Raw genomic sequence first — 121,294 nt, forward strand, 5'->3', positions numbered from 1 at the left:
GGCGCCGGTGGAGGGTGAGAGCGGCCGGCGGAAACCGCGCCCTGTCAAGTTTCTCCGCTGGAGTCCTGTGTTTTGTTTCTGTCATTACTCTTGAAGGGTTTGTGTAGGAGAAGGCAGGCACCGAAATAGAAAGTGTCAAAGCGTTGGTGACAAGGAGGATAAACAAGGCCGGACTTCTTTCGGTCCCACCGAGCCCCCTCCGTCCAGAAGGCCCGCGCGCCCCCTCCCGCCCCTTCCCAGCGCCGTCGGTGGCGCAGGAAGCCGGCGGCCGGGACGGCGGGTCGTGCTGGAGAGAGAGCTGCCCAGTTATCTCCAGAGTCCCAGCAGCTCGGCGAGCGGCGCGATCTCTCCCCCACCCCGCACTCCTCAACCCACCCACCTACTTCCTCCACTCCTCACTCACACAGGCACGGAGCTGCCAAAAATTTCCACCCTCCGCCCCCCTCCCTCGCGAACTTCCTTCCAGCGTTTCCTGAGCTGGATGATCCTAGGATTTGTAAGACAGGAAAAAAAGGAAGGCGCGAGGGCGGGCGAGGGAGACAGGATGCTTGCTGTGCGTTCTCCCGAAGCCGTCTGAAGGCAGGACCGCGGGCTCCGCGAAGAGGACCCTCGCCGCCTCGCGCCGTCTCCTCGCCCCCCCTGCGGCCCCGCGTTCCCTGCGCCCGCGTCCGCTCCGGGCGTCCCGAAAGGCGGAAAGCCGCGCTCGCCCTTCTTCCCCGGCCGGCGGAGGAAAACACCCGAAGGCACCGCAAGAGCCTGTGAAAGTCCCTGGGACTCCAAGTGAGGAAGTGACACTCCCTAGCGAGCCGGCCCCCAGCTGCCAGCTCCGCACGGCCTGCGGCACCGCGGCCCTGGAGGAGCGCGCCGTGGGTCTCAGGCTCCGCGCCGCCCCGCGGGGTCCATGCGCTCTGCCCCGGGCCCAAGTGCTTCTGGACGCCCATGCGGCCCCCCAAGCCGCGCGGCAGCCGGTGAGCTAACCCCGGAGACAATCTCCGGCGCGGTGCCAAGCAGCGGGGAGGGGAACACGGAGGGGCAACCTCTTTGGGACTAACTCATGAAGAACAAGGGTGCCAAGCAGAAGCTGAAACGAAAGGGAGCCACCGGCGCCTTTGGCTGTGACCTGACGGAGTATCTGGAAAGCTCAGGACAAGATGGTAATGTGCATTCGCCTTTTTCCCCCTTCTTTTTGTTTGAGGGAGAGATGGACTCTCCAGGGGTGCGTTAGATTCAATTCACAAGTTAATGTATTCCAGGCCTGCGTGCTCATTTTACTTTTTTTTTTTTTAAAGAACAATACGACTCTTAAGGTGCACAGCGCTGCCACCCCGACGCGCAAAGGTGGTGTCAGTCCTTCCGACGGTCTCACATAAGCCGTTAATGGGCGTTGCTGACCCTGTTTCACTGGGTACTTCTGGGGGGTAGGGGGAGAGACCTTGATCTCAAACTTTGGATATGGGAGAGGAGGGATGCGGGCTGGGCGTGTGGGATGGGGATCAGTTACGACCACAGCTATGACCACCTTGGGTGTCCCTCCCCGGCTCTCCAATTTCATCGCTCACATCTTTTTTTATTAATGTGCTGGAAGGCAGGGGGTGCGGTGGATCCTGGCCGGGGGAGTGGTTGCACAAACATTTTCTGAATTTCTGAACTGATGCCAAATATATAGTACCTCCCTCCCTCGCCTTCCCAGCCCCCCAGTCCCTTTACCTCCTCTTGGCTTTCAGATCAGCATTTGGTGTGTCAGACAAGAAGAGTGTTGTAAAAAGGTCAGAGGGCCTCGATTTTAAAATAGCTTAGGGCATGTCAAAGAAAAGGAGAGGGTCTCTGTTTTCAAGGTCAGATTGCAGGGGAAAAAGTAGAGGGAATCCTGCAGAGTAGAGACAACTTAAACATTGGGCAGGGGAGGGGGAAAGAAAACAATCTAAAATACAATACCAGCATTTGAGATTAGACGTTTTTTAATCATAGGAAAGTTGGGGAAATTGAGCATTAAATGACTCCTTTTTGTAAGGTTGACTGACCCTGCATTTACCCGTAATAAAAAGGCCTTGTCTTCAGAAACTTCAGGGAGAGAGGAAACCGTCCACTCTATGGGCCGTGTGCTTATACATAGATACAACAAAAGGGCAACTGAAGGGCTGCTTAACTGTGCGGAATTCTGCCTCCAGGAAAATTATCTCAAAAAATGATGTGATTAGCTCATATCAAATGTGCAGATCAAAAACAGTGCGAGGCTTTTGTTTCAATTCTGGTTTTTTAGAGACTGAGCAGCACCTAGTAATTTGCAGTGGTGTGATATTCCTGCGGTATCTTGAGTTCAGAGCCTGCTATGTCATTAGGACAAATGGCTCAGTATTTTAGAGCTGGGACACCATAGGTTGAAAGCGAGGCATAACTGAGTCCATGCGTTTCATCCTTTCCAACAATCTGGAGAGGTACATTTGAAATCACATGGCTGGGACTGAGGGTTTTTTGAAGGTGTGAGAGCCCCAGTACAGTACCCTCAGAAATTCAGAATGAATGTTCCCTCCACCCGCTTTTGAAGGGGCCTTCTGGTCACTATCCAGGTACTCTATCAATGCTCCTGAGATGCCATCTTCCATGACGTGGTGTTATTTGGGGCCCTCCCTCCAAAGCTGTGAGAACTGCATGGGGTGCTTGGCAGTCCTGCCTCCAGGAGCCCCAGGGTTCTGTGAAGATACCTCAGAAGCACCCTTCGGCAGCTTTTCTTTCACTTGCTTTATATCTTGGAGTCCCATATATGTTTCATTTGGGGGGAAAGGACGGGGTTACTGCTTAAAGAAAAAAAAAAATTGAAAACCAATCCCCAGTGTTCCCTGCTCTAGGAAGGAGGGGAAGAAGCCCAGATAGGTAAACTGGCTTACCTAAAGTCACACAGTTAATCATGATGGATGCAGAGGGTCCTGGCCTGTCAGGCACATCTCCTTGCCCTGGCTTCCATGTCTAGGCCAACAGTTTCCTCTAAGGGTCCCCCATACCTCCAAATTGAAAACAGACAGCCAGGCCATGGGATCAGCAAACTTTTAAGACCGACTGATATACCTGAGTAGAGTTCAGCTTTGAAATGAAAGGAAACTGACCTACTTAATGATCCACACACCATTATTGTGCCACCTGGGAATTGGGCACACATAATAAATTGCTTATATAAATGTTTTTAAAAAAATTGCGTATATAAATGAAAGTAATTAGGATTTCTCTTTTCCCACTAATTAGGTAGTTATCTCTTATTTTTGTTATAGTGTAGAATCAAAGTCAGTGCTAATGTTTTCTCTAAAACAGTGTATCTTCCTTATGGGTTTTCTGAAACATGTATTGCCTAACAGACAATGAAGTCCAAGGCCTGGACTCTGCCTCCAGGGAGGAAAAGCTGACTGACCTACCTAAGTAGAGTTCAGCTTTGAACTGACACTGTCCATGACCTTAGACGTTCAGCCCAGAATCCTGAGGGTGCCAAGTCACTGTGCTAACTAGGAGCCGGAAGGCTGGGGAGGACCTCCGAAAACTGGCATCATGGTTACTTAACCAATGATGGGCCTGGATAGAAACAGAGAACAATGGATTCGGGTCTAGGAGTATAAAGCAGAAGGACAGAACAGAGATGTAGGGAAACCAAGGGAGTCCCTGTGCTTACACAGGGAGGGAAAGCCCCGAATTGGGGTGGAGGACAAATCTGGTGACAATTAGCTGTGCTCAGGCCATCTGAACATGGGGAAGCAATACTCCTGAGTCTGAGCACAGAGGATGAATGTCATCTACTTCCGTAACTTGCTGTGGCTCAGCCTTGTTACCTTCAGTTGCACAAATCTGACAGGGCAGAGTGTGTGGGTGACAAATAGGTGTTCAGCTTACAGCGGAAGTTGCTCAGGGCCAGTTGTCATCCTTAATCTTTAGGAAGCTGATGAAAAACAGGAACCCTTTTCCTTAGAAAAACACACACGTTCAAATTGTGTATACGGTTTCTGTGGGCATTCACACAGATGTCAAGTTCAGACCCTGTTGATTGTCCCTAGCTGCTCACAGGCCTGATGTGAAGGACAATGTCCCCCTTTTGCGTATTTAACCACTTTTCTCCTGCCTGGTGAGAACACCCAAGAATGGCATGAAGTTGCTCCTGGCCAACTTGGGAGGAGCCTCTCTTGCTTCCCCTCCAGCACAGTGGCTGCTGCCCCAACCCCCAGCTCTCCCCTGGGAACCAGATAACTTTCTCTTCCTGTCTGGAATAGAGGGAGAAGATCATCCCTTCCTCACCGCTAAAGCTGAAAATAGTCGTTTTCTCTTTCTTCTTTTTGACCACTGAATACGAAGGCCCTTGCTTGCAGCTATGCAATGAAAACCACATCATTTTGTCGCCTGTGGTTGGGGGGCTGTGGGTGAAGTCCTGTGAGGCAGAGTGCGTCCCTCCGTCTGTCCGCAAGCATTTCCTACCTCTCCCCTCTGACCCCTGTGTGCTGGGTCCTCCCTCAGTGCTGAGAGAGGATTGTCAGGAAAGTGCTCTGCTTCCATGCTTGCAAACAATCTGTGTCATTTTACTTAGACCCTGGTACAAAGTGATATTGCTCTGACCCAGGGTTCACCATGATGGTGGCAGAGTAGAATCATGTGGAGAGCCTAAAAAAAAAAAAAGTTAATGCCTAGGCCCCCTCTAAGACCAATTAAATCAGAATCTCTTGGTGCCCAGCCATGGGTATGGTTTTAAAAGCTAGGTATTCTGAAATGTGGGCAGAGTTAAGAACCACAGCAAGTGCAAGGGTTTACAGACCATTTCCCCCTAGATAAGTAACTTAGACCGCTCAAAATGCACCCTCTGAATGTTTGATAGGAACTGTGAGCCCTTTTATTCCTGAAGATGTTTTTCTAGTTGTTATCAAATTGAAAAAGAGAGAAAAGAAAATATATATATATTTGATTTGAGGGATGACAAAAGGTTCATAATTACATAAATGCCCATTATAAGTATAATTTTACATTCGATGAGAGTAAGATAGCCCCATTATTTCAGAGAACAAGGATAAGGTAATGGGTACTTTTAGATGTACTGTTCTATTTTCCAAGGCTAAATTGTTCTCTCGCTTTTTTTATTCATTTACTTAACAACTATATATTAAGGCACTGTGCTAGGTCCTGTGGGAGAGGAAGAATCGTGTACTCCAGACTCCCATCTACAGTCTAAGGCAGTGGTCGGCAAACTCATTAGTCAAACTCGCGAGCCGCAGTTTGCCGACCACTGGTCTAAGGGATGGGAACAAACTTGCAGAAACCAATTAAGCTTTGAAATTGGCTGTCATGATGAAGGAGAAGAATGCGAAAAGCTTTTATCCACATTGAATAGACGAGATACCCAAAGATAAACAGGAGCAAAGTCTTAGCAAGGAAGGTAAATATTTTTTCTGTTCAAGATAAGATTTAACAAATGCAGAACCAGGGCTGGGTAGTCTCTTTGGCTTCGTTGTTTCCCTCCTAGAATCTTGCCTGGCACATCATTATCACATCTTCCCTGGCTAACTCTTCATCCTTGAGTCTCAGCTGCTTTTGGAAAACTTCCCTGATCCTCCCAAGTCAGGTGTCCCCACTGGGTGCTCCCATCCGGAGTTCCAGAACCTCACCGCCTGTGATAGAATCCCAACGTTGCCTGTCCCCAGCTGAGTGACCTGGGAGCAAGTTAGTTACACCCTCTGGGCCTCAGTTTCCCCATTTCTGAAATGGGGATAGGAGGTCTAATGTGAAGATAAATGAGTTCATATGGGCAAAGCACTTAGCAGAGGGCATGCATATAATAAGCTACAAATGTAGCTATTATTATCCTAACACCCTGGGCTTGCCCTAACATAACTACTTACCATCCATGACTGAATGAATGAGGGCTCCAAAGAAATGAGTAAATGATGTGGTCATAACCAAGAGGAAGCTGATTGCCCGCCTCTCTGAATGGAGAGGCTGGTTCATGCAGGGCTTTCCCAGGACTACTGTGAGTAGAAGACCACCAGTGTGTAATAGTGGAAGAGAAATATGTCAACCTGAAACTAAAGATCTGAGAAAGATACCCAGCCACTCCTGGACCCACAGGGAACTGAAAAAGAAGATAAGGCCTGGAGGTGGAGTTTGTGAAGACAGAACAGCAACCTTGTGGGCTTGAGTGTAGAGGGGAAGCCCCAAATCTGGGCTCCCAGAGTGAAACAGGAAGAACCAGAAGAGGGGGATTAAGACTTTAAACCCAGAGCAAACTAAAGCCGAACTGTAACGTCCTCTGTATAGTCTGGATATGACAAACAACCCACACAGAATAGAAACAGCTACTTCCGCCTACCCACATCCCTCCCTCTTGCTCACTCTCCAGACCTCTGCCAAGAGCCCCTTGACCACAGGCATAGCCTCCCCCGCCCCCCCACCCCACCCACCAACGCTGGCAGCTACCCAAACACCTTCCAGCCTCAGGACCTTGGGGCTGCTGAGGAAGCCCACTCTCCTGTGGCCCCAGACCTGCCCTGGAGCCAAGTAGACTCTCTGCTGGGGCCGGAGGGAGCTGGGGGCCTGGCCTGATGCTGGGGCAGAGAGAAACATTGAAAACTAGGGGCACATTTTCCCAAAGATGGTGCTGTAAGTGGTGGGTAAGGTCCCCAGTGCCACTAGAGCTGTAGTTTCCATGCATTCATTTTATTTCCCCCTATTCCATTGGACATCTATGGGCTAGTCTGGAAACCTGTTCTGTGGGAGCAGGGAGCAGGGGAGAGCACATTCTGGGTTCAGGAGCTGACTGACCAAGGCAGTTCTGAAGTACTGGCTGAGAACTGTTTGTCCCAGGCAATCACCTCACTGCAGCAAGTCTCCTGGGATTTTGTAGCAGTGGGTGGAAAGAAGGGGCGGGGCTGAAAGATCCAGGACTTACTCTGGGGACAAAAAGAGCCCCCCACTCCTTTTGCATTAGAGATTGTAGCTAACTATTTTGGGAACAAGGTAGTGATAAACCCTCTGGTTCGGGCTACCTGGTGCTCACTCCCTCCAGTACAGATCCATCCAGCTGAGCTGCCTATCAGCCTGGCCTCTGGGTACAGGACTCCACTTCCCTCTGCATGGTTTCTTCACATGGACCCTGAGGCCTGGAAACATGGAACTACTTGTTTTTTGTGTTTTGGGTGTGTGTGTGTGTTTTTCTTTGTTTTATTTTTCACTCATTGCTCCCCATGTATTTAAGCCAATGTGGCAATTTCCCACTTATTCCCACCCTTCAAATTAATTTTCTTTTTGCTAATGGGTGCATGGCCCACCCAATTTTCTGAGCTATTTCTCTCCCAGCCCCAACACAAATGCCACACTTGAGTTTTATTGGTCTTGGTTTTCCTCCCTCAGAGGGCTGGTCTCAGGCCTTAAGAGAGGTGGGACCACAGCCTGATAGGATTCCAGGAGTCTACATAGCACTGGGTGTCTCTCTAATCTTCCCCCAGGATGCAATTTTAGCTGATGCTTAAAATAAAAGACCCCAGGGGCAAACACTCTGACTGCAGTTCAGAGGAGAATAGATACTGGTCCTAGGTGTTTTTTCTAACAGCAACTTTTAATAGAGAAAGATAAGAACTTTAGGCTGCTGGATGGCTCAAGGGAGGAGAAGTAAGAAGACCCAAAACTGAAGGCTGAGTCCCAAATCAGACCTGCTTATTACTTTTGTGAGAGTTACTGTCTGCAGTAATTGCTTACTATGCGCCACTTTATACACAAACGTAGTATTTTGAACATTGTAAAATCGGGCTATTTATCACCATTTTACAGAGGAGAAAACTCAGCTGGAAGAGGTTAAATCCCTGGCCAAGATTATAGCGATAGGGAAGGCAAAATTTAAATCCACATCTGTCTGACTCCCAAGGCCATGGTCTTAGGCATGAGCACAATCTCCCAGAATAGCATATTTCATAATTTGGCATTTACTCTATAGTTATGTTAGAGAGAGAAAAAAACACCTGCAAAAAATAGCTTTTTTCCCTTTGCTTTGTTCTTCCACCAGCCTAAGTCATTAAGAGTAATAGTGACAATTCACATTTAGATAGCATTTTACCATCTGTGAGGTGCTTTTCACACACACACACATTCTCAACCTACCAGCTTTCAAGTCCTACCTCCCCCACCTGTCCCTCCCAGGCTCCTCCCTGCGCACTGCAGCCACAATCCTCTTTCCCTCTTGGAACACCTGCTGCTTTAGAGTCAGAGACACCCAAGTTGGTCTTCATTCTACCTGTTATTTTGCTTTCTAAATGGCTTTGTGTGTGCAAGCCACTGGTGAGCTCTGCTGAAGGCAGGTGGCATTCAGCAGCTCACCCAGATCTGATGGCTCACTGTGCCTCTCAGGGTGAGCCCCATGGCCAGCACACAGCAGCTGATTGATTGACCCTGTTTCCTACTCAGGAAACTGGTGTCAAATCCCTTCTAGGAAGCTCTGGCCAGGAGACATTGCCGATATGCTGAAATATCAGGAATCTAAGATTATTTAAGGTTCCCCTCAAAGGCTCATAGCTACTCCCTGATAGAAACTGAACTCGACTCTGCACAGGGTGCCCCAGAAACACTGCCTTTTTCTAGTGCCTCACCAATCACTCCTTGGTATGAGCCACATTCTTGGCGGGTCCCCAGAACCAACTGAGTTTCTGGGATTGAGTCTCAGGCACTCTTTGTTCTAATGCAAGCTTGGCTGATGCATACCAGGCCCTAGAACCACACCCGTGGCCCAGAATGCCTTTGGAGACCCCCTCTGCAACACCCCCTAAAGAAAGAGGTGAATGTCACTGCCCAAAAGCAACATATACCAGCTCTTACTGTTATAAACAGTTTGACATATAAAGTAGGATTCTGGCAAACTATAAATAAATCTATAGCCTTTATGAAAGCCAGTGGAGTTAATTTGTGTAATTCTGCATATTTCTTTCCCTACCTCTTTTTTATATTTTATTCAGAAACCATCTTGTATAGGCTTTCAATTCAATATGACAAATATTTCATGGGACTCTAATGTGCTAGACACAGTTGGAATTACAAAGATGCTCTCAAGTTGTTCTCGGTCTAGGGGGCTCAGGGTCGTAAGATGGAAAAAGTACTAAAAGAAGAACGAGGAAGAATGCAATGAGGGCCCTGAAGGATGTGCAAGCAGGGATGTTACCATGTGAGGCAGCGGGTGAAAGAGGATAAGCAGACAGAGTGGGTCATTTGTATGGGGGGAAAGTCAACAAAATGATAAACAAACATCATCTGGCTGTGAGGAATGACAGATATGGGGTGGCTGGCTTCTGCAGACAGGAAACCACATGGTTTTGCCTGACACTGTAATTGGTCACACCCTCTTGCACAGGGATGAGGGGAGGGGTGGAGATTTGACTTATTTATAGTGGCCAGGCTTGGTTAGGGGGACCCCGGCTGGAGTGAAAGAAGCTGTCTTCAGTGGCAGGCGTGCGGACCTACCCTCAGGAGAAAGCAGAACAGCTGATGATAAGCATGGCAATTGGTTTCGCTATGTCTATGCCCTGCCCAGGAGCAGGAGAATGAGGGATTCTATTAAAAGATAAAACCTTAAAAAATGATGTTAACGGATGATCTCAATTATGTTTCTTGATTCAATCTAGTTGTATGGCATAAAGGCAAAACCTTGCCCTCTCCCCACTGTCAGAGGGGAGTTCTGTTTTGTCCCCCATTTTATACATGTAGGCCAACTCAGAGAGTTAAGAAACTTGCCTAATGTCACCCCCCCTCCCCCAGGAAATGGGAGAAGCAGGACTCAAACCATGTCTGCTTGACATTAAATTCCCCTTCTAGGGCTTTGTCTCCTTGGACCCAAACAGCCGCGCTGTGCTGGTAGTAAATCAGGGTCTGATGCGCACAGCTCTACTTTACCGCATTGCCAAGGTGATAAGTTCAGTAGGATTTAGTTAGACTTTGATCAAAGTTCTGGCAATGGAGTTCCCATCCATCCTCAGTTTTTCAAAGCAAAGCATTTAGTTTCCAAATGGCGGGATTCTAAACAGAGAGCATGCCCTGTTGCCATAAGTAGCCCCTTCCACCACTTCTTTCCCATCTGTTTCCTGCATGCTGAGTATTATTGGGAAACAATGATGTCAACTCTTCCATATAAATCTACACCTCCCTGCTCGCCCCTCCCTTTCAATGCATATTTTTGTTCCTCTTTCTGGCTTTTGTCTTGCTGATCTGTTCTTTAAGGACTCATACTTTTGGCGTCAATTGTTGGCTTTCTTTCTAATAAGTTTTAGCTATTTAAGCTTCACTGTGGCCTTCAAAGTGCACATGCTCTTTTGGGTCCATATTTGGAAAATCCTTTGTTGGCCTGGTGTTAATAGAGAGGAGCCATTTTGCTTTTGGAAAAAGGAAATCTAGATTCAGGGCTCTGAACCAGGCTCAGTGCTGAGGACACAACCTGTTGAGCACCCTCGGGGACTGCATTAAAGCTGTTTGGACCCTGGGCACAGAGCCTGTAGCTGAAGGTCAGGTAAATATACCCATGGAGAAATCTGGTTTCCCTCACCCCAAGCCCGACTTTCAAATGGGACATGATTTCCTCGGTTCCTCTTTCTTTCCTGTCCCTAAGGACAATTTGATTTCCAAAAGGAAAGGATGGGGGAGGAGCTCGCGTCCAGGAGAGTATGAATTTTAAAATCCTGGTCCAAGAATTGTGGACCTCCCTTTCTCAGCCTCGGGCAGTGATACTCATACTTTATTGGGCATAAGAACAACTAAAAACATAGTTTTAAATTTTAATTTAATTTCAAAATTTTAAAAATTCTAGTTACATTTAGTACAGTATTAGTACACTATAAGGAGTATGAGGCATACTCCTTCAATTCCATTCTAGACTCCTTGAAACAAAATAGAAGCTTCAGATGGGCATTTGCATAGGCCCTGTAGTACCTGCATCTGTGGAGAATGTGCGTGAGACTCCACTGACTGAGTTCCATAGTGGATAGGACTGCAAGCTGCAAAGTGCGACTGCATGACGACATTCTGAGGTCAGTTCCTCCCAGATTCTGGTTTGGTAGGTCTGAGGTGGGGCCCAGGAATCTAGATTTTTTAAAGATGAGCATCAGGTGATTCTGATCTTTGGCCTATTTTGAACAATATTGAGTTAGCCCATAGAAAGAAACAAGTGAGACCACATGATTTTTATTTTCTTCACTCTACTTCTTATATATATTGCCCAAATTTTCAACAGTGAACATGTTTTTTCACTATTTCAATTGAAAGAAAAAATCTTTATTGATGGGAATGGGGTATCTTAATTTGTTGAATTTTCTTTTTTTTTTTAATTTAATAAACCTTTATTGTTCAGATTATTACAATTGTTCCTCTTCCCCCCCCCCATAGCTCCCTTCCACCCAGTTCCCACCCCACCTTCTGCCCTTACCTCCCCCCCACTGTCCTCATCCATAGGTGTACGATTTTTGTCCAGTCTCTTCCCGCAACCCCCACACCCCTTTCCCCCCGAGAATTGTCGGTCCACTCCCTTACTATGCCCCTGATTCCATTATATTCACCAGTTTATTCTGTTCATCAGATTTTTAATTCACTTGATTTTTAGATTCACTTGTTGATAGACATGTATTAGTTGTTCATAATTTTTATCTTTACCTTTTTCTTCTTCTTTCTCTTCTTAAAGAATACCTTTCAGCATTTCATATAATATTGGTTTGGTGGTGATGAACTCCTTTAGCTTTTTCTTATCTGTGAAGCTCTTTATCTGACTTTCAACTCTGAATGATAGCTTTGCTTGGTAGAGTAATCTTGGTTGTAGGTTCTTGCTATTCATCACTTTGAATATTTCTTGCCACTCCCTTTTGGCCTGCATAGTTTCTGTTGAGAAATCAGCTGACAGTCCTATGGGTGCTCCCTTGTAGGTAACTAACTGTTTTTCTCTTGCTGCTTTTAATATTCTCTCTTTGTCTTTTGCTCTTGGCATTTTAATTATGATGTGTCTTGGTGTGGTCCTCTTTGGATTCCTTTTGTTTGGGGTTCTCTGCGCTTCCTGGACTTGTAAGTCTATTTCTTTCACCAGTTGGGGGAAGTTTTCAGTCATTATTTCTTCAAATAGGTTTTCAGTATCTTGCTCTCTCTCTTCTTCTGGCACCCCCATAATTCGGATGTTGGTATGCTTGAGGTTGTCCCAGAGGCTCCTTACACTACCTTCAAATTTTTGGATTCTTTTTTCTTTTTGCTTTTCCGGCTGGGTGTTTTTTGTTTCTTTGTATTTCAACTCTTTGACTTGATTCTTGCAGTCCTCTAGTCTGCTGTTAGGTCTCTGTATAATATTTTTTATTTCAGTCAGTGTATGTTTAATTTCTAGTTGGTCCTTTTTCATATCCTCGAGGGTCTCGTTAAATTTATTGGCCTTTTCTAGGAAATTCTTGAAAAACCTTATAACCGTGGTTTTGAACTCTATATCCAGTCGTTTGTTTTCCTCTATTTCTTTCATTTGTGATCTCTTTCTTTGTCTCCGCATTTTCGCAGCTTCCCTGAGTTGGTAGAGTAGTTTTGTGTGGTAGGTGTCCTCTAGGGCACAGTGGCTCAGCCTCCCCAGTTACCTGAGGTAGACACTCTTGGTGCACCCCTTTGTGGACTGTGTGCTCAGCCTTGTTGTAGTTAAGTCTTATTTGTTGTTGGTATCACTGGGAGGAATTGACCTCCAGGCCAATTGGCTGTGAGGATCAGCTGTGTCTACACTGGGAGAACTTCTGTGCTGGAGACACTCTTATGAGACAAGACTTGCAAAATTGCAAAAGCCGCTGTGCTTAGTTTGGATGGGGCGGAGTTTCAGGGCGGAGCAACAGTCTTGGCTTCCCGTCAGCCCTGCCCTATGAGGCCCCTGGGTCTCAGTGTCCCTCGGTAATCACTGCAAGCACCTCTGAGAGAAAGCTGCCCTAGAGTTTCGCCCGCTGCCAGACAGTCCAGTTTCTCCTCGAATGACTCGGGGTTCCCAGAAACTTGCCCGGAACTGGAGTTCAACGCAGTCAGGAGCTTCTGTCTCCCTCTCGCTTTAGAAAGCCAGCCGCGCACTCAGCCTCCCGTGCATTCAGCGGTCAGTCCTCTCTGTGCACGCAGACCTCTGCCTTCCGCAGCTCCCGAGTCTCAGTGTGCTTTCTTTTTCCTGACAGTCCCGACTCCCCCCGAATGAGTCTGGTTTCCCAGTGTCTCGCCCGGGACTGGAGTTCAGTGCAGTCGGGAGTTTCCTTTTCCCTCCTGCTTTAGAAAGCCAGCCGAGCACTCAGCCGCCCGTGCACACAGCCGCCCGTCCTCTCCGCATGCGAGTCTCCGTACCTCAGCCTTTTGTAGCTCCTCTGAGTCTCAATGTGCTTTCCTCTTTTCTTCTAGTTGTAGAATTTCCACTCAGCCAGCTTTCCTGTGGTTCTGGATGGTGTCCACTTTGTCTTTTAGTTGTAGTTTTGATATTGTTGTGCGAGGCAGCAGTTTAGGTGTTTACCTATGCTGCCATCTTGGTTTTCTGTTGAATTTTCATAAAGCCCTTTGTTCTAACCCTTATTTTTAAAAATGTTCATAAAGTCTGTTAGTTTGCTTTTCTGCCTTAATAGGTTCAGTTTAGTGAAATCAAATATTCTCTCCTCTGGGAAACAGTATAATAAGGTGGTTAGCATGTGGCTTTTCTTTTCTTTTTTTAATACATATTTTTTTATTGATTTCAGAGAGGAAGGGAGAGGGAGAGAGAGATAGAAACATTAATGATGCGAGAGAATCATTGATCGACTGCCTCTTGCACACTGGAGATCAAGTATACAACCCTAGCCTGTGCCCTGACTGGGAATCAAATCATGACTTCCTGGTTCATAGGGAACACTCAACCACTGAGCCACATTGGTCGGGTGCATGTGGCTTTTCTGCTGATAGTCTTCCTTGGTTCAAGTCCCATCTCTACCACATGCTACCTTTGTGACCATGGATGACCTACCAAACCTCTCTGTGCCTCAGTTTCCTCATTTATAAAGTGGGGATTGTGATGCTAATAATAATACCTATTGAACAGGGTCATTATGAGGATTGAATGAACTAGTGCACTGCCTGAAATTTAGTAAACCTTCCTTAAGTGTTAATTATGGTTATTCTTTCCATAGTGATTGGGAATCTTATCCTTTTTCAGCCTCATTACTCAGAATGTGGCTCCTGAGTAATGCTACAGATGTGGAAGTGGAGAGAGCTGAGAACAAATACTCCAAGGTTCCCATATATCTCTAGGGGCTTCTTCTCTTTTAAAAAATTCTCTTATGTATACACATTTATTTATTTTGCTAAAATGCTAGTTTTAAGATTCTTGTCTATTGATAAATATTTCCTGGGTGGGACTATGGCAAACTTCCTAAATTTTACATATTTTTTTATAATCAGAAAAAAAATAACCTAAAGACAAAACTGAAAATAACAAAATCAGGGTATGGCAAAAGGCTAGGATCATAGTGACAGCCATCCAAACTTGTCGTTTCCATCTGTGTTTCAGGAGAGTTAACCTGGAAATGAGCCTGTTTCCATCACTGATGGGACAGTGCAAGGCCTAGGTTTTTGCTGGCCCATATGACATTTCACATATGCCTATTTCTTTGCTCCACTGCTGCATTTTGACAGTTGATTGAATGAGGTGGATCTGGCTCAGTCTTAGGCTGTATAAGAGCATATGGATGGAGGGATTCACACTGCACTTCTCACAGGTTGAATCTGTTCATTCCTCAGGGCTGCATTTGAAGATGGATTTTTTTAGGAAGGTGGTCAGGATGGTAAAATTTAGGACTTCATGACCTCTCACCTCTAACCACTGTCACAGTTTCCTAAATTGTCCCCTTTTTTCAGTAGACAGAAAATGAGCTCTTTGAAGACTGGGACCATTCTCTGTTCGTCTGTGTGTTAGGTGTCTATAGGGCCAGTTCCTCTCTGGAAGGTCTCAGGGAGAATCCATCTCCTTGCCTTTCCCAGCTTCTAAAGGCTGCCCTCATTCCTTGGCTCACATCCCCCCATCACACCACCTTTGCTCCCCTCTGCTCCTTTCTCACCTGGCCTTCTTTCTGATCACCTGCCTCTCTTTCATAAAGACCCTGTGATTACATCAGGTAATTCAAGGTAATCTGTTCACCTTAAGATCCTTAGCTTGATCACATCTGCAAAAATCTTTTTAGCTTTTTTTTTTTAATTTTTATTGATTTTCTTACAGAGAGGAAGGGAGAAGGAGAGAGTTAGAAACATCGATGAGAGAGAAGCATCGATCAGCTGCCTCCTGCACACCCCCCTACTGGGTATGTGCCCGCAACCAAGATACATGCCCTTGATCGGAATCGAACCTGGAACCCTTCAGTCCCCAGGCCAACGCTCTATCCAGTGAGCCAAACGGGCTAGGGCCTCTTTAGCTTTTAAAGCAATATTCACAGATTCCAGAAAAAAAGGGCATGGGGCACCATTACTCATCATACACAATCTGTTTTCCCCACAGTGCATGGTTGGCTTAGTGGATAATAACAGTAAGAATGAAGGGCATAGGATGGTGATTATGGGAGGACAGAAAGAGATGGACATCAGCACTTACTAAGCACTTACCATGTCCCAGGTATTGAGACACAGGAGTGGACAGGCACCGGCTGTCCCTGTGGGGGTTCACTACCCCATGCAGGAGAGGAACACATCCTCAAAGGATTCTCACACAAATAATGACAGGAAGTGGATGACATTCATCTGACTCAGAGGCGCTGGATCTTCTAAGATGAATGGAATCTGAGTCGTCTCTGCCTGAAGAGAAGATATTCCAGACAGAGGGAATAATATATAAGCAAAGGTGTTGATGTATAAAACAGTATGGCAGGATCAGGATTCTCAAAAGAAGAACAAGAGAACAAAGGTGAAGCGTGAGCCACCTGCTTGCCCGGACTAGGAACACATGGCTTATTAAGTGACCATTTTAAACCTTCCAGGGGAAAAAAAAAGAGTGATGAAGACAAATGTGCTAGTTAAACAGATTGATAAAGGAAGAAGAATCTTGAGCCACATTTAAAGCTGTTGAGAAAAATTTGGACCCCATTCCAGCAATAAACTTCTTCCAGGTGGAGGAAAAATGAGGTGCCCCAAGCAGCTCTAGCCCAGAGCTTCTGAATTCATTCCACCTCTTTATAACCTTAGGAGATTTCATTTCTCTCTGTCTCGTGGATGATAACCAGAGCAATGTTTAACGTTTCATTAAAGTTTTATTTGAGGTGAAAAATTTTGCAACGTTTCTTCCCACCTGCCTACTGGCCGCACTTCTACTCTGTCCTGTCTCTTTTTATCCTGGTGTTCTCTTCACCCTCGTCATTCCTCCAGTTTAAGAAGCCATGAAGCGGATATCAGATCCCTCATTCGTCTTCATTCCGCTCGCAGGTGCTATGTTGAGCCTGGCTCTGTGCTCCCGTCCCACTACAGGATGGCTGTCCCTCAGATCAGTGTCCTCCCCAAACTGCCTCGGTCCCTGTCTATGAGGAGACCTCGGGGTCCCTTGGAGGTGGACCTCCCTACCCAGTGCCTGCCTGGCCCCTGCCAGATTCCAGGACTCCAAAAGCCAAAAATGCTGCAGCCTCTGCTTCTCCTGCTGGCAGGCACTCAAGCTGCTTCTGTCTTTGGTGACTGAAAAGCAGGGGCCCAGGGGGGAGCGAGACTAGCACGATGGTCAGCTGCTGCCTGAGGGGCTCCTCCCAGACGTGTGTTCCCTCTGGACAGTGGGCCTCTCTGTTACCCCTCACCTAAATAGCTCCTTTGGCAGCGCTCTGCCACCCCTGACTCCTGAGTGAATGACAGGAGTCATGACAAAACGCAGGATGAGATTTTAATTGGGAATACACACCTGCCCATAAACTCTCCTCTTGTAAAACTATAAGTGGTTGAGCCCTAACCGGTTTGGCTCAATGGATAGAGCGTCAGTCTATAGACTCAAGGGTCCCAGGTTCGATTTCGGTCAAGGGCATGTACCTTGGTTGCGGGCACATACCCAGTAGGGAGTGTGCAGGAGGCAGCTGATCGATGTTTCTAACTCTCTATCCCTCTCCCTTCCTCTCTGTAAAAAAATCAATAAAATATATTTTTAAAAAAACTATAAGTGGTTGAGCATCCACCTATGAACCAGGAAGTCAAGGTTCAGTTCCCGGTCAGAGTACATGCCGGGGTTGTAGGCTCAATCCCCAGTGTGGGGCATGCAGGAGGCTGCCCATCAATGATTCTCTCTCATCATTTGATGTTCTCTCTCTCGCTCCCTCTATGAAATCAATAAAAAGGTACTTATAATTGTAAAATAAAATCAAACAATGCAGAGATTTACAAAGTACAAAGACCCTTCTCACATCCTTGCAGTCCCATTCATCAGGGAACAGTTTGGACTGGCTTAATCCAGACCGGTTCTGTGGGCAGAACTTTCTGCAATGAGGAGAATGTGCTCTGTCTGCACTGTCCAGTATGGTGCCACGAGCCACCTGCGGTTCTTAGCACTTGACTGAGGCTAGTGCTCCTGAGGAACTGAAGTTTGAGTTTTATTATTTTTTTAAGTATTTTTATTGATTTCAGAGAGGAAGGGAGAGGAAGAGAGAGACAGCAACTTTGAGTTTTAATTAACTTAGATTTACATATCCACATGTGGCTAATGGCTACTGTATGGAACAGCACTGAGACCTTGCTCTGTATAGGTACTAAAAATGCACACATCGAATTGTTTTCTTTGTTTTGTTCCCACAAAGATAAAGTTACAATATGCATATTTTCTGAAATGTGCTGTTTTAAGTAACAGGAGATCTTGGAGAACTATTCATTTTTGTAATTATCGCTTGACCTCACTCTTTTTAATCACTGAATTGGGATCCTGCTGAATACATAGTTGAATTTTATTTTTAAATCAGATATCATATATCCGTGGTTCGAAATGGAAAAGACTGAAGGGTATAACAGAAAATCTCCCTTCTATCCGTAACCTCCTGTCCTCACCCAGAAGCAACTAATGTTAATTTTTGAAGCTTTCAGTAGATAGTCTGTTCATATACAAACAAATATACATGTGTACTTTTTTATAAAATACTATAATTTATTTAAACATTCCTTTATATAGAAATCTTACCCTTTTCACAAGTCCCTATAAGACTTCTCATCTAAATACTGCTCAATTGATGTAGTATTTATTGAATATGTTGTATGAACCATGCATCATTTTCATTGACAATTTCTGTTATCTGTATTGAATAGTAATATTGCTTACCTTTGCTTATGATGAAGGTGGAATTTGCTAGCCCACATACGTCTATGTAATTATACTTTCAACTATTTTCCAGTATTTTTGAGAGATGTTGGCTGGTCAGTCCATATTCTGCCAGCTGGAATCTAGGGCCCAGGTTAAGGCTGAAGCTGGGAGCAGGGAACAGTTAGAAGCTGTTTGGTCCACACGCTGGCATATCCATGGCATCTTGATCACAATGCTCTGTGCCCACCCAGCACAGACCACGGAGACCCAGGCTGAGTGGCAAAAGCCGATGAAACAGAGGTGGCAATTGAAATAGAAGTATCCTGAAGTTGAACATCTAGACTTTTGTAGAAACTGTAGCCTGAGTATATCTTAAAGTAGGATCAGAAATCAATAATGACCATAGATTCTTACAGCGGTCAGAGAAGAATATCTTAAAAAAGAGCTTGTCGCCACTGTCACTCACTGAACGCTTCAATGACTTCCCAATGCCCTCAAGACAAAATCAACTCCATAAATACCAACAAAGTTTACCAGCCCATCACTCTCAGACACCTGCCTCCTCTCAGCCTTAATGGCACCACCTCCCCCCGACCCGTGCCCCAATAATTTCCCAGCCACACTGTACTTTTCGTAGTTCCTCAAAAGCACTGTGTTCCTCTTGCCACCAAGGGTTTGCACATGTCCCTCCCTCTGTGTAGAGCACTCTCTGTCTCTCTTTTTGGCTCCACTTCAGGTTTTGCCAACCCAGCCCACCTTTCGGGTCTCGGCTTGGATGTCTCATTCTCTAAGATGCCTCCTCTGAGCCCTGTGAGGAAGGGCCAGGTGACCCTTCTATATGCTCCCATTCTACCCTGTACCTCCCCACTACTGCTCTTACCACACTGAATGCACCAGTCTCGCCCCACACTATCGCCGCCTCACTCTAGACTCTAGATGACTCTGTGAGATCGGGAGCTATATCTCCTGCCTCAGCATTTTATCACTGGTGCCTAGCTAATGCTCTTACCTACGTGTTGAATGAATGGATGGGTCCAGGGAAGGGCAATTGGTGGTGGAGTGGGGACAGAGGGGTGTGTTCTGCACTAATATTTTGCACATATGTGTGCATCTGTCATGCGTCTGTGTGTACCCAGTGTGGAGCCTGTGGAGGCGGAGGAGGAACCCACTGGTGGAGGTTAGGGTTCAGTCTTCATTCAGCAAGTAATTGTCATCTGATCTTAGACAGATCATCCCACTCTCTGAATCTCAACTGCCTCATCGAAAAGACATGAATGAGAATTAGATAATATATGCAATAGGGCTTTTAAAATGGAAAACAGTTACTGTAATTACCCTGCAGTTTAGACACGTATGCTCAAGAAAGGCAGAATGGCCCCAAAGGCTGTGTTACTGATTGGCTGTGAATTTGACGCCTCTTTATAGACATCACCAACCATATTGGAAGGAAATCCGGAGAGCTGTTTCCCTAAGGTAACCCTCCCTTCAACCAGTGCTTCCCAGCCCTGCCAGCTTCAGGCATCCACTACCAGCAGAGGTTCTTTGGGGCCTTTGAGAACGCCATCAGGGGCACAGCTGGGGCTCCCGAGGCCGCCCCTTTCACTCAGTGCCAGGGACATCCTGTGCCAAGGCAAACACAGAGATACAGGAACTAGAAGCTAATGTGTCATGTTGGAGCTGAAAGAATCTTAGAAAATTGCCACCCAAATCTCTCACTTAACAACAGAGAACCTGGGGCCCTGGAGAGTAGAAGAGTTTGCCTGAGAAGATGCAGCTGGCCAGGTGAGGTTTCTGGCTGCTTGATGGTGTTAGCCAGAAATACTACGTCAGTGTGTTTCTCAGAACCATCCTGCATCAGGGATCCCTGAGAGGGGAGAAGAGGCTCAGATGATGGTACCGTTAGGACAGAAGGAGGATTCATAAGGCTACCTCACTGCTTGAGAAAAATATCCTTTATTATACAGCTGGTTAAAAGGATGACATATTTTTACTGGCATAGAAAGATGTCCAACAATGTTAAATTAAAAAGTTTACCAAACAGCATATACAATATAAATCCAGTTTGGTAACTAAATATGTAAGAAAAAGTTTGGAGGAATATACCCAAGTCATTAACAATGACTCTATCTGGCCCTGGCTGTTGGCTCAGTAGTTAGAGCATTGGCCTGCCCACCGAAGGATCTTGGGTTTGATTCCTGGTCAAGGGCATGCACCTGGGTTGTAGGTTTGATCCCCGGTGCCTGTCAGGGTGTGTGCAGGAGGCAACCAATAGATGTGTCTCTCTCACATGGATGTTCTCTTTCTCCTCTCCCTTCCACCCTCTCTTCCACTCTAAAAATCAATGGAAAAAATATACTTGAGTGAGGATTAACAACTACAACAACAAAAAAATGACTCTCTCTGAATGGATACTTTTCTTTCTTCTGCATACTTTGCTATATTGCTCTGTCGGCTGAAATTTTTTTTAAATGATGTATAATGATGAACATGTATAATGTTTATACTTTGAAAAGACAATAAGGTGTTTTCATTTTGTAAAAGCATACATATTCCTAAGTTATTCCAACTTTCTCTGCTCTGATTTTGTTTTCCTCAAACAACTTTGCCAACTACAACTTGGTGTCCTAAGTGAGGCCCTTATCTGTACAGAGCCTAGACCCAATTGTGAATTCCTATTTTAAAAAATGATGAAATTGCCATTTGACTTTACAAAGGCATCCCCTCGGAACTTAGTTGCAGAAAACAAATCACTCTCAGAGGAACATGCCAAATTCAGGTTCTGATTCTGCCAAGGAGATGACAAAGACCTTGGCCTGTGATGATTGCACAGAGGCCCAGCTTCCCCCATACACACACCCTGAGACCCGCCCTAACACATCAGCTGGACCCACAGCCTTCATGGCCACTGCTTGGGGTTCAGGGTACAGCAGTCTTGGAAGTCTTTGGCAGTGCATCCTTGAATATCTAAAATGGGCAGAGAGAGTGAGAGCACTTGGGTTTGAGGTTGTACAAAACCTTGCCTGGCTGGCTGCTGACTCTACCAGCTGACATTTGTAAGATACTTACCCAATACCAACAGAGAGTGTGAGACAAATCTTATTTTGGTTTGTGAAAGTGAGGTGCAAGTTAATAGAAGGACAGGGAACCTGCTAAGATTGGGGGATGCGAGGGGGGAGTAACTAACCCTTAGGTGACACCTTACAAAGTGCTTTCACCAAATCCTCTCAATTGTCCTTCCTAGTCCTGTGAATTAGATGAAGCAGTGAATTCTTTCACCTGCTGTATGAGGACACTGATGTTCCCTAAGGACACAGGACTGGGAACCCCAAACCTGTGGTCTTTGCTTACTACTCCTCATTAGGATACATGGTGTATGTACTCAGCCTGTATGTTTACAGCTTTGGATTAGGGAATGAGAAGACCTATGTGCTTGTCATGTGATTGAGTGGGTTTCCCTTCACCTTTTTTTTTTTTAATCCTTCACCTTTCTGAGACTTAACTTCCTCATCTGTAAAATGGGGATAATATAATACCTGTCCAGCTTGCCTCATGTGGTGGAGATCTGACTAGATAACGGTGTGCTTTGAAAATAGTGAATTGCTAAAGGAATATGAAGTGTGATTGTTTCCTAGTGCGGTGCTGAGGGATATGTGTTTGAGAATAACTTTCTCTGAACAGAGCTGTTTTTTAGGACTTGGAAAAGCTTAATACAGCCCACAACAATCCAGCAATCCCAGCCAGTTCCCTAGGAACCCAGACCTTCTATTTTCACACCCCCTGTCCTGCTTCGGGTAGATTATCCACTTTGAAGATCAGTAGCCAGGTTTCCTGGAAGGAAAGGCACCCTCACAGCTGCCTCTTTTCATTGAAACCCCTGGGTTGCAGTGGCTGGAGTTAGGGGGCTCTTCCTGAAATAGTTGCTTGGGGGCACATACTTTAATCCTAAGAAATTGGGCTTGCGTGCTTATTTTGAAGGGTATTTAAGTTCAAATAACCTTAAACCTGCCGAGTGCTTTTTCCATGGCAGGGGCCTCTAGAGAGGCCTGGAATTGGGAGTGGGGGGAGGGGTGCCGGGGGGGCCCCACCCTGTTAAACCTGAGCAGTCTGTTTTCTTCAGTGCTATTTGCTTTATGTTTTGGGGTGAAATTGATCTGAACACAGCACTTACTGCTTTTAACAACAAGTCTGAAAACCACTGCTGCTTAAATTTGCAAATCAGCAAAACGTCTTTTTTGTCTGAGGGTCATGCACCCAGCCAACCATTTATCTCCCATGCCCCCTCCTGACCTCCTAACACCTCCTTTCTGATACCTGTTGCCCTTAGGTTTGCTCTGGAACCTTTCCTCGGGACACTTCAGATGTTGTGTTGTGTTGTGTTGTGTTGTGTTGTGTTGTGTTGTGTTGTGTTGTGTTGTGTTTGGGGATAAGACATTTCACAAAGAGCCTGCAGAATGTACAGCAAAGTCAGTTCCTGGGGGAGAAAATTCAGCACCCATAGGCAATGTGGTGCTTTATATGATATGTGAAGTTTCCCTTTTCAATAGAAACAGGAAAGAAATAAGGCAGAGATGGAGGGCTGTGACTAGTGCTTAGCCTTTTTGCCATTGTGGATACAATTGCTTCTGATGTGAACACTAGCAACATAGAATAATGTCTGGCACTACCAATGCATCCCAATTGATGTGGGCGGAAAGGGAAAAAAGAAGAAAAGAGAGGGAGAAAGACAGGAAGGAAGAATGCAATCGGAAGCTGGTACAGCAGTGTAGCTTCAGAATTTTTGAAGCGAACAGCCAAGGTAGAAGAGCTAACTGCTTTTGCGAAGGAAGGTTTATGTGACAAGGAGTAAGGATCCTCAGGTTTCCTGTCTGTAATGTGAGGGTACAAACATTTGCTTTATAGACCTCACAGAGATTTTGTGAGGATCTGCTCAAATGGTGAATAGGAAGGGACTTACAAATTTAAGGCCACTGTTGTTCCTCCAGCCAACGACTGTCATTTTTTTCTCTGTTGTGTGAACAGATGGTTTGAGGGATTAGGATCTTTCCCTCTTTCAATTTAATTTTGGAGCTTTGAAACTAAACCCAGCTGTTTCTACAGAGTTTTCAAATGCTAGGTCTCAGTGGTGTTTCACTGGATAAGGTTGAGAATGTATATAAATCATGTCCTTTGGAAGGAACCCTTGAATAATAACTCTTGTAATCAGAATAATTTTAAAACAGCACTAATGACAGGGGGCTTGTACTCTAGTCACTTTTTAAAATATCTTCTAATAATTTGAATTTTTCCTTTAAATGTAACTCTTCCATTCTGCGAATGCAGGTCAGCTTGATTTTTCTTGAGCCTCGCATTATTTAGAAAAAATGAGGAGATACTTCACTTACTGATCAACGAATTTAGTACAATTTTACAGAACCTAAAGAAATGATAGTTCCCTCTTTTCTTGGCTAACGTAGCAAAGTTCCAAATGATGGAGACTATTTACATATTTTGCTTAGACTTCCTAAGACAGCTATAACCTTTTATTCTTGCATACTCCTAATTGAATATTGTAGAATCACTCTCCCTTACGATTATTTTTACTTAAACATTCAAGTCTTTGTCTAAAAATTCAAAAACTAAGCTCAGCTGGTGTGGAATGTAGTAACAATTCAATAAACAAGTATTTCTGGAGGAGAAAAGTTGAGAAGTGGTGAAAACAAGCTAAACTACATTCCGGGATTAGATGGACATCCATCTCTTGGTCCAACGACCTGCCCCCTTTTTTTAAATATACAGGTCACATTGCACCAAAAAAAAAAAAAAAAAATGCCTTTTCAAAATAAGCAATGCTGCTGATTTGGTCTGTCTTGGGACTCATTGTTAAAAATTCTTCTCTTCTCCAGCCTTCTTTTGGGCAATACCAAACAAACATTAACAACTGTGGAACAGATGTTCTAACTGCAGAAGATTCCAAAGCCGGGCTCAAACGTATCCCCAACCAGAACAAGACCCCGACCACAGAGATTAATCGTCTGGTATGGGTGTTATGAGATAAAAGCACCTTCTGGATTTCATCACATATTTTTATAAAAGAGTCTCTAGAGGGTTGTGGGGCTGTTTTTCCTTTTAAGGGTAGGGCCAGAAAGTTCTTCTCTTTGTGAGCCCAAGTGTCATACAAATGCTTATGTTTTTGTGTTTGGATTTTAGTCATTGTAAACAGAAATGCTTTCTGTTCTATTGTAGTTTTTAAATAAGGTGATTGCTCTGCCGCCTTCTTGGATTTCGATGGAAGGTAGTAAGAAATCACTGTGCATTGCAGCATAAGCCACTTTAAGGAGATAACATTTCGCTGCATTCCATGAGAGGCAGGATGTCAAGCAAGGCAGTTCCCACCTTCCGTCTAGGCACCAATACAAAGTCGTGTACAACCCAAATAGCCTGGTTCTTTATTTAACCAACAAGTATTTGCAGAAATCCTAACATTGTCCGAGTGCTGAAACATTCTTTCTCCTGGCTCCAGTGGTCTTTAATGTTAAAAGTCTGAAAGGAACCATGAGTGGCTCCCCCTGGCCTCTCCCTACAATCTGCTCCAATGATTGCAGAACAGAGGGATGAGGTTGAGGAGACTTGGAGGTGATGATGCTGGGAGACTAGAGTATGGTTACGGGAGGGCAGTGAATCCATGAAGGTCCAGGATCTGGCCCTCAACCTAGTGGATCCTCCACCTCATTTCCAGTGAAAAGTGTACAGCTTTCATAGGTGAGGGAGGGAAAGTGAGAAAAGTCCACACATGGTGAGACCAGCAAGAGAGGTGAGATCACCGTGGGGATCTCCCAGGCGGGGGAAGAATCAGGGAGGGGAAGTGGAACCACTCAGGATATCCATAGCGCAGACAGGGCTTTCTGTGTGTGGTTTGGTAAATTCCACATCCATCACCCAGAGAATCTAGATTTTGATCCCAGAACAAGAGCTTCGCCTTCTGCCATAGGGTAGGTTCCATCAGTTATTTTCATACAAGACCTAGTGTTAGATTTACTTGAAGAACAATGTTGTATTCTTCATTCTACCAAATCCTCACATAGGACTGGACAGTTCGCAAACCAGAGAAAACCTGCTTTTTGTTTGCCTCAAACCAGGACCACACAGCATGTAGACTTGAGGCTCTCTTGATTTTCTCCCCTTCCCTCCCTAAGGGGAATGGGCCCCAAATAAGGGGTCACTTAATGGTTAGGCATTTTCCAACCCAAAATGAGCATAATTGTCATCTGCTTGGGTTAAGATGCAAAATACTGATAGCAATAACCTTGGGCCAAACATAAACATATTATGTATGTTTATGAACATACTAGTGGCCCAGTGCACAAATTCATGCACATTGAAAGGAAATAAATTAGAAGAAATATTTTAATATCACTATTCGCCCTTTCTCTATAACAGAAGTGTCAACCAAATTCATGATTGACAATGACAGATGGAAACACATGAGTGCAATTGGTGCCAATGAGAGCTTTATATGTATCACGCATGCACTTAACCTTTTATAGATATAGAGTAAACTTGCTTAATTAGACCTGCTTTCTGATTTAGCTAAACTTTTTCCAGCCCAGTGAAGCACCCCAACTTCTCTTTCAGGTAATTGTCAGCAACACAGCAGTAAATATCAACACAAAGCAGATTATTATTGTAGATCACGAAGGAAGAACAAAGGGTAAAATATTTAACTGCAGCAGTGTTTAACTATATTCTGCACAATGAGAAAACCTGAAGTCATTTTCAAGATCCACCATTTCTTACTTCTTTTCAGCGGGTCAAGTTTCTAAACTTTCTAAATCTCCGTTTTCTGGCTAATGAAAAGAAAATAGAATTCCACCGAGTCTCCTATCTACCTACTCTAGGACTTCTGTGAGGATCAAATGAGATGAGGCATGCTTCACAGACATTTGGTTACAGTGTAAAATGTTTCCTCCTGGCTATGAAGCAAGTCATGTTCCTGGGCTGAAGAAACTGCAAGGAGGCTAGTTGCTAGGGAGAGGAAGCTGGGCGTTGCTACATGATGTCATTACCCAGATGGACACTTAGCATATTAGCCTTTTATATATAGAGATTCTTTTCCTTTGCCATTAAAGTTCCATTTCTGGGAAGTAAGAGATCAACTGAAGGACTTGTATGCATGCATATAAGCAAAACCAATGGACACAAGACACTGGGGGGGGGGGGGGGCGGTGGGTGAGGGCATGTACTGTGCGGGGGTAGGGGAGGCCGGGAGAAGGTCAATGGGAAAAAAAAGGAGACATATGTACTACTATTTGTAATACTTTAAACAATAAAATTAAATAAAGTAAAAATTAGGTAAAATATTTTTTAAAAAGTTCCATTTCAATATTCTTCCCTTCCATCCATGAATCAGTATATTCTTGCCAATGAGGAACAAGTTCCAATCTCATTTCCTTTTTGTGTATTCTAAAACTCAGATATTTGTCTCTCCCTTTCATTAATATTTTAGACATAAAAATTGACCCCATTCCCTTTAACTTCCACATGTCCTTTTAAATTATGGGAAATATTTCAATTAAATGGAAAAATTGCTCAAGTACATCTTATCTTCTTTCACCCAGGCCTAGTGACTTCCTGCTCAATAATAACATATATATATGTACTAGAGGCCCGGTGCACGAAATTCGTGCACAGGGAAGGGGGGGTGTCCCTCAGCCCAGCCTGTACCCTCTCCAATCTGGGACCCCTCGAGGGATGTCTGACTGCCCTCTCACAATCCAGGACTGCTGGCTCCCAACTGCTCGCCTGCCTGCCTTCCTGATTGCCCCTAACCGCTTCTACCTGCCAGCCTGATCACCCCCTAACCACTCCCCTGCCAGCCTGATTGATGCCTAACTGCTCCCCTGCCAGCCTATTTTACCCTAACTGCCCTCCCCTGCAGGCCTGGTCACCCCCAACTGCTCTCCCCTGCAGGCCTGGTCACCCCCAACTTCCCTCCTCTGCCGGCTTGGTCACCCCTAACTGCCCTCCCCTGCAGGCTTGATCGCCCCCAACTGCCCTCCCTTGCAGGCCTGGTCCCTCCCAACTGTCCTCCCTTGCTGGCCATCTTGTGGTGGCCATCTTGTGTCCACATGACGGCAGGATCTTTGACCACATGGGGGCAGCCATCTTGTGTGTTGGAGTGATGGTCAATCTGCATATTACTCTTTTATTAGATAGGATAGAGGCCTGGTGCACGGGTGGGGGCCAGCTGGTTTGCCCTAAAGGGTGTCCCGGATCAGGGTGGGGGTTCCCTTGGGGTGTGGGGCGGCCTGGGCGAGGGGCCTGTGGTGGTTTGCAGGCTGGCCACTCCCCCTGGCGACCCAAGCAGAGGCCCTGGTATCTGGGGTTTATTTATCTTCTACAATTGAAACTTTGTAGCCTGGAGCGGAGCCAAGCCTTCTGCTTGCTTGGTGGCGGCAGCCATTTTTTGGGGGGATTTATGTATCTTCTATAATTGAAACTTTGTAGCCTTAAGCGGAGGCCTGGGCCGGCCAGGGTGTGCAGAAAGCTTGGCTTCCTCCATCACCAGGGGCAACCCTAGCCTCCTGCTCTTTCCAGCTCCGTGGCTGCCGCCATTTCTGTTTGGGTTTATGTATCTTCTATCATTGAAACTTTGTAGCCTTGAGTGGAGGCCTAGGCCGGCAAGGGCAGGCGGAAAGCTTGGCTTCCTCCATTGCCAGGGAAACCCAAGCCTCCCTCCTGCTCTCTGTGGCCCTAGCCCAGGGGTGGGCAAACTTTTTGACTCGAGGGCCACAATGGGTTCTTAAACTGGACCGGAGGGCCGGAACAAAAGCATGGATGGAGTGTTTGTGTGAACTAATATAAATTCAAAGTAAAGGAGCGGAGGAGAGAGCAAGAGAACCCTCCGCTCTTTCGGCTCCGCGGGCCGGATAGAACAGCCGAACGGGCCGGATCCGGCCTGCGGGCCGTAGTTTGCCCACGGCTGCCCTAGCCATCTTGGTTGGATTTATTTGCATATTCGCTCCTGATTGGCTGGTGGGCATGGCTGGTGGGTGTAGGGGAGTGATGGTTAATTTGCACATTGCTCTTTTATTATATAGGATATGTATATATATGTATGTATGAATATATATATATTACTTGTAAAGTTTAGAAATAAATGTTTAAAATTTTATTTATTTATTTATATTTGTATTGATTTTAGAGAGGGAGGGAGAGATAGAAACATCAATGATGAGAGAGAATCACTGATCGGCTGCCTCCTGCATGCCCCCTACTGGGGATCGAGCCCACAACCCAAGCATATGCCCTTGACCAGAATCGAACCCAGAACCCTTCAGTCGCAGGCCCATGCTCTATCCACTGAGCAAAACCGGCTAGGGCAGTGGTCAGCAAACTCATTAGTCAACAGAGCCAAATATCAACAGTAAAACGATTGAAATTTCTTTTGAGAGCCAAATTTTTTAAACTTAAACTTCTTCTAACGCCACTTCTTCAAAATAGACTCGCCCAGGCCCTGGTATTTTGTGGAAGAGCCACACTCAAGGGGCCAAAGCGCCGCATGTGGCTTGCGAGCCACAGTTTGCTGCTAGGGCATTTAAAATTTTAATTAATAATACATGTTTATCTTCCTTGTAGAGAAATTTAAAATATATAAATAATATAAATACATAAAAATATATAAATGTTTTAGAAAGAAAAAAAGTGCTTTTGTTAATTGTACCACAAAAAGAGGTAAATTACTTTCAGGTTTTTTAATCTTTATACTTTCCACATAATTGCATTATATATGTATATGTATATATAATGTTATGTCTTGCTCTCTCATTTAATGTTATAACCTAAGATTTTACTCCAGTTATCAATCTCTACATTTAATGTTATTTTAAGACACTGTAATATTGTATATAAATATACTAGTTTACTCCTTACCAATACTGGACATTTATATTATAATTTTTAATAGTATAAAGAAAGCCACTAAGAATATTTTTAGGTATATGACTCTTTTGTATGTTATAATATTTCTCTGGAATAGATTTCTAGAAGTAAAATTAAAGGATTAAGAGGTGATTAGATGGGATTTTTTTTTTTTGGTTGGGAGTGAAGGAAGTACATAGAAAAAGAGGTGATGGTTATTGATTCATGTGAACAAACCTTGGCAAAGGCCAGGAATGGGGGCTAACTTTAGGGAGCTGAGACCTGAGACTGGAATTTAACTTTGTGATTTGTCCTTGTCTCTGGAATTGGATAAGAGCATTTATCTTACAGAGAAAAACGCAAACAGAGATAATGCAATTAAAGTGCCTTACCCACAGTGACAACCCTGCACCATTTTACATCTTTTTTTGCAGCCAAGCTGTTGAGTATGAACTTGCTTTGTCTGGTAGTTGAGCTTTGCACCCCATTACTCCTCCCGGCCGTTTCTCCCTGTGGCCAGCTTGTGTTCCGATGGGTTTGCCGGGAATGTCTCCCTTTGCTGTCCACGCAGCCCCTGCCAGCTCCGCCACCCACACCCTCATCTCTGTTTCCACTCCCCCCGCCCTGCCCAGCCTCCCTCCCCAGCCTCCCACCCTCGTGCGGAAAGGCTGATGTTGAAGACAAAGGGATCTGTGACGGGGAAACCACTAGTCTGGGCAGGACAGGCTGCTCGGACGGTCCTCGGCCTGCTCCTCTGTCCTTTGCTTGGGGACCTGGGTTCAAGCGGACGCTCTTCAGTCTCCCAGTCTGGGGTGGACAAACCCCTTCACTCTGCCATTCTCTCTCCAGGCTGGCCGCCGCCCCTCCCTCGGCCTGCCGCCCTGCAGAGTGCTCCCCGCCGGCCCTGGAGGCGCACAGCCCTCTCCGTCCCCTCCCAAGGGCATCCTCAGCTTCTGTAACGTCAGGGCGGTGCCCTCTGATCCCTCCCAAAGGAAACTCCAGCACCGGCTCCCGGGTGTGCCTGGGATTCCTCTCCGCCCTAGGGTTTCTGATCCCCCTTTCGGTGTCGGTAACCCGACACCCTGCGGCTGCGGGAAAGCCCCGCGCCCCCGCGCCCCGGCGCCCCTCAGCTTCCTGGAACGGTTCGGTGGGTCTGAGTCACCCGCCATCACCGCACCGCGCCGCTCACGCAACTTTCCTGGGAGTGGGGAACCCCCAGGGAGACCAGAGGTTTTGACTGTGGACCACTGCTGGGGTTGGTCAGGGACCTGGGCGGGGGCGGGGAGGGGGCTCACGCCCCAGCTTGAAGGTGAGGACCCGCCAGGTCCCCAGGGCCCAAGCAGGAATGGAGAGGAGGGGGTGCCCCTGGACATCAAACAAGGGATTTGTTTGTTTTTTAACCACATCCAGGAAGGAGGAGAATCTGTCTGATAACAGGAAAGGAAGAAAGGATACATCAGAACTTATGGAAATAGTTTTAATTGCCTCACGTGACACACTATCAATTGAGAGAGGGAAGCTTCTGAAAACACCAGTGGGGGCTGGCACAGAGCCTGGCCTTGCCAGCTGGGGTTGGGGCAAGGCCCTGGTTCTCACCAGCTGGATGGTCTTGGGAAGATCTTCTGAGCTGCACCTTCTCAAGCAAAACGAGATGGTCTTTAACAGAAAATGTTTGTATGACTTTTGTGGCTCACACTTTCAAAGGGAAGGCTTTGTGTCATCATGATGGTCTCCACCTACACTGGGCGAGTTCTTTTGTTCTCCCCTCCTAGTTTCTTAGTTTCAGTCTAGTTTATTCAGGCTGTTGATGTTGTTTCTTCCGTCTTTCTTTTTTGCCCTTCCCTCCAGGGAATGGGGAGGTGAGTCCCTAAGGAGACAGAGAGAGTGTGCTCTTGAGTGAAAAAGAAAAGTTAGCATCAGGGACCCCTTGCCATTGTGAGCAATCTTTCTTCAGATGTATGCGGGGCTCCTGTCATTCCTGCTTTATAACCAGGGGATGAAGTTCCCTTTCAGGTCTAACATGGGAGAACTCTCATCTGTAATCCTAGGCAAAAGCATTGCTGCAGAGCTTGCCTCTCTTCTTTCTTCCCCCCTTTTTAGAATATATCTTTGGCACCCACTCATCTCCAGGACACTAAACATTCTCAATTCACTTCAAATCCTCCTAACTGTCTAGAATAGTGGTCACTAATGCAGAGCCTTAGGAAAAGCAGGGACCATGTAACATATTTATCTGTGTATATTATCACAATTTTAAGACTCCAGCTGTCCTTTCTTGAAAAGAACCGTCCTTCATTATGTGGTTATATTCTTTATAACTTTACTTATTTTGAACTGCCTGTTCTATTATGAAATGATAATAGTTCTTATTGTAGTTAGTTGATGTCTTCTCTCAGAAAAATAAAAAAATTAGTAATTTTATGTGAGACTCCCCAAGTCTTTTAAAATTGACTTACAAATTCCAAAATTCCTGCCTATCATTGCTCTTTTCAATACCTGGTTCACATCAAGATGCTAGGACCTTCTTGTTGCCCCTTCAGAGGCATTTGTATTTATTCAAAGAAATTACCAGAAGGAGCCAAAACCGGTTTGGCTCAGTGGATAGAGCGTCGGCCTGCGGACTGAAGAGTCCCGGGTTCGATTCCGGTCAAGGGCATGTACCTTGGTTGCGGGCACATCTCCAGTGGGAGGTGTGCAGGAGGCAGCTGATCGATGTTTCTCTCTCATCGATGTTTCTAACTCTCTATCCCTCTCCCTTCCTCTCTGTAAAATATCAATAAAATATATTAAAAAAAAAAAAAAATTAAAAAAAAAAAAAAAAAAAAAAAAAAAAGAAATTACCAGAAGGAGAACCTTCAAAAATTCCTAAGGAGAGATATGGGGAAAATATATTTGGGCAGAGGAGCCTTTCTGTACTCTCTCAACATCTAGCACTTGGTCTAGGCAAAAACAGCACAGTTGTATCTATTCTGAACTTCCTCTGGCATTTAGCATTTACCTTGACTTTTAATGGACTACTCCTTTTAGTAAGACGGAGAACCTATAAAACAGTGGGGAGGGGAATTTCAGTTTGCAAATCAGCAGAATTGCTAAGTGAAGATGCAATCCTTTTTCTTAAAGGGTAAAAATTAGGTCATGTGGGCAAGCAATAAGTAGGTCTCCTCATTTTATTAGTGGCATAGTGTAGTCTTACCTGGTACCACCTTAAATTAGGCCTCATTGGTTAACCCTTTGTACTCCATAAGCATCTATAGCTGCAAGTGAGATAAAAGCGTGGCAGTTAACTGGTTAATATTTATTTGGATATTCCCAGGATGTTTGGTGCTAATCAAAAATATCCTCAAGTCACAGAATCACTGCCTTCTGGGAACAGTGAGGTTGAATTGCATCGACCTGCATTAATACCGACACTATACAGGCATATTCATCCCTTTCAGATGTTAAATTTTGCTTTAAATTCTTGCTTAAATTTGAGAAGTAGGGGAAATGGATATTTTTCAGTTTGAAACAAATATGCTAGGACTACTGGACAGGAAGCCAGACCAGTTTTCATGCACATTAATACCCAACTACTTTAAAAACACTGTCACATATGACCTCTGTTGGATCTTCCCCAAGACCTTGTGAGTCTGTGGGGCAGACTGGACAGATATTTATTGTTTCCCCTTTAAAGAGAAGGAATTTTTTAAAAATATATTTTTATTGATTTCAGGGAGGAAGGGAGAGGGAGAGAGAGATAGAAACATCAATGATGATGATCATCGATTGGCTGCCTCTACTGGGGATCAAGCCCACAACCTGGGTTGCAGTCTCAGTCCCCAGTAACCAAGAGGTCACCAGTTCGATTCCAGGTCAGGGCATATGCCCTGATGGCAAACCAGGGTAAACCGGGGTATCTACGCTCAACCGCTAAGGAGAAGGAATTTAACCTGGGGCATATGCCCTGACTGGAATCGAACCAGTGACCTCATGGTTCATGGGTTGACGCTCAACCACTGAGCCACACCCACCTGGACTAAAGAGAAGGAATTTAAGTGGCTTGCCCAAGGCCGCCTAGCACAAGGCCACACTTTTGGATGGGGAGTTGGCTCTGAGTCTGCTTGCTCCCTACTGTCAATCTTCACTCCATGACGTCCTCCATGAGGCCAAGTGCAGGATCCTGAGTCAGAGAACAAGGATGGAAGGGAAACTCTTCTCTTGCTGCCACGTGCCTAAGAAAAAATGATCTCGGGGAAAAACATGGCAGGACCTAAGGGCAGGCAATTTGCCAGCGAGGGTGAAACAGTGAGGTGAGGTGGTGGAGGGGGAGGGAATATGAGGGAAGCAAGAAGAGCTACCAGTAATTCTCAAACTTTGCTGTATATTAGAATCACATGGGAAGTTTTTAAAAAGCTCAATACCCAACTCTCACTTCCTATTAATTAAACAGAATCTCTGAAGGTAGAGCCAGGCATTGTATTGTTAAAGGCTCCTGAGGGTTTTACAGTGGACAGCCATACTGGATGACCAGTGGCTGGGAGCTCCTCAAACGTCATTGTGTACATGACTCACCTTGTCGCGCTTGTGCAGATGTGGGTTCTGATTCAAGAGGTCGAGGGTGAGCACGCCTTTTAGATTCAGACGGAGGAGCCACCGGCTGGTCAGGAAGCGCTCCATGAAGGAAGGCAAGTTTGGGCAGGACTTGGAAGGTTGCATAAGTATGGGAAGAGCACTCTGGCCTGAGTGGTGGACAGTCAGAGGCCTGGAGGTGGGAACATGCAAGGTGTATTTTGGGGGACAGTGTCTGGTCTAATGTAACTAAAGAAGTTTGGATTGATCTGACCTACACAATTTAGCACTTGGTGATTGACTGCCTATTGTTTTGGGTGCAGTTGTGTTCTTTCCTCTTCAAGATCCTATGTTCAGAGACCTGTGTTTTACTTCCTTTTGTCACACAGGATGCTAGCGCTGAGCAGGCATTCAGGACATGACTGGAGGGGTGCATTTGCACCCGCTGTTCCCTGGGCCTGGGATGTGCTTCTGACAGATACTGACCCTGCTTACTGGCTTCCTTCCTTTAAGGCTTTAACCTCAACTTGTCACCTTCTTAGTGGGCTCCCACTATTTCAATAAAATGTAAGGGGACTTGACCACCCTATTCAAATAGAAACATCCTCTTTCTTCCCCCTACCCCTCCCACACACTTCTTCCTGCTTTATTCTTCTCTTCAGTACCAGTCACCATCTAATGTATATTTAGTTTATCTTGTATATACAGGGTGGGGCTAAAGTAGATTCACAGTTTTCATATAGAAAACAATGCAATAAATAATAAACAATAATACAAGAATAAACTCTGTGTTTTGAATGCTCATAACTGTAAACCTACTTTTGCCCCTCCCTGTTTTTACTTTTTTTTTTCTTGCTTACAGTCTGTCTTCTCCATTAAAGGGCCCCTGCACAGGAGCAGAGGATTTTGTGTTATTCACTGCTGCTTTCCAGTTCCTAGAACACTACTGAACACTCCACAAATATTTATCAAATGAATGAATGAACAGAGTTGGATGTATATACATACAGTGCTGTTGCCTACACAAGTAAATTCCACTTTCAGGGGCAGGAGCAACCAAAGGAATCCATCTTGCTTCTGTTCCATTTTAGAAGAGGAAATGGTGACAGCATTTGGTCACTAGGTAGGAAAATTTGGAGTAACATGTTCATAATCATAAATTGCCCTCCCCGATGGACAAGAGATTTGCTTTAAATGTCCTGTATTAGAAATTTAGGACAGATGTTTGGCTGGTCAAAAAGATCAAGTATCAAAAAAAATTTATTCACGGAAACTCGATAAAACCATCAATGATTATCTTAACTTTGGAGTGTGTTAAAATAGAATTGATTTGCCGAGACCGGTTTGGCTTGGTGGATAGAGCGTCAGCCTGCGGACTGAAGGGTCCCGGGTTCGATTCTGGTCAAGGGCACGTACCTTGGTTGCGGGCACATCTCCAGTGGGAGGTGTGCAGGAGGCAGCTGATCGATGTTTCTCTCTCATCGATGTTTCTAACTCTCTATCCCTCTCCCTTCCTCTCTGTAAAAAATCAATAAAACATATTTTTTTAAAAAAATAGAATTGATTCTAGTGAACAGAAAATGTAAAGTCCACCAGGTATAGCAGATTAAATGCAAATGAGATATTAGGAGGGAAAAACATAGAGTCAGAGAGGACATTTAGGGTCGTAAACTTACTGGTGAATCTTGGGATTTGGAGGCTGGAAGAGACTTTAAAGGTCATGGAATCTTGATGCTTGACTCTCTTCTATAACATGAACCCAAGTTCTGTCTCTATTTGTATATCTCCCATGATGGGAAACTCACTACCTCACAAAGAAGACTGTTCCATCTGTGAACAGTTCCACATATTGGAAAGCCCTTTCTTCTGCTAAGCAGTTAGCAGTATCTTTTTTTAAGTATATAGAACTATTCATTACCATCACATTGGAGAATTTCACTCTTCTTCTGGACAGCATTTCAAACTTTGAAGGTATCTATTATATCCCTTCTCCTCCCCATCCACCCCAATTCCTACATGTCTCCAGAAACGCCAGCTCTTCTCCAAGCCAAATGGCCTCAGTTCCTCCGTTTTTCTGTATAGGACATGGTTTAGGGTCCACTTACCTTCAAGGTCAGACTCTTTTGAACATGGCCCATTTTGCCTGTGCCCCTCTTAAACTGTGTTCCCAAGAGCAGGTCAGAACATTCCAGGTGTCGGCTAAGGAGTGCAGAGTGGTGTTTTCCCTCTTTCTGGATGCTGTACTTCTGGTAATGCAGCCTGAGATATTCCAGTGTCCTTGTCAACCACATCGCACTGGGAACTCAGTGTGATTCCTGCCCTGGATAACCAGCAGGACAATGAGCTGTGCCCTCAGAGATGAAAAATGATACTCAAAATTAAATGCATATTGCAATAAAAATTATAAAATATTTAAAAGTTGAATGCAGTGTTTGCTTACTACTTTCCCCTCTGTATTTATTATTCTAAAGGTGCAAGCTTTGGGGTCAGACAGACCTAGGCTTGAAAGCTACCTCTGCCCCTTTTTAGTTGTGTAGCCTGAACCTCTGAATCTCTGTGTTCTCATTTATTACAGGGGTTTATAATACCTTTTTTAGAACTGTTGGGGAGAGGAAATGAAATCATGTATGTAGGCGTCTGGCATATAACATGCTTTAAATGATAGCTTCTGGAAAAATAATAATCATTATTATTCCAAGAAATACCTACTGGACAATTAAATCACCCGTGATGGGACTTCATGACATGACCATGTAGCCACCTCACGTATCTTGGAAGGAATCTAAAAATCCTATGGGAAGGAAGTCTGTCTGAGAATATAAGTGGGTCCAGTGTGCGGCGTCCCCAGAGGCTGCCCTGAGGAGGGACTTTGGGGGTCCCTTTATCTCACTGCCTTTTACATCTCAGTGTAGATGGTCACCAAGCTCATCTTTCTCCATTGCTTTATGCTCTGGAACCACATGTCAACACAGTCTGCATCAAGTCACCTAGGGTGACCTGCGGGTGCCATTCCAGGACCAGAAACACGTGCACGTGCCAAGTACAGGCCCTTGTCCTCCTGTGTGAACTCCTGTGTGAGTGGGAGCAGCTCACAGGAAACATTCCAGAAGCGTGGAAGGGGAGCTAGAAAACCCGGAGAGCTTATTGCGGTGGATCTGGCCTGGCCTGGCTCCTTCCTCGGGGGCCTGCAGCAGCTCGGTTCCCTCTTTCCCTGCTTCGTTGCCAGGCCCAGAACCCAGCTATCCACACCCTCCTTCTAGAGAGTCTCCAGTGACAAAGGCCCCTCACAGACCTTCCTACTCCCTCCAGCCGTAGCCAAGGTTACGGTGGGGAACTTGGAAAGAGGCCTTGGCCCTCAGACAGAGGATGCCCTGCGTGCCCGCTCACAGAGCCCGCGCTCATTCCACAGTGGCCAGTGAAAGGACAGACTGTTCTGTGACCGAACCATGAGGGTATTGAGAGGCCGCATCTGTGGCGTCCGCACCTCAGTGTGAGCCAAGCCAGCTTCATTGTGTGGGTCCTCACTGGTCCTGAGAAACCGGTAAATGAAGATCCTGTCCGGATAAACAGAGACGCTGATGAAGTCGCAGTGGAGAAGAGAACGAGGCCATGTCTGAGCAAAGCGGCTTTTCCACTATTATCAGCAACTCAGCCAGTTGCTTCATGAAACCAACTGATGTGGTAGATATTTCCATTCAAATGACGGATTGTTTGCGCTGATCTAATCGCCCCAGTTAGTATGTGGTCAGAGCCTTCAGGAAAAGGGCAGAGCTACACACTGGGGAAATGGAGGAGATGGGGTTTGTGTTTTTTCCCATTTGCCTCTTCATATCCTTAGTGGCTTAAAACAGCAGTTACAGAGACCCAGGGCTGCACGGCTGTTTCAACCCATGGCCAGCGGGGCGATGCCAGCGCTCAGCTTGCTGCTTCATAGGAATGAGCAGTCATCTTGCATTCCGCGCCAGCAGCTGGACTGTTCTGTGACCCAGTGTGAGCATCCCCTGGTCTGCATTGTGGCGGCCAAAAACATGGGGCAGGGTGTGCCGTCCTTTGCTCGGATGAAAACCAGGCCCCCGGCCCCAGGGGCTTCGCCAGTCTTTAGAACTGTTTGGTGGTTTACAGTACGGCTGTGTCCTTTCCACCATCACATAGTAAACTCCAGTTTTAGCATCAAGAGACCTGTGCTCTAGGCCTAACTTTCTGACGGCCCTAAAGCGAGTCACCACCCCTCTTGGAATTCCAGTTTCCTTATCTGCCCAATGAGGGAGATGGAGACGGTCCAGAAGTGTCTGTCACAAAGGGCATCGTGGGTTCTACGGGGAGAGGCTTTGCCTCTTTATCTCTTTATCTCTCACCCCAGAGCACTCAGCAGAAGCCATTATTAAATGAGCTTTGAAGTGCTTTCAAATAGGTGGCCGTGTATACTTGCCATGTGTAGAAGCAGACCTATGCTATGTATGTGCAGCCCATTTATAAAGTGCACGCCTTTGCAAGCCTTGAGCATAATCCCCCTGTCAGGCTCTTGCCTCACACGGCACTCAAAGGCAGCTCCGCTTATCAATGGCTCCCTCAGATCCGCCACGCTGCACATTCCTCCGGAGGTGGCGGGGCTGGTGGTGGGAGTGAGGTTGTTTATAATTTTTCAGATTAAAATGTCATTGGGTGCTCCTCTGGAACTGCTGACATGTTTCAAATGTCCACCTCTGACGGTCTGCCCTCGGTCAAATGAGTTCACAGGGTGCTTGGCTAGGAACGTAGGGTCCCAAATCTCCTTTAGCCTCCGGGCCCCCATGCTGAAAAATCGAACATTGTTTGAGCACTGAATCACATTTCTGTAGCGCTCCATGCTTGAGGAGAGAGAAATAATGTAATTTACACGGTTGTATTTGGAAGGAAAAGAGGATAAAATCGGCCTTTTAACCAGTTTCCTTCTCTGTGTGTGTATGGTAGTTCTGCACAGATATGTTCTGAACTTCAGAACAATTTGATAGAAAAGAATACAAATGGAAGGGTTTAAGGAAAGTGATAGCAAAACTTCCAGACAAAGCACTAACAAATAGGACTCTTTGATTCCAGGTTGGATTTTGAAAGGCGGAGGAGGAGTCAGGGATGTATGTATACAATGCCTGGGAACTTTAGTAATTATTCATTAATTCTAGACAGGAATGAAAAATTTCAAAAGCATTCTGAATCTGATGGAAAGGGAAACAGCTCTCACATATTCACTATTTCCTCTGGCTTTTTGTTAATCCTCACCCAAGGATATTTTTCCATTGATTTTTCAAGAGAGTGGAAGGGAGAGGGAGAGACAGAAAGAAACATCGATGTGAGAGAAACACATCGGTTGGTTGCCTCCTGCAGCTCCCCGACCAGGGCTGGGGAACCTGCAACCAAGGTACGTGCCCTTGACAGGAATCAAATCTGGGACCCTTCAGTCCACTGGCCGACACTCTATCTACTGAGCCAAACCGGTTAGGGCTTTTCTCTGTCTTTTAATATATCTTCAGGCATAATCACCCTGACCAACCATTTTGAAGAAATCGAGATTTATAAAAGGTGATTTAAAAAGGAACAATAAAAGTATATCAGGATTTAAAAATAGGGTATGTTGAGGGTCAGTTGGCTCAGAAGGGACCTCACGGGGCAGTTAATCTCAGCCCAGCCCAGGGCGGAATCTGGACCCAGGTTGCCTGTGGTGACATTCCTCTCTGTGAAGAGCACCTGATTCACAGTGCTCCCTGCCATGGAGTCAAACAGCACTGTCATTCTATCTGTGGGTCCTGGTTTGCTTTCTAGAGCCACAAAGAATATGTCAGATGTCTTCACCTATTTCTGCATGAGACCCTTCAACCATTTGGAAACAGTTCTGACTTGGTCCTAAGACTCCTCTTTTCCAGGTTAACACCCGCACCCCCCCCCCCCCCACGACACACACACAGGCACCTTGCACCCACCCCTGCTCCTTCAAGCACTCTCCAAGTGAGGCATGGTCAGGCAGGCCCTTTAGCCACCTCTTCAGCTTCCTCTGGATTCCCTGTATTTTAAGATGAGTTGCCGCAAGCTGCATCCGGAGTTCCAAATGTGGTCCAACGAGAGCAGAATGCACAGGGAATACACACACGCACGCACGCACGCACGCACGCACGCACGCACGCACACACAAGGTCAAAACCCTCTGCTTCTAATAACCAGGCCTGGGCTGGGTTAGCTTCTTGGCAGCCTTATCTCAAGGCTCACTCACATTCACTAGTTGCAACAATTGACATGGTTTTTGTCCCCGGCTTCCTGGCAGTGCACAGCAGAGGTCAAGGTGCTGTCCTAGTGACAATGAGAAGCCCCATGACCTCGGCCCCTCCTCTGTGCCAAGCACTATGCTTTAAGTGTGGCAGATGCTATTTCATTCAATCATGATAGCAACACGATCTTCCCCTTGTAGGTGAGAGCTCTGAGGTTCGGTGAGGCTGACTCACCAGCCAAAAGCCATGGAGAAACCGTGAGGGCCAGCTTGGAAAGGAGCCCGAGCTTGTCAGATCCCAGCGCCCACGCTATTTCTCTAACGCTACACTGCCTAGATCAAAGGTGCTGGCGGTCCATCTGGTGGGAACACAGCCCACCTCAACATTCTCATTCGAATCAGGAGGTTCGAAAATCGTTGGAAAAAATGATCGTCCTTCCTTCTTCCAAGGGGAACTCTGAATTTCCGTTAATATTAATAGTCTAGTCTGGGCCTATCACCCAACCTTTTGGGAAGATACTGATGTTTCTTAGCTGCCGGATGTTTCCGGAAGGAGGTGAGGTTAGCAACTCCCACTAACATATTCAAGGAGCTTGTCAAGGAGTGTTTCTTTTGTGTTTAAAGTTGTCCTGATTTTAATATACTGGAATGTGTTCGTTACATTGGCCCCAGCTATGTTGTTTTTTAAGTATAATGTTATTTTTCTGAGCTTCTTTCTTACTACAAATGATAAATCCTGCCACTTTATTATTTTCTTGGAGCTATCATCTAGCTTGTGTTTGTGCAGCCTCCACAGCCCGTAATGCTTGCATGCCTGCCCTCTGTTCACCTCACAACAATTACTATCGTCGTTGGCAGTGTAGGAAGATGAGCTCAGGGAGGTGAAGGGACTTATCTCAAGATTTAGAGTTACCAAGAAGCAGAACTAAGAGAGATCCTGGTTCCGACTCCCACCCCATTATTCCTGTCCTTTCCCCAGGGTGCTCCCTGATGAATAGGACTTTCAATCATTACACCTCATTGTTGAGAAGTGTTTTGTGACAGTCACTTCATAAGAAGTTAAGTACTCAGGAAAAATTGAAATAAGCTGCCAATTCTAGTATTTTTTAAAATATATTTTTATTGATTTCAGAGAAGAAGGGATAGGGAGAGAGAGAGAGAAATATCAATGATGAGAAAGACTCATTGATCGGCTGCTTCCTGCATGCCCCCCACTGGGGATTGAGCCCGCAACTCAGGCATGTGCCCTGACCGGGATTTGAACTGTGACCTCCTGGATCATAGGTTGATGCTCAACCACTGAGCCACACCAGGGGCACAATTCTAGTATTGAACATGACAAATTGACACCAGTAGATGGAGGAAACATTGGCTTAGGAGGTTTCAGTGGGCCTGCCCACATTATATGCTTGGTCCTTGCTATCACCAGCAGTCTTCTCAGAGTCACTTATCAACCCTGGCACATGTGCAGCATCGTGGAGGGTGCAACCCGGATGTGCCCTAGACAGTGCCCAACCCCTTTAAAGACAAGGAAGGATGGAGCCAGACACTGTGGGGTAACTGCCCCACCTCCTATGCACAGGGTCCCATTGCCCTTCCGGCACCTTGCTGACCTCCCTTACTGCTGTCCCTGAAAGGAGGCTCACCTCCTGTTTGGCATGCCATCTAGGCCCCCTCTCCAGCCTGTGGCCTGCCTGTTTGGCAGGGCTCCTCTTTGGAGGACCAGACACTTGCGTGACTGTTGGTTCCTTTGGCTGGGCTCCCTAGTCCCGGCCAGCTCTCTTCCTGGCTTCAGACCCTCAACGGAACCCAAACTCTGTTTCTGGAAACATCCAAACAGTAGCTCTCTGCTCCCTGGTGATATGTTCTTGACAAAGCAAGACTTTTCTATAATTAGGGACCTTCGGTCTTGGGGTTGCATGATCCCCTAAAATCAGATTCCTGGGCCCCTCCAGCCAACCATCTGCAGGTAGGTGATCATATAGTTTTTCATCCATATTGGAGCACTTTAAAAGTGGAAGGGGATGCTATTAATAATTTCACCCATACAATAGGATAAATGAAGGCCATCCCTGGCCAGTGGGGATACATTCCAAGTTGTAGTCAGCCGGATTCTCCACTTCAAACAACTAAAGACAGACCCTGCACCAAGCACCGCCCCAGGCACTTCACATGCCTGCCTTATTCCTTCAGTTCTTACAACAGTCTTTTATATATCATGTTGCCCTTGTCTTGCAGAGGAAGAAACTGAAGCTCTAATAAAAGTTTAATAAGTTGCTTAAAGTTACATTTAATAAGTGGTGGACCCAAGCCTGACTCCAAAGCCATTATTTTTAATCCTCAATTTGGGTCCTGACCAGTATAATAATGAAATTAATAAAAATGAAATTAATAAAAATGAAATTTTTGGTTGAGAGACAATAGAGACAGCCCCCAAATTAAAAATGAGTTATCCTCCAGAGGAACACTTGTACCCTGCTAGCTTGGAATTTGAAATGCATTTTCCCATGGCAAAAAAAAAAGTCTAAAATGGTGGTTAGGCTCCAAGACCAACCAACAAAAGTCTATGAGACTATACTTTCATTGCGGCCTACTTCTCTATGTAATACTGAACTGGGGTAGGAAGCAGAAACCTTAGGTTTGATCATAGTTCTTTCACTTATTGGCTGTGTGACTTGTGGGGAGGGGGCAAGTTACTTAACTTCTCTGTGCTCAGTTTTGTCATCAAAATTGAGAAAATGTCTAGCTTCTAAAAATTACAGTAATCGTAGGAGATAATGTACATAAAAGTCCTTTAAAAATAACACTTGTCACACTATAGATACTGACCACTATTGATGATATCACCAGAAGGCAACTCAGGTTTCCAAGAACCCCAACTCTGACCCTCACAGTGGAGACAAAAACTCTTCCAGGCCAGGTGGGGTGGTGGGAAGATGGGTAACCAGACCAGGGCAGCCTGGGAACCTCTGGGGAAATGTGTTCTCCTCAGGTAGAGCTGGTGGCACTGGAAGTGGAGGGGAGAAGGATACCAGAAGAGGAATTGTGCAGGGAGGAGAGCACACAGATACTAGGGAAAGGTCCAGTGTCATGAATACCTGGGCACATCAAGAATGAATGAGAAGGGGAAGTTTGAAGAAGAGGGTAAACCTGGGTCTGGGTCTGGGTCTGGAGTAGAAAGCCAATGAGACTCCCAAACAAGAACTTTGTGGGGGAGGGTTTGAGGTCCATTATCTCAGCAGCATTATGCAGGATGAAGGGAGGCAAGAGAAGACCATTATCCAAAAATGTGTTATGAGGTTGAGCAAATAATTGAGACACAAGTGAATGACATTCTTCTTTGGGTGGTAGTTACAGGAATGGATAAAGAACAAATGAAAAAGATATTATTCGCTCAACATAGGAAAGATGTCAATTTCCCCCTAAATTGACATATAGGTTTAATGCAATTCCTATCAAAATCCCAGCCAGGTTTTTCTATTACATAGACAACCTTATTCTAAAATTTAGATAGCTAGTGCTATCTTGACAAAGGAGAAAAAAATGGGAAGCGTCACTCTACCAATATTAAGGCCTGCTACCGTATCAAGGCAACATGGTGTGGGAAAAGGGATAGACACATAGTTCAATGGAACAGAATAGAGAACACAGTAATTGCCCCACACAAATACACCCAACTTATTTTTTACAAAGGTGCAAAAGCAATGCCATGTAGGAAGGATAGCTTTTCAAAAAATGGTGCTGGGACCATTGTATATCCATAGGCCAAAATGTGAACCTCAGCCTAAACCTTCTCAAAAGTGAACTCAAAATAGATCATGGACTTAAATGTAAAATGCAAAACTATAACACTTTTTGAAAAAAAAATGTACAGAAAATCTTTGGGATCTGGTACTAGGCAACAAGTTCTAAGACTTGACACCAAAGTATGATTCATAAAAGCAAAAAATGATAAATTGGACCTCATCAAAATTAAAACCTTTTCTCTGCCAAAGACCCTGGTTAAGAGGTCAAAAGACAGCATACAGATTGGGAGAAAATGTCTGCTAATCACATATCTGACAAAGGACTAGTTTATACACTGAGTGGCCAGATTATTATGATCTCTGAACGCATAATAATCTGGCCACTCAGTGTATATCCTATATAATAAAAGGCTAATATGCAAATTGTCCCCTCGACCAGGAGTTTGACCAGCAGGCAGGCCGGCCAACCACCCATGTCCCCTCCCCCTGGCCAGGCTGGTCGGACCCCACCCATGCACAAATTCATGCACCAGGCCTCTAACACACACACACACACACACACACACACACACACACACACACTGAGTGGCCAGATTATTATGCATTCAGAAATCATAATAATCTGGCCACTCAGTGTAGAATGTATAAAGAACTTTTAAACCTTAGCAGTAAAAAAAAAAAAAATCAAACTCAATTAGGAAATGGGCCGAAGACATGGGCAGACATTTCACTGAGGAGGACATATAGATGGATAAACACAAGAAAAGATGGTCACCATCATTAGCCACTAGGAAAATGCAAGTTAAAACCACAATGAGCCAGGCTGGTGTGGCTCTCAGCAGTTGAGCATCGACCTGTGACCCAGAAGGTCACTGTTCCATTCCCAGTCAGGGCACATGCCCAGGTTACTGGTACAATCCCCAGTAAGGGGCATGCAGGAGGCAGCCAATCATTCATTGTCTTTCATCATTGATGTATCTCTTTCACCCTCTCTTCCTTCCTCTCTCTGAAATCAATAAAAATATATATATTTTTTAAACGTAATGAGATGCATGTCATGCAGTCATTTCTAATTTTGCTGAGCCACACATTTATGGCACACATTGAGTGTCTGGTCTGCAGAAATTAATAATTTAGCCAGAAAAGAGCTTAGTCCATCCCAGCGGCCATCTCTTAAGGAGACTTGTTCTTTTCTCATTTTATCATAAAAATTAAGTGCTCTAATGATATCCCTAAAATTGGAAATCCACAAAGGTCTCCAAAGGCATCGCTCATAAATGCCATCTATAAATAATTCCAGTAGCAATTAGTGACTTGAGATAGTAATTAGATAGAGGAGTAGTTCTAGTGTCTATGAAAATTGGCACCATTCGACCCCATCGGCAGCAGCTGCCATCCATCTGGGGTGGACAGAGCCTGGGCTACTTATCAGCTGTGTGATGTGACAAGGAGCCTCTTTCTTTGAGACTCAGTTTCCCCCTCTTGAAATAAGAATGATAATGCTTACCTTACAGGGTATGGTGAGGATCAGATCAAAACCCACTGATGTGAGGTACCAGCCTCATTCTCAGCACGGTGTGGATATTGCTTCTGCACACAAGCCAAGGCTGCATTCTCCAGGAGGAATTTAAGTGACCCTGTTCCTGGAACACTTTAATTTTGTTAGCCATATGGCCAAGGATATCTGAGACAATCTCACGTGTATTATTCTGCCCTGCTCTTTTCTTAAATAGGCTAATGCTTGTCTAAGCATGTATCTCGATTAAAAAGCCCATCACTGTAACAATCAGAAATCTGAACGCAAGACATTCCTGTTACCTCCCAGGGGTCTCCCAGATGCCCTCTCACTTTCTGACACAAGACTTAGGAGTTCTGGGCACTTCTGGAATGTTGATCTAAACCATACCAGACCCTGCATAGCACAGCTTGTACCCAACCTGGTCCTCACCATTTTTTTCTTAAAATGGTGATTGTTTTACTTTTTCATATTCGTTATCACATTCCTCAAAGCAAAGTCCCTCTGTGTTTCCCAGCCTGTTTTCCTGTGACTCAGTGTGTATGTGTGTGTGTGTAACAGTGTGTACTATCATGGTATGTGCTTTGAAAAAGCAGTTCTATTCGAGGCCAGCAGCTTCAAGGATTTTTCTGTTAATAAGCCCTCATCTTTACCCAGCTCTAGCAGTGCTCGCTAAAAACAGACTGAGGTCATTCATGTGTAAATGGAAACACACCAAAAAAAATTAGTACCAAATGTACATCAAGATCAAAAGAAAATGAAATTTCTCAATGGAATACTCAGAGCTATGCAGAGACCGTTGGTTACTGATGGTTCGCATAAAATTGAAGGTCAGAGCATGATTCTTAAAAAGGCAGGGTCCAACCAGAGGCTATGATTTGAAAGTCCCACAAGGACAATTTCCCAAAAAGGCAGCTGAATCCTGAGTTACACAGAGAATATGCTCCCCCAAAACTATATTAAATGCAAAATGTAACAAGGATCATCAAGACCCATAGAAGTCAGGGTCTTCAACAAAAACATTGCCATTTAAAAACAAATACACAAAATATTGTGATGAGATTAGTAGCCATAAAATACTCGGTCACAAATTATACTTTGATGAATTTTCAAAATAAAAAATCTATAGATACCTGATGACCAATAATTCTGTTGATGAGCATTGTCCAGCGAGTCTACAGAGGTAAATGTGGCTCCTCAGGTCTAGACACATTCATTTATACATGCATTCATTCAGGGAATTGTTATGGAGCATGTAGAAAGAGCCAGGATGAATTCTGAAAAAGGAGCAGGGCAGTATGCTGGTTAAGAGTGGGATTTGGAGCCCAGCCAGGGTGGCTCAGTGGTTGAGTGTCAAGCTATGAACCAGAGGTCGTGTTTCGATTCTCAGTCAGGGCGTATGCCCTGGTTGCCGGCTAGATCCCCAGTGTGGGGCATGCAGGAGGCAGCCAATCAATGATTCTCTCTCATCAGTGATGTTTCTATCTCTCTCTTCTCTTCTTCTCTGAAATATATATATATATATATATATATATATTTTTTTTTTTTTTTTTTTTTTAAAGAGTAGGATTTGAGTCAGAGAGACTCAACTTAAGTACTGGCTCCAACGCTTGCAAACTGAATGATGTTCAACAAGGGAATAAACCTCTCTCCGCCCTGACTTCTCATCTCTAAAATGAGAATATTTATATGTGGCTTGCAGAGTTGAATGGATTGAATGAAGTAATATATATGAGATACTTAACCCAATGCCTGGCATGCAGTAAATGTTCTAAGGAAAATGGAGGAGCAGGAGGAATTGATACTCCAAAAGTTTATACTTCCTAAACTGAAAGATTGCCTGGTCTTGCTCTCTCCTTTCTTAAAAGAGAGCTACAAAGGCACCCCCACTCAGCCACATTCTCATGCAATCAAAAATGTGCTTGGGCCCTAACCGGTTTGGCTCTGTGGATAGAGCGTTGGCCTGTGGACTCTGGGGTCCCGGGTTCGATTCCGGTCAGGGGCATGTGCCTTGGTTGCGGGCACATCCCCAGTGGGGGGTGTGCAGGAGGCAGCTGATCGATGTTTCTCTCCCATCGATGTTTCTGACTCTCTATTCCTCTCCCTTCCTCTCTGTAAAAAAATCAATAAAATATATTTTTTAAAAAAAAATGTGCCAAGGAGAAGGGCCACCAGGTGGTGGGAATATGCAGAGTCAGGCTTAGAAGACAAACCCATGAGAAGAGAAACCCTGATTAGATGTCAAGACTGGGTTCATCCTGCTCTGCCTTTTCTCTCAGAGACCACGTGGGGAAATACCTTCCCCTCTCTCTGCAGGGAGGCAGTTCATGGACACTTCTGGACATCCACGTGCCTCTGACCCAGTGAGGGTTCTGGCTCCCGACACCTTCACACCTTCTGCTGCCCCACCCCTTTCTTAGCTCCTCGTGCTGGAGGGAGCTAAGTTGTGAGAGGTGTCCCATGGATGGGTCTAGGATTAGCCAATAGGGCAAATCGGAGCCAGGGAAGACTCATGGCTGTGGCTTTGTATGAGGCCTAAAGGGAACACTGCTGTGGAGCGTGGGCCAGCACAGCATGGAAAATGGACTCAGAAATAAAGTTGCCATATTTAGCAAATACAGATACAAGACACTCAACTAAATTTGAATTTCAGGTAAACAACAAATCATGTTTCAATGTATGTTCCATGCTAAGGACATGCTTATGCTAAAAAGTATTTGTTGTTTACCTGAAATTCGAATTTAACTGGGAGCTCTGTATTTTCCCTGGCAACTCTATTCAGAAAAAGAATTAGGAGAACATCCTCCATTTCCCAGTCTTCTGTCTGAGACCAGATAGGGAGCAGCATCTCTGGACAGGCCACCATCTGCCATTCTGTGCATTCACCTACTGTGGCTAAAGCCTGGTTCCGATGCCCTTAAGTAGACCTAGAGTCAGAATCTCTACTGGCAGGACATGGTGCTGGTGCTAGGAATAAGGAGAGGAACCCACTCACTCTACAGGCCAAAGTCCAATGGGACAGTAATCACAATAAAAATAACAATAGCAGCACTAACCGGTTTGGCTCAGTGGATAGAGCATCGGCCTGCGGACTGAAAGGTCCCAGGTTCGATTCCAGTCAAGGGCATGTACCTTGGTTGCAGGCACATCCCCAGTAGGGGGTGTGCAGGAGGCAGCTGATTGGTGTTTCTCTCTCATCAATGTTTCTAACTCTCTATCTTTCTCCCTTCCTCTCTGTAAAAAATAGTAAAATATATTTTAAAAAATAACAATAGCAATGGCCAGTATTATTGGGATTTATTGAGACATTATTCCAAACACCTTGCAGATTATTTTATTTTTTTTAATATATTTTTATTGATTTCACAGAGGAAGGGAGAGGAACAGAGAGATAGAAATCAATGATGAGAGAGAATCATTGATCAGCTGCCTTCTGCATGCCCCCTACTGGGGATCGAGCCCACAACCTGGGCATGTGCCCTTGATCGGAATCGAACCCGGGTCCCTTCCATCGACAGGCCAACGCTCTATCCACTGAGCCAAACTGGCTAGGGCAGATTATTTTATTTACATCTCACAACTACCCTATACAGTAGATTTTATTATTGACTCCAGTTTATAATTAAGGAAAATGAACATTATGAGTAAGGTAACCATATAATTTTTTATGAAAATTGGCAAACTTTTTTAAATGAAAGGGCTCACTATCTGTAATTATATAGAATAATGGGCGTAAACTGGAACTGACCCGGGACACCAGGACTATGCCATGGGCAGAGAGGAGACATGTCCAGGTCTCACGGTAGGAAGTGACAGTGGGAGGATTTGAACCCAGGCACTGTCCCCTTAACCAAGAACAGTAGAGGCAGAGTGTAATTTAGATGAATTCCCTCCCAGGAAACTCGATCCCTCAAGATGGGGCCTGATATTTCTTTCCTTTGTGTCCTTGGCACATAGCACCTAGAACCCAGCACCCCTGCATACAGTAGGTGCCAAAGAATATCCCTGATGGACAAATGAATCTGGGAAGCCTCCGAGACAGTATGAGTAATGGAGAGGACTGCGGCAGCGGCCCTTCTGTTCCTTGATCTGTCTCTCTTCCCAGATGCTGAGGAAAGGTCAATGAGAGAGGGCCACGGGGGAGCTGAACAAGTGGCTCCGAATCAGAGTGCTGGCACATGAACTAGGTGAAGTCTGCACTTGAGGTGAAGTCAGGAAGGGCTCTGCCAGCGTTTGCCCACCTCTCTTTTGTGAGCACCCAGTGCCCACTGTGCTCAGTCTGTCTCAGATCCTCTGGGTTGAGAATGGGTCACATCACCTGGGTCCTGACGAGTCAACCACTGGGTTCTGTGGCACCAGGGATGCCCGGTCCTCTGTGCAGAGCTGATTGTCCCACTAAGTCCCCGGATCTCCTCAACCAGCTCAAGTCTACTTTCCTCTGTGCTCCCCCCAGAGTCCCTGGCCCGAGGATACCCCATTTTACCCTCAGAGCCTCTACTTCCCTCTCTCTTAGAGAATTTAAGCCTGGAACAATCCATTGCAAGCCTACACCCTCTTTAAACAGGAATCGTGAGGTCTTTAAAACAATAAACAAACCCCTCCCCCTTGCAGAGGATCAGCTACTCACTTTTTAAGAAGAGAAAGCAAATTTGTAGAGGTGGAGACACAGCCTCTGGCAGCTTACGCCCTCTTCTCTCTCCAGAGGGATCATTAAATCCAACTGTCTCCTGCCTGACAGCTGGAGAGGGAACAAGAAAGGGCTCTTCCTGACATTTTTGTTCTACCCACAGTTTAACTGCATGTAATTGAACTAACTAGACTGTAAGCTGAGGTCATGGGCAGTGTCTTCTAAGAATAAGATACTTCTTTGAAGCCCAAAAAGTCTGGCACAGAGTTTTACATGTGGAGACCCTATAAACATACTTGATTCACTTTGACTGCTAAGGGTGCACCTAAATTTAAATACCCTACATTACTTCTGACATCAAAGGGTTAGTTAGTCTGGGGCAGAGAGAGGCCTAGCAGGCACTTAAACCGGGATCCTCAAAATTGGGAAGAAAAGGAATCCTAATAAGTTTCAACACCTCTATCCCCTCTCCTCAGCCTCCCTCCAGGGCTTTACCACTGTGGAGCTGGTGACCTTGAATAAGTCCCCAAACTTCCTGCAGCCTCAGTTTCCTGGCACTGAATCAAGCAGTTTCGATGGGTGATCCTAAGGTCTCTTCCACCTCTGACATTCCAGAATTCCAGGATTCTGGTTGACCAGTCGATGGAGAGGAGGACTAGACGATGGAGTAGCTGCTAGGGGGTGAGAATGAGGTGGCTGGGAAGGAGAAAATAAATATGCAGTTGGGAAGGGGAAAAGCACTGGAGACAAAGGTGTACTCTGGTCCTTGCTGAGACAATGTCATCTTGGAACGTCCTACATGGGGCCAGTGGACGCCCATGCATCTGGCTTCGCACATTGGCCCATGTGCGCACTCTGCCTTGTTCCAGGCGCTCTTGCAGGCACAGGACTGTTACTAGCCGACCAGGTAAGGTCATGGGCGGTGTCCTATTAGTTGAGTAAGAGAGACACAGCTCCACATGGAGTTTACGGAATAGAAAAAAAGCAGATGTTTAAAATTATAGAAACAAAAACCACTCTATTAAGTATGAATTGTGTACTGGTTGCTCTAAGACAGTATAACCAGTGCTCCCTCCTTTTGGGGATCAGGGGTGGCTTCCCAGAGGAAGTGACTGGAGGTGAGTCAGACAGTGCCTGGATTTGTTTTCAGAAGGTCTCTCTGCCTCCAGTCTCTCCTAACTGTAATTGATCCAGACAGACCTTTGAAAACACTGATTTCTTGTCGTTATTTCCTTCCTGGAAACTCTGCAGTGGCCTCCTTGTGTGCAAGCTTGAGTAGGGACTCAGTCTTCATTCGGAGCCTCATCTAGATGGTTGCTCACAGGATGGACTGCTGGCCTCTGGTGTCCAGAGCTCCGCAGAGGCATCCCTGACCCCTTCCATGTACCCAGAGAAGAGCTCCTGCTTAAGAGCTGCCCATTCCTGCCCTACCCTTGGAGCAGATCTGACTGCTGACATTTTCTTTTCTTTAATTTTATTTTTCAATTACAGTTTACATTCAATATTATTTTGTAGTAGAGGCCCGGTGCATGAAATTCATGCATGGGGGCCAGGGTCCCTCAGCCCGGCCTACACCTTCTCACAATCTGGCTCCCCTCGGGGGATGTCTGACTGCTGGTTTAGGCCCAATCTCGGCAGTCGGACATTCCTCTCACAATCCAGGGCCGCTTGCTCCTAACCACTAGCCTGCCTACCTGCCTCATTGCCCCTAACCACTGTGCCTGCCTGCCTCATCGCCCCAACCACTCTGCCTGCCTGCCTGCCTCATCGCCCCTAACCACTTGCCTGCTTGCCTGCCTGATCACCCCTAACTCCTCGCCTGCCTGCCTGATTGTCCCTAACCACTCTGCCTGCCTGCCTGATTGCCCCTAACTGCTCGCCTGCCTGCCTGATCTCCTCTAACCACCTTTGCCTCTGCCCCGCCGCTGTGGCTTTGTCTGGAATGATGTCTGGAAGGTTGTTTGGCTGTCCAGTCTAATTAGCATACTATGCTTTTATTATTATAGATTAGTTTCAGGTGTACAGCATAGTGGTTAGACCAGCCATGGGCAAACTATGGCCGGGGGGCCAGATCCGGCTGTTCTATCCGGTTCTCTTGCTCTCCCCTCCGCTCCTTTACTTTGAATTTATATTAGTTCACACAAACACTCCATCTATGCTTTTGTTCCGGCCCTCCGGTCCAGTTTAAGAACCCATTGTGGCCCTCGAGTCAAAAAGTTTGCCCACCCCTGGGTTAGACAATCATATACTTTACAGTGTTCCCCCAATATTTCCAGTATCCACCTGTCACTATGTGACTGCTGACAGGTTCTACTGCAAACAGCAAATGGCAAAAAAAAATAAAAAATTAAAATTAAAACAATCCAATTCTGAAGCTGTTTAAGAAAGGAGGAGCAGAATAAAAGTTAGAAATCAAAGAGATCTGTTTGGTACCTAGGTCCTCTCACTCTGTAACTCAAAGTGTCTGCGTGGTAAACAAGCATTTTCTTTACTAGTTGTGAACGTCCTTTATATTGTGTTTATGACTTCCCCGTCCTCTAAGGAGGTGCCCAGAAATGTGACAGTAATGCTTTGTGCCACCTCTAGCACTGAGCCTGAATCCTGAATGTGCCCGCTGAGAACCACTTCTGAAGTTGTGTGTGAGATGAGGAGTGAGCTGTTCTGGTGATTGCAGTAGCTGCCTCTGAGTGAATGCTGATTCTTTGTAGGAGACATTTCAGAGACTACCAAGTAACTTTGAGCTGCAAAACCTCAGGATAAAAGCTTGAACATTATCATCCCTTGCTGTTTTAACAAACCACAGATTGCTACTAAGTTTTGCCTGATTTTATGGAAAGATAATCATCAATTACCTGCAAAGGTCAAGGTGAAGTCTCTGTAGGAGCCTATCTCTTTGTTGGGATGTGTCAGGAGTGGGGGTGGGGGTAGGAGGGAGTGTTAGTCTCCAAAATGTGATACATCATATCCCATAGCTATGGTCCCTGAGGCCCCAACACAGAAACTCATAAAAACTAGGATATCTTGATTTGCGTCATAAAATAGTGTCCAGAACTCTCAACAGCACAGCAGAGCGTTGTGTCCTGGTTTTAGCGATGTATCCTATTTGAGGGGGAGAGAGGGAATATTTTAGTCAGAAGGAGAGTGCAAAGGCCGGAGGGGTGGTCTTCAGGGAACTATGGGGAATGGGATGGGACTAGAGAGGCAGTGTTGGGGGAGAGTCACAAAGAACCCAGCCTGCTCCGCTGTGGACGGTGGTCTTCACTAGAGACACACACAGTCAGATCTGTGTTTTTGAAAGCTCATTTGGCAGCCGTCAGGGAGACCGACTGAGGAGACTCCCAGTCCTAAATGTCCCAACAATGCCATTGCTCTTCTACCTCCCCAGCTCCTCATGTTAAATTCCTCCATGCTCAGCTCCTCCCAAATTCTTTCAACAAACATTTTAAAGAGAATTGCTTTCAGAGTTTCTCCAAGCATAGCCTCAGAATTTACAGGGGGGGGGGGGGGGGGGGGCGGGGAGGGCAAGGAGGGATCTTCTGGAGTCTACACTTTTCTTAAGTTGTCGAGAGCCTTTTTTGCCCACGGATGTAGTATGAGAACCTGCAGGAGGCTGGTTTCCAGACAGACCTTCCCACCTCCATTGCAACTGTTGGGTCCCCTTGCTAAATTCTGTGGATGTAGACGCATAGTTGGAATGCATGACCCCCAAAGAGGTCTCAAGTGTAACAGAGAAGATGAGATTTGGTGATTTTTTTTCCTTTTGCTTGTCTGTATCTTAAAATTTTTCTACTCGTGGTACTTGTATAATAAGCAATAATTTAAATACAGTTCATGAGCACCCAGTATTGGCAGCACTGAGCAAGCACATGGAAGAAATGAGTTGCCCCAAAAGGGTTACATCCAGCAGGGAAGTGCCGTTGTTTTGGGCAGGAAAGAGAGGCCTTGTAACAACAGGAAGCGCTGGGAGGCCCGGGACCCAGACTTCCAAGCAAAGCCGTCTGGAAACAATGGCTGCCTGTGGCTCGGGAATATTGGGCAGGAAATGAAAGGATGCTGGGAGGGGGTGTGCAGGGAGGAGCTGATAAGCGCTACCTGGCCCTTCTTCACATAGACTTCGTGGGCCGCCCATGGTTGTTTTTTCTAAATACTCATCTTTCATCAGCAAAATCGATTTCTAAAACACACAGAGAAAAATGAAAAAGAACCCATGGTGCCATAGGTCTGGAAACCATTAGGAAGCGGAGCCTCCTGGGAAACCTGAAGGTACAATAAGCAAGAGGAGGTGGTTCTCACTCACAGGGCACAGTCACATCAGTCAGGGGGACCTTCAGATGAACTCGGCACCGCTTAAAGCCAAGTCCCTGGAGGACTCCAGCCTCCATAATAATAAAAATAGCATGGGGTTAGCAGGAGTCCAGCCATACCCAAGGAGATATGTATAAACTTTCTGAGATGGAAGTCTGTATTTATTCAACACAAATTTCCATTCAGATGGGTGGGGCGAGTTGGGGAGTCCTTAACAGCACAAGTGAGAAAAACAAAACTAACACAAAATAATGCTACCGCTTTGCTCTAGAGAACCTACATCTCAGCCGGAACCAGGAGGCATGAGGACCTGGACACTGCAGGGAGAAGTCGGGTCTGCTCTCCTCCTTTCTAGCCCAGCTCCTCTTCCCCGGTTTCATCGAGGAGGTCACAGGTCATCGGGTGTTAGATCTGAAGACACAGTAGCCACCATAGGGACCCAGCACCTGGTTCACAGTGCAAAATAGGAAGAGTAATTCCCACACAGCAGAGTTGTGAGAAGTAAATGCAATAATGATTGCTAAGCGTGGGGCACCACCTAGCATTTGGTTATTACATCCCATAACCACCCACTAGGCATGGAAAAAAAAAAAAAAGATGGCCTGGATACCTCCAACGAGGAAAAAAACTTACATTGTCCTCATTCTTAAGATGATTGGTATTAGTGAAGCATATAACTCAAGAAGCAGGTTATTTTCCCTGTTGATCTCTCATTAACCTACTCAGCTCCCGCCCCTTCGCCCAAGGCACTCTCTCTGAGGTCCTCCTTATCCATCAGCGAGACCATGCCATCCCAAGGAGTGGGTGGTGAGAAAGAGAGGGGCTGCTAGTCCAGGAATAAAGTCAGGGTCTGGCGGTTCAAGCTGGCTGTGGTCTTTCTATAGTTACACTGAGGATTTAAATGATTTGTTGGCAATGAAAGGGAAACGCTGCTCGCAAACGGGGCCTGGGAATATGCAGCGGGGTGACTGGGAGATCTTTCCATCATCCCCGAGCAGCCCCGTGGAGTGAGTGGTGTCTGCCCCACAAATCCCCTGAGAGCAACGTCAGACAGTAGGAAGGAGGAGCCTAGAAAAGCCTTTGTATATGATGCAAAGCCTGGCGGCCTACGTGTTCCACAACAGGACAAAATCCTTCTGCGAGGTTCCTCCGCACAAGGTGAACAAAGGACACGTGGGGGCTCCGGGAGGTTTGTTTTCGAAGTTTGGAGTTTCATCACACCCCACCCTTCTTCCCTACCAGCACCACCCTTCCTCGTGGCCACAATCACCTCCCTCCCAGAAGCGCCCTGACCGTCTCTCCTAGACTGCTCCCCCTAGCTCATTCATTCGCGGGTGAAGTGTGGTCCCAGGTATTTCACCACCCTCAACCAGCCTCTTCTCTTGGATCAGAAGGCACTACCTTTCTTAACTAAATTCCAGGCAACAGCCAGAAAAGAGGGAGCCTCTCGCCTCCCTTTCATCCTCGACAAAGCGTAAGAGGTCCTCTCCACCGAGCCTGAAGGGGCACCTTGTTTTCTCTTTTTGCAGTGCTGTTTGTAAGTCTTTTTCCTCCTGTTACCCCCTCTCTCCCGCCCACCTGTCTCCAAGGTCTGTTCCATTAGAGGGGAGAACTCGGGGTGAGCCCTGATAAGGCAGCTGAGGGTCTAGTCCTAGAGCTGCCTGGGTTAGACATTCTCCCAGCAATGGGGAGCCACTGAATGTTTTGGAGTAGGAGAGCTTTATCATCACGGCAGTGTTTTAGAAAGATTTGTCTGGCCGTGGGGATCAAGGCAGAATGCAGCCTTCCTAGGCCATCATTAAAAACTCCCCCAATGTACCTGAACAAATGCTTCCCTCCCCCCACACTGGTTCAGTCAGCATGCCTAGAATTTACCACGTTATTTCTCGCTTCCTCTCCTTGTTTATACCAGTCCCCGCCTCATCCCCACCAGAGTGTGGGTGACATTTACTAAGTGCTTTATTGTATTCCAGGTGCTTAACCAAGAGTTCTGTGTGTATAGCAGTATGCATTACATCTCACTGGATCATACCGTATCACATCATAGCATCTCAAGTCACCCGCATGAACCCCTATCAGAGCTCTTTTGGAGACACCTTTTCCCCCACTTATCTCACAACCTTGTGAGCCCCTCGAGATGAGGGTCCTGTCTCAGCACTATCTACTGGGTCCCCCTGGTACATTTGGCTCTCTGCAAATACAGTTTCCTGTTCTGTTCGACACCGAAAAGCCTGGCCTGACCTCCCCCACCATGTGCAATCTTTTTAGCAGAGCTTCTATCACATTCTCAGTGCCTCTCTAGGGCCCTTCACATATTTCGCTTGATATTTTCATACTGGCCCAGTTACTTAATACCACCGAGTTTCACTTTCCTGCTTTATAAAGAAGGGGTAAATAAGGTGATGTGAGGATCGCATTAAGTACGAACAGTGGATGAAAGTGTAGCACTCAGGGATCAGCACATAGTAGGTGCACAGTAACTGTCCATTCCCTTCTTGGCTTTTTGAGGACAAAGATTTTATTCACCTTTTTGTCCCTTGGGCTAGATAAGCCCTCAATGCATCTGCTTTGGTAGAAGGAGAATCTTTGTCTTGGGAAGGAGTGGGGGCATTGATAGCAGAGACCTAAGGGCCCAGCTGGGATGAGTCAGGGTGTGGACCAGGGGAGGGGGGCTAGCCACTTCTACAAGAAAGAACTGGTGGACTTGGCATCTGAAACCCTGAAAGTGAGGAAGGGAGGGGACTCCAGGACGCAGTCTGCCACCAGGAGCCTTGCCCAGCAACAGAGCAGAGCTTGTCCTAGGCCACACCAGGCCAGCAGGTTAGGCAAATACTTCTATGTAACAAGGACTAATTACCTCAACAGGGTCATTGGAAAGGACCTCAACAAACATTTAGAAATTGCCTCACTGACTTCAGAAAGCCCTCCAGCTTCTTTGATGAACCTGTTTCTCAAAAACCTATTTCTTTCTTTTAAAAAATTATTTGTACCATGTCCTCACTTTAAAAAAATCAGAAAAGCAAAATTAAAAATATAGCAAAAATCATTTATTTCCTACTATCTAGAGGTAACTACTATTGACATTTCCCTGGGTGTCATTTTTTTATCATTCAAGATAGGAAAGGGTGGAGTAAGACAGAGACAGTCACACTGTACTCTTTATATTTGTATATCATTTTCATTTCTTAATCTTTACATTTTTTCTAGTTTTTTAAAATATTTTTTATTGGTTTCAGAGAGGAAGGGAGAGGGAGACAGAGACAGAAACATCAATGATGAGAGAGAATCATCAATTGGCCGCCTCCTGCACACCTCCTACTGGGGATTGAGCCTGCAACCCAGGCATGTGCCCTGCCTGGGGATCTTAACATGACCTCTTGGTTCATAGATCGATGCTCAACCACTGAGCCACACCAGCCGGGCTTTTCTACTTTTATTGAGATATAATTGACATACATCTGTGTAAGTTTAAGGTGTACAGAAAAATGGTTTGACTTACATATATTGTGAAATGATAACCACAATAAGTTTAGTTAGCATCCATCATCTCACACAGATATAATAAAAAGAGAAAGCAAAATAATAATAAAAAATCTGTTTTCCTTATGATGAGAACACAGACTTTACTTTCATATACATCATACAGCAGTTTGAACTATAGTCATCATACTTTGCATTGTATCCCTCGTACTTATTTATCTTGTAACTAGAAGTTGTGCCTTTTGCTCCTCTTTCTCCATCTCCCCCTCTTCTACCTCCTTCTTTTTCTATGAGTTTGGGTTTTTTGTTTGTTTGTTTGTTTGTTTTAAATTCCATATATATGTGAGATCATATGGTATTTGTCTTTCTCTGTCTGACTTAATTCTCTTAGCATAATGCTGTCAAGATCCATCATGTTGTCCCAAATGGCAGAATTCCCTCTTAGGGAGGACTCAGAGAAATTACCTTAATGCTGGCCTTTTCTGCACTAAACCCTTGAAGAGATTAGGAATTGAGGAAAGTATCCTATAGTATTTATACTGGTAAATATAAAATGACTTCTAGTTGTACCAAGATGAAGCAAATGAGACAAAGGCCCTAAAAATGTTTTGTAGCCCAGTCGGCGTGGCTCAGTGGTTGAGCATCGACCTGTGAACCAGGAGGTCACAGTTCAATACCCAGTTAGGGTACATGCCTTGGTTGGGGCCTCAATCCCAAGTTGGGCTTGCAGGAGGCTGCCAATCAACGATTCTCATCACTGATGTTTCTAACTCTCCCTCTCCTTTCCTCTCTGAAATCCATAAAAACATATTTTTAAAAAATGTTTGTAAACGGTAAAGCATAAATCAAAGGCAATGTCTTTTCCATCAGAAATCACCTCAACATTTATTTTGTGCTGAGAGGAAAGTTTAACGTTTAATATTGCTGATGCAGGAAAAAACAAAACAAAAAAGGGACTTAGAGAAACATCAGTGAAACAATTCAAATAAGTTATAATGTTATATCATAATCAGCAACTGTGTGTACCTCTGTCGGAGGAGACTTAAAGTTCTTTGGGTCCATGATAAATCCCATAGAACTAGCTCTGTGACTCCAACCTCAACCTCACTCTCATGCCTAATTAACAATGGAAGCTTTCTTTACAGCTATAACTACTCAGCTATTTTGTATCAAGCTTCTACCCTGCTCAGAATCCTGGCTGTTCCCAATTTGGTTGGACCCCAGGGGCAATAGTCAAAAGAATCCTGAGACTTTCCTAAACTCTTAGTAGCTCCTGCAACACCACCCACCATTAGTACCTTTAGACCGCCCCCCCCCCGCCCCGCCCCTGAACCTACCCTAAGTGGGGGTTGCCGATTGGCAGTGTCCCTAATCACCTGGGAATTTGTTAGAAATGCAGATGTTTGACCTTTCCCACTCCATTGGCATTTGCATGTTCACAAGATCCTAGAACACTGTATGCACATAAAAGGCTGAGAAGCTCTGGTCTAGAGGGTGGTTCCTCACCTTTGGTGAGCCTCAGAATCGCCTGCTGCTGGGCCTGATCTGGGGCCACACTGAGAACCACTCTCTGGGCTCCACAGCTAGAGGATTAACAGAGATGCAGCAGATCCTTTCCCATTTACTGAGTGCGAGGGAGGATTCCTACACCTTCCAACTCAGCCTGAGACGAGCATCCAGGAAAGCTAGCACTCCTCGCGGCCTGCTGCCATGGCCTCTCCCTTGTTTTAATACTGCCTCCTGTTTAAACAGAGCTGGGACGAGAGGTTCTAGGGCCTCTGTACCAGCGCCAGAGTAAATGTATGGCAGAGGCTCTTTCCGGGAATGTGTTTTGCCCACCTTTAAAGCAAACAGAGCCTGGGGTGCTGCAGCGGAGAGCTGTGGGGATGGGAGGTCCCTAGCTGAGGGCAGGACCGGGCAGGTTAGGGACCCCGCACCAGCCCTTTCACAGAGCGTTCTTTATAAAGGCCCTTGGAGTCCGCGGCTTTCTGTTCGAGTCCTCCTTGGGAATGCTCAGAGCTCTCGTGTCCACCTGTGCCCTGCAGGGCACAGCAGCCAGGCACCCAGGGCAGATGCACACTGAGGAGCTCACCGAGGCCAAGCCAGCCCCAGGACCGCTCGCTGGATCACAACCCGCACACTGCTGCATTCTGCTGCCTTTCTGTGATGAAGATTCGCCTAAATGCATAGGCAGGAAACCTCAGGCCAGCAAGGTTACCTTCACATAGACACATTTTACCAAAGGAGGACACAGAAGCCATTCTGAATAGTGGAGATGAGTGTTGACTGGCAAGAGCTTGGTCAGCTCTCACCCAATTTCCCACTGGATGGGGGGAGGCAAACTCTTTATAGTTTGCGAGACCCAGATTGTGTCTCACAAACTATAAATTTACACCACAGATAAGCTTCAAGGAGAAACAATAACTGCCATAGAGTGCTTGTTATGTGCCAGGGTCCGTGCTAAGTGTTTACAGGTATGACTTTAATCCTGGCTATGAGGGTAATAGTAGTTATCCTCACTTTACAGATGTGGAAACTGAGGAACAGAATCCTTACATGTTTTGTCCAAGGTTACAAAGGCAGTTTAGCATCCAAACCTGTGCTCCTGACCACAGACCACGTGGCAGGTTCCAGAACAGCAGCTTGGTGTGGTGGGGAAAGAGTCGACCATTATTGTGCACAACAGGGATTTAAAAAAAAAAAAAAAAAGTCCTGGCCAGTGTGTTCAGTGGTTAGAGTGCCGGCCTTTGCACCAAAGGGTCGCAGGTTTGATTCCCAGTGAAGGGCATGTACCTGGGTTACAGGTTGATCCCTGGCTCCAGATCAGGGCAGTGTGGGAGGCAACCAAATTGATATGTCTCTTTCATATTGATGTTTCTCTCCCTTCCTCCCTCTCTCCCTCCCTCCCTTCCACTCTCTCTAAAAAAAACCCAAACAAAAAAAACCCCAAAACTAAAAAACAACAACAACAGAAAAAAATCCTACAGTGAGGATTCAAAAGAAAACAAAAAAAGCCAAAAACTTTGTATGTTTGCTTGCTTGCTTATTTCTTTATTGGCATGAGGACAGGAGACAAAAATCTAACTAGGCACCCTGCTTTATAAAACAGATATTCCGGGTGAAGCCAGGCAGAGGCTCTGCACCCCTGCCTATTCCCACAGCCCCTCCCGCACCGCACCGGCTCCCACCCTGTGTTCACTCCCAGGGAGCGGTTCCACCTCTGTAGTCTCTGGCCTCAATATTTCCAATTCTAAGTCCACTCCTTGCCTTTTTCCCACCTGGGGGAACTAAGAAACTTCTCCCCAGTTTCAGTCCTGGAGGGCAGGGCAAAACATGTCATGTGTTCTAGAAGGGAACGGTTCTGGGGTGCCTGGACTTTGAGCGATGAGCTGAATACTTGAAGTATGACGAATGTTACTGAGCATCTCCAGTTATAGTTAGTCATTGAAGGAAACGGTGGGGGAGTTGTTTAGGAAGTATCATGATAGCGAATCCAGGAAGAAGGTTGAGTCTGAGCATCTGATGTCTACCGTGTACAGGTGCAGTCCAGCTTGTGCATGAAGCATTAATGGTTGGCATTTGTCTGAGCCAGTGGTTGGCAAACTCATTAGTCAGCAGAGCCAAATATCAACAGTACAACAATTGAAATTTCTTTTGAGAGCTGAAAACTGACTTCTGCGCATGGGCCACGAAGTTTCAATCGCGCTGTACATGCGCGCCCACACGTGGTATTTTGTGGAAGAGCCACACTCAAGGGGCCAAAGAGCCGCATGTGACTCGCGAGCCGTAGTTTACCGACCACTGTTCTAAGCTAAGGCATTAATGGGTTGGGTATGTTTTAGGGGAGTGAGCACAGTGCTAGCCCAAGTTCATGGAGTTCCCACACTACCTCTGCCTGAAAACATTTGTGCCTGAGGCTTGGGTAGTTCCATGCCAAGCCGCCATCCACAGCATTCCCAGGGAGGGACCGCAGGTGACTCTGCCCAAGGACCAGAGTGGCAAGGGACTTGTCATTCTCTCCATGCCATCCAGAAGGCTAATGGCTGCCATTCTGGGTCACGGAGCTAGCTGGGCCAAACGGGGTCAGCCCCAGGGAGAGGACAGCATAGCCAGACTCTTGTACACAAGCACTGGACGTCTGGAGTGGCAGGAAGTCAAGAGGCCATGTTGGTCTCCTGCAGTCAATGACTAGATTGAATGCAGAATGGACCACATTTGGTGGTGGTGGCGGCGGGGTGGAATGGTTGTCACCTTAAAAAAAAACCCACAAAATAACACTTGAACCTTAAATCACCTTTAACATTCCGGCAGACATTCTTCCAGTCTTTTTTCCTTTGAAATTTTTTTTTTACATAGTGGAATTCACAATGTGTACTTGATGTTGTGTCTTGTTTTTCTTTTACCTACCTGTATTATAAGCATTTTTTCATGTGCTATTTTTCATAAGCAGCAAGTAATCTTGAGTAAGGTAAGTAAATTTACCTGCACCTTGGTTTCCACATGTGTAGAATAAGCAATGTTTATTTTATTGCACAACAGTCACCTGAAAGGCTTTTTAAAACACAGATTGCGCCCTGGCCGGTTTGGCTCAGTGGATAGAGCCTCAGCCCTTGAACTGCAGGGTCCCAGGTTCGATTCCGGTCAAGGGCATGTACTTCCGTTGCAGGCTTGATCTCCAGCCCTGGGTGGGGCATGTGTGGGAGGCAACCAATCGATGTGTCTCTCACATCAGTGTTCTCTCGCTCTGTCTCTCCCCCTCCCTTCCACACTCTCTAAGAATTAATGGAAAAATAACCTCAGGTGAGAATTAACAAAACAACAACAACAACAAAACACAATTTGCTGGGCCCCACCTCCAGAATTTCTGATTCAGTGGGTTTGGGGTGGGGCCTGGTAAATTGTATTCCTGGGAAGTTCCCAGGAGATGCTGATGCTGCTGGTCAGGAAACCACCTTGGAGAATCCATGAAATGAGGAGATTGAGTTGTGGGAATTCCAAGGTCACTGCTGGTTTCAAAATTTAAGTGTTTGCCTAGTTTTCAATTTTAAAAAAATCCAACTCTTAAAATACATAACTTTTCTAAACTTTCAAAAAAACCCATTTTTTAAAAAAATGTAAAGGAACATCATCTACCCTTTACAAGTAATTGTTTCCACTTGTAGCTCACGTGCATTCCATACCTATTTCTCTTAGAAGTTACCTGGATTTTTCAAAGGATATCTTTGAAGAACAGTCAGACTTATATCTAATACTTAATTCTTTTTCTTTGCCTTTACATAGTTCCATATGTATTGAAGAGCTGTGCAGAATTTATAGAGACTCATGGCATTGTGGATGGAATTTATCGGCTTTCGGGAGTCACCTCAAACATACAACGGCTACGGTAAGCTGAAAGAATAGCTCCCAACAGAATTCTCTCGTAATTCTTTCTCTGTCCATATCTCTGTCCAAAGGTGTTGGGATATTAAAAACCTGAAGGGACTGGGGGAAGGGTGGAGGGGCAGAAGGTCAAGTGCTGCTGCTTTCAGATGCCTGTTCCTAATCTAATCAGGAAGTGCTCTAGTCTGATGTCATTCGTTCCAACAAAAGCTCCTGAGGGCTTTGAATCTGTTTCTTTGTTTTATACTAGATTTACCCTCCTTCGGTGGATTCGATTGAACGCAAGTGATTTTAATTATGAGTTAGGGAAATATGATTTATAATAATCCACTTGCTTACCCAAAGCTCAGTTAGATCTCATTATATAGTGTTCAGAACTTGGAGATGGATGTGAGTTTTTCTGTTGGCACACACCCAACCTTTGATATTTCATCTGCTTGGGAACTCAGCAGTCTGCATGAAGGTGCATTTCTCTAACTGATGCTGGTATTTTAAAAATTACTGATGGGTAAATTATTTCTAAATCTATGGATTTATGCCAAACAATTCTAAAATTTATTCTAGAATTTGGGGGAAGCAATTTCTCACATTGAATTCAGAATACAATAACTTCACACCAAACACAGATATGTGTGCGTATATTTTATATGTGCTATGTATTAAATAAAGGGAATATATACACACTATATAGAGAGAATACAGGGTGGGGTAAAAGTAGGTTTACAGTTATTCAAATGGAAAATAGTGCAATAATCTATATATATAAAAGCCTAAGTGACTGATGGTTTGACCGGTAGCTATGATGTGCACTGACCACCAGGGGGCAGATACTCAGACTGGTAGGTTAGCTTGCTGCTGGGGTCCAGCAGATCGGGACTGAGTGAGACGGGCCGGACACACCCTGGACGAATCTGTGCACAGGCCGGTTTCTGCCCAGTCCCCGCAAGCCAGGCCGAGGGACCCCACCAGTGCACTATTGGGGCGGGGAGGGACCGTAGGAAGGCTCCAGGGCATCTCTGGTTATCTTGCCTAGTCCCTATAGGGGCCGATCAGGGCCAGCTGGCCGGGGAGGGACTCCACCAGTGCATGAATCTGGATTCTCCACCTCCCCCTGCTCCTGAGGAGCGATCAGGGCAGCAGCCACTGCTCCCACCTGCTGATGGCGTAGAGCGACTGGGGCTGGTGCCAGCAGCAGGTGCAAGTGGGGCTGGTGCTGTCAGTGGGTGCGAGCAGTGGCTGCTGCCCTGATCGCTCCTCAGGAGCAGGGGGAGGTGGAGAAGCCCTCAGGGGTGATCGGGGCTTGCAGCCACCACTTGTACCAGCTGATGGCGCTGAGTGATCAGGACCAGCGCGGGGTACTGACAGCTAATGCAAATGGCAGCTCTGGCACCAGCTGCAGGTGCAAGTGCTGGGCGGGACAGCGGCACATGGGAACAAAGAGTTTTCAGTAACCACCAGAGGCTCGCCCCAATGACAGCGACCGGCGCCCTGCCTTGGTTTGGTGCCCCCACTCACCTGCTCCACCATCCTGCTGTGGCTGACGCCCGCCATGTTCCACGCTCTGCTGCCTGCTGCCGACGCCTGCCATGTTCTGCATGCACCCCCTGGTGGTCTGAGCATGTCATAGCGACCGGTTGTTCAGTTATTTGGTTATTCAGTTGTTCTGCCATTCGGTCTCTTTGCATATTAGCCTTTTATATAAGGTATAGATATTTATTATATGTTTTTAGTTATAAATGTAGACTTTTAAAACAATATAAACATTCTTATTCCAAGATTAATATATAAAATTTAATAGATTGTGCAGGTAATTCATTTTTTTTGTCTTCTTCTTATTATTTGGTTTTCTCCCCCTCCTTCTCAAATCTCAATTATAATAAAACTAGTGACCCAGTGCACGAAATTCGTAAACATTAAAAGGGGTTTAATTAGAGGAAATAATTTAATATTGCTATTTGCCCTTTCTCTATAATAGAAGTGTCAGAGATGAAAGAAAATTAGTAAAATGTATATGAAAACCTTCCTCCTGTCAGAGTCTGGGGCACACCACGGGACCCAGAGTCAAGTCCCCGCCCACCCACATGTGCCTCAAAATCGCATGAGACCCAGACCCGGCCGGGCCCCCCACTTCATTGGGATAGATCCAGACCTGGCTAGTCTCACCCTTGTCAAGCCCTACCAGGCAGGGAACGTAGCTTCAGGTCCCCTGGCCCAGCGCCAGGTTAGGGGGCGTGGCCTGAGGTCCCCCAGCCCAGAGGGTTGGGGGTTGTGCCTTGAGGTCTCCGTCAAGCCCTACCAGGTGTGGGACATGGCCTGAGGTCCCCTGTCAAGCCCCACCAGGCAGGGGGGCGCAGCCTCAGGTCCCCTGGCTTGGGGCTGGGGCAGGGGGTGCGGCCTGAGATCACCCAGCCTGGTGCCGGGGTGGGGGACGCAGCCTGAAGTCCCCTGTCAAACCCCACCTGGTGGGGGGCGTGGCCTGAGGTCCCCCGGCCTGGCGCTGGGGCCAGGGAGCAGCCTGAGGTCCTCTAGCCCAGCACCAGGACAGGAAGCCCACCTTGAGGTCCCCTGTCAAGCCCTGGGGGGTGTAGAAGGCGGCCTGAGGTCCCCTGTCAAGCCCCACTGGGTTGGGGGCGCAGCCTGAGATCCCCTGTCAAGCCCTGCCAGGTGGGGGACACAGCCTGAGGTCCCCTGTCAAGCCCCACAGGGCAGGAGAGGGCATAGCCTCAGGTCCCTGCTGATTGCTTGTTAAGGCTCCTTATGGGAACTTGGCCTCAGCTGTGGGTGCAGCCATCTTTGTGATGGAGTGATGGTTAATTAGCATATTCCCCCTTTATTAGATAGGATTATACTAAAGGAATAAAACATCCTTTTTATTACTAGAGAAGTAATGGCTGTTAAAAAAAAAAAAAACCACAACTGATTTATTGCAACCATAGATTTTAATGGATCTATGTTAGTACATAATTTGACTAATTAACTAGTGTGACATTTTTTAGAGTTTCAGTAACAGCAAATACTTTGAATGGTTTACTCTTCGCTCTAAAATATACTACACAGTAGTTGATATCATGGAGGGACAGTTGGGCGATGGCCAGTTCTTTTTCACTTAAGGATTGACCTTAGCCTCCACAAGGGAAATTTTTGGCTAATTAAATGAATAAGCTTTAGATCTTGTTCTGTCCTCTTAGAAAAACACATGCCTATGAATTTATGAGGCCACTGGTTCTCCTTTCAAGGCCTTACCCAGTTTCTTTTGGGTTCATCGGGGATTTCCCTATCCCTGTTACATGGAGAAGCAGAATACAGGAGGCTGGGCAACCTGTTTTGAAATGCTGGCCCTGGGAGTCCCATTGACTTTGTCACTGTTTGGTTGACCAAGGGAATACTTTCAGGAACCCTAACTTCTCTTCTGTAGTAAAGCTCAAACTTGCCATTGTTTAAAACTGATTTTTAATTTTAAGTATATATTAGGTCAGAATATTCATGTAACCTCATTGGGAAATGTTTTTTAATTAGGTATGAGACCTAGAATCTGATGACGTTGTTTAAGAAGATATTTATAAGGTCTTCTATCCTGTGGGAACCAATACCAGGCAGCCTAGAAGGTCCCATCCAGCATCAAAGAGATCATTGATTAAAGTTCTCAAACCTTGGGTTTGAGTCTCCAGAAAAAACAAGTTTGTTGACATGAATATGTGAGTGATAACAATCTCACTCACCCTAGTTTGGACTCTCCTCCAAGAAAGAGGACTTCATTTAGAACAATATTTTGGAAAAGCTGAAATCTCAACAGGCTTTTTTTGGCAAATTGTTTCATATTTCCCCGCAACTGAGACTGTGAACATAATGCCATGAGAAACCCATTTGTAAGTGGGCATTTTGTCTTTCTAATTACAGCTGCCTTGGAGGAAAGATCCAGATCTGAAGTGGAAGTCTTCTCATAGCTCTCTTGTGCCTGAAATAGAATGTCTTTTTGTATCAGGGTCAAAAATATAGTCAGATCAGCATTTTAGGGTCTTTTTACCCCTAAGCAGCTGCTGACACGGAACACATGTTCCCGGGATTGTTATGTCTCTGTCTGTGTTGTTTCAGGCAAGAGTTTGGCTCAGATCAATGTCCAGATCTGACAAGGGAAGTGTACCTCCAGGACATCCACTGTGTGGGCTCACTCTGTAAGCTCTACTTTAGGGAGCTGCCCAACCCCCTCCTGACGTATGAGCTCTATGAGAAATTCACGGTAAGTGTTTGGATTTCCATTATGGTTACTGGGTGGGATGCATGAATGGGCCAAGGAGGATTTCAACACTAAAATAACAATAATAATACTCACCAGATGGATGACATTATCTTAGCATGGTGACGGACATAGCATGGTATAGTGAGGAAAGTAGGGTAGTGGGACTGCTTGCTACATTTTTTTCTTTCTTACATTTTCAGAATCTGGGGGGGCGGGGACAGGCTGGAGGGGGCTAATGGGGAGAAAAGGGAACATGTGTAATACTTTCAGCACTAAAGAATTATTTTTAAAAATCAATAAGCATGTCCTCTGGTGAGGATTTTTAAAAATTTTTTTTCAGAATCACGTTTGTTTGTTTTAAGAGCTGGGTTAAATGATCTCCAGGTTTATTTAACCAAGTGTATCTCATTGCTTAGTGCGGAAGCTAAGAACCAGAGAAGTAAAATGATTGGCCCAATGTCACACAGCAGGACAGGAACCTGAAACTAAATGCTATACGCACTGCTAGTTTCTTTTTATCAGGCTATTCCTCCTGTGTTTCTTTGGGGGGTTGGGGAAAGAGGTAGGCGAATAGAAAAGGGAGAGAGAGCAAACAGAGATGAAGAGAGAGGTCAGAAAGCTGGGAAGAGAAAAGAATCTGAGAAGAGCAGCCAAGAGGAGTGCTGGACAGACTGGTGAGTTGAGTTGGTGAAGGATGGATGGGTAAGAGCAGAACACCTAAATAGCAACTATATGGTCACCAAATAGGGCGCCCTCAGTAAAAGTAGAAAGGAGAAAGAATGCTTAAAAGATGCCTATAGAGATAGCATTAAAATAGGGCTTGAATATTTGCTGCAAGGGTGGAGGTGGAGAGTTGGGTTTAACCAGCAAAAGAGGGGTGAGGAAGACGAGAGTGTATGCAAGGGAGTAATTGAAATAATTGACCATGGAATTTTGTCTGAATAAGAAAGGAAACGAGGGCATAAAACGGGTGTATAACAGTGGAAAAGTAGATCAACAAATTATTCATCCCAGTGAGGTCAAGAGACTGTTAGAGTGGAGTGGGCATAGGGGATGTTTGAAATAAAGGTTATGGAAGAGTTGCGATCATTGGAAGGAATCTCTCTCGTGGCTCTAGATGAATTTATTTTGAGCACATAAAAGGTTCTTCAACTTGAAATGATATAGGAATAAGTAAATGCTTTTTGAAAATTGGGTTTGGGCCATTATATATAAGAATCTATAATGATAGAGGGAAACACTAATAATGGTAATTGGAAAAACTAGATATACAATTGTATATTAAAACGATTAAAAAGAAAGATGCTCAAAAGATTAACAACCATTTATTTCAGTCATGGGATTATAGTTTTTTCTACTTCTTTAAAAATCATATCCGCTAAAAATATATTATATATATATATATATATATATATATATATATATATATATATATTCTGTTAATCCTCACCCAAGGATATTTTTTACATTAAGTTTTAGAGAAAGAGGAAGGGAGGTGGGGATGGGTGGGTGAGGGTGGTAGCGGGGGAGGGAACCTCAGGAAGAAGCACAGCACTGTTGACACCTAAAATTTTCAATTTGTTAAATTATTTGCCAACTTGAATCAACGAAAAATATATCTTATTGTTGTTGTAATTAGTGTGTAAGACTCTATTGTTTGTTTTCTACATAGTTTTAATCCTCTTATCAGTATAATAGTATCATCTTTGAATATGATAGAATATCATCATGTTAAAGAACTAAATGAATCTAACTTATTGTAACTAAATTTCATTCTATGATAGTTGAGGGTAGATAAGAATTCTGGTCTAGAAATTTCAGAAATAAAGTTTCTTCTTAGCTCTTGTTTATAGACTCGGAACAAAACCCATATTTATCTCTCCCTGCTTCTGTTCCTGACTTTGCTGGTCATTCTGTTCTCCCACAGCAATAGCAAAATACTAAAGCAATATTATTGTCAACAAATTTTAAGGAAATCTAATGTTATATTTAAACAGTTTATTGACTCTAAGAAATAATATAAGAATCTTTTGCCCTAGCTGGTTTAGCTTAGTTGATAGAGTGTCAGCCTGTGGACTGAAGAGTCTCGGGTTCGATTCCAGTCAAGGGCACATGCCCGAGTTGTGGGTTCAATCCCCAGTAGAGGGCATGCAGGAGGCAGCCGATCAATGACTCTCATCATTGATATTTCTATCTCTCTCTCCCTCTCCTTTCCTCTCTGAAATTAATAAAAATATATCTAAAAATAATGAGAAGAAGAATCTTTTGCTGTGACAACTGACTTCTACATAGGTAGAACCTACTGAAGTTAATTATGCTGAAGAATTTATCATATAATAGCTTTGATCACAGTAATGAATTATAATATAAGCAAACCTTCTTCAGAGATATGGAAATAGCTCTATGACATTGTCACACATTCTTATAATTATACTAGAGGCCTGATGCAGGAAATTTGTGCACTTGGCGGGGAGGACCGTCCCTCAGCCTGGCCTGCACCCTCTCGCAGTCCAGGAGCCCTCAGGGGATGTCTGACTGACAGCTTAGGCCTGTGTCGGCCAGACATCCTTAGCATTGCTGCAGAGGCAGGAGAGGCTCCTGCCACCGCCGCTGTGCTCGCCAGCCATGAGCCCTGCTTCTGGCTGAGCGGTGCTCCCCCTGCGGGAGCACACTGACCACTAGGGGGCAGCTTCTGCATTGAGCGTCTGCCCCCTAGTCGTCAGTGCACATCATAGCGACCGGTCATTCCACCGTTCAGTCGATTTGCATATTAGCCTTTTATTATATAGGATATTTAAACCCACTTGCACAGCTAAAGTAGAATGATATCTCAATGGGATAACAGAATTAGAAAAAATATTAATGGAAAAATAATGATAATAGCTTTCATTTATTGAGTGCTTACTATATGATAAACTTGTTACAAATATTATTTCATTTAATCCTCACAAATAACTCCATGAAGTAGATTTTATTGTCTCTTTTGTGATAAGTTTACAAGAAACTCTTGCCTGGGGTTGTATAGCTAGTAAATAGAAAGATTTAACATCTGTCTCAGAACTACCACATTATTTCAAAATAGAATTAAAAGCTCTTAAATATGCTCAGGTTTTAAGTAACTTAATCTATATAATAAAAACCTAAGCGATGGTTATGACGGAATGACCAGAACGACCAATCGCTATGATGTGCACTGACCACCAGGGGGAGACGCTCAATGCAGGAGCTGCCCCCTGGTGGTCAGTGCGCTCCCACAGGGGGAGCACCCCTCAGCCAGAAGCCAGGCTCACGACTGACGAGCCCAATGGTGGTGGCAGGACCTTCTCCCGCCTCTGTGGCAGCGCTAAGGAGCAGCAAGCCAAGTGGTAAGGAGCCTGCCACTAAGGAGCAGCCAGCTGAGCGGTAAGGAGCGAGGGATCCCGGATTGTAAGAGGGATGTCCAAGTGCTGTCTTATAATGATACTGGACAGGCAGACATCCCCAAGGGGTCCCAGACTGCGAAAGAGCACAGGCTGGGCTGAGGGACAACCACCCCCCTCCCCAGTGTGCACGAATTTCTTGCACTGGGCCTCTAGTGTAAGATAAAGAAAGCATGCTAAACTAATCAAGGAACAATACAATAGTGTTAGAAAAATTAGACAATTATGGTGAGACTGGCTTTTTTATAGTTTCCTATTGGAAGTATAAACTGTCTGGGCATCCAGAAAATAATTTTAAATTACTGTCAAGAAGCCCTAAAATGCTCATATTTTTAATACAATAACTCTATTTCTAGGACTTCATTCTAAGGTAATAATCAGATGGGCAACATAATGATTTACAGGTATTTTATTGCAATTTGATGTAAAATATCAAAATTATTGGGAGTATCTATGTGTCCAACAATGAGATGGGTTAAATAAATGACAATAAATCTATTGTTTTCAATTCTGTGTATCTGTGAAAAGTCACATTTATGAAGCAGATTTGATGGCCACAATACAAAGTTAAATGGAAAAAAGTAGTATATGCAACTAAATAGGAAATGATGCCAGAGTTCATATTTGGTGCTGGGAAGTGTGGGCAGATTGCTTCTTTTATGCTTCACACATAAACAAGTTAATAGTTTTTATATCTGGGTGGCAAGATAGGAGGTGATTTTTCCCTTTCATATTTTATATTTTAATTTTGAGTACATGTGTTAGTTTCATGTCGCTTCTTTAACAAATTACCGCAAACAGAAATGTGGCTTCAACAACAGAAATTTTGCCTCACACATTTTGAGAGTCCAGAGTCTGAGATCTGTGTCATTAGGCTGAGATCAGGTGTCAGCAGGGCTGTGCTTCTTCCAGAGGCTCTAAGGGAAAATCCATTTCCTGTCTCTTCCAGCTTCTGGTGGCTGCTGGTATCCCTTGGCTTATGGCTGCATCACTTCTATCTCTGCCTCCATGATCACACTGCCTTTTCCTCTTCTGTCTGTGTCAAATCTTCCTCTTCCTTTCTCCTTTAAAGATACCTGTGACTACGTTTAGTTAAATTCAGCAACGCTATTGTTCTCCACAATGGAGGTATGGTCCTCAGATAGTACTGTACTGGAAGTGTGGCCCAAAGGTGTCTGTTCGGCTTTTTCTTTCTTCCTCTTTTTTTTTTAAATGTATTTATTGTTCAGATTATTACAATTATTCCTCTTTCCCCTCCCCCCCCCCATAGCTCCCCTCCACCCAGTTCCCACCCCATCCTCTGCCCTTACCCCCCCCCCACTGTCCTCATCCATAGGTGTATGATTTTTGTCCAGTCTCTTCCCTCACCCCCCTCACCCCTTTCCCCCCGAGGATTGTCAGTCCACTCCCATTCTATGCCCCTGATTCTGTTATATTCACCAGATTATTCTGTTCATCAGATTTTTTATTCACTTGATTTTTAGATTCACTTGTTGATAGATATGTATTTGTTGTTCATAATTTTTATCTTTACCTTTTTCTTCTTCTTCCTCTTCTTAAAGAATACCTTTCAGCATTTCATATAATACTGGCTTGGCAGTGATGAACTCCTTTAGCTTTTTCTTATCTGTGAAGCTCTTTATCTGACCTTCAACTCTGAATGATAGCTTTGCTGGGTAGAGTAATCTTGGTTATAGGTTCTTGCTATTCATCACTTTGAATATTTCTTGCCACTCCCTTCTGGCCTGCATAGTTTCTGTTGAGAAATCAGCTGACAGTCGTATGGGTGCTCCCTAGTAGGTAACTAACTGTTTTTCTCTTGCTGCTTTTAATATTCTCTCTTTGTCTTTTGCCCTTGGCATTTTAATTATGATGTGTCTTGGTGTGGTACTCTTTGGATTCCTTTTGTTTGAGATTCTCTGCGCTTCCTGGACTTGTAAGTCTATTTCTTTCACCAGGTGAGGGAAGTTTTCTGTTATTATTTCTTCAAATAGGTTTTCAATATCTTGCTCTCTCTCTTTTTCTGGCACCCCCATAATTCGGATGTTGGTAAGCTTGAAGTTGTCCCAGAGGCTTCTTACACTATCTTCATATTTTTGGATTCTTTTTTCTTTTTGCTTTTCCGGTTGAGTGTTTTTTGCTTCTTTGTATTTCAACTCTTTGACTTGATTCTTGCGATCTTCTAGTCTGCTGTTGGATCTCTGTATATTATTTTTTATTTCAGTCATTGTATGCTTAATTTCTAGTTGGTCCTTTTTCATATCCTCGAGGGTCTCGCTAAATTTATCGGCCTTTTCTAGAAAATTCTTGAAAAACCTTATAACCATGGTTTTGAACTTTATATCCCGTAGTTTGCTTTCTTCCATTTCTTTCATTTGTGACCTGTTTCTTTGTCTCCGCATTTTGGCTGCTTCCCTGAGTTGATAGAGTGGTTTTGTGTGCTAGGTGTCTATAGGGCCCAGTGGCTCAGCCTCCCCAGTTACCTGAGGTGGACACTCTTGGTGCACCCCTCTGTGGGCTGTGTGCACAGTCTTGTTGTAGTTAAGCCTTAATTGTTGTTGGTATCACTGGGAGGAATTGACCTCCAGGCCAATTGGCTGTGAGGATCAGCTGTGTCTAAGATGGGAGAACTTACTTCTATGCTGGAGACACCCCTATGAGGCAAGACTTGCTTCAGTGGGGCTTTGGTGCTCACTGAGTCTGCCCCCTGAGTGTGTCCCTTATGGATCTGAGGAGTTGTAATCTGGATGGTCCCACTCTGACCCCTGGGTACACTGGCTCTTGGATCTCCAAGGAGGTGCTAATTTAGCCTCTGCCTGAGGCCACCCAGCAGGAGCTACAGAGAGATCTGCAGATTCCTCTTCTTTGTTTGGGGTTTGGAGGTGCCCAGATGAGGCCCAGCTGTGAAGCAATGCAAGCTGCTGTGGGGTCTTGGGCCTTCTTTTGGATGTTATGGGTCTCTCTCACTCAGCTGCAGTTTGGTAGGTACATTTAGATTTCAAAGGACCAGGCCATTCATATGCAAAAGCCTCTGCGCACAGCTTGGATGGGGCAGAGTCTCAGGGCAGAGCAAACAGCAATGGCTTCCGTCAGCCCTGCCCTAAGAGGCCCCCGGGTCTCAGTGTCCCTCAGTAATCACTGCAAGCACCTCTGAGAGAAAGCCACCCTCGAGTTCCATCCGCTGCCAGACAGTCCAGTTTCTCCCCGTATGAGTCTGGGTCCCCAGAGTCTTGCCTGGAACTGGAGTTCAGAGCAGTCGGGAGCCTGTGTCTCCCTGCGGATTGAAAAAGCCAGCTGTGTCCTCAGTTGCCAGCCCTCTCCTCCCATACCTCTGCACTTTACTTCCACAGCTCCTCTGAGTCTCAGTGTGCTTTTCTCTTTCCTTCTAGTTGTAGAATTTCCACTCAGCCAACCTTCCTGTGGTTCTGGATGATGTCCGTTTTGTCTTTTAGTTGTAGTTTTGAAGTGGTTGTGCAAGGCAGCAAGTTCAGGTATTTACCTATGCCGCCATCTTGGTTTCTCCTCCTCTTTTTTTAAAAAATTATTTATTGATTTGAGAGAGAGAAAGAGAGAAAAACATCATTGTTCCACCTATTTATATATCCACTGGTTGATTCTTTTTTTTTTTTTTTTTTTTTTTTTTTTTTAAGAGAGAGAGGAAGGGAGAAGGATAGAGAGATAGAAACAGTGATGAGAGAGAAAGTCATCAATTGGCTGCCTTCTGTATGGCCCACACTGGGTATCAAGCCTGCAACCCAGGCATGTTCCCTGACTGGGAATTGAACTGACGACCTTTTGGTTCCCGGGTCGACGCTCAACCGCTGAGCCACACCAGCCAGGCCATTGGTTGATTCTTGTATCTGCCCAGACCAGGGATCAAACCCACAACCTTGGCGTATTGGGATGACATTCTAACCAAGTGAGCTACCTGGCCAGGACCTGTTTGGCATTTTCAAATGCAAAGCAAAACGTGGACTCGTTCACTTACTTATTTCATTCACCAAATGTACTATGTGCACCATGAATGACAGGCACAGTTCTAGGTGCTGGGGATTTCAGCAAGACAGATAAGATCCTTTGTCTTGTGAAACTTACATTTTAATGAAGGAGATAGATGATAAACAAATTTAAAGCATATTTCTATAAGTGTTGCCAGTTCAAAATCCATGTACCCAATGTTGCAAAAGGCCAATATTCAAGCTGTCAGTTGGGAATAAGGAAAGGTTTATTGATCAAGAAGGCACCATATGCTCAGGAAGATTGAGGGAGGGCACGGGGTGGGGGGTGCCTTAGAGCTTCCTTAGGTCCACCTTAAAAGATCTCAGAATTCAGACTTCTTTTATGTCTAGGGAAGAGAGAATGAGCAGGGCTAGAGGTGTGTGATGACTAACTGCAGAATTCTAGGCACCAACAGAAAAGAGTGATGGGGGGAATCTCTAAATCTCTTTGTGCTCCCCACATTTGAGTCCAGTCTTGAGTCTCCTACAAATCTTGCCCAAAATCTCAAGCCTAAAGCAGAATTCCTCCAAATTTAGCACAGCTCCCCACAACCCCCTCCCATTGTAATCATGATGAACAGAGCATTGTATGCCCTTCCTTTACTAATATATATATATATTATCCTATATAATAAAAGGTTAATATGCAAATTGTCCCCTCGACCAGGAGTTTGACCAGCAGGCAGGCCAGCCAACTGCCCATGTCCCCTCCCCCTGGCCAGGCTGGCCGGACCCCACCCATGCACAAATTCATGCACCTGGCCTCTAGTGTGTGTGTGTGTGTGTGTGTGTGTGTGTGTGTGTGTGTGTGTATACATACACACACACACACACACACACACACAATGAATGGCCAGATTATTATGCGTTCAGAGATCATAATAATCTGGCCACTCAGTCTATATATGTGTGTGTGTGTGTGTGTGTATGTGTGTGTGTAAAAATATATACATTTTGTTAAACAAACATGGGATTGCATCATACATATAATACAGGAGCTATTCCCTGAAGGCCACTGGAGAAATGCAGGCTAGAGTTAAGATAAAGTCCAAGAGCCAAGCATTTCACTCTCACAGAAGGGGAACTATTGGTAAGTGCTACAAGGAAAAATCAATGCAGGTACAAGGGAGAGAATGTTAGGGATTGCCCTTTTTGGTAAAATAATCAAAGCTCTTTCTATAAGATGATATTTGAACAGAGACCAGGGTGACACAAGGAACAAATAGTACAACTATTTGGGGGAAGAGGGTGTTACAAAGATCCAGTAGGTACAAAGGCCCTTGTGGAGGACTTGCCTGAGCTTGCTTGAGGGGATATGTGGAGGCCAGCGTGGCTGTTGTGGAGTAGGCTGGAGGAGAAGGATGGGAGACAGGGAATTTGCAGATGGGTCAGATCATGTAGGCATGCTTGCTTCCACGGTGTGACAAGATGGATAGGCAAAACCATCTGGAAGGACACACAGTTGCCTCTGCAGACGGAAGTCTGCAGTTGGGAGAAGACTAACTTTCTTCTGTGTATTCCTTTGAATGCTTTGCATTTTCAAAATATGTGTGTGAGCTACTTTTTTACCTAATTGCTTAAAATAAAAATTATAATTTTTAAAGAACTAATACAAAATAAAAGGCAAAGGCTGGGGTGCAATTGGAAGGAAGGGCCACAGTAGTGTGTCCACCCTGCTGACAGGGCTGCCTGGGGGCGGTGGGGGTGCAAATAAGTTTGCAGCAACTGGCCTGTTCTGGGAGAGAAACCGGGATCTAGAGAGTTTCTGAATAGGAATGGGGTATGATGGGGAGAGGTTGTGACTAATGAAATACACGCCAATCCCAAATGGGACCTACAGGCTTCAAGGAGTGAGCCCGCCCTGCCTCTTAGAGAACAAAGATGACTAACAGCTTCCTAAAATATTAAAGGAACTTTCCATGTGGTCTGTTAAATTCATCTACACCTTTATTCTCCAGATACATTTTTAGAAAGGGTGTGTGTGTGAGTGAGTGTGTGTGTTTGTGTGTGTGTGTGTGCAAGCTTTGCCAGGCTCATCCCAGCTTTGCAGGGACAGGAAGAGAGGCCTCCCACACCTCCCCCTTTGCAGGATAGAAGGTGGGAGGGTCCGCACAGCATTCGTGCCCCTCCTCTCCCTGGAGCTTCTCCCTCTTTGCTCCTTTAATGAGGCTTTCCCTTGGCAGCCAGGGTCCTGCCCACAAATTTGTTTTCTAAATGACCACTTCCGGGAGGAGAGCAGAGGCGTCTGGGTGCTTCTTCCTGACCCCCTTCTGGGCCTCACCCTCTACATCCTGAATGTCTCAAAAAATGAGGACCGAGGCAGAGACTATGCTTTTGGGGCTCTATTCTCAGGCTTGCAAACCCCAGACCCTCCCAATCCTACCTTTCTCCCCAATTCCGGTTAGGAAACAAAATATCAAGTTTTCCCATGTAGAGACTTTTGATTGCCTTTAAAAACAGTAAGCTGCTGTATATGTATTTTACTTCAATTAAATAAAAAAAGCAAAAAACAAAAACCTTACTAGGTGAAGCCCTGGCATGGAGGGCAATGGTGTGTAGTCAGTCATTCAACAAGTCTGGAGGGAAGGCCTATATGCCAAGCACCGGACTCATCACTTCCTGGCACTTACAGAGCTTATGTCTAGCAAGGGAGACAGACAGTACCCAGTAAACCTAACAAATAAGCACATTGTATAGCATATGTAAAGGTGGTGAGTGCTGTGGGGAAAAACGGAGACAAGTGAGGGCAGTTGGGAGGGCCGGCTGGGGCGGTGCCCTGGAGTTCTCCTTGGTTAGAACGTAACAGACCCAGCAAGTGTGGCCTCGCTGGGGCCTGGCAAACAGAAGGTGCCCCGTGACGTTAATTTCCTTCCACTTTTCTGTGCCTGAAAATTCTCATACCTGCGAGTTTGAACTTCACCCTTTATACACAGCAAGCAAATGACAGCTACAGGCTGAGTAGAGGTGAACAATATAAGAAAACTACACCACAGTTAGGATCTTATTTTGGTGGTATTGCAGGAGACAGCACTTACCAAATTAAAGAATATATATATTTTGGCCTTGGCTGGTTTTGCTCAGTGGATAGAGTGTTGGCCAGTGGACCGAAGAGTCCTGGGTTCGATTCCAGTCAATATGGCTCGGTTGCAGGCTCCTCCCCAGCCTGGGCCTTGGTCAGGGCACCTGCAGGAGGCAACCAATCAATGTGTTTCTCTCACATCGATATTCCTCTCTGTCTTTCCCTCTCTCTTCCACTCTCTCTGAAAATCAATGGAAAAATATCCTCAAAAAAGAAAAGAAAAATATCCTCAGGTGAGGATTAAAAAACAAACAAACAAACAAAAAACTACTTGATTTAATAAATGAATTCAATGAAGTTTAAGAAAAAAGATATATATTATACTAGAGGCCCGGTGCACAAAATTTGTGCACGGGGGTGGGGCTGGAGTGTGGGGGGAGGGTCCTCTCAGCCCAGCCTGCACCCTCTCCAATCCGGGACCCCTTGGGGGATGTCTGACTGCCGGTTTAGGCCCGATCCCAGAGAATGAGCCTAAACCAGCAGTCAGACATCCCTCTCACAATTCTAGACTGCTGGCTCCTAATTGCTCACCTGCTTGCCTGTCTGGTTGGCCCTAATTGCCCCCTGCTGCTAGCCAGGTCGCCCCCAACTGCCCCCCACCAGCCTAGTTGCCCCTCACTGCCCCCCCTGCCAGCCTAATCACCCCCAACTCCCCCCTCCCACCAGCCTGGTCACCCCCAACTGCATCCCCCCTGCCGGTGGCCTGGTCACCTCTTACTGCCCCTCCCTGCCAGTCTGGTCGCCCCCAACTGACCCCCTGCCAGCCTGGTTGCCCCCAACTGACCCCCCTGCTGGCCTGGTCACCCCCAACTGCCTCCCCGCCAGCCTGGTCACCCCTCACGGCCCCCCCGCTGGCCTGGTCGCCCCACGCAGCCTGCTGTTCAGTTGTTTGGTCGTCCCTCACTAACCTCCTGCTGGCCTGGTCGCCCCATGCAGCCTGCTGTTCAGTTGTTTGGTCGTCCCTCACTAACCTCTGGCCAGCCTGGTCGCCCCACGCAGCCTGCTGTTAAGTCGTTTGGTCATCCCTCACTAACCCCCCTGCCAGCCTGGTCATAGGCAGCCATTTTGTGATGGTGTGAGGGTTAATTTGCATATTACCTCTTTATTATATAGGATTCTTTTCATTGTATAAGCGTGGGCAAAAGTAGGTTTACAGTTATGAGTATACAAAACGCAGTTTAATTGTGTGTTATTATCTATTCTTGTATTATATACTTTTCCATACAAACAACTGTAAACCTACTTTTGCCTACCCTATATATGAATATGAAACAAGTTTCTAGCACTGGGAAGCAATACTAGACTGTAAGTCCCATATGCCTAACAATAGATTCAGGCTGAAAAGGATTGACGTGAGCTCAGGAACTTCTTTTAAATATATTTTTATTGATTTCAGAGAGGAAGGGAGAGGGGAGAGAGATAGAAACATTAATAATGAGAGAGAATCATTGATTGGCTGCCTCCTGCATGCCCCCCACCGGGGATCAAGCCCTCAACCCGGGCATGTGCCCTTGACTGGAATTGAACCTGGGATCCTTCAGTCTGCAGGCTGATGCTCTGTCCACTGAGCCAAACCAGCTAGGGCAGGAACTCCTTTTAAAGTGTACCTTGGTCTGGGTGGGGTTACATGCATATGAAAGAACTCATGGCGCTGTAGCTTCAGACTTGTACATTTTTATAGAGGTAAGTTACACCTCAGAATAAAAAGAAAGATGTGGTTGCTGTTGACCTTGAACTTAGGTTCTGCTCCCATGCTGGCAGTTCTTCAGAACTCAGCCTTGTACTGGGAGGGGCCCCTTCAGCCTGGGCACAGGCAGGGCAGGTTCTCAGGGCAGGGATGCAGGGGAATCTGCCCAGGGACACCTGCATCGTGAGGAGCCCAGGACAAGCCTGCGATCACACTGCCTTTACTGACATCCCTGCCTTAAGGGCTCTGGGCTGGAGGCGGGCGGGGGAGGGGGTACAGCATACCCACACAGGAAACAACAGAGCAAGTCCTGGCAAGGCCACTGGGTCTCAGGGGCAAAGCTCTTATCAGGCTGAGAAGGCACATCTTCCCTGCTTCCCAGCATCTACAGCAGGCAGCTGCTGAGTAGTAGCAAGGTCATGGGATAGTCTCAGGCTGGATGGGAAGTGGCTGTTTGCACCCAAGAGGACAGCTGGCTGAGTAAACATGGAGCCACCCATCATCTCCGTCTCACCCTGTCTCCCTCTGTCTCCCAGAGATTCTTTATCTCTCCCAAAGACTCTGTGACTCTTTCTGCCACGCAAGACACAGTCAAGGTTCTACACCTTCTTTAGCAGATACCTAACACCCATCTGAGGGTTCACGGAAACCCGAAGGATCCACAGGTCTCCGTGGGTGCAATGTTAGACACTTCACATCATGAACCCTCAGAGATTTCAGTTGTTTGTTTTTACTAGAAAAGCGTTCCCGTGGAAGGATGAGCTCTAGGCATGGTCGGAAGGCTGCAGCACCAGAAGCTAAATAAAACCGGCAGGCGCAGGGGCGTGGCCACCCTCTCGGCACTCACTGGTGCTTCATGTTCTTCTCTGCAGGAGGCAGTGTCCCGTCGCCCAGAAGAAGGCCAGTTGGCCCGAATCCAAAATGTTGTCCAGCAGCTTCCCCCGTCCCATTATAGGTAAGAATCCTTGATGAAAGAAGGTCACAGCCCATCAGTGTGGTGTAATACCACAGACGCATAAAAGGGAACAGATTGGGTGGACAGTGGCTTTCCTGGGGCTTTTTGAGTGGGGGAACAGGTCACTTTTCTCAGAGTGAGTTGGTGTCTGACTGGGAACATGGATGGGAAGGGGCAGCCTACGTCCCTGTTATTTACAGAATACCCCTCAGAGTCCCACCCGGATTCTGATCACATGAGGATATCCTCACAGGGATATCCTAGGTTCTTACCCAGATTCATAGAGGAACCAAGTCTATGGAAACCGAGATGGTTTTAAAACAGGCTCTGACACTTGGCTGACCGATCTCTCTATCTGAGCATTAGCACCATCCCTGACATCACCCCATCCTTTCATTTCATTCTCACAAGTTAGCCCCTAATCTCACCGTCTTCCCCAGTGTTCCCCAAGCCTGCCCATCTGTTACACAAGACCAGATTTTGATGTGTTATAAGAAAGAACTTTCTGGCAATAATAGATGTTTTTCTTCCAAGACCGCTCCCCTTCCCCGCCCTGGGCCACCATGCCGAGAGCCGAGAAAATTACTTCCATCAATCTTGATATTTTCCTGCTATTCCTTCAAAAGTCATGAGATAGAAATATTTATTTAGTCTCTCAAATCCAAACTTGGAATTACCTCCAGGCTTCACACAGGCCCTAGAGTTTCTTACTTTGTAAAAATAAATAAAGTGAACCATTACAGGACCTTGGAATACCTGATTCGACACCTGGCCCACATCGCCTCCTTCAGCAGCAAGACTAACATGCACGCCAGGAACCTGGCCCTGGTGTGGGCGCCAAACCTCCTCAGGTAACCACCGCGCCCTCGCCTTCTTCCCACCCCGTGGGCTCAGAGCAGCCCACTGACCAAAATAAAGACTGGAGTCTTCGAAATTGAAGCCCCTTGAAGACAAACCTGTAGCTAAGTGGTATTTTGTAGCAGGGTGGATTAAAAGTGATTTTAAAAGCCTAGGTTCTTTGCCTGCTAACCTGGAAAGTCTGGGTTCCAAAGGCATTTTTTTGGCTACCACCAGAATGTGACTAAAGTTATGGGTCTGTATGTTATAATTTCTTAAAAAGAACTGTCTTGTCTCTGTGACTCATTGGCTTTTGTTGGTTGTGGCTATAACCTGAATCACCTGCTTAATATGACTTCATCAATGATGAGTTGCCCCACAGAACAATTGGGTGAGGGTGGAAGGAGATCTGATTTTTTTAAAAAAGCAATTCCTGTATATTCGCTAAAATAGTGTTATAGTCTTGCAATGTCTATAATTCCTGGTAATTGTTTTAAATTTGTTCAGTGTGTTGGGCTTCACAGCCTTTGGACAGTCCTTTTAATTGGTCTTAGTAGTTAAAATATTATACAGATTAACAAACTGTATACATTGAAGACATGGGGCTTGTACAAAAGGCCCACTGGCTCCCCCTTATGCTCTAGGGCTGACTCACCGAGCTGAATGTGTTTCTTCCTTGATTTAGGTCCAAAGAAATCGAAGCCACTGGTTGCAATGGAGATGCAGCCTTCCTCGCTGTCCGGGTCCAGCAGGTGGTGATTGAGTTCATATTGAATCATGTGGATCAAATCTTTAACAATGGTGCACCTGGGTCTCTGGAGAACGAAGGTAACGGCTCCTCCTGGTATACACCCCACCACCCCATCCCCCTCCCTTGCCTTAGTCACAGGGCCCAAGAATAAGTTAGGGTGGCCTCGGTCTCAGCTCTGAGTGTCGGCACTGTGTATGTGCTGATTACTGTGTGTGTGTCAGTGTCTTGGGATCGTGCATGTATACATCTGTAGGTGTGCAGCAAAGATGTGGTGTGTTTGCAGGTGGCTGTAGCAGGTTTCTGATCAGCTGCATATTTGGACTACCCTGTGAGTGTGGCATGGCAAACTGTAATAATCTTCTATTGGTTTTAGTAAGATCTTAAACTGTTTATTATCTAGAGGCACTGGCAGTTTTCCCCTCTTTAACTATTAGAATTCATCTTTACTTTCAGTATGATGTATTTCAGAAGACCCTATGCCTTCATCTTGAAATCTTACGTGAATGAGCTAAGAGGCAGCATGTTCAGACTCACATGCATATTTAGAATGCATTTACTTCTCAAGCATTTCTTGAGTGCTTTGTTCTGCCCTCTACCAGGTACTAAAATTAGGGTGTGTTTGTAGGCACATGTATGCAGAGACTAGTTAGCATACACTGTAGCCATATTGGTGAGAAAGATACAGCTATTTCAGGTTGGGCATTATGAGATGCAAAATATTATATTTCAGTCCTATCACTCTTATAATGACACAGTGAACCCTGGGAATGAATTGGGTAATGTTGCTTGAACTCATGTGAGCCCAATTTGTTAAAAAAAAAACAAACAAAAAAAAAAACACAAACAAACAAACAGAAATTCAGTTGACCAAGAAGCCTGGGAGAAGATGGCGATGGAGTAGGTGGAAGTTATACTCACCGCCTCCCAGGCCCAAACTGGAATTACAACTAAACTATAGAACAATCAACCTGAATAACTAGCTGAACAGAAGTCTTGTAACCAAGGATTTACAGAAGCCACATTGACATTGGTAGGAAGGGCAGCGACACAAAAAGGGCTTTCCCCACACATATGTGCAGTGGCTGAGAATCTGGAGGGATATCTCACCTGCAAACGTTTCTCCTGAGGAACATGGGGTCTTAACCCCACCCTGGGCTCCCCAGCCCAGAGCAACAGAGCTGGGAAGAGGTGCCTACATAACATCTGGCTGTAAAAATCAGTGGGGATTCGGTCCACCTGGGAGAAATGGAAGTCCGCTAGAGACCTAGGTGCCCAGCTCACAAAATCTTATTTGCAGCTATTCATTCAGGGCTCTAGCAGAGGGAGGACAGCTCAGAGTGGACTAGAGTCTTTTGAGGACAGACTGGGGTGTATGGTTCTGGGCAGAAAGCTGAACAGACAGCCACCAGCGTCCCTTGCTGAGTCCCTCTCCTGTACCACCCACAGACATCATCTTTCCTGAATTGAGCACTCCCCTGCTGATTTCTCAACTGAAATATTTCAGGCCAGAGGGATTGGCATGAAATATTCAATGTGATGAAAAGCAAGGACCTACAACCAGGACTACTCTATCCAGCAAGGCTATCATTTAAAATAGAAGGCAATGCCCTAGCTGGTTTGGCTCAGTGGATAGAGCGTCGGCCTGTGGACTGAAGGGTCCCAGGTTCGATTCCAGTCAAGGGCATATGCTCGAGTTGTGGGTTCATTCCCCAGTGTGGGACATGCAGGAGGAAGCCGGTCAATGATTTTCTCTCATCATTGATGTTTCTATCTCTCTCTCTCCCTCTCCCTTCTCCAATAAAAAAATATATAAATAAAGTAAAATAGAAGGCAAAATAAAGAGCTTCCCAGCCAAAGAAAAGCTAAACAAGTTCATTACCACCAAACCAGTATTACAAGAAATGTAAAAGTCTTCTTAAGAAGAAGACAGAAAAATAGGGGGAACATAGTTATAAAGAATAAAATGGCAATAAATGTGTACCTAGCAATAATCACTTTAAATATAAATGGCTTAAATGTTCTAATGAAAAGACATAGGGTAGCTGAATGGATAAGAAACAAGGCACATACATATGCTGTCTACCAGAGACCCACCTCAGAATGAAAGATACACACAGACTAAAAGTAAAGGGATGGAAAAAGATATTTCACACAAATGGAAATGAAAAAATAAGCTGGGGTAGCAATACTTATATATGACAAAATAGACTTTAAAACAAAGGCTATAGTAAGAGACAAAGGACACTACATAAGGAAAAGGACCAATCCAACAATAGTATATAACCCTTGTAAATACGTATACACCCAACATAGGAACACCTAAACATATAAAGCAAAAACAATCATAGTAATGGATTTTAACAGCCCGTTGACATCAATGGATAGATCTTCCAGACAAAAAATTAACAAGGAAACAGCTGCCTTAAATGACACTCTAGACCAGATTGGTTGCAGGTTCAACTCCACTCGATCAAGGTGCAGAAGGCAAATCGATGTGTCTTTTGCACATCAATGTTTCTCTCTCTCTCTCTCTCTCTCTCTCTCTCTCTCTCTCTCTCTCTCTCTCTCTTTCTCTCTCCCTTACTGCCTCCCTTCCACTCTCTCTAAAAATCAATGAAAAAATATCCTCAGGAGAGGATTAACAATAACAATTTTAAAAATGGTGGTACATATTTACAATGGAATATTACTTGGTCATAAAAAAAGAAAGAAATCTTACCATTTGCACCAGGTATTGGTAAGGTATTATGCTCCATGAAATAAATCAGTCAGAGAAAGACAAATACCATATGATTTCACTGATATGTGGAACCTAAAGAATAAAATAAGTGAACAAACAAAATTGAAACAGACTCATAGACAGCAAATCGGTGGTTGCCAGAGGGATAAGGTTTGAGGAACTGGGTGAAAGAGGTGAAGGGATTAAGAAGTACAAATTGATAGTTACAAAATAGTCTCGGAGATGTAAATAAAACATGGGGAATATAGTCAATAGTATTGTGATAACTATGTATGGTGCCAGTAGGGATACTGGAAATATCTAGGGAAATACTATGTAAAGTACATATATGTTTGTAGCTACTAGGATGTACACCTGAAACCAATACAAAATAAAATTAGGGGGAAAATCTCTCTCTTTTTTTTTTTTTTTTTAAGAAACCTGATAACTACCAATTTTGTGAGAGTGGTTTTCCAACAATAGTGTCCATCAATACCACCCAGAGGGCTTGTTGAAGCAGTTTACTGGGTCTCACACCCAGTTTCTGATTCAGCATGTCTGGAGTGCTATTCAGAATTTGCATTTCTAACAAGTTTCTAGGTGATGCTGCTGCTAGGGGTCAGGGTCCATGCTTGGAGAGCCAGTGGTATCTGAGAACCATATTACAAATCATTTGTTAGCCGATCGAAGCGTTCTTTTCCAGTTTAGCTAGTATCTTTGGAAAAAAAACACACAGTATAATCATGAGAATAATCTATTGCAATTACCATCAAATTTTGACTCCTGATATAATTGTTCCCACCCCACCCTGTCTTCTATGTGGTTTATGACCTCTCTTTTAAAATTTGTTTTTATTGAGATAAAATCCATATACCATAAAATTCACCATTTTATCATTTTAGGGTGTAGAATTCAGTGATTTTTACTGCTGTGTGTATTTAGAGAATTGTGTAACCATCACCACTGTCTGATTCCAGAACATTTTCATCACTCCAAAAAAATCCCATACTCATTAAGTAGTCATTCCATACTTTCTCCTCCTCCCAGATCCTAATCTACTTTCTATTTCTATGGGTTTACCTCTTCTGGACATTTCATATAAATGGAATTATATAAAACATGGTCTTTTGTGGCTGACTTCTTTCATTTATATGTTCTCAAGCTTTATATCAGTATTTCATTTCTTTTTATGGGGGAGTAATATTCTATTGTATGAATATACCAGATTTTGTTTAGCCATTCATCAGTTCATGGACATTTGGGTTGTTTCTACTTTTTTTTGTTTTTATGAGCAATGCTGCTATGAACATTCATACACAAAATTTTGTGTGAACATATGTTTTCAGTTCTCTTGGTTATATATGGAGGAGCAGCTTACATTTCTTTTAACTTTATTTTAACTCTCCCATTAGATGTATTATTTATTGTAAGCTATATAAATCTTTTGTGAAAGTCAATGAGAAGTAATATGCATTCATTCATTCATCCTTTTGAGTCAACCAATAATTTATTGTGGACTTATTCTATGCCAAGAACTATTGCAAGCACTCCATGTACATCATCTCATTGACTTATCACAACAACCATCCTAAAGTTTATTTTATACGTGAAGGACCAGAGAAGCAGAAAAGCTTAGTAATTCTCCAAAGCCACCCAGGTAGTAACTGGTGGGACAGAACATTGAACCTACCATCTGCCAGGCATGCTCTTTTCTTAACTCTGTGCTGCCTCTGTGAAGAGAAAATAGGAAAATAGATGAATAAACCTCTGTAGTTTATTTATTATTAATGCCTAAGGACAATGTTCTTCCAAATAGCAAATCCATGACTGTTAGTGTTAAGGTTGTTCCTAATTCTAACCTGGAAATGCCTGTTCTTTTTGTGACCATTGCCTTAATCATCTTTTGTCCTGCATACTGAAATCCAATTTAATATTTTTTAAATGTATATTTTATTGATTTCAGAGAGGAAGGGAGAGGGGGGGATAGAAACATCAATGATGAAAGAGAATCATTGATCAGCTGCCTCCTGCACACCCCCACTGGGGATTGAGCCCACAACCCGGGCATGTGCCCAGACCGGGAATCAAACCATGGCCCCCTGCGCCGTAGGTTGGTGCTCATCCACTGAGCCACACCAGCCAGGTCCAATTTACTCTTGACTCTTTAACTCTTGATTGCCTTCAATACTTATTGTTCAATGAATTTAAATGTTTTTATTATGAGTTTGCATTGAGTTTGGTAAGGTAACATACTAATGTTTACGTAAAATGGAATAAGTCGTATCCTCTGGAATTTTAGATTTGGAAATAGGGTTCTATTTCAAACTGGGAAGATTATAGAAGTCATAGAATCCAGTGCCTTTAATTGATAAATGAAAGCAGTGAGGCCAGAAAGATTGTGCTATAGCCAGGATTCATTAAAACATGAGTATGTATTGGGCACCTCTAGATACTGAGGACAGTGTCATTACACAAACAGCGAAGTCGCTGCCCTGCACAGAGCTAAGTTCTGGTTAGGGAGACAGGTAATACATAAGTTCACAAATAAATACATTATCACTTCAAAGACCATAAATACCAGAGGATCAGATGGCAGGGCAATGGAATGGTCAGTGACTCGGGGGTGTTATTTGGGTACAGAGTGGTCATGGCCTCTAAGGAAATGGTCTTTGAACTGAAACCTGAATGACTAAAGGAAGCAGTCATGTGAGGATCTGGGGACACATGTTCCAAACACAGAGAACAGAGAGTGTAAAAGCTCCGAGGTGGAAATGGGCTCATTGTGTTGCAGAATGCCAGGCAGTGAGGCTAGAGTGCTCCACCCTATGGGACACCAGAGACCAAAGTGTGGGTGTTAGAAGAAACTGTTACAATTTCTTTTTTCACTTATTTTTATTGTGTACTTTGTAATTTCTATTATTATATATGCTTTCTATTACATATAATACTAATACAGTGGTACATATGTATAATTTACAAATACATGCATTATATATAATGGTAGTATACATTCAAAAAATGTACTGTGTATCTTTGTCGACCACTGGGTCGGTGGGCAACGAGAAGAGGGGAACAGATGGAGGTGCTTGTAGGTCATGCTAAGAGTTTGGTTTGTTCTCGAAGCCATGGGAAGGCCTGGAGGGTTTTGAGCAGGGAGTGCAGGATCTGAGCGTTCTAGCTGCTGTGTGAAGGAGAGACGGAAAGGCAACAAGGCTGGAAGCAGGAGTGCCAGTTAAGGAGCTATGGCAGAAATCAGGTGGCAGAATATGGTGGCCGGGACAAGCATGTTAGTGGGAATGGAGGAAAGTGGCTGGATTCAGGATATGTTTCGGAGGGTGAGTTATAGGACTTGATTATAGGCTGGAGGTGGGAGAAGGGGTTGCATCAAAGAAAGGAATGAGTGAAAAAATAACTAGTACAGGTTTGGGTTTATGCAACTGGGAGATCCACGGTGCCATTTACCAATTGGAAGAAGATGGGAGGGGATATTGGTCTAGAGGTGAAGAGCCGAGATCTCAAGCTCTGTTCTGAAATGTAGAGTTGGAGATGCTTGTTAAGCATCCAAGCAGAGCTGATGGGTGGGTCTCAGGGTACTGGATCCTAGACGTAGGGGGAGAGGTAGGTGCTAAACCCAGGTCTCCTGACCCTGCTGTGCATGTTCCTCTACGGTTCCAGTTGCTCCCAGAGTGATTTAATCTTTTAAGTAAATAAATAATTAAGTAACAAAATAATAATCTAGAATCTACAAACAAATATTAAGAGTAAATTAAATGCAAATAGTTTAGCCTGCTTTGGATTAAGTAGGAAAACTAAGTTAAATTCAAAACCGTTAATGACAAGTCTTGCAGATCACAGACTTACTTAACTGACTGAATGATGGCCATGCTCCCCTCCCCGGAACCTCCCAGGGTCACGTTGTCTCCGTTTTCTGCAGGCCCCTGTTTCAATGGTTTTATTTCTCTTCACCCAGAGAGGGTCATGCTCTACAAAGAGAGAGAGTACTGTCAAGGTGCTTTCTAAACATAAAACGAGTCCTATACAAAAAAAAAAAAAAAAAAAAGATTTCTTAGTCTTGATTTGTCCAAGTTATCTTTTTTTTTTTCTTAATCCTCACCTGAAGATATGTTAGAGAGATAAGAGAGAAACATTGATGTGAGAGAGAAACATGGATCAGTTACCTCCCATACACACCCTGTCCAGGAATCAAACCCTCAACCTTTTGGTACACAGGACAATGCTTCAACCACCTGAGCCACTAGGCCAGGGTGGCCAAGTTATCTTTAAATCTCTTCACACCTTCCAAAGTTACAGAAAACTGGCACGGTTGCCAAAAGAATAAATAGAGGCAAACTTAGATGTCTTCTTTTTCACTTAGGTCAGGGTTTCTCAGCCTCGGCACTATTGACACTTAGTGCTGGTTGGTTCTTGTTGTGGTACACGGTCCTGTGCATCATAGGATGTTTAGCAACATCCTCAGTCTCCACCCACTAGTGCCAGTAACAATCCCGCATGTGCTTGTGACAACCCAAAATGTCTCCAGACGTTGCCAAATATCCCTGGCTGGAGGGAGGGCTGCAAAATTGCCCCGAGTTGAGAACATCTGACTGGGAGAAAAGAGATAACCCTGGACTGCACTGGTCTGTCATCACTTCTGTTTCTAAAAATAAAAACTGCAGAAGGATTAGCTTGAAGATGACTGGTTAGTGAGTAAACAGCCTCTTATCTTTTAGAGAATAGTGTAGGCTATTAAATGACTTTTCACTGCAAAGATATAAGCCTAGGTGATCTAGAGAAAATGTAGGCTTCAACCTTAAATGGCCTTGGAGCACCTGTTTTCCAGCTGTGGAGAGAAGGAGCAATCTCCTGTCTTCCCCTAGTTGACAGGAGATTGCTCCTTCAATTGCTCCAAGAGAGGCTACCTCCCACCTGGCCAGAGTACTGAGCGGTTTCCAGGGTTAAAGACCCACTGCTGTTACTCTGGTCCACAGTAAGTGCTCAGTACATGTTTGTCATATGAATGAATGAATGCGTCCTCTTTGAAGAATACAGTTAGTGCAATTCACCTCCTGAAGGACCTGTGTGCCCTCTGGCTAATCTGGCCAGGTGGTTTGTGTGTTTCTGTATGCAGACTCTGCCCCAGACCCCACCAGGCCCAAGAGGAGTCACCTGCCGGGAGGTCAGGAAGGGAGGAGCTGTGGGTGGGGAACCTGGATGAACCGGTGCACAGGCCTCCTCCCAGGAGTCTATGAACTCTTCTCTTTTCTGTACAGAAAACTGGCCCATCGTGAAGAGCCTGACCTTGCCAGCCCTGTCCCTGCCCATGAAGCTGGTGAGCCTGGAAGAAGCTCAGGCCCGGAGCCTGGCTACTAACCATCCTGCCCGGAAGGAAAGGAGGGAGAATAGCCTGCCCGAGATCGTGCCTCCCATGGGTACCCTCTTCCACACCGTCCTGGAGTTACCAGACAACAAGTAAGTGGCATTCTTTGCAATTCTGGGAGATGGTTGGAAGGAGGGTTTCAGAGGAGGAAGGAACATGGTCTTGGGGCCATGATGGCTGCATGGGCTGGGGGTGCAATCTGGGTTGGGGTGTAAGAAAATGTTCCAGAAGAGAAAGGAGCTGTCTCCATAACACTCTCTCGGTGGTTGGTGCCTACACTCACTGTCCCAGAGTCATCATGACCCTGGTCTCCCACCAGAGATTCTCAGCACCAGAATGGAGATGGGGCTCATAGGCATCAAGAGTCATGGATAAAACCCTCACTCCTTAGTTTAGACAAAGCAGGCTTGACATTTTCAAAAGGAACTTTACTAACAAACTTGACTCCCTGCCCCCACCCTTCATCTCCACAGAACATTGCAAAGGGCATAAAGATGAGTGGAGGACAAGTTGACTAATAGTGCCACTCTAGACTGGGAGGTCTGGGCATGCGGCACTGGGAGATGCCATCTCTGGCTTCCACTCCTCCTCTCATACTTTCCAGAGCCCTTCCTCTCCTCCAAACATCATTTAAAATCATAGGATATTTTCTTTCCTCGTTTCTCCCTCTCGCTTCCTCTGTTGCAACCCTGGTCTGCACTATCAAGTGCATGTTCTCTGTGCACTTCAACCACACCTGAGGGGCACCATACCCCAGTTTTACCCACCCTGTCAAATCCACCCCAAGACCAAGTGCTTGAAAAAAACACGACCAGATCCAAAGAAACCACTCAGCACTGCAGCTGTCTCTGTGATTGATGGTAAAACATGCTGGGCTGGAGATCCGGGTGCTCTGTGAGACCCTGCAGAGAAAAGGTTCCTTGTGGAGCCGCAAGTTGCAGGGTTTCATCCTGGAACTTGATGAAATCTGAGTGCTGGGCTGAGTCAGAGCTGGGCAAGGTGTCTGTGGTGACCCCTGGTGGTGACCCATGGTGACACCAGGCTCCTGGGATGGAGTCCAGCACTATCATTTCCCCGCCTCCTACTGAAGCGGCCTGGTGCCAGGCATCAGGGAAATGAGAGACACACTAACTACCCTGGGCATTGATCTGCAGTGACCACTGACCACACCCAGCAGCCTGCCACTCTCCCAGGCCCGACTCTTTTCCACATTGCTTTCTCATACACCCCCTTTGTAGTCCATGAACGTCTTCACTAGCTCTTGTCTCACCTGTGGATGTGACAGCAGTGTGGCCCACAGTGCAGGGAGCATACCAGGCCTGAGCTCTATGGTCTTCAGTGTTTACTCCTGTAAAAAAATAGGGACCTCTGAAAACCCAGGACTAAAGTGCTTACCAGAATTCCCCCCAGAATTCCCAGAACTGTGTGGCTGCTTGTGACCTCTGAGTCTCCCGTCAATCCTGGCCTCTGTGTGCCCCACCATTGCCTTTAATGGCATGCCTCTGCGCATTTCTCTGGAGAATGTGGTCCTTTGTGCTGACTCATGAAAGCCTCGCTTGGTCATCTAGGACAGTGGTCAGCAAACTGCGGCTCGCGAGCCACATGCGGCTCATGAGCCGCGGTTTGCTGCTCTGTTGACTAATGAGTTTGCCAACCACTGATCTAGGGCATCCCTGGACAGGGTGAGAGTCAGGCTCAACTTGGATTTTAGAGGGGAATTTCCTGAAATGTCCAGGCCATTCATAACTAGAATGTGTTTGGGTTATTCCTTCTCAAGTTAAAAGCCCCCTTGAAATGACTAGTTAGGAAACTAACCCCATATGGCTTGGCTCTTTTAGAAGAAAGCTCTCCAGTAAATCAAAGAAGTGGAAATCAATATTTAATCTGGGACGTTCTGGATCAGACTCCAAGTCCAAGCTGAGTAGAAATGGGAGCGTGTTTGTGAGAGGACAGAGGCTCTCAGGTAAGAATCAGCAGCAGTTGTGTTGATGAGATATATCCCCCCTTATTCTGCTCTGGAAGTCTTTGGTTTGATCACATTAAACTCACTAGCCCTGAAAGAGAAACATATACATTAACTAGAGAGTCTTTCTGGGGTTTTATTTTTTTAGATAAATTTAGATTTACAAAGAAGTTGCAAAAATAGTACACAGAGGACCCATATGCTCTTCACACAGCTTTCTCCAATATTTTTTTTTTTATTTTTTAAATAAATCTTTATTCAGATTATTACAATTATTTCTCCTTTTTTCCCCCATAGTTCCCCTCCAGCCATTTCCCACCCCACCTTCTGCCCTTACCTACCCCCCACTGTCCTCATCCATAGGTGTATGATTTTTGTCCAGTCTCTTTATGAACCCCCCCATACCCCTTTCCCCCTGAGAATTATCAGTCCACTCCCTTTCTATGCCCCTGATTCTATTGTATTCACCAGATTATTCTGTTCCTCAGGTTTTTAATTCACTTGATTTTTAGGTTCACTTGTTGATAGATATGTATTTGTTGTTCATAATTTTTATCTTTCCTTTTTTCTTCTTCCTCTTCTTTAAGAATACCTTTCAGCATTTCATATAATACTGGTTTGGTGGTGATGAACTCCTTTAGCTTTTTCTTGTCTGTGAAACTCTTTATCTGCCCTTCAATTCTGAATGATAGCTTTGCTGGGTAGAGTAATCTTGGTTGTAGGTTCTTGCTATTCATCACATTGAAAATTTCTTGCCACTCCCGTCTGGCCTGCATAGTTTCCGTTGAAAAGTCAGCTGACAGTCGTATGGGTGCTCCCCTGTAGGTAACTAACTGTTTTTCTCTTGCTGCTTTTAATATTCTCTCTTTGTCTTTTGCTCTTGGCATTTTAATTATGATGTGTCTTGGTGTAGTCCTCTTTGGATTCCTTTTGTTTGGGGTTCTGTGGGCTTCCTGGACTTGTAAGTCTATTTCTTTCACCAGGTGGGGGAAGTTTTCGGTCATTATTTCTTCAAATAGGTTTTCAGTATTTTGCTCTCTCTCTTCTTCTGGCACCCCCATAATTCTGATGTTGGTACGCTTGAAGTTGTCCCAGAGTCTTCTTACATTATCTTCAACTTTTTGGATTTTTTTTTTTGCTTTTTGCTTTTTCGGTTGAGTGTTTTTTGCTTCTTTGTATTTCAATTCTTTGACTTGATTTTTGTGTTCCTCTTGTCTGTTTTTGGGTCTCTGTATAATATTTTTTATTTCAGTCAGTGTATGTTTAATTTCTAGTTGGTCCTTTTTCATCTCTTCGAGGGTCTCGTTATATTTATCGGCCTTTTCTAGGATATTCTTAAAAAGCCTTATAACCGTGGTTTTGAATTCTATATCCAGTCGTTTGTTTTCCTCCATTTCTTTCGTTTGTGATCTGATTCTTAGACGCCGCATTTTCACTGCTTCCCTGAGTTGGTAGATTTGTGTGCTAGGTTTCCAATTTGGCCCAGTGGGTCTGCCTCCCCAGTTAACCAGGGGTGGACACTCTTGGTGCACCCCTTTGTGGACTGTGTGTACAGCCTTGTTGTAATTAAGTCTTTATTGTTGTTGGTATCACTGGGAAGAATTGACCTCCAGGCCAATTGGCTGTAAGGATCAGCTGTGTCTATGCTGGGAGAAGTCAGGTGCTGGAGGCAGCCTTATAGGATTAGACTTGCCAAATTGCAATAGCCTCTGTGCTCTGCTTGGATGGGGTGGAGTCTCAGTCTTGGCTTCCCATCAGCCTTGCCCTTGCTAGCACGTGTGTGCCTTCAGTCCTCTGCCTTCCCGGCTCCCGATTCTCCGCCCGAGAGTCCAGACTCCCCCCACAAGAGCGTGGGTCTCCGGGGGCTCGCCTGGAACTGGGGTTCACTGCAGTCAGAACTGGGGCTCACTTCAGTCAGAACTGGTGTTCGGTGCCGTCAGGAGCCTCTCACTCCCTTCCGCTAGGGAAAGCCTGTGGCAGCCTCCCGCAGCCTTTGTGCACACTGGCGCGAGCGGACTTTCAGTCTTCCGCCTTCCCCGGCTCCCGAGTCTCCGCCCGAGAGTCCAGACTCCCCCCACAAGAGCGTGGGTCTCCAGGGGCTCGCCTGGAACTGGGGTTCACTGCAGTCAGAACTGGGGCTCACTTCAGTCAGAACTGGTGTTCGGTGCCGTCAGGAACCTCTCACTCCCTTCCGCTAGGGAAAGCCTGTGGCAGCCTCCCGCAGCCTTTGTGCGCACTGGCGCGAGCGGACTTTCAGTCTTCCGCCTTCCCCAGCTCCCGAGTCTTCGCCCGAGAGTCCAGACTCCCCCCACAAGAGCGTGGGTCCCCGGGGGCTCGCCTGGAACTGGGGTTCACTGCAGTCAGAACTGGGGCTCACTTCATTCAGAACTGGGGTTTTGTGCCGTCAGGAGCCTCTCACTCCCTTCCGCTAGGGAAAGCCTGTGGCAGCCTCCCGCAGCCTTTGTGCGCACTGGCGCGAGCGGACTTTCAGTCTTCCGCCTTCCCCGGCTCCCGAGTCTCCGCCCGAGAGTCCAGACTCCCCCCACAAGAGCGTGGGTCCCCGGGGGTTCGCCTGGAACTGGGGTTCACTGCAGTCAGAACTGGGGCTCACTTCAGTCAGAACTGGGGTTTTGTGCCGTCAGGAGCCTCTCACTCCCTTCCGCTAGGGAAAGCCTGTGGCAGCCTCCCGCAGCCTTTGTGCGCACTGGCGCGAGCGGACTTTCAGTCTTCCGCCTTCCCCGGCTCCCGAGTCTCCGCCCGAGAGTCCAGACTCCCCCCACAAGAGCGTGGGTCCCCAGGGGCTCGCCCGGAATAGGTGTTCAGTGCAGTCAGAACTGGGGTTCAATGCGGTCGGGGGCTCCCTTCCCCCTTCCGCCAGAGAAAGCCAGCCAGGCACTCCGCCGCCCTTCCTCTCTGCGTGCACAAAGACCCTTTGCTGTACCTCCAATTCTCTGTGAACTTTTCTCCTTCCTTCTAGTTGTAGAATTTTCACTCAGCCAGCTTTCCTGTGGTTCTGGATGGTGTCCGTTCTGTCTTTTAGTTGTAGTTTTGAAATTGTTGTGCGAGGCAGCAGTTTAGGTGTTTACCTATGCCGCCATCTTGGTTTCTCCCTTCCAATATTTTTTGAAAATATATTTTTATTGATTTCAGAGAGGAAGGGAGAGGGAGAGAGAAATAGAAACATCAATGATGAGAGAGAATCATTGATCGGCTGCCTCCTGCATGCCCCAGTGGATCAAGCCCACAACCTGGGTATGTGCCCTGACCAGGAACCGAACTGTGACCTCCTGGTTCATAGGTCGGACGCTCAACCACTGAGACACGCTGGCCGGGCAGCTTTTCCAAATTTTAACATGCTACATCACCATAATATAATTATCAAAGTCAGACAATTAATATCAATATAATACCATGAAGTAAATTACAGACTTTATTCATATTTGGCCAATTGTTCCACTCATGTCCTTTTTCTAGTCCAGGACTCACCCTGTCCAGGAACCCACATTGCATTGAGTTGTCCTGCTCCTTAATCTCCTCCAATCCAGAGCAGTTTGTCGGTCGTTCTGACCTTGACTGGCCCTTTATTTTGTAGAATATACCTAAGTTTTGGTTTGCCTTATATTTTTCTCATGGATAGAGGTTATAAAGGTTGTGCCTATCTGTGTGTCAGATCAGGAGGCAGACAATGTCAATACATTATGGCTGGGGATGTTAACTTGATTAAGTGCTGTCTACAAGATTTTGTCCCTATAAAGTTACTGTTTTATTCCTTTGCAATTAAGAAGTATCTTGTGGGAGATATTTTGAGATTTTGCAAATATCCTATTTCTTATCATACTTCCATCCATGAATTTTAGCATCCATCAATGGATCTTGCCTACAACAGTTGTTACTGCGATGTTTGCCAAATGGTCATTTTCCATTTTCATTATTCCTCCTACATTTATTAATGAAACTCTACCATAAAGAAGATCTGTCCCTTCTCCCCCAGAGTCAGGGTCATGATTTTTAAATAGAGATGGAAATTATATCTGAGTAGTGAATAGGAATTGATACAGGAATGAATCGAGGGACGCATTATGTAAAGGGGGATATAACCAATCCAGGTAAATATCATGTCAAAAAGGGAAGACCAAAGAAATTTTCCATAATGATGTTATATATTAAAAGTATGATTTTTTTAAATGGGGACAATAGTTATTAAAAAACAAGTTGTAAAAGATAAATGTACAAATGCAGTGAGCAAACCTTGATTGAATCCTAATTTGGAAAAAGAAGGACTACAAAAGATCATTTGGGGGATGAATATACTGAATATTAGAATTGTAAATTTTCATAGTATGCTAATGGTTCTTAGAAGACATGTGCTGAAGTTAAAGTATATAAGGATGAAGTGTCACAATATTGAAATTCACTTTTGAATGACTCAGTAAAATATAGGTATGTAGGTAGATACAGATGTAGAAATTGATAAAGCAAATGCATGATAAAATGTCAGGCATGGTATCAACCAAGTGGTAGATTTAGAGGTCAACTTTTGTGAATGTTTGAAGTTTTTAATAGTAAAAGATTTGGGGAAAAAATAATGCCTCTAGGGAAAATAAGAAAGAATGTTTTTAAGGACTTTCTTTGATCCCAGTGTTAACTGAATGCCAAGGATGATAAAGCTCAAGGTGTTTGACATCTTCTCTTTTGTCTACTGGATTAATGAGGATGTCATAGGGCAGTGGTCGGCAAACTCATTAGTCAACAGAGCGGCAAACCGAGGCTCACGAGCCACATGTGGCTCTCGAGCTGCAGTTTGCCGACCACTGTATAGGGTATAGCAGCTACAGTGGTTAAGGTTGTAAAATAATAGTAGGTCCAACTCAATTGGTTTATGCAATGAAGGAATCTATAGGGACACCCAGATGCAAGGAAGGTTTCAGGGGCAGCTGTCTCCGTCTCCATATTTTCCTCAACTGTACCCTCTGCATCAGCTTCATTCCCAAACAGGCTTCCTTTGCTGTGACAAAGTGGCTGTAGTAGTTCTGGGCTTTACCTGTGACTATCACTGTCCAGAAGGAGAAAGAACATTATTTCAGGTTGCTTATTCTAAACAGGGACCCTGTTTTTCCAGGAACCTCCATCATGCTCCCCTATTTCAATCACAGTCACTGAGTCACATGGATCAATCCCTATGGCCAAGGGAGTGCTCTGTGCTGATTGGCTTGGGCCTGGGTTCCTGAACCAGTGACTGGCATGAGGAATGGGCTTACAGTCAGATACACCTAAGACAGACAGGGCTCTGTGAGAAGGGGGAAGGGAAATGGATTCTGGGTAGGCATATGCAGGATAAAATATGCAGGATATGGGGAAACATGTCTTTCATAAACTACCCTGGAAAGATAGTCCAGGTAAAGAGGACAGGTTGCCACAGGTATGGTAGATCAGATACAAATCAAAAATCAGGATTCTCAAAGAAGAATTTAAGGGGAGGAGTATCTGGCAAGAAATTCTTTAACTATTATGAGAGATTTGCTTACGCACATCAAAGACAGAATTTCGGTTACAGAATCGGTGATACAATAGAAGAGGTTCACCAAATAATGAAAAGTTAAAAACAACAGCATAAAACAACAAGCAAAAAATTAAATGCTTTGCCTTGATGTTGACTTGGGACGATGTCCACCCCCATGTGGTTTCCAAAAGGAAGACGTCCAAGGGGATCAATGGTGGTAAACTCACAGACGCACAACATGTCCCTGGCCAGGGCTTCTCAGCATGTCTGCCCCTCCAAATCGCCCACAGGGTGGTTCTCGCCCACAGCAGCTTTGCCTCAGGAAGTCTGTGGTGAAATCAGAGTACTGGTCATTTCTAACAAGATCCCCAAGTGATATGCAGCCATAACTGCTGGATTAATAGCTCATAAACAAACTAATCAGAGATAGACCATCAAACTGGCTGCATTTTAATAGGATGCAGGGATGAAACGAAAGAACCATCAGTGTTAACACAAGTGGCTCTCTGTTACCTTGACTATTGCCTATGTGGCCACTTTTCATCAGAGAAGTGTTGCTGGAACCCTAAAAACTGAAGACTGGGGTGGAAGAGGGGGAGTGTATGATCATAATCCATCAGCGTGGTCTCCATAAGTGGCATGTGGACTTGCTATTTGTTGAAATATGAACATGAAAAAAGTCAATCAGTGGAGTAATATATTTAAATACATTTTTAATCTTTTCCATAACTAAAGAAAATTTAAAAATTGATTCATCATGAATAGCATTGGAAAATTTTTTGATGGGGGGATAGCAGATAAAGGGGTGTTTACCCATATTTAGAGAATGGAGAAAAAATAAGAATAAGATAAATTGGGGTATTGACAGAATGAAGATGCATAGAGGGGTACACTGGGATTTGTATATCATCAAACAGAAGGACTCCAGGGAGCCCTCCAAAATGAATTCCTTTGAGTGGGAAAAATCCCAAAGTCCTGAGGATAATCTAAGAGAGAACTCAAGGACCTAAAGACTGCCAGGTCCCTGACAGAAAAACAATCTAAATATAGCCATGAGCCCTAGCTGGTTTGGCTCAGTGGATAGACCATCGCCTGCAGACTGAAAGGTCCCAGGTTTCGATTTCGGTCAAGGGTACATGCCTGGGTTTCGGGCTTGATCCTCAGTGTGGGGCATGCAGGAGGCAGCCGATCAGTGATTCTCTCTCATCATTGATGTTTCTCTCTCTCTTTCCCTCTCCCTTCCTCTCTGAAATCAATAAAAAATATATTTAAATATAGCCATGGGCCAAGGAGCCCTGAGTGCTTAGTTTCCAACCAGAAAAGGGGCCAGGAATCCTTGGTGACTGTTCCCAAAAGCAGCGGCTGTGGCCACCAAGAGTTTCCATCAGAAAGAGGGCCCAGAGTGAAAGGTGGACACTGCTGGCCCTGCGACAGCAGTATTCTCAGCCTCCAGGACACTTGGGGTCATAGGGTCACTGCCCCTCAGGCTGACCTGGGAAACAGCGGAAGTCCAGAAGTGCAGCTCCTGAAACAAAGGGAAAAGGTTGTTTCAGGATACACGAGCAAGGCTCTCTGGCCAGGCAGTGTGAGGACAATAATCAGTGTGTAACTTGTGAAAATAGCAGATCTTCGAAGGATAAGAATTCTGGCTTAGTGTGAGATGTGAGGAGGCTGAAGGCCATCTTGCCATCACCAAGGGTTTTAGTGAAGATGGCTGTGTCCTCCCCAGCACATGGGCCTCAGGCAGAGAGAGGCCACGAGCCGGGGAGGCCAAGGGCTAATGCGGAACCTCCAGAAGGAGCTGGGTTTGGAGCAAGGAGGAAAAGGGGGAATCTTTGAAAGAGGGGCAAAGTCCAATTTGGGTTAAGGCCAACTCTGAGTGCTTCTGGAACCATCCCCCCGTTTGCCTTTTATTGCTGAACCCTGGTCTATTCTGAAGAACAACAACAATAACAGTAGCTACTTTATATTGAGCTATTCTAGGTTAGTACAACCTACTTATTTTATATGCATTACTCATTTACTCCTCACAGCGGCTCTATTTTTCCTCATTTTACATGTGAGAAAGCTGAAGGTTAGGAAAGGTAAGCTGTTTATCTGAAGTCACAAGGCCCGAAGTGGCAGAGTTGAGATTCAAAGCCAGATCTGTCCAAATTCAAGTTTCTTTACACGAGTTCTGGGGCTCCCACTCAGCTTCCAAACCGCCCTCTTTCCCCTCCGAGCGAACTTGACCTACTAATAGAAGGAACGACCTTCCAGTTAATTCACCTCCCTGAAAAGAGATGGTATCTGTGAAAGGGCCTGGAATACATTTTTACTTATTTAAGCCACACTCTTCCAAAAACCTGCTCAGGTGGCTTACAACGATGCACAGAGTCCACCAGGCACATAGTAGGTGCTCATATAAAATGTTTGGCTGGTTGTCATTTGCTCCAGGGTGAGGTTGGTGGGTGACATCTCAAAGAGCAAAGCTGCACCTGGGAGAAAGGTGACCTGGGCCCTCTCACCTGTTGCACCAAATTCTTCTTCGGTGCTGAGAGATGCGGCTTTGGCCGAGACTCCTGCTCTCTGGCCTGCCAAATAGGAGGGGCTGCCTGGAGCTTCGTGGATTCTACCCCATAGATGAATCTTTGAATCCTTGATGTACAGGAACATTGGGCTTAGGACTCCTCATTTGAGGATAGCTAGTATTGGGCAAAGTTATAATTTACCTTTATTTGTTTAATGTTAATAAAACTTTGATCTACAGATGCCTTGTCTTTATAAGGTCCATTCCAATCAGAAAGTAGGAACATCTTGGTGGAGTGGGGGATGTTTTCCAAAGGGGAATATTATAAATACTTGGGAAACTTCGCTAAGGAAACTTTTCTAGTGTGCTGACAGTGCGACCTATTGTCCTGAACGCTTCCTCTTACTATGCATTCAACTAGGATATTTTTTTCTTTTGTTTCTAGTGGAAAAAGCTACTATCCGGCCAGCCAAAAGCATGGACTCGCTGTGCTCAGTGCCCGTGGAAGGTGAGGTTTACTGTGGTGTTTGGAACTGGCGATTACAGCTGGGAGACTGCAGTTGCCACACTAGACTTGCCTTCATAAGCTACTGGGCCTGCTCGTCTCCAGTCACGGTCATGCACAATCCCCTGGTCCCATCCCTCCCTGGCTTTTTCTGAACTCAAGGGGTTCACATAGCCTTTGCATTAACTCCCCCTAAAGGGCCACCCTCTTTCTCCAGCCTTCCTCTAACCACAGATGGAGACGACAGCTATTTTACATTCACACCTGACCCCGGTTAAAGGGCAACACCTGAAAACCAAGGCTTCTCCCGTGGGCATAAAAGAGAGCCAGGCACTGGTTTATACCTCAGAACTCGGTGCCTCGGTACTTATGTGTCTTGAATTTGTGTGTTTCCATAGACATTAGCTTTCTCATTATCAAGTCATGATTTTGAGTCGGTGGCTTCATTCATTCGTCAATAAACGTTGATAGGCACCAGCCTGGCATGTCGCTGGTCATCTCTTTTTGGAGTAGATGTGTGCACAGTTGCAAGCAAGGTGACACCTACTATCAAAGCGACACCTCACCACCTTGGTTCTTACAGCTGTAGCCTTCAGGGCTGACTTGCCTGTACCTCTCTCTCTCTCTGCTAAGCAGCCCACAGCACTGCCACCAGGGCTCCCCTAGCAGAGACGAGACGCCCCACATTTACCCCATGACTTTCCAGCCCCTTTAATAGAAAACATTTTGCTCTTTGATAAATGAAGCAATCTGACATAATACAGAAAACCTTTAGAACAACTTTTAAAAATAATTCTCAACTTGTAAAATACTCAGTGAACTCTTTTTAAACTGACTCAGTACTTTTATCATTTTCTTGCCTTTATAGTCATCCATTTGCTTTGGTTTTTGAAACCTCTTGAGGCAATTCTTGCCCAGTTTTACCGAATTTAACATTTTAAATCCAGGTCAGCACTTTCCTGGGTATTGGGCAGGTTATGGAACCTCTGGCGTCTCCATTCCCTCAGTGTGAGAGAGAACTGCACTTCTCCACAGAGAGGTCGTGAGAATGTCAAACCTACGGTTACACATCCAGCAGAGCACTCAGGACCTGGCTGGGAATTCCGCGCCAGATCCCAGGCAACTCACGCGTCACCTCCCAGCTTCTTTCCTTCCCGTACAGGTTCTTTCCTTCCTTGTCTTCCTTCCTCAGCCTGCCAGGAACTCACTCCTCAGGACTGGCTCTGTAAGGTTAGGTGCATTTGCATTCCTAGTTCCTCATCCTCCAAATCAGCAGGAGGAAGCCTGGGAAAGGGAGAAGGTCTAGCTGAGAACAGCATTTGTTTCCTTGCCTGGAAATCAGACCCCTGTCTGGTCTACCTGCCAGAGGAGGCGTAAAAGGATAAGTTTCAAAGCAAAATAAGATTCTGTTATTTTGCCCTCTTAGTCCCCTTCCTTTTGAGCAAACATCATTCTGTCCGCTCCCACCCGTCTTTTTATTCTCATGATCTACATGTGATGCTTGGAGGATGACTGCTCTGGTTAGCAATCTTAGCAGTGGCCTTCTTTTGGAAACGGCTCTCCTGCAAAGTTGAAAGCAGATACATGTAACACAGCAAGTGGCCCTGTCAGGGCATCCTAACAGAGCAGGCGGATGAGAGGATGCTTCCTAACTCATCAGCCAGAGGTTCTGACCCTGCCTTCCTCATTAGGATGCTGTGCTCTCATTAGGATGCTCTGCCTTTCCAGTAGTCAGTGCTTTCTCTTACCGGCTGCTGACCATGTGTTTGCCTGCTTTTTCACTAGGGAAAGAAACCAAAGGCAATTTCAATCTGTCAGTCGCCACCGGTGGATTTTTTATTCCAGCCGCAAAAATGCATGCGACCAGCATTGGCAGCTCCTGTGACCTCACCAAGCAGGAGGGTGACTGGGGCCAGGAGGGGATGCCGGCGGGGGCCGAGGGGGGCTTTGACATGAGCAGTGACCGAAGCCAACTCCAGGGCACTCAGGCCCGGCCCCCACCGGAGCAGCTGAAGGTGTTCCGGCCCATCGAGGATCCCGAGAGCGAGCAGACAGCCCCGAAGATGCTGGGCATGTTCTACACCTCGAACGACAGCCCCAGCAAGTCCGTCTTCACCAGCAGCCTCTTCCAGATGGAGCCTTCACCCCGACACCAGCGCAAGGCGCTGAACATCTCAGAGCCCTTTGCCGTGTCCGTGCCGCTCCACGTGTCAGCTGTCATCAGCACCAACAGCACCCCGTGCAGAACACCCCCAAAGGAGCTGCAGTCTCTTTCCAGCCTGGAAGAGTTTTCTTTCCAGGGGTCAGAGAGTGGAGGCTGTCCTGAAGAGAAGCCCCCAGGAGCTGAGACTTCTGCAGGTAAAGCAGGGGAGGGGAGGGCTCTCATTCCACTGCAAGAGATTGAAAACCAGACTCACATTTGCTTACACAGAGTTTGCAAGATAGTGCAGTGAAGTGGTTAAGACTGTGGGCTCCGAGCCAGACCATCTGTCAGGAAGCTTTCAATCACAATCACAATCCATCTTTGTAGATAACAGATTTCTGTGACCTTAGGCTACAGACTTGACTTCTCAGGGTCTGAATTGACTTGTGTGTGCAGTGAAAGATTGGGTTTCTCAACCTCAGCACTAGTGACATCTGGGCCTGGGTAATTCTTTTCTTGTGGGGGACTGTTCGATACTTTGCAGGATTATTTAGCAGCATCCATGACTTCTACCCACTAGATGCCATTAACCACTCCCACCACCCAGTTAGACAACCAAAAATGTCTCCAGACATTGCCAAATGTCCCCTGGGAAGGGAAGAGGCACAGTAGTCTCCAGTTGAGAGCCACTGGACAGATGACCTCCCATCTCTGACGGTCTGCAACTCTGGGATCTGAACACAGGACACGGCTAGGAGGGAAGGGTGGAGAGTGTGAGAGAGCAGTGAGCTGGGAGGATGCCCTCCATCCTTGGGAAGCAGGATTAGTCCAGGTCAGTGACTGTGCTGGGAACAGCCTCTCTTAAAATGAGCTGTCAGTCTCTTTCAACTGGTAACTCGCATCCTCATTGCAGCTTCAGTACCTAAGAAGGTGGCTCTGGAGGATGCCAAGCCAGGGCCAGGAGCAGCGAGGACAGTGGAATGCAGCAAAGGCCTTTCTGTGGAGCCAGGAGCCCAATTAGAGGAGAAGAAAACCTCAGAAATCCCCCTGAGCTGTCAACATTCAAGTGAATTGGAGAAGAGGCTGGATCCAGAGAAGATGGTGGAGGAGGCGCCAGAGGCTGGCCAGGTGGAGCCCAGTGCTCCGCAGGAGGGCCCCATGGCCAGAGCAGAAGTGGTGTTTCTCCATGAGATGGTAAGGTGGAACCTCTGTCGGTCCAACCAATAGTTCTCTTTTTCCCAAGGGCTCTTAGGAATAGCTTAGTTTTGTTTGTTTGTTTGTTTGTTTGTTTGTTTTGAAGAACCAGTGTTGGCCAAAGGGATTTTAGGAGACAACCTTCTAATCAGATCTTGGGATTTATTTTTGCAGAGGTCCTACAATAACGCAAATAACCATCCAGCTCAGGTTCCCTAGGACAGACTCAGCACTAAATATTTCTGACCTGAAGTCACCATAAACCAGTAATATGCCCTTCGATTGTAATGACATTCAATCCCAGAAGCAGCACAAAAGCTGCTTGTCATATCCTGGTCCCAAAGATGATGACCATTCATGGAGCCAGCCCTCTCCTTCCTGACATCCTGGGTAGAGAGTGTCTATGTTTGTAAAACCTTCTCTAATATTTCCAGAATCCATTCCTTCCTCCTGTTGCTTCTAGAGAAGTTAAAGCATGATGCCAGTGCTTACTAAACCTCTTCCACTTTTTAGAGGTGGGATTTTCCAAGGTTTCTTGGGTTGTCCTTGCATAAGATGAAGGTACGAGGAGGTTTTCCATGGAGCAGTCCTGCATTTAGAAGGCTCTGTGAGCTGGAGGAGTGCATCAAAGGGGATAGGCAGCCCTGGCCGGTGTTCCTAAGTGGTTAGAGCACCAGCCTGCACACTGAAGGGTCAAGGGCTCAATTCCCAGCCAAGGGCACATACCTGGCTTGCAGGTTTGTTCCCCAACTCAGGGTCCATGTGGGAAGCAACCAATCAATGTGTCTCCCTCACATCAGTGTTTCTCTCTGTCTCTCCCTCTCTAAAAATCAATGGGAAAAAATGTCCGTGAGTGAGATTACATATATATATGTAATCGATGAGAGAGTTCCAATCTGGGGTTGGTTGAACCTGTAGATGCATAGGTGCAGAACCCTAGATATGGAGAGCCAACTGTATGTTATGGCACATGGTAAGCACTGAATAAACATCCAGTGATTATTAGAGCTGTGTCCTTTATTCGCTGAGGTGCCCAGCCTGGCGCTGCTCCAGTCCCTGGCAGACAGTGAGGATGATGGCCCTGAGAGTCCTTGGTTCTAAATAAGCAGTTTCTTGATGTTTTTCAGGATGAAGATGATCTGACCAGCACCCTGATCTGGCCTGAGATTCAACAGGAGCTAAAAATCATTGAATCTGAGGAGGAGCTGCCCTCGTTGCCACCACCTGCTCTGAAGGTCAGCCCAACTCAGCCCATTCTTGAGTCAAGTCCAAGGCCTTTTGCTGCCCCAGAGCCTCCTGGAAACTTGCTTTGTGTCTCTACCCCAGCTCCAGTCTCTGCCCCTCTGGAGGAGTGGGCTAGGGATCAAGCCAAACAGAGCACAGAGGGGACTCCCACAGCAGCCAATAGAGAGAAGCCAGAGACAATCGGCAGCCTCCACAGATCTGAGACTGAGAAGGCTCCGCGCCCAGACCCCACCAGCCTGGCTCCTCTGGAAATCGTTCCAATTGAGACGGCTTCTCCACAAGCAAGGGTGGAGGTGGGAGGCCCAGGGAGCCTGTCTCCTCTCATCCCACCTGCTCCACCCCCTCCAACGCCTCTGGAGGAGACACCTCGAGTCCAGCTACAGAAGGATGGCCCTGAGAGGGAAGACTCCTCAAAGAATTCGAGGACAAATCCACACGTAGACCAGCCGAAGTCCAAAGGCAGTTCTGCGATCCCCAGTCTTTGTCAGGGAGACAAGGCCTCTCCAGGACAGAGTGAGAAGCTGAAGTCAAAGAATGCTGCTCCCGATGGAAAAGGTTTTCCAAGCCCAACAAGGGAGGTTGAGCGCTCCCCACCCGGAGAGGGTGATGCGGCCCATTCAACACAGGAGCCCTCAGACTGCGACGACGACGACACCGGGACAGATGTGGCCCAGCACGGCCTCGAGATGGTGGAGCCCTGGGAGGAGCCCCAGTGGGTGACGAGTCCTCTTCACTCCCCCACCCTGAAAAATGGGCAAGAGGCCCAGGTGCAGGGCCTTCAGTGCCACCGGCTGGAGAAGAGGCTTTCCCACAGGCCTAGCCTTCGTCAGAGCCATTCTCTAGATAGCAAACCCACAGCTGAGAGCCAGTGGACTCTCGAGGGCCCCTCCTCCAGCAGCTGTGCTAATCTTGAAGCCGAGAGGAATCCAGATGAGCTACAGCCCCCGTCACCCAGGAGAGAAGTTACTGGATGGGATGAGAAAGCCCTGAGGTCCTTCAGAGAGTTCTCTGGCCTGAAAGGGATAGAGGCTCTTCCCAGTCAGAAGAGACCAGGTGGTTTGCAGCCCAAACCAGCAGAAACCAGCCCTGTCAGCCTAGCAGAGGGAAAGGAACTGGAGACACACCTGGGACACAGCAGCCCTCAGACTGAGCAAGGTAGTGTGCCCAGACCAGAGAGCAAGGAGAGCTCACCTCGTGTGCAGGACAGCACCCCACACGGAGAGCATCCCCCAAAGTTACAGCTGAAGAGCACTGAGTGTGGGCCCCCAAAGGGGAAAAATAGGCCTTCTTCCCTGAACTTGGACTCTGCCATTCCCATCACTGACCTCTTCCGGTTTGAAAATGTGGCCTCATTTGGTTCACCTGGAATGCAGCTCTCTGAGCCAGAAGACCCAAAGGTCACGTGGATGACCTCATCTCACTGTAAAGTCGACCCCTGGAGGGTTGACTCCCAGGACTCTCAGGACCTGGACATTGTTGCTCATGCCCTGACAGGCCGCCGTAACTCAGCTCCCGTCAGTGTGTCAGCTGTGAGAACCTCCTTCATGGTCAAAATGTGCCAGGCCAGGGCGGTCCCAGTCATCCCTCCCAAGCTTCAGTACACAGAGATCCCACAGCCCCTGCCCTCTCAGAGCCCAGCGGAAGGTGGGGCTCAGCCTCTGGAGAAGAGCCCAGAAGAACCTAGATCCACTGATGTGACCTCTGGGAAACCTGCCAAAGGTGATTCTCCCTCCTCCTTGGAAAGCCCCAACGAAGAGAAACCAAAGCAAGACACAAGAGCCAAGGAGTCCTTGCCCATGGATGCCACTGCATCCCACACATGTGAAGGACCCAGCCTTTCTCCAGAATCAGGTTTGGCTAACCTCTCCACCCAGGATGCAGTAGTGCAATGCAGGAAGCGCACATCAGAGACAGAGCCATCTGGGGACAACCTTCTTTCTTCAAAAATAGAGCGACCATCTGGGGGTTCTAAGCCTTTCCACAGGTCAAGGCCAGGAAGACCCCAGAGCCTAATCTTATTTAGCCCTCCTTTCCCCATCATGGACCATCCGCCTCCCTCTTCCACAGTGACAGATTCCAAGGTCCTGCTGTCCCCTATCCGAAGTCCCACCCAGACAGTTTCCCCCGGCCTTCTTTGTGGGGAATTGGCAGAAAACACATGGGTCACACCAGAAGGGGTCACACTTAGGAATAAAATGACTATTCCTAAGAATGGCCAGAGACTAGAGACCTCAACCAGCTGTTTTTACCAGCCCCAGCGAAGATCTGTGATTCTGGATGGAAGAAGTGGGAGGCAGATAGAATGACTTCGGTTCATCTGCTGGTGTCTGAAAAAAACGCATGATTCATTGGGAACTTATTACAGGCCAACTTATCATCGGTCCAAAAACAGGTTACCCAAGGCAAGGCTTGTTTGGGCCTCTTCTCCTCCTTCAGCCTTTTGGTCATTTATTAATTAGTCCATTTGTCAAAGGAAAGGTCAAGGGAAGGACCAAGAGATGAAATTTAGATAAGTCTGCATGAGAAGGTGGGAAAGGTCAGATAAGGGAGAGGATGAAATGCTTGCCCCCGGTGAGATCCGGGGCTGGTCTGTGAGTTGCATTACTCCCCCGTTGCCATTATCTATTCCTGTGGCGAACTAGATGTGACAATGACTTGTGAAAGAGAGATCCTTTGTGTTGAAAAATGTTGCTACTGAGGTTTGAAGGCCTCCTCTTTACTTTGTGCTTTTTAATGCTGTGTGAAAGTGTACTCTCCAGAACAGAGCAGATTTGGAAAAGCAAACTAACGGACACTTAGATCTCCCAGTGGGTGAATTTGCTCATGCTCTTTCCCCAGAATTCCTGCTGCCCTGCCCAAGATGGCTCCATGTGCCAGCATAGAAAATCAGAATCCATACTCAAGAGCCAACTCTGAGACAGACACAATCTAAGGAGATTTTCTGGTCATGGCTTTTTATTAATTTGGGACTCCAACTGCCACTACCCTGACCTCTGATTTATAAATCCAATGGCTGGGCAGGATTGCTTCCATTCCAATACCACAGTCTAAAAACAGGATGTCACCTTAGAGAAAAGCCTCACACGTAGACAGACCTACATTCCAAACAGTATGTGTTCAACTGGCGGGGCATTCCCGGAAAACACCCCTCGCTCAGCTTACTCTCCTTCCACACTGGGCTGGGACAGGAGTGCAGGACAAGATAAGGAGGAGCCCTAGCAGGGTATCCCTACCACTCGATGGCAGCTGCCCTTCAGAAATGTATTTCATTTTAGCCAGTGGATGCCTTCCTTCCTCCCTCTCCCTTCATTGCTCAAGAGCAGATTTGAGGCGCCCTCCCACAATCCCCCTCATCCACCACCCACCCTAGACACTCAAACTTGCCCTTCTCCTGTCTATATAAAAGCTGAAGCAATAAACCAACCTGATTTTGTCAGTTATTTAGAACTTCAAATAGTTCTTTCCTTTTCAGCTGGAGAGAGAAAGAACTAATATAACCTGCTGGCAGATTTTTGGTGCTCCCCCGAAAAGGGCTTCATAGGAGCCCTTCTCAAGGCAAAACCCACCAGGGTATCAACACTTTCAAACCTTCTAAGACAACTATCTTGTTTGTGAAACAAGAAAAATAGACCTACTTTTAGCCCTGTGTACCTCCTCTCAGGTTCACATCTGGCTGAGCTCTGTCCAGAAGCACAATCATTGCAGAAATTTCTCTAAGGGCCAGCAGTACTTCTGAGCAGACCTCACAACCAAGGCCAGTGCTGAGCTGGGTAGGAAATGAACTCAAGTTACCGCCTCCAGTGAGGAATTGGAAGCTGGTGCCCGGCAACAGATACATATTCCTTTCTCCTTTCTTCCCTGGTAAGCCTTACAGTTTGGCAACCTTGTCCTATACCTTCTAAGCCGGTGTCTATAGCAGGGGTAAGTGTCTATAGCAGGGGCAGGCCAGCTGATGGCTTCTGCTTTCAAGGCACTGGGATGAGTGATCAGGGGGAGCAGTCAATAGGTCTTTGGTCAGTGTCTTTGCATTCTCACTAGATGAGCAAGACGTCAGACCAACAGCCAATGAGATGTCAACCCCTGAGAGAGTCCTAGGGTATAGCATTTTGCCCCTCAGGGAAGCAAGGTGAAGCAATATAATGGTGACAGATGAGAAAGGCCATGCTCAGGAGATTTGAGAAGTACATTCCTGCCTTATCAGAAAATGTGGGCGGGTAGGCTTCATAGCAATCTCAATGCACAGTGGTTTCTACACCTTGATAAAGACTGTGTCCCAGTTAGAATGCGAGAGAGGGAAGGAACTACACTTTGCTTCTCCAGCAGAACTCTGAGCCGAGTGATGAAATATTGAAACTATTTTGTGATTATTTTACATTTGTGTTTGTAACATGTAGGAGCTATATTTTTACTTGGACACAGGCTGAGAAGCCACTATTTACATATTAGCAAGTGAGTTCAATTTGCGGCACCCACGTTGCTTTATTGAATGGCTGCCATGTTCCTGAGACTGACATCTTTCGTTGGTAGCATCATCTTCAGGAGCCGTGGTGGGCATGTGGATGTCATCCTGAGACACAGTGACAACTGTCTGGAGATATTTCCTACTATGGGCTTCCCTCCCCAGTCACTCCAGAAGGCCTTGGGAGCTGACTCACTTCTCAGGGTCCCGCCGCTGAAGTGTGGGCTTCTCCTTTGACTAACACCCAGCCTGTCAACTATCAGAACATGTTCATAATCTTCCTGTGGCCTGGGCGAGCCTGGCACTGAGGAAATTCCATTCCAATGCAATGAAAACATTATATTTTACTCCTGAAATTGTTCCTCAAAATGCCCTGAATTACCTATCTGGTCACCCACTCGGACTGAAAACTAAACCCCCTGAGAATGGCTGGCTGGGACTCAGAGCCCATCCAGGGGAGGGACAGGAGATGTGCTGCTGTGTTTAGAGTGCCCCAGAAAGGGCTGCAGAACCAAATTCTCAAAGGGCTATTTCCATGATCAGTCCTCTAGATGGGTGTGGCTGATTTTAAATGTTGAATTTGAAGTGTTTTCTTTCAGTGTTAATGGTTGTTTTAAGAAGGTAATAACCTATATTTATTTGCAAAATGGCCTTCCCAGGCCAACTTTTTTTTTTTTTTCCAAAAGGGAATTGGTTTTTATTCTATGCTTCACATGGAATATGAAGAGACCTGACCAAGAACCCCATTAAGGTATTGTTAGCCTAAAATTCAAGATACTGATTATGAAAAATTCTGGATTCTGGGGAAATAAAAAATGTAAGCATCATTCCCAACATTTATCAAGACCTTTAGAACTCTTAAATCCTTGAAGTCTAATGAAAAAGAGGAGCAAGATGGTAGCAAATGAAACCTCCTATAAACAACCAAGAGCAAAATTTAAAACCATTAAGTTAACAAATTAAAGAGTAAGGGGGGGGGGGAATGTAGTAACTAGCATCTTTTAATAGGATTGTTAATAGTGTTCAAGTTATCTACTGACTGTCATCAAATTAAACACAATTGCAAACCCAGTTGAAAGTACTAGGGAAGACACTTAGGCGCTGAGATTTTTGCTTTGATCATTTAAAAAAATTAGAGAGTAGTAAGTATGAATAAATGGTTCTGAGATTTTGCGTGGTCTTAGCTGGTTGGGTTGTGAAGTCCTGTTGATGCAAGGTAACACCAGTGTTCCATTCTCCTTGAGAGTGGTTTTAGGGACTTCCATAGTCATAGAATGGGTTAACTCCTGATGATGATGAAGTTAGAGGTCCAAGATAAACTGTCACTTTCATGTCTAATGTTTAGCACATGATGATCACATTTGACTAAAATTGGGTGGGACGGCCATTTGTCTACACAGGCTGTGGGTTCCTGCCTGAAGAAGTACTGGGGAACATGATTCATTTATCTGGGATTGGAATAGGAGAGGTTCAGGGTTGGTCCAGTTCCCACCAGGATTGATTAGAGCTAGATTCCGCCTGTCCTATCTGATGACAATATGAATCTTGGGGTTAAGTGTTGCCAGGAGTATGTTTTTAGGTACTTCCAGTGGGAGATCAGCTCAAAATGTGGAATAACCAAGAACATGTCCTTTTTCAACACCTTTTCTAGCGAAGTCAGGTCAGAAGAGGGAGCTAGCACGAGGAACGGGAGATTGTAGAAGGGTAATTGCCTGGGATCAGTGTCAGTCCAGAAAGGATAAAATTGGGGAACAACCAAAGATTGATTGGCACACAGTAGATCATTTAGTAGCCTGGAGGTTCATCAGCAAATGCAGGGATCACTTCTCTATGAGGCTGAAGGATGTAACTAAATAAAAGAAATTCATGACGTACATAGCCATGCATTTTACTGGATGAATCACAATGCTTTGCAATAACTTAATGCCATAGTACTTCCTGGCGTCTAATTCTGCAAGGTAAAGCACTTTTTCAAAGGAGTTTATTAGAAAGCAACATGATTTCAGCCTGTTTGTTGAGCTTGACGAATATGTTTCCAAAGATATAATCAAAATGTTTTTCTATTAAAAAATATATTAAACCTATCCATAGAGACATTTATGTGTAATTAAAACAGATTGTTATGCTTTTAAAATGTACTCTAATAAATGATATAAAATGCAATACTTATAATGGCACTATGAAATGGAGGAGGACACGGGGGTCATCAAAATCGATGCTAGGAAAAGGGCATTACGTGCATCAGGCCCATTGTTCTAGTTTGTTCTGTTTGATGTCATTTTTTATTACTTCAAAGTATGGTTTCACAGCAAAGTCCTGATGATTATCCTATCTAATAAAGAGGTGATATGCAAATTGACCATCACTTCAACACACAAGATGGCCACCCCCATATGGACACAAGATGGCCGGCACAAGATGGCTGGCAGGGGAGGGCAGTTGTGGGCAACCAGGCCTGCAGGGGAGGGCAGTTGGGGGGACCAGGCCTGCAGGGGAGGGCAGTTGGGAGTGATTGGGCCTGCAGGAGAGAGCAGTTAGGGGTGACCAGGCCAGCAGAGGACAGCAGTTGGGGGCAACCAGGCCTGCAGGGGAGGGCAGTTGAGGGGGACCCAGGCCTGCAGGGGAGGGCAGTTGAGGGGGGGACCAGGCCTGCAGGGGAGGGCAGTTGGGGGCGACCAGGCCAGCAGGGGAGGCCAGTTGGGGGCGACCAGGCCTGCAGGGGAAGACAGTTAGGGGCAAACAGGCTGGTAGAGGAGGGGAGTTAGGGGTGACCAGGCCAGCAGGGGAGGGCAGTTAGGGGTGACCAGGCCAGCAGAGGACAGCAGTTGGGGGCAACCAGGCCTGCAGGGGAGGACAGTTGGGGGGGGGACCAGGCCTGCAGGGGAGGGCAGTTGGGGGCGACCAGGCCAGCAGGGGAGGCCAGTTGAGGGTGACCAGGCCTGCAGGGGAGGACAGTTAGGGGCAAACAGGCTGCCAGAGGAGGGGAGTTAGGGGTGACCAGGCCAGCAGGGGAGGGCAGTTAGGACTGACCAGGCCAGCAGAGGACAGCAGTTGGGGGCAACCAGGCCTGCAGGGGAGGACAGTTGAGGGGGATTCAGGCCTGCAGGGGAGGGCAGTTGAGGGGGACCAGCCCTGCAGGGGAGGGCAGTTGGGGGGAACCAGGCCTGCAGGGGAGGCCAGTTGAGGGCGACCAGGCCTGCAGGGGAGGGCATTTGGGGGGGACCAGGCCTGCAGGGGAGGGCAGTTTGGGGTGACCAGGCCAGCAGGGGAGGGGAGTTGGGGGCGACCAGGCCTGCAGGGGAGGGCAGTTGGGGGGGACCAGGCCTGCAGGGGAGGGCAGTTGGGGTGACCAGGCCAGAAGGGGAGGCCTGTTGGGGGTGACCAGGCCTGCAGGGGAGGACAGTTAGCGGCAACCAGGCTGGCAGGGGAGGGCAGTTAGGGGCAATCGGGCCGGCAGGGGAGCAGTTAGGCATTGATCAGGCTAGGGGGTGATCAGGCTGGCAGGCAGAAGCAGTTAGGGGCAATCAGGCAGGCAGGCAGGCGAGGGGTTGGGAGCCAGCAGTCATGGATTGTGAGATTGCAGTCGGAAATCCCTCAAGGGATCCCAGATTGGAGAGTGCAGGCTTGGCTGTGGGACACACACACACCCCTGCACGAATTTCAGGCACCGGGCCTCTAGTGTGTGTGTGTGTGTGTGTGTGTGTGTGTGTGTGTGTGTGTGTGTTTATATATACTTTTTATTTCAAAGAGGAAGAGAGAGATAGAAACATCAGTGATGAGAATCATTGATCGGCTGCCTTCTGCATGCCCTACACTGGGGCTCGAGCCCACAACCCGGGTATGTGCCCTGACCAGAATTGAACCATGACCTCCTGGTCCATAGGTTGACACTCAACCACTGAGCCATTCTGGGTAGGCCTGATGATTTTATTTAGTAAATTTTTCCTGTTTTACCTCTTAATAATTGTCAACATTTGCAACTTCACTCTCTTATAGTTGCAATCACACGTGTCACCCAAGATACCCAGTATAAGCCAATGGCTATTGTAATTGAAAAGTGAGAAGAAAAGAAAATCTATTGCTTCTCAAAACTCCACAGCTTAAATTTAGATCCACCTACACCAAAGTGAACTCAATTTTTCTATCATCTGAGTCAATCAAGGGGACCTAGTCTTTCATTTGAGTGATTAATGATGCTCTGAGGTTAAAAAAGCAAAAGTTTGTTATCTTGGCATAGATTATCACAAAAAAGGGGGAGAGGGATACTCAATATGTCAAAATGAGACTTTTAGGAAAACAATTATGCAACCCAGGCTCACAAGCTGATGATATTTGCAGTGAAAGATGTCACAGTCAAGGGGATAAAAATAATAGTATTTTGGTAACAATATTCCATTTAGATCATCACATTTCCTAGGCCTGCTCCTGTCAGCCTTCACTACTGCCCTAAATACCTTTTTCTTCTCGACACTCCCTGGTTCCCTTCCTGCTTCCCTCTCCTGAAAACCCTCCCTCCTACTCCAACTGGCCTCACAGTTGCCCTCACTCCTCATCTTTCCCACAGTTGTTCCGGAGCCCTTCTCTCCTTTGTCATATAATAAAACAAAATATGAAGCTTAGAACTGGATCACTTGATCCTTTCTCTTCTTATCTCCTCCCAGTCCAAAATGCTTGCATCTCTTAATAGCCAGCATTCTCTTAGATCTGCAGTTAGGCTCAACACATTCAAGCCTCAGCACAATCTTCTTTGTAGTTTTAGACTTTTTCCGGAAAATCGGCTCAGTCTGCCCATCATAGCCACTCTGCCTCCTGTCGTAATGCCACTTTCCCTGCGCTTACAGAGAAGCCTTGCCCTTCTTGTACTGTGTCACTTTGTGGGGTTGTTGCTGGCCACACTCCTTACAGAAAGTTCGGCGGGTTTTAGGAACGTTCACCATGTTTGCGAGCGCTATCGGCAGGGAAAAGCTGAGGAACCTTCTTTACCTGAACAAAAAGGTTGCACATTTTTCCCAGGTTACACAGACTACAAAGAGCTAAAATGTTCTCATTTCCCACTCCTGTACCATTGTGTCTTTCCATCTCATACAAAAATCTGTTTACCAAAATGTATGGCCTCCAGCTATTGTAACGTTTACCATTCTTTGTGGCCATGATGTAGTCAATGTCCCAGATTTCCAAGAGTTTGGCACAGGCTTCCTGTTTCCTCTCTGCCTCGTCCCTCCACATTCTGGATGACTTCAATGTTCCTGAGGAAAACCCACCCATCACCTTTGCCACAATTGCTAACAGCTTTTACTTCTACTTCTACTCATTTTTGGCCATTTCTTCCACAGTTACACATCAGGTCGTTTTACAACCCAGAACGCTATGGTCCTATACTCATATTCCATTCTCAGGACCTTTCTTATCCTTGCTCCTTTTTTCCTCCTACTTGCTCAAGATTAGTAATGCCTGGCTCACCCCTACTCTTTCTGATAGACAATAACCCCACCAAACTGCCTTCCCCAGCCTTTTGAGACCCCCAAGGTGCATCATCTCAACTATTCTCACCAGCACCATTAACTCCCTGGATTAGTCCTTTAGCCATGCCTACTTGGCAAACCTCCAAAGTAGGACCCTTACTTCCTATCTTCTCTACTCTTTTACTGTGTTTTTTAGACCAGAGATCATAAAACTGTGATAGGAGAGCCTTTGGAAATTTATGGTTTACCTCAGCAGTGGCCTGGTTCCCAAAACTCACAAAGGCTATTCCACTATTCCAATCTTCTCCCACATGGATTTCCCCACCCCAAATTAATAATTGCTTCTTACTTCACCATAGGTCTGAACTATCAGATGTTTCTTCCACCTCCGCAGCCATTTCCCCTTATCCATATGTGTACACCTAAGCTCCCTTCTAGCTCAGAGGAAGTGCTATTCCTCTTCCCAAGGGCTCCAAAGAACCCTCCTTCCCAATTCATCACTTCATTCCAATTCTCTACTCTGGACCAAATGCTGCCTGACCTCCACTCCCTTTGCTCCATTAAAATTTATCTTGCTAAAGTAACCAGTGACCTAATAACCAAATCCAAGTCAGTTCACTAGTATGTTTGATATTGATCATTCCTTTTCTTGAAATCCTAGTTCACCCCAGACTTTCGTTTTCTTACTCTTGTTCATTTGAAAGTTTCCTCTTCTTTTTATTCACCAGAATTCTGCCCTTCTCTTTTCACTCCGCATATTTTCCCTACATCAGCTTCTACATGCCCGTGGCTTTTTCTATCACCCAAGTGGTGGCACTCCACCTTCCACTTTCTCTTGCATGGATTTTTTTTAAATGGTTGGCTAATTGGTCTCTGCTGGTCTCCATTTGACATCCCTCCAATTTTCCAAACCTATCCTACATATTGCTGCCAATGTTGTCTAACAGAGAGTAAGTGGTTCTCTTCAAAATCACCTGGAGACTATCTTAAAACAGACTTATGGACTCCACTGAGTTTTCTGACTCAGTAGGTTTGGGGTATGGCTCAAAATTTTCCATTTCTAACAAGTTCCCAGTTAGACGATGCTGAGGCTGCTGGTCAATTACTCTTTCAGAACCCTTGACCTGAGAATCCGCTGGGTTATAATTCCTCAGCTTAAAATCTGTCATTAGCTGTCTTCCGTCTACAAAAAGTTCCCAGACCTATCTGCTTAAAAATTATGTGTCAGTGTGCACCACATTGCCAGCAATGGGATGTCACAATAGCAGATGTCAAAAGAGTTAAACTAACATTTTCCTCTAAAGTACATCTGAAATAGAAAAATCTTTAATATATACCATTTGTAAACAAAATTGCACTTGATTTTGCTTTTTAAAATTATCTGAATTACACTGTAACAGTTGCTTTCTCTCCCTTGCTTTTTTTTTTCATTAATAAATCTTTATTGTTCAGATTATACAGGTGTTCTTTTTTTTTTCCCCATAGCTCCCCTCCACCTGATTCCCCACCACACCCCATGCCCTTACCCCCCACCACTGTCTTCATCCATAGGTGTAAAATTTTTGTCCAATCTCTTCCCGCACCCCTCACACCCCTTTCCCCCTGAGAATTGTCAGTCCACTCCCTTTCTATGTCCCTGATTCTATTATATTCACCAGTCCATTCTGTTCTTCAGATCTTTTATTCACTTGATTTTCAGATTCACTTGTTGGTAGGTATGTATTTGATGTCATTTTGTTGTTCATAATTTTTATCTTTACCTTTTTCTTCTTCTTCCTCTTCTTAAAGAATACCTTTCAGCATTTCATATAATACTGGCTTGGCAGTGATGAACTCCTTTAGCTTTTTCTTATCTGTGAAGCTCTTTCTCTGACCTTCAACTCTGAATGATAGCTTTGCTGGGTAGAGTAATCTTGGTTGTAGGTTCTTGCTGTTCACCACTTTGAATATTTCTTGCCACTCCCTTCTGGCCTGCATAGTTTCTGCCGAGAAATCAGCTGACAGTCGTATGGGTGCTCCCTTGTAGGTAACTAACCGTTTTTCTCTTGCTGCTTTCAAGATTCTCTCTTTGTCTTTTGCCCTTGGCATTTTAATTATGATGTGTCTTGGTGTGGTCCTCTTTGGATTCCTCTTGTATGGGGTTCTGTGTGCTTCCTGAACTTGTAAGTCTATTTCTTTCACCAGGTGGGGAAAGTTTTCTGTCATTAGTTCTTCTAATAGGTTTTCAATATTTTGCTGTCTTCTTCTGGCACCCCAAAAATTCAGATGTTGGTACACTTAAAGTTGTCCCAGAGGCTCCTTACACTATCTTCATATTTTTGGATTCTTTTTTCTTTTTCTGGTTGGGTGTTTTTTGTTTCCTCATATTTCAGATCTTTGGTTTGATTCTTGGGGTACATTGGTCTACAGTTGAGTTTCTGTATATTCTTTATTTTAGACAGTGTATGCTTAATTTCTTAGTGGTCCTTTTCCATTTTTTTGGCATTCTTATTAAGAACCTTAGAGGTCTAAGTTCCTCAGAGGTTTTTAGAAGATTCTTGAGTAACCTTATAAATGTGGTTCTGAACTCTATGTCGTCCAGTAGTTTGCTTTCCTCCATTTCTTTCATTTGTGACATGTTTGTCTCCGCATTTTGGCTGCTTCCCTGTGTTGATGGAGTGGCTTTGTGTTGTAGGTGACCTATAGGTCCCAGTAGCTCAGCCTCCCCAATCACCTGAGGTGGACGCTCTTGGTACACCCCTTTGTGGGCTGAGTGCAAAGTCTTGGTGTAGTTAAGCCTTGATTGCTGTTGGTACACTGGGAGGAATTGACCTCCAGGCCAATTGACTGTGAGGACCCGCTGTGTCTATAATGGAAGAACTGCTGCGCTGGACACACGCTTATGGTGCAGGACTTGTTTCTGTGGGGCTTTGGTGCTCACTGAGTCTGCCTCTTGAATGTGTCACTTATGGATGTGAGGAGTTGAAATCTGGTGTCTCACACTGACCACTAGGTACACTGGCTTCTGGATCTCCAATGGGGTGCAGGTCAGCTACTGTCTGAGGCCACCCAGCAGGAGCTACAGCAAGAACTACAGTTTTCTCCTCTTTGCTTGGGGTTTGGAGGTTTTGGAGCTGTCTTACCCGGGCTGCAAGTTTGCTATGTTAAGCTGCAATAGGGCAGGCCATTCATATGCTAAAGATGCTGCTTGGAGCTTGGGTGGGTTTGTAGGTTGTGCAGGGCGGGGTCTCAGGGCGTCACTAGGCTAGGGCGTGGCAAACAGCAATGGCTGCCAGTTAGCCGGCTCTGCGTCTCCGTCTCCAACCGTGTCCCCGCATCCCGTGCCCCAGCGCAATAAACAATTATTCCTGCGTGAAGCTCTGCAAGCAAGCCTCCCTCACTTTCCGACCCGATGGCAGACAGTCCAGCTTCTCCCCATAGGAGTTTGGGTCCCCCGTGTCTCCCTAGAAACTGAATTTCAGAGTAATCGGGGGCTTGTCTCCCTTCGGGTTGAAAAAAGCAACGAATGCCACCAGCCCAGATCGCGCACCTCCGTACCTCAGCTTTTCAGCGCTTGTGTACGTCTCAATGCTCATTTCTCTTTCCTTCTAGTTGTAGAACTTCCACTTAGCCAGCTTTACCGTGGTTCTGGGTGATAGACATTTTGTCTTTTAGTTGCAGTTTTGAAATTGTTGTGCAAGGCAGCAGTTTAGGTGTTTACCTACGCCGCCATCTTCCAGTTCAGCTCTCCCTTTTTTTTTTTTTTTCCTTCCTTTTAATTATTGGTAGAACCAGAGTTTTCTTCTACATAGAAAGTTCATGCCATTTTTTAATATAAAAAATTTTAACAAATTTTTAAAAAATTATGTGTGAAAGGTGTATATTATTGGGCTTCACCCTCAAGATTTTGATTTAGAAGGTCTGATGCAGTATCCAAGAATCACCCCTTTGAGAACCTGCAATCTAAAAATCCCTTAATGTGGAATTCAAGTCCCTCTTAATCTATTTCTTGCCTACCTCTCCAGCATTATTGAACTCGTTATTTAAAAACCTAGTACAAACTCATGCCTCGACTTTTTGTATATCCTGTTCCTACTGCATGAACCCCACCTCCCTCACCCATGTGGCAAACATCTAGTCCTCCCCCAAAATGCACTGTTACTGCTGCAAAGAAGCCTTCCAAGAAGTTGCTCACCCTCTTTTCTGCCTCTCCTCTGTATCCTGTATATACTTCCTTTACTGAACACCTTTGTGTTACAATTACTGACTTGTTTGCCTTCTATTAGTTAAACTCTTAACATCACTCTCTCTGGCACCCATACTGTCTGGCATAGATACTCAGTAAATAGAAATGGGTGGTGAGGTGGTGGTGACTGATAGGGAGCGGAGGGAAGGAAGCTTAGGGAATACAATATGGAACCAGAGTAAACAGAATATTGAGGAACATTTCCACCATACTCATGCCTTGAACTACCCATCTGTGACACATTTACCCCCTTAAGCCACCCAGATAACTAAAACTGGTCAAGCATCTTTTCCTTTCCCAGTATCCCAAGTTCACCCAATTGATCTTCTTTCCCCACACCATTTAATTTCCCAACATATAAACAATTACCTAAAAAAGGGGGCCTTCTTTAATGGGCATGTACCTCTTCCTATCACTAAGCAAGGTGGCATCGTTTCTTTCATATGATCTGTAAATAATAGGTCACTAGTAATTTTTCTCTCCTCATCTGAATGTGGTACCTACAAAGGACAGCTGAAATGAGCAGGAGCATGATGAACTGAAGTAAGGGTTTTATCTCCCTGATGCTGTCATATCTGAAAGAGGGGAGCACTTGTTCTCCTGTGCTGCTCCTTTAGGATATGGCCAAGACAGGTCAAACTAAAAGGAGGAATGTTGTCAGCTTACAAGACTAGTCTATGATATCTAGTCAGTTATCTGGGCTACTTTTCAATCAAAGAGCCAACTTGGGACTGTTTTGATGAGACAGCCTTATGTGCAGGCCACCCATTTTGCTTTTAGCTGTCAAATAATCTCATCAAAATGTTTTTTAGTCAAAAGAAGCATATCTTCAAGATCCTAAGGAAAGATGACAGCTTTCCCACCCTCTCCCACCCCAAGAACCACCATACTTAGGCTGAACCACTTCACATAAAAAAAAAAAAAATACACTGGTTATCTTACTATTTCCCCAATATGCCAAAATTGTTCCCACCTCAGGGCATTGCCCTTGCTGTTACTATAACATGGAATTCTCCCCAAAGCTACTTACATAGCTCAGTCTTGCTTCCGGTCTTTGCTCAAAAATCATCTGAGAGTTGCCTTCTAGCAATACTATTCTTTACACTTCCTATTTCCTTGCCCTGATTTATCTTCTTTTGACCACACTTACTACTACCAGGAGACATTATAAATTTATTTATGGCACAATTTACATCCATACTCCCTAACCCCCACATTATAATCTATGAGGGTAGGGTTTTGCAGTTCTTATTCATCAGACTATGTTCTCCAATGCCTAATATAGATCCTAATGGTCAATAAAGATTTTTTTGTTTTGTATTCTTGTTAATCCTCACCTAAGGGTATTTTTCCCATTGCTTTTTAGAGAGAGTGGAAGGGAGGGGGAGAGACAGAGAGAGAAATATCAATGTGAGAGAGACACATCGATTGGTTGCCTCTTGCTCACCCAGGATCGAGCTTGCAACCTAGATACGTGCCCTTGACTGGAATCAAACCTGGGACCCTTCAGTCCACGAGCCAACACTCTATCCACTGAACCAAACCAGAAAAGGCAATACAGATTTTTTGGAATGGCCAAATAGATTCAGACTGAATGCCAAATAGTCTTACTTTAAAAAAAAAAAAAAAGTATATGAGGCAAAATATTTAAGGGAAAAATTATTAAACATAGCAGTCACCGTGGGTAGCTATATACACACCTATACTCACAATGCTGCCTTTGCTAAAAACCTCCTGGGAATTCTTCTGCAAGAATTGTTTTCAGAGCCAGTTGATGAATTACATGATTTAGTCTTCTTCTTATTGTTTCACCAGCTTCACAAAGTAAAAAAGCCAACCAGGAACAGAAATATAAAAATGTACTGAGGCTCTCAGACAAGGCCTCAGAAGTTTGGGTGACTGGTGACATCAATTGACTAAGTGTATATTACATCTCAAGAACATGGACTGAAAAGGGTTAATGCTCACAAACATGAATGTTCTGGGTGTGAAATTAAAAACACACATTTTGGGCACAGATCAAATTATTAGAGGACAAAGAAGTAATTTCTTAG

The 121,294-nt window shown here is 45.5% G+C and overlaps 1 protein-coding gene and 1 pseudogene across 2 annotated transcripts; one reads left to right on the forward strand and one right to left on the reverse strand.

The window, feature by feature from the left end:
* Window positions 1–269: 269 nt before the first annotated feature.
* Window positions 270–111,899, forward strand: ARHGAP31 (Rho GTPase activating protein 31). Its single transcript, XM_080656811.1, has 12 exons — window positions 270–1,154; window positions 62,878–62,980; window positions 67,069–67,213; window positions 80,269–80,351; window positions 81,095–81,202; window positions 81,874–82,016; window positions 89,929–90,127; window positions 91,874–91,998; window positions 100,453–100,515; window positions 102,298–102,870; window positions 103,569–103,849; window positions 104,977–111,899. The coding sequence occupies exons 1-12, from the start codon at window positions 1,055–1,057 to the stop codon at window positions 107,398–107,400; spliced, it is 4,347 nt and encodes a 1,448-aa protein (XP_080512937.1). The 5' UTR covers window positions 270–1,054; the 3' UTR covers window positions 107,401–111,899.
* Window positions 111,900–114,169: 2,270 nt separating this feature from the next.
* Window positions 114,170–114,490, reverse strand: LOC308240837 (large ribosomal subunit protein eL42-like; annotated as a pseudogene). Its single transcript has one exon. The product of its transcript is annotated as a large ribosomal subunit protein eL42-like (transcript).
* Between the last annotated feature and the right edge of the window lie 6,804 nt (window positions 114,491–121,294).

Source organism: Plecotus auritus, assembly GCF_963455305.1.
Source record: "Plecotus auritus genome assembly, chromosome: 2".
Taxonomy (NCBI): domain Eukaryota; kingdom Metazoa; phylum Chordata; class Mammalia; order Chiroptera; family Vespertilionidae; genus Plecotus; species Plecotus auritus.

Coding starts and splice junctions, on each gene's coding strand:
- ARHGAP31 (XM_080656811.1), top strand. CDS start 1,055: ATGAAGAACAAGGGTGCCAAGCAGAAGCTGAAACGAAAGGGAGCCACC. Junction 90,128..91,873: donor CTGGAGTTACCAGACAACAA/GTAAGTGGCATT, acceptor TGGCTCTTTTAG/AAGAAAGCTCTCCAGTAAAT. Junction 103,850..104,976: donor TGGTGTTTCTCCATGAGATG/GTAAGGTGGAAC, acceptor GATGTTTTTCAG/GATGAAGATGATCTGACCAG.